General features: G+C 49.1%; 6 protein-coding genes across 8 annotated transcripts in view; 3 read left to right on the top strand and 3 right to left on the bottom strand.

Moving 5' to 3' along the window:
* Window positions 1-11,480, top strand: part of Cd5 (CD5 molecule) — a 19,761-nt gene extending 8,281 nt beyond the window's left edge. Inside the window, exons 2-11 of the mRNA XM_090348686.1 lie at window positions 135-170; window positions 3,291-3,605; window positions 4,035-4,082; window positions 4,258-4,638; window positions 5,961-6,251; window positions 7,198-7,323; window positions 7,887-7,940; window positions 9,724-9,837; window positions 10,367-10,458; window positions 11,072-11,480. Of these exons, the coding sequence (XP_090204812.1) occupies window positions 135-170; window positions 3,291-3,605; window positions 4,035-4,082; window positions 4,258-4,638; window positions 5,961-6,251; window positions 7,198-7,323; window positions 7,887-7,940; window positions 9,724-9,837; window positions 10,367-10,455 (1,454 nt within the window). The 3' untranslated portion in view covers window positions 10,456-10,458; window positions 11,072-11,480. The remainder of the gene's footprint in view (window positions 1-134; window positions 171-3,290; window positions 3,606-4,034; window positions 4,083-4,257; window positions 4,639-5,960; window positions 6,252-7,197; window positions 7,324-7,886; window positions 7,941-9,723; window positions 9,838-10,366; window positions 10,459-11,071) is intronic.
* A 3,031-nt stretch (window positions 11,481-14,511) lies between these two features.
* On the bottom strand, window positions 14,512-39,015 carry Vps37c (VPS37C subunit of ESCRT-I). 3 transcript variants are annotated; one of them, XM_090347581.1, is made up of 5 exons: window positions 38,809-39,015; window positions 22,439-22,536; window positions 17,950-18,121; window positions 16,361-16,443; window positions 14,512-15,318 (listed from the first exon to the last, which is right to left on the bottom strand). In XM_090347581.1, the coding sequence occupies exons 2-5, from the start codon at window positions 22,529-22,531 to the stop codon at window positions 14,599-14,601; spliced, it is 1,068 nt and encodes a 355-aa protein (XP_090203707.1). In that variant the 5' UTR covers window positions 22,532-22,536; window positions 38,809-39,015; the 3' UTR covers window positions 14,512-14,598. The 3 variants fall into 3 exon arrangements, with proteins under 3 accessions (XP_090203707.1, XP_090203708.1, XP_090203709.1); XM_090347582.1 differs by lacking the exon at window positions 38,809-39,015 and adding an exon at window positions 37,577-37,611; XM_090347583.1 differs by lacking the exon at window positions 38,809-39,015 and adding an exon at window positions 31,773-31,833.
* Window positions 39,016-47,867: 8,852 nt separating this feature from the next.
* Window positions 47,868-55,306, top strand: LOC150052500 (pepsin A-5-like). The gene is made up of 9 exons (XM_090348685.1): window positions 47,868-47,920; window positions 48,594-48,747; window positions 49,500-49,617; window positions 49,715-49,833; window positions 50,492-50,691; window positions 52,860-52,976; window positions 54,505-54,646; window positions 54,733-54,831; window positions 55,154-55,306. Exons 1-9 carry the CDS (start codon window positions 47,868-47,870, stop codon window positions 55,304-55,306), a joined length of 1,155 nt encoding a protein of 384 aa, XP_090204811.1.
* Window positions 55,307-70,456: 15,150 nt separating this feature from the next.
* Window positions 70,457-95,686, bottom strand: Vwce (von Willebrand factor C and EGF domains). The gene is made up of 20 exons (XM_090348684.1): window positions 95,577-95,686; window positions 92,958-93,052; window positions 92,788-92,877; window positions 92,058-92,186; window positions 90,580-90,696; window positions 88,720-88,836; window positions 87,799-87,927; window positions 86,399-86,808; window positions 86,231-86,324; window positions 84,972-85,054; window positions 82,411-82,498; window positions 80,980-81,065; window positions 79,456-79,573; window positions 78,804-78,889; window positions 77,204-77,300; window positions 75,618-75,700; window positions 73,534-73,624; window positions 73,374-73,456; window positions 72,831-72,921; window positions 70,457-71,348 (listed from the first exon to the last, which is right to left on the bottom strand). The coding sequence occupies exons 1-20, from the start codon at window positions 95,684-95,686 to the stop codon at window positions 70,735-70,737; spliced, it is 2,811 nt and encodes a 936-aa protein (XP_090204810.1). The 3' UTR covers window positions 70,457-70,734.
* Window positions 95,687-98,913: 3,227 nt separating this feature from the next.
* Window positions 98,914-127,245, bottom strand: Ddb1 (damage specific DNA binding protein 1). The gene is made up of 27 exons (XM_090347580.1): window positions 127,047-127,245; window positions 125,669-125,817; window positions 124,364-124,480; window positions 123,836-124,057; window positions 121,795-121,909; window positions 120,419-120,516; window positions 118,853-119,011; window positions 118,092-118,175; window positions 117,431-117,547; window positions 116,812-116,914; window positions 114,955-115,030; window positions 114,753-114,861; window positions 112,099-112,277; window positions 111,579-111,742; window positions 111,395-111,502; window positions 111,041-111,248; window positions 109,244-109,339; window positions 109,048-109,159; window positions 108,093-108,216; window positions 107,630-107,794; window positions 105,641-105,735; window positions 103,081-103,251; window positions 102,184-102,293; window positions 101,807-101,976; window positions 101,498-101,600; window positions 100,124-100,247; window positions 98,914-99,685 (listed from the first exon to the last, which is right to left on the bottom strand). Exons 1-27 carry the CDS (start codon window positions 127,105-127,107, stop codon window positions 99,602-99,604), a joined length of 3,423 nt encoding a protein of 1,140 aa, XP_090203706.1. The 5' UTR covers window positions 127,108-127,245; the 3' UTR covers window positions 98,914-99,601.
* Window positions 127,246-127,598: 353 nt separating this feature from the next.
* Window positions 127,599-138,262, top strand: Tkfc (triokinase and FMN cyclase). The gene is made up of 18 exons (XM_090347578.1): window positions 127,599-128,051; window positions 128,906-129,020; window positions 131,344-131,533; window positions 131,868-131,978; window positions 132,071-132,252; window positions 133,067-133,145; window positions 133,444-133,533; window positions 134,812-134,846; window positions 134,924-135,008; window positions 135,088-135,177; window positions 135,700-135,816; window positions 136,138-136,257; window positions 136,439-136,576; window positions 137,076-137,182; window positions 137,295-137,398; window positions 137,523-137,556; window positions 137,668-137,757; window positions 138,101-138,262. The coding sequence occupies exons 2-18, from the start codon at window positions 129,018-129,020 to the stop codon at window positions 138,260-138,262; spliced, it is 1,737 nt and encodes a 578-aa protein (XP_090203704.1). The 5' UTR covers window positions 127,599-128,051; window positions 128,906-129,017.
* Window positions 138,263-140,327: the final 2,065 nt, after the last annotated feature.

Raw genomic sequence — 140,327 nt, 5'->3', positions numbered from 1 at the left:
CTATGACAATGCTCACATAGGAGTCCCAGACCCTGGAATGAAAACCCCTGGATTTGGAATCTCACAGCCGGGGCAGGAGTGGTTAGAAGGAGACAGGGGCTTCACTTTCTGACCTTCCTCTCTTCTTTCCACAGTCACTTCCTGCCTCGGGTCCAGGTGGGGCCGTCCAGGTAAGGAAAGGCTGTGTGAGGAGAGGCCTGGGACAGGGCAAGAGCTGAGCCATGATGCCATCCAGCTGGCAGGGGAATGGCTGACGTAGAAGCCATCAGCTCCACAGGAGCCAGTGCCACCTCATGTTCAGACACATCTATCTGCACAAACACACAGGCACGCACACATAGAAGGCGCCTGAGCAGACCATGCTAGCTGCAATCACGACTCTACCTCCCTGCACTGGAAACACATGGGCCCTCGCAGTGTTCTCTGTATCCTTTCCACCTGAGCTATTTTCCACTTTCTCTTTTTTTGTGTTTGCCCAGGGCTGACCTCAGACCAGGGTCCTCCCAGCTCCGCCTCCCGTACAGCGAGATGACAGGCCCTCACTACCACCTGTACTTACTTGTTGAGATGGAATCTCATGTTTTTTCCAGGCCGGCCACAAACAGTGTCCCCCCCACCCCAGTCTCGGGCTCCCAGATAGTTAGAAAGATCAGGGCTAAGTCGAACTTTTTATTTATTTTTTAACCCAGGAGTTACCTCACTCGTTCTACCATAGGCCTCTCTTTCATCTTGATTCAGATACCATTGTGCTGAATTTACTTAAGAAAAACTGAAGCTAGAAAAGGCCACAGGGGCTCAGCAGTCCAGGGCCAGGACCTGGACCCTACACTGACATTCTAGCTCTGACCTCTAGTGAGTTACTCGTTCTCTGAATTCCCATCTCCCTTCCCATGAGATGAGGAGACAGATCTCTTCCCCAGCAGCAGCCAATGAGGGAGCGCAAAACCAAATAAAGGATTCTGCCAATGCGAGGCGATGGGCCAGCCTGCACTACCCTTGGCTGGCCAGTAGACCCTGGCAAGACCAGCCCCTGCCCTCTGGATCCCTCACATCATCATCAGTGAAATGAAGTAGCTCTGGGTCAGGAAAAACCCTGCCCCTCAGAGCCTCCTCACAGAACCTCTCACCTCTCAGAACTTGTCTTGAATAAACACACACTCTGCTCAGATTTATATGAAAAATAAATCTGCAGGAAAGTCTTGCTTCTACTTCGCTCCATCTGTTCAGTCTCCACCCACACCTGACACCCTACACAATGGCTATGTGCCTCCCTTGCAAATCCCTCCAGAGGTCTTCATGCACACACACACACACATGCACACACATACACACACCCCTGCACATATAACACATGATATGCATCATGCATACAAACAAGTGCCCATGTACAAACCACATGCACTCATGCACCTGTACCCAACATGCACACACACGCATGCACACCTCATGGGTTTCAGTCAAGTGCAGATCAGAAATATAGCCAGGCCCAAAGTGGTTAGCTCTATTCTGAATGAATACATGGCTTTTCTGGCTATCATTCCCTAAACAATATAGTATAACAACCATTCATGTAGCATCTGTATTATATTTGGATTATAAGTACTTTAGAGATAATTTAAAGAATTTGGGAGAATGTGTGTAAGATGTATGCAACTATCATGTCTTTTTATTCATGTTTCTGCGGGAAAAATTAATAACGACCCTGAAATCAGGGCTTTGTTCTTGCTAAGCACACTCTACTACCAAGCTATCTCCACAGTCCCTGTGCTATTTTAGACAAGGACCTTGAGCATCTGTGGATTTTGATTCCTATGGGAGATTTGAGAACCCATCCTCCAGAGATACTGAGGGGCCATTTAAGTGCATGGAGCCTCATAAAAATCACAGAAGTTGCCAAGCAGCAGTGGCTAAGATCTGAGGACTGCTGTTCAAAGCCAACCCCAGAAAGATAGATCTGAAAGCCTCTTATCTCCAACTACCTGGCAAAAAGCCAGAAGGTGAGCTGTGGCTCGAGTGGTAGAATGCCAGCCTGAGCAAAACAGTCAAGAGACAACAAGGCTATTTATCCAATATTCATTCCCTCTCTCTCTCTCTCTCTCTCTCTCTCTCTCTTACACACACACACACACACACACACACACATACACACACACACACACACACACACACATACATACACACCACCTACCTATCTATGACCTAGCAATTTCACTGCTAGGTATTTACTAAAAAAAATGATAATACACCTGAAGAAACAATCCCAGTATTTATGGAAAACCATATAGCAAATCCATACAAATAAAATTACTTATCAATAAAAAGAACTACTAATACAGGCAGCAACATCTACAAGTACATAGAAATATATGGAGCAAAAGAAGCCAGACTCAAAAAAAATGCATATAATTCTGTTTAAATCCATGACCTTGTGAAATAGGCAAAACTAATTTCATGTGACAGAAAGCAGATCAGTGGTTGCCTGAGGCTGGATTTGGGGAAATTAATTGTCAAGGGCCATTCGAGAACTTCCTGCTTGATGGACAGGCCTCAAATCTCCAATTGTGATGATTGGCTGTGTGCTTGAATAATTTTCCAGTGCCATTAACAGTCTTCTTAAACTCAGTGCATTGGGCTGCATGAAAATTGTAGTGTGGTAAAAATAATTTGAAGCCAGGCACAGTGACTCAACCTTGTAGTCCTAGCTATTTGGGAGATTGAGACAGGGAGATCAAAGTTTGAGAAGTTTGTGAGGCTCCATCTCAACCAAAGGCTGCGCCCCTCTGTGCTGCAGGGGAGCACAGAGTCTGGGCATGGTGTCATGGGCTGGCCCCTCCCCAGCAAACATGGGGACCACTGGGAGGACCAAAGCATAAGCCAGCCTGAGACTAAAGAAAGACCCCATTTGCAAAGAATCAATGCAAAAAGATCCCAGAGGCCTAGCTCACATGGTAGAGAGCCTACCTTGCAAGTGCAAGGCCCTGAGCCCAACTTCTGGTATTGAAGGGGAGCAAAAAGAGTTAAAACAAACACAAGTCAGGCTCCATCTCAGACCCACTGAAGCAGAATTTCCTGGAATGGAGGTGCTGAGAATAAATATTTTGTCTCCTGCCTGAATTCCCCTCCAGCTGTGCCCCAGAAGGCACTAAATTGGGAACCAGCAAGCGAGGAGGCAGCACGTGGAGTGGGAGGGGGTCTAAGCTGGCCTGAGGGCTCAGGCTCAGGCCTGGCTGGGCAGTGGGGACCCCCCACACCTCCTATCTAATATCTCCCACCCCCTCTTTGCTCCCCAGATCTCCAGGTGCGGGTCACTGGCTCCCCTTCAAGGTGCCAGGGCCAGCTGGAGGTCTCCCTCACCCAGGACCGGTGGAACACAGTGTGCAGTCAGAGCTGGGGCTGGAGCCCGGGCCCCCAAGTGGGAGCCCCTCAGTACATGGAGAAAGTGTGCCAGCAGCTGCACTGCGGGCATGTCTTGGCCTTCGGCTTTTTCCCTCCGTTTGACAGATCCCGGAACCAGATCACCTGCCATGGCCCTGCGTGGTCTTTCTCCAACTGCAGTGAAAGCTCACAGGTCCAGTGCCCTCCACTGGGCCTCATCTGCCTGGAAGGTGGGTCTCAGACGTGGGGGTGGGGGTGGCGTGGCTAGATGCTTCTAGGCCTATGACCCGGGGCCTGACCAAGCACAGGACAGGAAAGGAGCTCCTCCAGATTATAGGAGACAGGCAGGGGAGGCCAAGGGGACACTGGTACCTGTCTGGTAGGATGGAAACCATAAGACGTGGTTCAGCCAAGTGCCAATTTCCTTGTCCCTCTCAGCCTCCATATTCCCATCCCTCCCTCCCTCAGAGGGAGGCTGAGACTGAGTGTGTGTGTGTGTGTGTGTGTGTGCGCGCGCGCGCACACACGCGCACGCGCACACACACACACACACACACACACACACACGGAAGGAGGAAGGGTGTCACATGGTGTGTTTGTCCTCCCCCTCTTTTCCTTCTCCTCCCTCCCTTCCTCCTCACCACCATGTCTCGTTACAGAGTTCTCCCAGACGGCACCTCCACCCACGACCACACCAGAGCCCACAGGTAAGAAGGCTTTGAGGCCTGATGGGGAGCAAAGCGATCCGGGAAGGGCCAGATGTAGCATTCAGCGCTAGCTGCCCAGGGCACAGCTGCTGCTTTTGCATTGGGACCAAATAGCCTGGACTGCAGAAGGTGGAGGAGTGCTCAGACCTGTTCCCCCCTCCCTTCTTCTTCCCAGCTCCCCCCAGGCTGCAGCTGGTGGCTGGGCCCGGGGCCCTGCAGTGCGCTGGCATGGTGGAATTCTACAGCGGCCACTGGGGTGGCACCGTCCACCTTGAGGCCCAAGAGCAGCTGGATAGCCTGGGCAACCTGGTCTGCAGTGCTCTCCAGTGTGGAACCTTCTTGAAGCATCTGCCACAGGATGAGCTAGCCAGAGCCCCAGGCCTACCGGAGCCGATGAGAGAGACGGAGATGGGCAATGCCAGCCCTATGGCTGAGGGGAGGAGCCCTTTGCCAACTCGATGGAAAGTCCACAACTCCAACTGTACCAAACTGCCTGAATGCTTCAGGAAAACACAGCCCCAGGAGGGCGGCCAGGTGCTGGCCCTGGTCTGCTCAGGTCAGTGGGGCTGACAAATAACGGGCGTGTGTGCAACACAGCACAAAACTTGAGTGAAGCCTTTGGGAGAATGTAAGGGACAGAGATGTGGCATCCAGATCCCTGGCCTCTAAGAAGTAGGAAGGGTTGGGGGTGGGGGGGAGGTTGCCATGGAAACCCAGCCCAGAGAATGGCTTCCTGTCCCTGAGAAGGCTCCAGCGTTGGTCAGATAAGATTGCAAGGCTGATGAGGAAGAGGAGGTCCCTGGGGTGTGGACTTGAGAGCACAACTGCCAAAGTGGGGAACCAGAGCCAGCCCCCTGTCCCCCCCCAACCAGGAGAGGGCTATGCCACAGGTCTGGGTGGGACTAGTGTAGCTGAGGGAAGGAGACAAGGGAGGCCAAGGCTGTGGCTGAGCAAGGAACAGCAGGTGCTTTGAACAGTTCTAAGCCAGACAGCGTGTCTGGCGAGGTGGTAGGGCCCTGTCTGCAGGCATTCTTCAAGTTTTACACTCACCTCTCTTTTATGGATGAGGAAGGTGTGGCTCAGATTCCATTTTGTTCCAACGATCACACACAGTATTAGCTGGGTTTTCTTTTTCTCTCTCTCTCAAGCAATGTCTGTTGGGAACCTGGTGTTTCTCAGCTTTTGGTACTCAGTACCATCCAAGAAATCGGCTTACGTGGTAGGGTGGAAAACACTAAGGGACAGCATGTAGGCCTTGAGTTCAAGCTCCAGTACTGACAACCATCACATAAAAGGTCTCTGTGATTCCGGTTCAAATATAGGAGGCACAGCTCTGGATTCTTCAGACTGGGGACTTGGGGTGATTTGTGAAGTGCTATCTCTTCCAGGCAGAAGTAGCCCCCACGGGTTTCGGCCTGATGAGAGGCCAGTGGCTAGCTGCAGGCCCTCTCCCCACCAAGGAGCCCTCATTCAGACTACAAACCTGCAAAACCATGCCCGGGTCTTCTTGCCTTTGAAGATGCTTCTAACTAGAAGATTCACTTGGGCTTTGAAACTGGGTGTTGCCATGGAAACTGGCCAAAGCTAGTGAGATCACAACTCATTCTAAATGGAGCAGAGCGGCCTCATGCTCCAACAGAAGAGATTTATTCATTCGTGTCTCTCTTCTGGCCTCATTGCTCAACATCAGGCCCTCAGAGGGCAGTGTTTGGGCAGTGGGCTACCGGAGTTCTGTCCACCGGGGCTTCGAGTGGGTCTTCCCACTCTGAAATGCATCTTGGCTGCCAACAGCAAGCTTGGTTGGGGAGACACAAGAAGGAGGGATGTGGAAAGGAAGGCTAAGTGTGCATCTCCTCTCCTAATGCTTCCCCTCCCCAGGTTTCCAGCCCAAGGTGCAGAGCCGTCTGGTGGGAGGCAGCAGCATGTGTGAAGGCAGCGTGGAAGTGCGCCAGGGCGCGCGGTGGGCCGCCCTGTGCGACAGCTCTGCAGCCAAGCATCGGGCCCGGTGGGATGAACTGTGCCAGGAGCAGCAGTGTGGCAGGGCCACCTCCTTCCATGTGCTGGACACCAGTGGGACCTCCCTAGGGCTCTCCTGTCCCTATGAGAAGTTGTCCCAGTGCTACAAGCTTCAGGAGAGAAAAACCCATTGCAAGAGGGTGTTTGTCACATGTGAGTTGACTACAGGCCACAGCGGGCGGGGGTGGCTGTGAACTTGCCCGCCACTACCTTGTCAGGGCCTCTGCGCCTGAATAAAGGATGGCAGATAGGGTTCGGAGAGCCAGTGGGCTCAGACTGTGATGGGCATGACCACTAAAGAGGACACTGGGAAAGTCCACAAGCAGATCGCTGTGAGGGGGCAACAACTCTCCTTAGAGCTCTTGCTCTCCTGGGGCAAAGGCAAGAAAATTGTGGGTAGGCAATACATACTTACCACATGCACATGAATAAGGGATAAAAGAGAAAGGGAGGGAAGGAGGGATGGGGGAAGGGAGGGAGGGAGGGAAGGGAGGAGGAGGAAGGGGAGGAGGGATTTATGGGTGAGTGGATATAGGTAAATGGATAGTGGATGGACTAATGAGTGGATGGATGGATGGATGGATGATCGACGAATGGATGGATGATGGATGGATGGACTAATGTGTGAGTGAATGGATGAATGGATGGATGGATGGATGGATGGATAGATGGATGGATGGATGATGGGTGGATGATGGGTGGATGGACAGTGTGTGAGTGAATGGATGAGTGGATGAATAGAGGTATGGATGGATGGATGGATGGATAGATGGATGGCCATTGTTTCACCATACACACATTGGTCCTTGATGGTAGATGATGGGAAGCTGATCACCTCTAAGTAGCAAATAGCAGAAAAACAGTTGATCCCAAATGTAAGTAGATGCTTGATGATCAGCTGGAGATCATAAGTGGTAGATGGATGAATACATTTCCTAGAAATAGGCAGGGGGCTAGCCAGAGAGATAACTCTCTTCCACACACACTGGTGGGTCTGTGGGAAGCGGCGTGAGTCAGACTGCAGCCATGCCCTGTGAGGAGAAGAGACAGTTCTCCTACCCCCATGACCACCACTGACCTAAGCCCTCCCCGTGCCCAGGCCAGGACACAAACCCAGCAGGCCTGGCCGCAGGCACCGTGGCCAGCATCATCTTGACCCTGGTGCTCCTGGCTGTGCTGCTGGTCATGTGTGGACCCATCGCCTACAAGAAGCTGGTGAAGAAATGTAGGTACCAAAGCCTCGGCCACCCATCCTCCCCCTCTGCCTATTGGCTCTTCACTAACAGAAAGTCAGGAAGGCAGCCTCAGCCACGCTGAAGCAAGCCCAGAGCTGGGACATGTGCAGGGCGTCTGACAGCAGGAGACACTTGGCCCAGGCCTCCGGTTCCACCCCGTAGCAGCTACTGTGATACTGACTGAGCCACCCCATTCCTCTGAGCCTCCATTTCCCCATCTGCCAAGTGAGCAGCCCCACAGCTTGCAAAGGCCAGGGATTGTCAGTTGGCCTTGCAGAGCTCAGGAGGCAAGGCAGGGAGATTAGGAGACATTAGGAGTGAGATTCGGGTGCTGGTCCCAGATGCCCAGCTAGGTCTGCTCTGATTCTCAACACCCATGGTTGTTTCTCTGGGCAGTCAGCTATCTAGCCCTGAACCCTTCTCTGGCACCTGGTAGCTCCACTTCCCCTCTCAAGCGAGTTAGAAAACTGAGACTAGAAGACAGCCCAGTACCCAGCCCTCGAGGAACTTGCACCTTCTCCCTCCTCACCCTGCCTTACTGTCTGTCACTCAGTTCGCCAGAAGAAGCAGCGCCAGTGGATTGGCCCTACGGGAATGAGCCAGAGCAGTAAGTACCCGGGGGAGGGAGGGGGGGAGGGTCCCTCCGTCCCCACCCTGGGACTCAGGCCAGGGGGGCTAATGACAGACTGGCAGCAGTGACTAGAGGCCTCTGATCTCCACCACACTCCACTAAGGTGTGATTGTGGCTGGCTATTGTCCCCACACTGGCGAGGGCCGAGGCTTTTAACTGGGGCAGGTGGCTGCGTGGTTTTTGCCTCTGAAGCCTCAGACACCCGGATGTCCGCTGTGTCACCTGCCCTCTGTAGTTGACTTAAGCGGAGCTCCATCGCCGATCTCCCCTCCCTGAGAAGCATTTTCTAACACAGGAGCCAACAGATCCAACAGAACACAGGAGCAAACAGACCTGGGAGACTACAAACTGAGCAATGTTCAACTTAAGTCTGTTTCAGAAACCCTTATTTGTGGGCATGTTTCTCCATTGTTCTTCTCCAGGGCAAGGAGGTCTTGAAGGATTGTGCAAGCTGACTTTTATCACAAAATGCTTATATATTTTTTACTGTCTTATTTTATTTTCTGCTGGTCCTAGAGCTTGAACTCAGGGCCTGGGCACCTTCCCTGAGCTTTTTCACTCAAAGCTGAGGTTCTACCACAGTCAGCTCCACATCCAGCTTTTTGCTCATTAATTGGCAATGACTTCTGTTTTGGGCTAACTTTGCATTGTGATTCTCAGATCTCAGCCTCCTATATAGCTAGACAGGTTGAGTCACCAGTGTTTTGTGGTCATGGAGTAATTTTTTTTTGCCAGTGCTGGGCCTTGAACTCAGGGCCTGAGCACTGTCCTTGGGCTTTCTCAAGGCTAGCACTCTACCACTGGAGCCACAGCACCATTTCCAGCCCTTTTCTATATATGTGGTACCAAGGAATTGAACCTGGATGTGCATGCAGGCTGGGCAAGCACTCTTACCACTAGGCCAAACTGTGGGCCCAGTCACAGAATAATTTTAAAGAGCCAGTTATAGAACACTGTGATGCAGCTCGCCTAAGCCCCTGCCCTGGTTTTCATCTCCTTCCAGCAACAGCAGACCCATTATAATGCACAGAAGCTAGGCTCTCCTGCCTACCACTCCAGTCTTCCCCCTTGCAAGTTCAGGGCTGAATCCTTTAAGAAGACTCTGTGTTGTTCAGTCATTTTTTTTTCTAAATTTACTTTATTCTTGTTTTAGAGATGATATACAGGTTTCAATATATACAGCTGTCTATACATAGACAGGTGCCAATGGATCATGCTTGTAATCCTAGCTACTCAGGAGAGATCTGAGACCTGAGAATGATGGCTCAAGGCCAGACCAGGCAGAAATGCCCATGAGACTTCTATCTCCAATTAACCACCAAAAAAGCCAGAGTGGAGCTGTGGCTTAAGTGGTAGAGCACCAGTCTTGAATGGAAAAAGCTAAAGGATAGCACCCAAGCCCTGAATTTAAACACTAGTACCAGCACAGAAATAAATTCTGATGTGATGATGGCGGCCCTCAGCTCCCAGCAGGGAGTGTGTCTCCCAGTCACTCCTGAGAACATGCTTGATGACTGATGGACTGACTGACTGAGCCATGCCAATCAGATTACTACTGGCCAATATTAGGCTGCTCTCCAAGTCAGCAATGGACCCTGTTCGCATGAATACCCGCCACCCTAGGGAGATGTACCGCCAAGACAGTGGGTGCTTCTGGCCTTCCCCGGGAAACAGAAAGTTAAACTCTGGGCCTGTTGGGGACAGAGGAGGAGGACAGCCCAGGAAATTTAACCATGCTGCTATCCCCACATCTGCTCAGTGTCTTTCCATCGCAACCACACCGTGCGGTCCCAGGTGGAGAACCCCACTGCCTCCCATGTAGACAACGAATACAGCCAGCCTCCCAGGAACTCCCACCTGTCCACTTACCCAGGTAAGCAGCCAGGGGTGGGGAGGGGCGGGGTCATAGCCCTCCTGAGCCTCACTGTGATTGGAGAAGGCAGGCTTCAGGAGGACAGAGATCAAACTGCCCACTTGACAGCACACCCCAGCAGGGCTGTGGAAGGCATTCAGCTCTCACAAGCCTCTGAGGCTCCTCTGAGACCTTGAACCACTCATCACTCCCTTCTTGAGAGAAGAATGCACTTGGATGGATGCCATTAACCCCGGCCTTGCTGGGATCTAAGGGGCCTGCTTCTCTGCAGGGCCTCGAGGGGCTGGATGGTAAATGAGGCCAGAACAGAGCCACTAAGGGGCCTACCCCCGGCTCCACTGCTGGCTCCAACAATGAAGCCCAGGGAGGCTGGAGCTCTGCATCATTAGTGAACGCTTGACTGATTTGATCAAAACCAATCTAGTGTGTCAACAGCTCAAAAAGGAGCCTGTGATCTTCTAGGCCACTTGGGCTCTGAGGGCTCCGTGGAGCCCCCTGTATAAACGGCTATCTCTCCCCGCCCGTCCAGCTCTGGAAGGGGCCCTGCAGCGTGCCTCAGCCCAGCCTGACAATTCCTCCGACAGCGACTATGATCTTCACATGGCTCAGAGGTTATAAAAGGTGAGCCTGTTTCCCACCTGGCACCTGGGAATCCCACCCCCAGTTTGGGGGTGGCACTTGGTCTCCCCCCATCCATCACAAGTAGGGCCCTAAGCATGATTCTCATAAAGAGGAAGAAAAAGCATTGGCAGTTTTGCTGAGGGGCCCATTACACAAGTCACAGAGGATCATGGATCTTTTTATTCTTCTTTCCTTCTTTTGTGTCAGTCCTGTGTGCAGTCCTTTTAAGCTTTTTGCTCAAGGCTAGCACTCAACCACCAGAGCCACAGTTTCACTTTTGGCTTTTTTTGGTAGTAAAAGTCTCAAGGACTTTCCTGCCTGGGATGGTTTTGAACCACAATCCTCAGGGCTCAGCCTCCTGAGAAATTAGGATTTCAGGCGTGAGCCGCCAGTGCCTGGCTAGGATCATGGAGCTTAAAGCCATCTTGTAAACAAAGATCATTTGAAAAGATTCCTAAGGGTCTGGGCAGAATTGTACCCCTTCAGAGCTTCCAAACTCACAGCAGGGCAGAGAGGCCTCAGGCCCTGCTGGCCCCAAGCTGAGTGTCCATTCTCATCTTCCTGAGTCACCTGAGTGACAGCCTAACTCTGACAGGTCCTTCTTGCTTCACAGGACTGGGGACCCAAATAAAAGACCAAGAGCCACATCCAGCCGTCCTGAGGACACTCAGTGTTCACCATCCCCACTTCTACCCCAGCCAGAGACCACGCCCTTCCACACATGTCCTGAGCCCTGCAGCCGTGACCAGCCCTTACAGCCTTGTCCTTTCAAGCCACAGCAGCTGGACAAGCCCTCCAACCCCCCACGAATACAGTTTACAAGACAGCCCCGATGTAATCTACCTTTCCAGGCAGAGATCAGGGTGCGGGAGAAGGGGGTCCCTTTTCTTGAGCTCCAGGCAGCTTCCTTCCCATCTGCTCAGAGCTCTGGCTTTCTTCACAGCTCTGAGCCCAGTGCAGGGTTATGAGGAAGTGCACACCGTCTGGGTAGCTTTCTTTTGATATATTTTAATGTGCTCATTGTAAATAGTGATTTTTCTACTTCTTGAGAACTTGTGTACTCTGGCTTCTTCTGCTTAGGGGTCCACTTCTGTGGATCCCTCTGGGCATGGCCAGGAGAAGGGCAAAGTGCCAAGGAGCCTCTGCTGCCTTCCTGGCCAAAGGGCTGCACACCAAAAGGTTTAGCTAGAGCATGCAGGGAGGACAGGCACCCAGGCTCCAGGATTCCCACATCTATTAGTCAAAGATGCCTTCCTCTCTAGACAGCAGGGCCTGCTGGCTGTCGAGGGAGTGTGTGCCCAGCAATTCCTAGCCAATTAGGGTTTGCATTATGGCACCTAAAAGTCCCAAACTAAGGTGGTAGTAGCCAATCACAGCCAACTAGAGAATGGAAATGGCTCTGACCCTTGGGTTTCAGTTGTTTCCTCCACCAAAGTAGTAGTCTCTACTATTCAAGAGATTGGCGACGCAGTGAACCCCACTCATGCCTCAGTTTCCCTATGGCTGAGAGGAGAGATTATAAGCAGAAGCCCCAGATCTAACAATCCAGGGGTAGGCTGTATTGGGTCACAAAGCCATCAGGCATCAGCGGGTGATACTTGAAGAGGTGGAGCCTTTCTCCTTACTGGGAGCACAGACAGAGGTCCAAGCCACAGCAGATAGCTCTAGAAGCACAAAGGGGAGTCCAGAGACAGGGGAGCAGTGGTGGGGGGGTGGGGGGAGGGAAGGGGAGAGAAGGGGGAGATCTCAGGGAGGTGAATCAGGAGACGTGGACCTGCTGAGTTTGGGTACTCAAAACATCCCTGGGAGCCTGTCCTTATCACCCTGCCAGGAAGGACAGACACAAGAGCCAACATAAGAGACTATGAGCATGCCCACCTCAGCTGGGCACCAGAGGCTCACACCGTAATCCTAGCTACTCTAGAGGCTGAGGTTTGAGGATCCTGGTTTGAAGACAGCAGTTATTCAAGTCTGTGTGACTCTGATCTCTAACCACCAAAAAGCCAGAGGAAGAGGTACAGCTGCAGAGGTAGAATGCCAGTCTTGAGAGAAAAAGCTAAGGGGAGCTGTGGCCTAGTGGTAGAGTGCTTGCCTGGCATGCATGAAGTCCACAGTTCAATTCCTCGGTACCACATAAACAAAAAATGCTAGAAATGGTGGAGTGGCTCAAGTGGTAGAGTGCTAGCCTTGAGCAAAAGAAACTTAGGGACAGGAACCAGACCCTGAGTTCAAGCCCTAGTCTGGCAAAAAAAAAAAAAAAAAAGCTAGGGACAGAACCTCAGTGCTGAGTTAAGGCTCTAATATGGGGAGAGGGGGAGAGGATGGGAGAGGAAAGGAGAAGGGAGGGAGAAAGCTCATCTCAGGCTTCTCTCTTTGTTACTGGTCCTGACAGGAGATCAGCAGCACTGGGGGGCAGGCTGTCCCAGACCCAGTTTACTTACTAATGGATGGTGAACAGGGCTGACAAGTTGAACTGAAGCCTGGGTGCCCCCTGGCGGTTCTGTGTGCCACTGCACAGAGAGCCCAGTACAAGGCTCTAGCAGAAACACAGCTGAGCAGGAACACCATGGAAGGGGTTGCTTCTTGTGTGCAGGGCACCTTTGCCCCAGATGGCCTGAGCTGCCTCTTCCCCTGCTCCTTTGCTCCCAAGAGAGAAAGAAGAAAACGGGAGCAAAGGAGCAGGGGAGGGGAGGAGGCAGCTCAGGCCATCCAGAGCAAAGGTGCCCTGCACACAGGAAGCATACCCTTCCACAGAGCAGAATCCAGTGCTGCCCACTAGCAAGCCCACTGAAGCCACAACACGACACATAACTCATCCAAGTTTATTATGGCAATTAATTACACAAACATACAAACGATCAACCATCCATCTGCTTCAAAAGCACTCGCACAGACTCCAGGAGTGAGTTCTTTATAAATAATGTAGAAGCAAGCACAGTTGGTAAGGAACAGGCAGCGCTCAGCTAGCGTCATGCACCCCCGCCTGCCTGCCAGGCGAGTGGGGCGGCAGGGGCAGGCACCCAGAGGTCAGGTTCCTCCTTGGCCCCGGCAGCCCCAGGCCCATCGAGGCTGGGGACTGGGGTGATGGCCGTTTCAAGGCACATACGACTTCCTAACTTGTAGCAGCTCTGCGGTCTGCCTGAGACCAGGTTCATATCTGAACAACCCAGTGAACACCTTGTCCTTCGCAGCCCCTATGGTCCATGTGGCCACATTTATTGCTGACCACGCTGCAGCCCCTAGGGTGCTGGGCTGCCTGAGACGCAGTCCCAGCCCCTGGCCCTCACACCCACAAGGTACAGAGGTACAGAGATGCGGACCCCCTGCCGTGATGGTGTTCGGAGAGCACCACTCTTGACATTTATCTTGCAGGGATATTGGGGTTACAGGAGAATTCTGTGGGGGGCAAAGGACAGAGGGGGCTAATTGCAAATGAGATTCAAGGCACTAAAGAGTGGATGGACGGCTAAGCCCCTGAAAAAGCCAACCAGAACTGGAGGGCTGCGAGGACAGAGCTGGCTGGGGGGTGACCCCAGATTCTGGGATGTCGGCCTTCACCCTTCCCAGCCCCCTCAGGAATCTGGTGCCGCTGTCACTCAAACTAATTCACAGGACACACCTGTGTGCGGGCCTGTCACAGTTAGTTATGGCTTTAGAGGACTCTCAAGTCACTGTGTTGCTCCCCGTGTACCCTAGCTGGGGTACTGAGGCGCTGCAGCACGTGGCACAGGCTCCACACAGTAAACCAGATCCCCAGGAAGAGGCGAGGGAAGACAGAGACCAGAGGCTCAGGGCCACTTTATCACAAGTGCACTGTGCACTGGGGTCCAGTGTCGTTGGGAGCAGGCCCGGTCGTGTGACCTGCACACACTCACAAGACACCAGAGAACACATGCATCTCAGGGTGGAGGAGCTCCAGGAGAAGGGCTGGCCAGGCCATCTGCCACAGCCAGTCCAGTCATATTGCCCAGAGCCTTTCAGAGCCTGCATGCTCCCAGATGGGTGCTTAGGCCCCTGCGCGCCTACCCAGTCCACTGGGGGCACCGACGCCACTTCCAATGGGACCTCGAATCTCGGCGATGGTGGGCCACAGGCCATGACACAGGTGGGAGGAGGAAGGGCCCGGAGCCAGGACCAGGGCTAATACCCAGGCCAGGCAGGCCCCGGGGGTGGCTGGAAGCCATAGGGGGGTGTGGGTCCGGGTGGATACGGAGGCTGAGGAGGCACCGAGGGCTGTGGATGTCCAGGGAAGCCTGAGAGCTGGGGCTGTGTTGGGTAGGGGGGCTTCCCTCCTGGTGGGAGGTAAGGAGATTGCTGGGGATAGCCAGGACTAGAAGCCCGGCCACCCAGGGGGTAGCCAGGCCCAGAAGCGCTCGTTGGGGCCATGGGATAGCCAGGTCTAGGTGGTATGCTCCTCTGTGGGGACCAGGAGAAGCCTGCACTAGTCCTGGGTCCGGGCTGGGCCGATGGGTAAGGGGGACCCAGAGGCCCGCCATAGGATGAGGGCTGGGCCACCACGGGGAAAGGGGCTGGCTGCAGGGCTCCCTGGGCTGTGGGGCCTAGGGGCAGGTTGGGGGATGGGCTGTAGGGCAGAGGATAGGGAGGCACAATGACGGGCTGTGGCGGCTGCTCCTCTGCCACAGGGGGTGTGGCCGGGGGAGCAGGGCGTGGGGGTGGGGGTGGAGGGCGTGGTGGAGGGACATCACCGGCCAGCTCCGGGGGTGCCCGGGGCCTCCTCACTACCTCCTGAAGCTTCTCCACACGGACCCGGCGCAGGTGGGACAGCATCCTCATAGAGGAGAAGGCTTCTAGAAAGGTCTCCAAGGGCACCTCACCCTCCAGGAACTTCTCAGCCATGGCCTGGAAGACACAAGGCCTAGTAGCGACAAGGGCTTCTTGGACACAGGCTTTTGGTTAACGCTGCAGTTAGACCTAGCTCCTCAGCCCTCCCTACCCCATGTGGGGGCTCTTTCCAGCCCTCTCTGCTGATAGCTCACACAGGAACCTGTTTGTCCATGCCATCTCCCTCACGGGAACATCAGGTTTGTTCCTGTGGGCAAGGACCAGGTCAGGTATGGTCACCCTACCCTTGACACTGGCAGGCCCATGTGGCCACTGTGTGTGTGCAGAAAAGCTGGGCAAAGTTACTCAGTTACTAGCCAGAAGCCACTAACTGAAGGCTATTCAGTTAATATTCAGAGGCCCACAGAGCCTGAGGACACTGGGAGGGGTGGAGAGCTACTCAGGTCTGCCAGCTACCCCAGGACTCCTGCTTCACCCAGCAAGGCTGGCTTCCCAGCTGGTTTGGAAGTCCTCACTCATCCAGGCTCACTGTAGTCCAAAATTACTATATGGAGCCAAGGCACTGGTGGCTCATGCCTATAATCCTAGCTAGGAACACAGTTCCAAGCTGGCCTGGGCTTTGAAAAGTCTGAGACCCTTATCTCCAATTAACCACCAAAACACCACAGATGAAGGCACTGTGTCTCGAGGGAGAGCACTAGCCTTGAATGAAAAAGCTAGGGGACAGAGTCCAGGCCCTGAGTTCAAGCCCTGGGACCAACAATCAATCAATAAATAAGTAAGTAAATAAATAAATAAATGCTGGATCAACAATAACAAATTAAATGGGAAAGTTTAGAAATGAACAATCTATCATTTCTAAATAACTTATGACAGCATATGGTGGTATTCTGTCATTAATCTCTTGCTGTGCTTCATCACCCACTGCACTCACAGCCCTCTCTGTGGACTTCAGGCATATATTGGGCTTCTACACGTCCCTGCAGACAAGGGGACTCCCTGTTGGGATCCTCAGTGTCACCTGTCTGTGCCATCTGTTAAGCCTCAATGCTTCATGCTTTGCAGGTGCCAGGAAGAGGGGCGCGATACCCAGCTTTACCTCAGACTCCTCCTCAATCTTCATGCCTTCAATCTGTAGGAGGTCCAGCAAGTTTCCGGGCTGTAGGGCTGAGGAGAATTTCTCTGGAAGAGAAGGCAGAGAGGTTAACATTCCAATAGTCCTGCCTGAGTCAATGCAGAAGGCCAGGGTCTGCCCTGGGGGCCACTGTGGCGTCGCTGTGGCATCCCTGCAGTGGATCTGGGTTATCTTTCATCCTGGGTCCACAAAGGACCACCTTCCTGAGCAGAAGGGAGCCAAGGAGCTAAGCCCAATGACCTTGGCCGAGTAGCTCCCCTTAGACCAGCCCGGGGAAGGGACCTGGTCCTGTGCTGCCTCTCCCGGGAGAGCAACCTATCCTATCCCAGTGTCAGGAATACACAGTACCCTTGGCTTCAGACAGCCGGTCCTGGACCAGAGCTCAAAGGTGTGGAAACTGAGTGCACGGAGTTGGTGATGCTGGGTAAAGGAGGCTGGGAATCAAATCTCAGCACCACTGATCTCTAGTTATGAGAAAGCTCTTGGATCTCAGAGTTTTGCTTTTCTATACTAAAATGAGAATGAAGGACTGAGCTCAGGGCTTCAAGCTGATTAGGCAGATAGTCTACCTCTTGAGCCACACCCCCAGCCCTTCTGCCTTGGTTATTTTCAAGGTTGGCCCAGCCTGGGCTCAGGTCTTCCTCCTGTTGTTCCATCTGTCACTGGAGACAACAGGTGAGAATCACTGGGCCCAACACTGTGCTGTCCCTGTGGCTGGGATAATAGGTGCCTACCCAGACATTCAGCCATGGCTGAGTTGAAATCTCTCCCACTTTACCTCTGAACTGGTCTTGACCTGATCCTCAGGTTTCTGCCTTCCAAGCAGCTAGAATTACGCCAAGCCCAACTAGGACAGCAATTTTATTTATTTTGACAGTCCTGGGGCTTGAACTCAGGGCCTGGGCACTATCACTGAGCTTCTTTTGTTCAAGACTAGCACTCTACCACTTGAGCCATGATGCCACTTCCAGCTTTTTCTGAGTAGTTTACTGGAGATAAGAGTCTCACAGCCTTTCCTGCCCAGGCTGGCTTTGAACCTCATATTCAACCTCCTGAGCAGCTAGTATTACAGGTGTGAGCCACTGTACCCAGTTAGGAGAGCATTTTTTTTTTTTTGCCAGTCCTGAGGCTTGAACTCAGGGCCTGAGCACTGTCCTCAAGGTTAGAGCTCTACCACTTGAGCCACAGCATCACTTCTGGCTTTTCTATGTATGTGGTACTAAGGAATCAAACCCGGGTCTTCGTGCGTGCTAGGCAAGCACTCTACCACTGGGCCAAACTCCCAGCCAAGGATAGCTAATTTTTAAGTCTACAAAAAGTATTATCAAGGTCTATATAGAATTTAAAGCCCACACAGGAAAGCACCTCCCTTACCTTACACATGCTCCGCTGAGCCCCTGGCACAGAGCAGGTGTTCAGTGCCTGCTGGCACCCCGGGCCCAGGGCAGGGAGTGGGATCTAGGGGATCTTCTAGACTATTCAAACCACCCTCCCCACTCCTACTTGTGAATGGGACCCTGTGTCCACCTGTGCCCAGGGTCACCCTTCCCTACCCAACTTGGCCTTCTGCTCCTGGCACCGCTCCACGAGCTTCCGCAGTTCCTGGTATTTGTCCGAGAGGTTGGAGCGGCTGATCTCCAGGGGACCCTGGAACTCCAGGTTCTGCTCAGCCAGACTCCGGTTGGTGGCCAGTGCCATCTCCCGCTCCAGTTGCAGGTCTTGGACCTAGGAGAACAGGACAACAGATGGCAAGCCAGGCAGGGGCTCTGGGACTGACCAGGGGAAAACAAACCTGGGCCCAAACCTCATGCAAACTCCAACCCCACCATTTGCCTTGATCCTGACCCAGCAGCTGAAGATGGGGACACGGTGCGAAACAGGTACCACGTTCACCACCTGTCCAAGGCCACTGAGGGACCTGCACCAGGTCTGCACAGCTCTCCAGAAAAGAAGGCCGGGGGAAAGCCCCAATGCTATTCCAAGCTTCAGAGTCAAGAGACTTGGAGAACACACAGCTATCCCCAGACCTGCTGGCTCTTGTGCTGCTTTTCCAAAGGGAGGGGGCCAGGGTCTTGGAGCAAACCATGACACTAATGCAGGAGAAGCTTAGCCTTGCCTCCAGGCCACATGCATCCTGCACAGATGAGAGAACTTGGACACACTCTCAATGCCCTCTTCTGAGCTCTTCACAGCCAGGTAGCCTGGCACCTTCAGCCAGGTCTTCTGGGGCCACCAGAGGTAAGGCAGAAGCCCCAGAATCTCCCTGAGGACTGGAGATTCAGACCCACCGCCTTGAGAGAGTAGGGACAATACACAGGCACCAGCACACAGTACAAGAACAGGGGGCTCAGGACATAACTCAGCAACACCAGCAACCACCAGGCAGTCAGCACGGGAGAGCCCAGCCAGCCCAGCTCATCTTCCATTACCAACACAAGTCCACAGACATCCTGGATATGCCTCACAGCTGACGGCTGCCAGGGGGCCCCTTGCCCTGTGCTCTGGGCAGGCTGCAGCCTGCTAGAAACGGAAATGCCACCGCTAACTCCCTTCTAGACGAGGCTGCCAGAGCACAGGGACTGCAGGACTCAGGGTAAGCCTCACCTGGAGCCCAAACTGCTACACTAGACAGGCGGCCCGCAGGCCAGTCTACTTTGCCCTCACAAACCCTTCCTGTCCTTGGAGTAGCTCACAGACTTAGGGGAGCTTCAATCCATGCACTAGTCACAAAAGGTTTTGGGGGTTTTCTTTGTTGTTGTTTTGTTTTGTTTTTGTGAGTCCTGGGGCTTGAACTCGGCCTGGGCACTGTCCCTGAGCTCTTCAGCTCAAGGCTACTATTGCCCCTACCCTTGAGCCAAGCCCCACTTGCCATTTTCTAGAGGTTAACTGGAGATAAGAGTCTCAGGCCCCTTTTGTGCCCAGGGTGGCTTTGACCCTTGATCCTCAGATCTCAGCCTCCTGGGTAGCTAGGAATACAGGCGTGAGCCACCACACCCTGCTGGAAGCTTATTTTTATTCACGAGGCCAGCTCAGAGTGCGGACTGAAGCCTTCCACTCAGCCTCTCCTTACAGGACCCCACAGACCCTCTACCTTTTCCTTGGGTCTTAACCAATAAATCCATGCTCTATTATTCTCTCTAAATCTTGTGCTCATTTCTGCTCCCTCTCCCCGCGATCTCTAATCTTCCTCTTTTAGGGGTTCACTATGAAGCCCTCTTCCATCTACTTGCACGAGGTAATAATGTATAGAGGGGTTACAGTTACATTCATCAGGTAGTCAGTGTATTACTTCTAGCACATTGATACCCTTTCTCATGTTTTTGTCCTTGTTTTCCTCCCTTTACCCCTCCCAATCATCTTGCATTATTTTTTTTGTTTTTTTGTTTTTTTTTTTTTGCTAGTCTCCAGGGCTTGAACTCAGGGCCTGAACACTGTCTTTGGGCTTTCTCAAGGCTAGAACTCTGCCACTTAAGCCACAGCACCATTTCCAGCTTTTTCTATGTATGTGGTACCAAGGAATTGAACCCAGGTCTTCATGCATGCTAGGCAAGCACTCTACCACTAGGCCAAACTCCCGGCCCCTAATCATCCTGTTTTCCGCCCTTCCCTTTCCTATTTCAAGGAAATAAATAAATGTATATACAATATACCAGATAACAAAAGTCAGAAACAGTAACAACATGAGATTAAACATAAGGGCAAAAAAAGAGAAGAGAGATAACACAGTACATTAAGAACAACAATCACACAAGATAAATCTCTCTGTTTCCATATCCTAGAGTTCATTTCATTTAGGCTCATCCTATATGACCTTATGTACAAAGGTTTTGACCTTTGTGATCCTCTGCTAGGAGAGTTGGATATATACTGATTATTACAAATGAAAGGTCAGTGAGTTTTACACCCCAGTCATAGGAGCTAACCACCTCTGCCTCAGCCCCTCCATTCACTCTCCTACAGAAACATTTCCTCAAGATCCGCACCCCAAATGAAATGCGCTCTCATCCTCTAACAATCCTACAACAACTCAATCACTGCTTTACGGTCCACAGAAGAGACAGTCAATTGCTTGTTTTTTTTTGTTTTGTTTTGTTTTTGGTGGTCTAATGGCTTGTCCTACTTTGTTTCTGTCCAATCTACATTGGGCATATTTTCCCTCAGAGAATTCAAATCAATTTCAGGCACGGCTGCATGCCACAAATTTCAAATTGGCTTTTTCCTGTGCAGTCATGTCGGTGCTTACCACAGGTTCTACCAACTGCTCGACCAGGAAGGGACGAGCAGCCACGGAGGCAAGGCAAAGCAAGGCTTTTTTCTGCCAAGCTCCATGCCCTGGGAACTTTCCCAGCACTGCCCACCACACAGCCCCGAGTATGGCTATACATCCCAACCCCAAACCCAAAGCCTAAAATGCTTTTTGAGTGCCTACATCATGCTTAGAATCTTTTGGGGTTTTTTGTTTTGTTTTGTGTTTTTGCTGGTCCTGGGGCTTGAACTCAGGGCCTGAATACTGTCCTTGGGCTTTTTCAAGGTTAGAGCTCTACCACTTGAGTCACAGCACTACTTCCGGCCTTTTCTATGTATGTGGTTCTAAGGTATTGAACCCAGGTCTTTGTGCATGCTAGGCAAGCACTCTACCATTAGGTCAAACTCCCAGCCCCACCTTTTGGATGCACTTCAGGTTTCACATTTTTCAGATGAAGAAAGTTTCATCAGTAAATGGTGGTAAATACTTCAAAATTAGCCAGGAGCTGGTGGTTCACACCTATAATCTTAGCTACTTTAGGAGGCTGAGATCTTGAAGATCGCAGTTCAAAGCCAGCCTGGGCAATAAAGTTCATGAAACTTTTATCTCCAATTAACCACCAGAAAACCAAAAGTGGCTCCATGGCTCAAGTGGTAGAGTACTAGCCTTGAGCTGAAGGGCTCAGGAACAGTGTCTAGGCCCAGAGTTCAATCCCCATGACCAACAAAAAGTAAAATAAAATAAAAACTCTAAAACTGAAATATTTCTGGTCCCAAGCATCTTGGAGAAGGGATACTCCACTCCTAAGTGAAGAATGAAGAAAGGTCGAAGGTATGAAGACCTGGGGCAGGTAAGGCTCACAGCCTAATCCACCGAGGGAATCTGGAGCCCAATGTAACTTTGCTCACCATCCTGGCCAAACAAGCTCATGGACACCTCAGGGCGGCAGGCTGTAGGCCACATGGAGCCCCTCCTCCCTCTCACACTCTACCCAGCAGCAGGTCTTCTCAACCAACCCTGGGTCTTCACCAACCCCAACAAGAAGGCCTTAGGGGGCAGCTGTGAGCCTGCAGATCTACAGAGTGGCCAGTAGGGGACGCTGAACTTTCAATCTTTAACACTGAATTCACAGATGACACACACCTTTTCATGAGGGAAAAGTATCACCAGGGTGACATAATTTTTCTGGTGAGCCTGGAGTCTTTTGTGCTTGTATCTCTCACTCACATCAGGAGCAAGAGCTGCTGGCATCATTGAGCAGGCTGCAGACATTCAAAGGAATGCCTGTTGTCACCTGACAACTCCATCTTTCAAAAGTCACAGAGTCACAGGAGGGCAGGACACACACGTTAAGTCTAAGATCTGTATCGACAGCCTGTTGTGTTTATCCCTGTGAGTAGCCGCGGCTATCAGGTGTCAGTTTTGATTGGGAGCCAGGACAAAACAAGGTAAGCTACATTCCAGCCAAGGGCAATTCCTAAAGGCTGACAATCGGCTGAAATACAGGGCCATACAGCCCTGCTGGGGAAAGGTGGACACCAAACCCCTCTGTGCTTTGAGGGCCTGCCTCCAGACTCAGGCTGGAACACAGTGTGCCTGCTCCTGGAGCATCCGAGTCCTAGGAAGTCCAGAAACCCAAGGCCATATGGACTGCTTGCCACTCCTCGGCTTCCAGAGACGCCAAGAACTGGCCTGAAAGCTTCGGGGTTCCTCTGGATTTCTGTGTATTCCTTAGAAAGGGGAAATAAATCTGGCTAAATTCCTAATAAGCTAACATCCATGAGACAGCCTCTTACCTCAGGGGACTCCAGGGCAAGCCGCTCGATCACCTCCTGGTCATTTTGCATTTCCTCTAGCTCCTGCAGGGTCTTATCCTTCAGCGATTCCATCCTTCCTGTGACACAAAGTGACACCCCAGTGAGGAAGTGGCATCTGAGAGGGTGCCTGAGTCCTTTGTATTATTTGCCAGACACAAACTGGCTCCGTGGGTTGGGGCATGGACTGAGGGGCCAGCAGAGCACACTCCTGCGCAGAGGCTCTGCCCATCCCTCTCCCCAGGGACACCAGTAATGAAGTGCATGAGAGCCACTTGGTGGCCAGAGGCAAACCCACAATTCCTTGTGGTGCTAAACGGCACCCCCCCACCCACCCCAACCAAGGTATAGGGAGGAAAAAGCAGCACAGTACCAGACAACAAGACCAAGCCTAAATTCACCAATGCTGATGCCATCCTGCCCTTGGTAGGTGTCTATTTCTGTCTGAACCAGAAATACCCTAAGTCTCATACACAAGGCTTTGCGGCTTTAACATCACAGGCCCAACTGTGTCTCTGACTGTTATATTTAGTGTGCCAGTAACCTCAGGTTTCCCTAAGTGTTCCCTGAAAGTGCAGCCCCCCCCCTTCAACGTTTCCCTCAAATAGACTGTCACATGTGTCATCGGAACAGAAAAAAGATGTCACCAAACTAGCCTCTGGGGAAGCTAAGAGTAAAAGAAACAGATGGACCCAAACAGGAGAGAGCTGGTGTCAGCTGTCCACCCTGTCTTTCTGCTCATGGGAACATCCATCATCCATGTGACAGACGGTCACACACAGGCACAGAGGAAAAGCAGCATGCACATCCAATACCTCTTCTTTTTTGCTGACAAGAGCCTCCATTTTTAGGTATTTTATCTATTCTAGATATGCAATTTCCAGCCTGAATGCAAAGGTGGATGGCTTTCAAAAGACTCCAGCACCAACAATTAAGATCCTCCACAGTCCCCTCACTGGTGCCAGGGGCGGGGGGGGGGGGGGGAAGTCAGGCGGATGACACCCAAGCAAGTGCGTGGGAATCGAGAAACAACTTTCTCCTGGGCTCAGTTCCCCATATGGTGTTTCCTCAGACTGTCAGAAAGCAGCAGTCACTTTTGCCATGGAAGTCCTGGTGTATGCCATAGGTCCCAGCAAAGCTACGAAAGGTGTCCCCTTTCGTTAAAACAAAGAACGCGGTCACTTTATCTAATGGAGAGCTATACCAACAGAGGTCCAAGCAGATGTTTCACCACTTGAGTTATGCTCCCAGTCCTTCTGCTTTATTTTTCTGATAGGCTCTTGTGCTTTCAGACCTAGAACCGTACTCCTCCTATCCCCATTTCCTAAGAAACAAGGATTACAGGCAGGAGCCACCACACTTGACCAGAAGTGAGCAATTTCTAAAATACAAGAATGCATAAGCACACACTCCTCTAGCCACCAGAATGATGACATGCCAACAGGCTGTGCCACCCCACAGACATTGCATACTCATACCGAGGAGAAAGTAGAATGGCCAATACTGTATCATTGTGATGACAATCACCGGAGCCATCAACAGCTGGAAAGGGTCTTGGAGACCTTTTGAGAACAGCTGTCTCTTAGAGGTTAGAACTGACTGGAGACAGACTGCCTGAGTTTGAATCCTGACTCTGCCACTCACCAGCTATACTGTCTACCCTTTGTGAATCAGCGGGATCTTGAACATAGCTCTATGTGAATGTCTGAAGATCTTCACACAATGGCATGGACATGGGGCAGTTTCACAGAGGTGGCTCAAAGAGGCCAAGCTCACACAACTTAAAAGCAGCAGGATCTTAACAGGCCCAAGCTTCTCAACAGGTGCATCTGGATCCCCTGAGGTCTTTACTTAAAGCCAGAGTCTCAAGTCCTCCTCTAGATCTAACATCAGCGCCTCCAGGGCTCTGAATTTAAAGTTTTCATTTGGAATAACCTAGATTAGTGCTTACTTGTTCCCTTCTTCCCAACACTCTGTAGAAGCTCGGGTGGATGGAACCCTATCTGGCAGAACAAAATGACTCTCCCGGGTGGCAGGGAAAGGGACCCATTAAGCACCAAGGCAAAGGCAGCACATGAGCTATTTTTAGAGTCAGACTTTACTCAAGACCCAAATGCACTTCCACAGCAGGCACAGCTGCTAGTCCTGCAGGCCCCCTGTAGGCAGTAGATGGGCAAGCACCGGTGCTGGCCCACACACTCTAGGATGAGTATGGAGGTGCATCACCAAGTAAGGCACCAACATTGCCAAATTGCCAGCATACTATCAGGATGGACAGACCAAACACCCATGCTGTGGCCTGTACCATGGGGGAGAGTCATGTGAAGCCAGGCCAGAGGATTTGCCAGACCACCCAGTGGTCCCTGCTCTGCCCATGGCTTCTCTGCTTCAAGAGGCACTGCCAGCCTGTGTGACATCCTGTTCCATTCTTCTACAGCAAAGTGTGTCCAGGCCTTCCAACTTGGCCAAATAGCTGGAGGCCATTTTCCTTACCTGTAAGATGGGTACATAAACCCTATGGTCACAAGACTGCTTGCTGTCTTCTATAATCAGTTGTTTCAGACTCTCCCATTAACAGTGTGGTGAATAAAGTAAGCAAGGGGTTTAGGGAACTCTAGCTTAGAGATAAAATGAAACCAGAAAGAAACAAGAAGAGCTCAAGGTCCTATAAGCTTTTAGGGGTCCAACAGAGGACCCAGCCAGCCCCTCTTCATACATACTCCTTTATCCCACGAGCCTGGCCCATTGCAGGCACGAGCACATCACTGTATTTATAAAAACCCAAGATCCAGAGATTACAGGCCTGGCAAGCAGGTGCACTGGTTATCCCGCCTCTGCAGTCCCCCTCCCAGACGGCAGGGCTCACACTGCCATCTCAGATAGGGCCAGCACCAGCTCAAGCCTTACCACAGCCCAGCCCAGCCCATCGGGAGGCACCAATGCTTTTCTTCTTGCATTACTTGCCCCAAAGCCACTCAGAGAAGAGGAAAACAGTGCACATGGCTCTGGAACAGGAGCTGGGGGAGGCGGGGCAACCCTGTGCCCATGATCCACAGCGCAGACGTCTAAGAAGGAGCTGTGGGCCCTGCTGCCAGCAGCTGTCACCGGAAGCTTCTCAGAGTGACTACCAGTACCACTTAAGATACCACAGGGCACTGAGGATCACTGACTGTGCTTGGACCCGAATCCAGGGACTTCTGCTTTTGAAAGACCTGACAAGTCCTACTTGCTCAGGACCAGGGTCCTGACACAGATACTCCATGACCAACATGGCAGGTGGGTGCTTCTTGTTGATGCTAGAGGTGGGATGGGGGTTGAGAAAAGCCCCCTGTTTCCAGGAGAATGCCCCATTCACCTCTGTCTTTCCAGGGCCCAGCACAGACTGGCTCCAGATGGCTCCTCAAAGAGCCTGCTGAGAAATGATGAGAGGGGATGAGCAGGTCAGCTGGTAATCAAGGGACAAACATGGGGACATGTGAGCACAGCGTTAGTCACTCACCCTTACCTTCCTTCACTCTTTACCCAGGCTCTAAGCATTTATCAAACAGCTACTACATGCCACACCCTAAAAAGGCTCTGCATCCAAGGATGGAGGATTAAAGAGGCAGCGGCACGTGAGAAATTGATGCTGTTACTGCAGACTGTAGCTCAGTCTTAACACTCAAAGCCCACCCTAAGCATCTTGCTTTGCATTTTCCAAGTCCCCAAGCCCCACTGCTGTGAGCAGTGAACCAGTGAAGCAGGAGTGGGAGGGAGGGCACAGGCACGGGGGGGAGGGGAAGGCACCCAGAGGCCTCATCCCAGCCCCGTGGGAGCCACTGACAGGTCTGTGTGGCTATGGGGGCAGACGAGGGAGGAGGCAGTGGCTCAGTCATCACAGGTAGGTGAGACCACACTAGGAGGGTGACAAGAGGCAGCTCAGAGGTGATCATTGGGGAAGCTGGGTGGAAAGACACTGCAGGAGCCTCTGCCAACGTTCTTGGCACCATGAGGACAGAATGGTCCCCATTATCTGACTGCCCCTGAGAAGGCTACAGGCGTTTTGGGGGGTTTTTTGTTTTGTTCTGTTTTGCCAGTCCTGGGCTTGAGCTCAGGGCCTGAGCACTGTCCTTGGACTTTCCTCAAGACTAGAACTCTTACCACTTGAGTCACAGCCCCACTTCCGGCTTTTTTCTATGTATGTGGTACCGAGGAATCGAACCCAGGTCTACGGGCATGCTAGGTAAGCACTCTACCACTAGGCCAAACTCCCAGCCCATGGGCTTTTGTTTCTCTTCTTTTATCCCTGTTTTTTTGTTGTTGTTTTTGTTTTTTGTTTTTAAGTTTTATCTCCTCTGAAGCTTTCACCTTTACCAGAAGTCACAACTGTAGCCATCTACCAAAGTCAGGCCAGGCAGTCTGAGGCCACAAGAGCAAGTAGACCACGAGGGAACAACAGGCCCCTCCTGCTGGCAGGATGCAGCTGGGGACAAGCCCACCAGCTCTCTCAGGGGGCTGGAAGTCCACATCTAGGGACACTGTGCCATTTGTGAATTTCAATAGGTGACTCAAAGTTGTAAAAAGCTTAGGATGGGTCACTGATACCCAGGGGCTATGGTCTGTGACCTGAAATCTACACCAGCCCTTTGCCAGCCACACGTGGGGAGGATAAATCACAGCAAAGTGGGTAGGAGCAGTGGGTAGAGCAGAGATGAAGATACATGTCCAAGGACTCAGGAGCCCCTCCTTTCATCACAAAGCCCTGAGTTGGGGAAGGCGAGACACAGGCCATGCATCCAAGCTTTGGGGGGGAGTGGGGAGGAAAGGGAGTTCATGGAGTCTCTGCCCATTCTGCCCTGCTGCTGGCCACAACCTTTGATCTTGACTACATCGTTCCACACACTGATCTAGCAGAACACGATCGAGCAGAAGATAGTGAAGCAGAGAGGCAGATTAGGACCAGGGATCTGGGCCAACTGTGCTGCCACTTCTACCACTCCCCAGCAGGGGCAGCTGAATCACCTCCCAGAGAGGGTGGACTGCTGGCAGGGCTCAGATGCAGGGCAAGCCTCCAGGTCTAGGATCTTTGCCATGACTACTGAGCTCAAAAACAAAGGTTAGCTGATCAGGGATCCTCTCAAGAACTAGCCAGATTACTACATGCAACCATCTCCTGAATGGAGCAAGGCGAGCCGCGAGTCCCAGGGCCCGCTTGTGGGGCACAGCTCCACATGTGTAATCAGGTCAATGCTAGTTCTCTCCACTTTAGGGACCGCTGGCCAGGGCTCGTGCTTGACTCCGCCACACTGTAACTATCTGACCTCCATCCATCACTTAACCTTGGGCTCCTTATCTGGAAAGTGGGGTCCTATGATCATTCCCAGCTTGAGGTTGTTGTGAGACTCAGATTAGGTGAGCACCTGAAGGGGATTCGCAAGTTTCTGAGCACTGAAAGTAATAGTCTTTGGGCCTCTTAGGAGAATCTGAATGTCCCAAGGCGTGATACTCAGTGGAGCACAGTCACGGGTGGGGCAGGTCCACCCTCTGGCTCTCTGCAGGCTTCTGTGGCTCCAGTCCCCTTCCTCCCCACTGCCCGCCAACACCTACTTCCCAGGACTTGGAGCCTGATATTATACTGCAAAGAGAGTGGTCAAGGCCCTCTACATCCACCCGTAGTACTGGAAGATGATGCCTTCACAGCCATCTGCCAACCCATCTGTGTTATAGGGCACTCCCTACAGCACCCCCACATCAGAAACATCTGCTGTCACCATGGAAAACTGCCTAATCTTACAGCTTATTGAGGAAATATTTATTGGCCTGATCTCATATTTTCTTCCAAGAATGAACCTAGCTGTATCCCCAAGTAACACACTCCCGGAGACAATAAAAACAAAACAAACCACCAGGCTTTGCTCACCTGACCCAAAGCATCACTGAATTGGTCGTTCCCACGATTTGAAAAGTTAGAGTATGGGGTCAAGTGTGGTTAAGTAATGCTTGTAATGTCAACTATTAAGAAGGCAAAGATAGGAGGATCACAGACCAAAACTAACCTAAGCAAAAGTAAGGAACCATATGTAAGGTAAATTAAAGCAAAAGAAGGGACAGGGAGGAAGGGAGGGCTGGCCAAACAGGGGACATGGCTCTAATGGTAGAGCACCAGCCTACTGACTCTGAGGCCCTGAGTTCAAGCCTCAGAGCCACCAATAATAAAGAAAAGAGAAGTAGGAATGTAAATCACAGGGCGGAAACTTTGTGGGTTTTGTCTCTGTTTGCTGTTTCAGGGGTAGAGTCCGGGGCCTTGTGCGGCCTAGGCAAGCATCACAGCTCCATTCCAGTTCCAAAGCTTTCTAAGTAGTTGCTGGGATTGGAAGGTTCCGCCCCATCAGCCAGTGCTGCATTTAAACCAGTGTGAAAGCAGCAGAAAGAGGGCAGGGCTTCAGAGCCAGACAGTTCTAGATTTAAAACCCATTAAAAAGTCATTCCAAGCCAATCACGGTGGCTCACGCCTGTAATCCTTGCTACTCAGAAGGCTGAGATCTGAGGATCTTGGTTCAAAGCCAGTCCGGGCACTAGAAAACTGGAAGTGGCACTGTGGCTTAAGCAGCAGGGCGGTAGCCTTGAGCTGAAGAGCTCAGGGACAGCACCCAGGCCCAAAGTTCAAGCCCCCATAACCGACAAAAAAAAGTCATTCCATTTACCTTTTACTTTAGGCAAGTTACTTAGCCTTTCTCATTACATTTTTCATCTGTAAAACAGCACCTATACTATACAGAGTTATAAGCATTTAATAAGGATTAAATAATTCCTAAAAGTGCCAGAACAGACACTGAGCACAGGCTGGCAGAGCAGGTATGAGGTGGAAATAACCCTGCAGGCTCACACCTTATGATTACAAAACACGGCCTGTCAAGGTTGACAAGCCACCAGCTAAGTACACATCAGGTGGCTCTGAAAGAGCTGAGCCCAGAGGACAGCAAAAGGTGTGGCTTTTAGAACAGCACCAAATCAATACAAACCAAAGTCTGTAAATAGACACATGTAGACACATCTGGAGGAATGTAGTCTCTCACTGTCACCTTTACACAATGTGTATACAACTACCTATTGCTTCATGAGTCACTCATAAACTCCATCTGCCACCCTGCTGGGAGACAGAGCCCTTAGCAAAGCCTCCGGGAATGACAGGTGCCAGATGAATCTGTCTACCCTGCCAGGTGTGGCCCCAGAAAGCACAGACTTCAGGAATCAGGCCCCATCACCCCAGGACTGGCTGGCAGACTCACCAGCCCTGACCCCCAAGGACTGGGCTCCTTCCTCCCCTTTGATAACCCAGACCATGTGCCAGATTCCCCCAAGGTTGAGACCCTAACACCACACCTGTCCCCTCCTAGCCACTACTGCTGTCAGAAACCCCAACTTCTCACACTCAATCCCAGTAATCCAGACACAATGCTCAGGCTCAATCTTAAAACTTCAGTGTTCTGAAGCCTCTGACCTGGATGAGCCTAGCCATTCTTGCCCTGTCTCAGACTCCACACGGGTCTCTCTCTGCCTGTGGGGCACTTTCCCGCAAACCTTGTGCCTGGAATCCTCTGAGTCCAAATGTTTTAGTTTTGTCTGGGTCAGTGCTGGGGCTTGAACTTTGGGCCAGAACCTTGTCCCTTAGCTTTTTCACTCAAGGCTGGCACTCTACTGTTGAGTCACAGCTCCACTTCCAGCTCTTTAGTAGTTAACTAGAGATAAGAGTCTCATAGGGCCAGGTGTGGTGGCTCTCGCCGGTAAGCCTGTAAGCCTATAATTCCAGCTACTCAGGAGGCTGAGATCTGAGGATCAGCATACAAAGCCAGCCAGCCTGGGCACGGGCACTCACTAGCTCACTAAAGAACGTGACACTCAGCTCCAATCAACCACTAGCAAACTGGAAGTGGCACTGTGGCTCAAGGGTGGGGTGATAGCCTAGAGCTGAAGAACTTAGGGACAATGCCCAGTCCCTGGGGTAGGGTGGCAGCCTTGAGTTGAAGTGCTCAGGGACAGCTCCCAGGCCCAGAGTCTCAAACCCCATGACCGACACACACACACACACACACACACACACACACACACACACACACACACACACACACACACACACACACACACACACACACACACACACACAGAGTCTCATAGACTTTGCTGCCCAGGCTGGTTTTGAACCTTAATCGTCAGCTCTCAGCCTCCTAGGATCTAATCGTCAATTAAGATTACAGTGTAATGCACAGTCAGTCTTTCTTAAGACACTGTTTCCTAGACACTCTTAAAGGAGGAACCCAAAAGTGTAATGCCTCTGAATGTTTAAAAAAAAAAAATTATCAACATCAACTCAGGAAATGGAAACCTGGGTCTTTTTTTGGTGGTGGTGGTGGTGGTAGGTTTTGCTTTCTGTTTTGTTTCATTTCTTTTTTCTTTCTGTGGGGGGGGGACACAGGTGGGGGCACAGAAACAGATGGGAGAAGAACGAACAAATGCAGTATACAGTGTGTGGAAAATGAACTATGTATCTAGTAGGCAGAAACAAGGGAGGGAAACTCAGAGGAAAGGAAGGAAGGGATGAATTGTCCAAAATGAAATGAATTGTGAAATGGTAAGCCATCTATACATCATTTTATAAAAATAATTTTACAAGTTTAAGACACAGCTTCCTGCTCCATCAGGCTTCCCAGGGCTAGCCATCCCCTCCACAGAGCTGCCATGGGACTTGGCAACCACTGCCCGAGCCCTCCCCTCTCCCATCCCAACCTCACCAACAGCCAAGCCCGCTCCTCTCCCCTTTGGCTGCAAGGTCTTAAGAGAAGGAAGAAGTCAGGCGGGCTCTGTGGCAGAGAGAAGGCGGGCATACCAGGCTTCAGGGTTCCGAGGCAGAACAGACTGGGGACGCTCCCACAGCTTCGGGCTAGCCAGCCAGGCACAGAGCGCTGTCCTAGGTACTTCACTTCGGCCACACCTCAATCCTAAGCCCCCCTGCACACAGGGCCTTGGGCTTTCTTTTTTACAGAGGTAGAAACTAGACCAAAGAGAAGTCCTGTGCCTGCCCACTGCCGGTAGACCCCGGCAACCTTACAGGGGGAAAGGGTGGAGCCCAAGGTTCCATTTAGGTGGTCTGGCAGGAAGCCCACATGGCTGACCCTGCATCATGCCACCTCCACCAGGCCCACATGCGTGCAACAGCAGCCAGCGTCTGCTAACCAACTAAGAAACTGCAAAACTGTTGTTCAAAGCCCAATGCAATCCTAGCAGGGGAGTCCAAGATACCTGGCTAGCACAAGGTCCCCGGGCCCCAATGGCACTTGACCTGTGTATGCCTCTGCAGGACAGACCAGGATGGAAGGTGACAATCCTGGCACTCTTCACTAGCTGGCTGGTGATATAAGCTCTCCAGTTTGTTCTCTAAGATGGGGCTCTGGGAAAGAGACATGAACGTCAGGTTCTCGTGTGGGCTCAAGACCCCATAGCTAAGCTCCTGCATCCACCCATCTAACCTCGGTAACTCAAGCACTTCCCATGCGGATTCAGAGGTCAGGGACTTAAGACTCCCTGGAGACAGTACCCGCCAACAGAATAACCACTTTGACAGCTGGATGAAATCAGATCAATAGCATTCAGCCTCCGTCAATGATGGCCAAAATCAGAGGGCTGAACAAGCAGGCTATGGCAAACTGCCTGACAATAAAGCCCGGCCTCATGGAGAAGTCTCTTCCTTCTTCAGTGCTACCTTGAAAGAAAAACATCCTAAAGAATTTCACACCGTGGGGGTAGGGGGAGGGAAATGGGGACCAAGACATGAGAAAGGGTATCAATGTATGTGAATTAATGCACCTTCTATCTGACGAATATAATGTAACCCTTCTATTAATTACAATAAAAAATATATGAAAAAAAAAAGAATTTCACACCAAACTTCTGCATGTTCCTCCCATGTCTGACAGTTCAGCCAGCTGGGGAAAGGCCTCGACACGCTGCTGCTCGTCCTTCCCACCACATACTTCTGCTCTGCACAGAGCAAGCCCAGCGGGCAGAATCCATCACCCCTTCCAGAAGGGTCAAGAGGAACAAAGGTCAAGGCAAAGAGGTACTCAGGACAAACACCCAGGAGTCTGCATGGGATCACTCGAGTGTCTGTTCCGAGTCCAATGGGATGAGTCCACTAGGCTGGCGGGCTCGTGGCCATGCTGCGCCAATTACAGGCCCTATGAATTCCCAGGTCTGGCAGAAGCATAAGCAGGAGACAGGTGCACTGAGGTGACAGTCTAAGCACATAAAATGAGAAACTGAGCCACGGCCGCCTCCTATCTACGTGACTCAGGCAGGAACCCAGAAGACACTGTCAAACAGGGCAAGGGCAGCTTGCCAGCGGCTGTACTGGGTGCTGGACCTAGGCTCATTCTTGTGCAGAATACCCTGAACCAACTCTCCAGAGGCTGCTTGCTTGGTTCTAGGACACGCAGCCCTCTCCTGCCCTTTTGACACACCCAGGAACTCCTAGAGAACATCAATGTTCTCCTGGCCCTGCTTTAAACCTTCCACGACTCCCAGGGCCTTGCTCTTATGTTGGAAATGCCACAATTCTTGGCTTGGCTGACTCTGAACCTCCCTTCCTGCCCAGCTCTCCTTCTAGCACCCATCGGCTGACTCATTCCACCCCAGCTCCCTGGGTTCCACTTCCTCGTCCCAGCACGCTTGTCAGTCTCTAGGCAGGCAATGATCCTGCTCATTAGATTATATTAATATCACCCTGCCTGTGCCTGGCCTACTTTCCTACAACTTCTCCACCAAGCAAACAGCAGCTTATCCCTCAAACAGCAGCTTCTCTGTGAAGCTCTCAGGGGTTCTATCCTCCCACAGAACTCATGCTCTCTCATGGTTCTCTGAAGCTACTGCACAGCGTTGTGTTACTTATTGGAAATCAGCAAGTTTCTCTAGCCCCATTTCTGGGACCAGCTCCCATGTTTCCACACAAAGCGCCCCTGGACGTGGACTTCTGCTCTGGCAGAGACCAGACTCCCTCTCCCACCTCAACCAACTGAAAAAACCAAAGGGCTGGGATTATGGCCTAGTGGTAGAATACTTGCCTAGCATGCATGAAGTCCTGGGTTTGATTCCTCGGTAAAAGGAAAAAAAACAGAAAAAGACAGAAGTGGTACTTTGGCTCAAGTGGCAGCACGCTAACCTTGAGCCAAAACTGTTCAAGGACAGTGCCTAAGCCCTGAGTTCAAGCCTCAGACTGACAAAAAAATTAAAATCAAAATTAAAAAAGGTAGACAAAATAAATGACACAATCACTTTTTTGTGTGTGTATATGTGTGCATATGCACATGCACCAGTCCTGGGGCCTTGATGCTATTCTTTTAACTTCTTTTTAATCTCAAGTCTGGCACTCTACCACTTGAGCCAAGCTCCACTTCTGGCTTTTTGCTAGCTAACTACATATTAGAGTCTCACAACTTTCCTGTCCGAGCTAGCTTTGAACTGTGATACTTGGATATCGGCCTCATGAGTAAGGATTATGAGCACTGTCCTTGGACTTTCACAAGTGATAGGCTAGAGCTCTACCACTTGTGCCTCAGCACCATTTCTGGCTTTTTTTCCCCCTATATATGGGGTACCGAGAAATCAAACCCAGGTCTTTGTGCATGCTAGGCAAGCACTCTACCACTAGGCCAAACCTGCGGCCCAATTTGCTAATTCTTGAATTGTGTGTTTTTATTTTTATTTTCTGGTCCAAGACTGGGACTTGAACTCAATACGCTGGCACTCTACAACCTGAGCCATGCCTTCAACCCCTTGTCTTTATTATTGGGTTGTAGGAGCTCTAGATATCAATCTACCAACAATCCACTAACACCAATTTTTAAAACACTGGACTGGCTATGTTAACATGAAATAGATTACAGAGAAAAGACTATCTCCATGTTAAAAGGGTCATTTCATAAAGACAAAGGTCAACTCATCAAGGCTATACAATACTCTCAAATGTTCACACAATACTACAGCTTAAAAGTAGGGCATCAATGGCTCATACTTACAATCCTATCAAGTTATTTAGAAGGCTGAAAATAAGAGGATTATGATTTGAGGCCAGCCTGGGCAAAAAAGTACACAAGACTCCATCTCCACAAAAAAAAAAAAAAAAAAAGGTGAGTGTGGCACTCGCTTGTCATCCTAACTATGACAGGAAGCCTAAAGGAGAACAAATGAGGTTCTAGAACAAGAGGCCTAGGTAGGAAGCAAGACCCCACGTCAAAAATAACTGGCACAGGGCCGGGAGTTTGGCCTAGTGGTTAAAGTGCTTGCCTAGCATGCATGGAGACCCGGATTCGATTCCTTAGTACCACATACATAGAAAAAAGCCGGAAGTGGTGCTGAGGCTCAAGTGGTAGAGCTCTAGCCTTGAGAAAGTCCAAGGACAGTGCTCAGGCCCTGAGCTCAAGCCCAGGACTGGCAAAAAAAAAAAAAAAAATAACTGGCACAGGCTGCCACCTGTCTGTTACATGCCACCTGTCTGTCACATTTGTCATGGTCACTACCCCAAGTGAAGTTTTGCCACAGGAGGCTCTCTTTCCACTAGGACAACTTCAAGTGATCTTTAGATGAGCCCCACCTATGACCATCCAGAGAGCCCCACACCAGGCTGGGGGACACCCCTCACCTACCCATGACCACTAGGGGCCATGCATGACTGGCTATGTAAGTGACACCCTTTTCTCCCTGGATCACAGTTCTCTAGGACACATCCCCTCCAGACACAAACCTGGGCTGCAGCAGGAGCCCGAGTAAACCCTCATCTGAGAGGAGTGTGGCCCAACAGTAGACGGAAAGCCCAGAAGAGCCCTAAGACGTAAGCACCACCTGGCACCTGAAATCAACAGAGCGCTCCTTGTTTATTCTCCAACAAGAGGGTAATAAAGTCTTATCAAGTGTTTGGTGGACGATATCCTGAGCCCTACATAACAAGTCTAGCTACTCAGAAGGCTAAGAACTGAAGACTGCAGTTCAAAGCCAGCCTGGGCACTAATGTCCCTGACACTCTTATCTCCAATTAACCATTAAAAAACTGGAAGTGAGGCTGTGGCTTAAGGGGTAGGGCACTAGCCTTGAGGTGAAGAGCTCAGGGACAGCACCCAGGCCCAGAGTTCAAGTCCCACAACCAACAACAACAACAACAACAAAAAGAACAAGTCTCAGTAAATTTACGATGGCTCAAATCATAGCAAGTTATATCCTCCTTACAAAGAGATTAAATTAAAAGTCCATGTTTATTGGGCAGGAGAATATAGAGTAATACTATAATGTTCTTTTTGTCCTTTAGCTACTTATAATCTGGCTGAGAAGGACAAACAGCAGTGAGATGGAAAGTATTTACAACTCTCCAAAGCTAGGCCTGCCTGGCTGGAGTTATTTTCTTGAAGTCCTTGGTGGAAATTCTTCCCCACTCCCCTCCCTAGCCCATCCTCAGCCCCAGGGACTCCAACCAAGTCAGCTCTAGTTAAATCAAGACAAACCTGTTTGATACACGTTGAGTAAATAGCTCATAACATGTGAAAGCAGATACAGAAGTGAGAATGGAAGAAGCACTTGGTATGTCAACGTAATTACAGCCAAGCCTCACAAAAACACTCTCCCTTACAGAAACCTGTCTCAAAGGAAAACAATCCTGAAACAAATCAGAAGCCCACCACTCCCCCCCCCCAAAAAAAAAAAACACTTCAGATCCTGCCAGGAAACTATGAACAGAAGTCCCACTGACAGCAATCTAGCTGGGTGAAAGTAAGGCCTTCAATGACCTGATTAGGTCAGTCTGGAAAACCCCTCATCCACTGACCAACAGTGTCCAGAAATGACTCATGGGGCTATTTACCTCAAAGCCCTTTCTACAGCACAGTAGCATAATTCAAAGCAGAAAGCAAATGACTATTTTTTTAATTCCTTGGTAATAATTTCACTGCTAAGCTCCCAATAGTCTAGCAAATTTTAATTTTTTTCCTTAAAGAATCCTCGGGAGGGTGGGGAGGGAAAGTGGGAGAAAATCATGGGAAACAATGCGCAAGAAGTAATGTACTTACTACCTCATGAATGTAACTGTAATTCATTTGAAAATACTAAAAGAATTTTTGAAAAAAAAAATCATTGGCACGCTTGTTCAAAATAGAGTCCCTGGATCAGGCACCCAGAGGTTCATGCCTGTAATCCTAACTACTCAGGAGGCTAAGAGCTGAGGTTCCAACTTTGAAGAAAGCCTGAACAGAAAAGTCTGTCTGACTCCCATCTCCAATTATCCACCAAATAGCTGGCAGTGACCAAATGCAGCAGTGGCATTCACTAGATATTATGTTGAAAATGAATGCTACAACTTCTCAGACAGGAGAGAAAAACTGGAAGAGAGGAAGGGCAGGGTGACACTGTCCAAAAAGGAATGTACTCATTACCTAACTTGTGTAACTGTCAGCCCTCGGTATAGCACCTTTATAATAATTTTCTTTATAAGCAGCAGAGGAAAAAAGAAAGGCAGCAATGGAGCTGTGGTTTAAGTGGTAAAGCACTTGCCTTGTGCAAAAAAAAGAAAAAAAAAAAAGCTAAGGGACAGCAGAGCATGAGGGCTTGAGTTCAAGCACCAATACAAGCATGAAGAAAAAAAAAAATCCAACTCAGCCCCTTACTGGCTGACACTAACCAAGTTTCTAACATCTCTGCAACTCCTGTCACCTGCAAGATGGGATTCCCCATCCATTTGGAGGTGTTCTCAGAATGGAGTATGTCCAAAAAGACACGGAGGAGGGCACCCGGCATGTGGCAGCCAGACGAGAAATCAAGAGCTCCTGCTAGAAGCTTCCCAAACGAAGCAATCTATAACGCAGAGGGAGGCCCCACTTCATGGACATTCCAAAGGTGCTGACACCAGAACCTAGGGAAGAAGGCTTTTCTTTGCACATTGACGGGCGAGAACAAAGACTATCAGCATTCAGTATTTCACCCAGCAGTGCAGTGAGGCTCAGAAACACACACACACACACTCACACACACACACACAAACTCACTCACTCACACACTCACACTCACTCACACACTCACTCACACACACTCACTCACACACACACTCACTCCAGATCAGGTTTGTGCAGGACTGTAACTCTGGACAGCAGCCAAAGATAAAAGTCTTTCCAAGCGCCTCTGTCCCCACCACCCCACACTCACTCACATACTCACACACACTCATTCACACACTCACTCACATACTCACACACTCACTCACACTCACACACACTCACTCCAGATCAGGTTTGTGCAGGACTGTAACTCTGGACAGCAGCCAAAGATAAAAGCGTCTTTCCAAGCGCCTCTGTCCCCACCACCCCACACTCACTCACACTCACTCACACTCACACACACACTCACACACACTACACACACACTCACTCCAGATCAGGTTTGTGCAGGACTGTAACTCTGGACAGCAGCCAAAGATAAAAGAGTCTTTCCAAGCGCCTCTGTCCCCACCACCCCACACTCACTCACACACTCACATACTCACACTCACTCACACTCACACACACTCACTCACTCACACACTCACTCACACACTCACTCACACACTCACTCACTTACACACTCACACACTCACTCACACACACTACACACACACTCACTCACTCACTCCAGATCAGGTTTGTGCAGGACTGTAACTCTGGACAGCAGCCAAAGATAAAGGCGTCTTTCCAAGCGCCTGGGTCCCCCCCATCTCTCCCGCCGGGGGCTGTCCCAGAACCGGGAGTGCGGCAGCCCTAGCTTCAGGTACCCGTGAAACACGGAACCCCTGGTGAGGGGCACCACGAAGGCGGTGCCGAGGGCTCGGGCCGGCAACCGGGCCCCTGCGTTGAAGGCGGACGGACCGAGCGCAGCCGCCCCCAGCCCCGCCCCAGGAGCGGGAAGGCCAGCCGGCGCCGCACCGCGAGGGGAGCCGGGGAGGAGCCGGGGAGGAGCCCTCGGACACGGGGAGGCGTCCACTCCCCGACCCCGGTCCCTCGGGGTCGCCGGGGCCGGACCGCTGAGCGATCCGTATCCGGGTCAAGAAGGTCACGACGAGGGGCAGTCAGGGTCCTCCCCACCCACACGGGAGCGACCGCAGGATGCCTCGGGTTAGCGGACGCAGGAGGGGACAGGAGAGCCACCCGGCCGCTCTCGGCGCCGGCCGGCAGCGCGGGTCACGCGACCCTGGCGCCCAATCGCCGGCCTCCGCCACGGGGAGCCGCGGGCTGAGCAACCCCAGCCCTCCCGCTCCCCTCCGCGGCCCCACCCACCCGCCGCACACTCGGACCGGCCCCGGCCCCGCTCACCAGCTCCCGGCCGCCGCCACCGCGGGTAAACCGCGACCGCACCCGCACTTCCGGGATCGCGAGGCCCGCCCCCGCCGGATGTGACACTCCTCCCACGTCCGGGCCGGGAGAGGGACCGCGCTGCGCCTCCGCCTACCGTCGGGTACCCCCCCCGCCCCGCCCGCCTCGTGCTCGGGTCTCGGGGTAGCCACGACGCCGGCCCACCGACGCTCGCCGCCGCCCGGGGCCACGCCCACCGCGAGCCGCCGACTCCGCCCCGCGCGTGCACGTCACGGATGCCCCGCCTCCCGTGCCCCGCCCATCCCCGGGAGCGCGCATGCGCGGACAGCCCTGTGGCTGGCTATGGTGGGCTGTTTGTTGGATTGCACCTGGCTGGACTCCGGGGAAGACTGCTACTCCCGAGGGAGGCTGGAGAGGACACCCGAGGACGAGGACACAGAAGTGTCCAGGCTCCTATGGAACTTAAGCATGCTCCATTTGGACTGGAATGGCCACAGATGCTGTGTGTCCCCTGGCAGACAGAACCGGTGCTCTGGACCTGACCAGGGGGCACCTCAGTCAGCTCTACATCGCTCCCCCAAACCCTCGATCACGCCTGGAGTTCATGCTAGGTGGAAAGAGATTTGTGACTCAAGCCGACCGTACCTGTCCTCGCCCACCCGGGATGGCACGGCGGCGCTCAGACAAGGAGGCTGCCGCCCTCCTCCCTGTGCAGCTCGGCGAGGGACAGCCAGGCCGTCCACTTTAGGCCCCCCCCGAGAGGCGACACCATGCTGCCTACAACTAAAACCTCGTGATAGGTTACGATCGTCATTGCCAGCGTCTGTAAAATGTGAATTACTAGGTCCCATACAGGAAGTCCAGGGGCAAACCTGGCACCCGGGACAGCGGCCTCCAAGGCCTCCCCTTCATGCCGCTCTACTCTTTTCTCTTTGGTGTCCTCACACGTTCAGGAAATTACAATTTTCCATTTCAGAGTCTACCGGGAATAGTTTTGATTGGCTAAAATAATCATCCTTGCCCTTATTGGACAGTAATTTGTCATCCTTGCCGTCCCATTGGCTGCCAGTCAACCTATGGCTTGATGGCCTTTAAGTCAGGGGATCACCCTTCTCCAGTGAGATGTCTCCTGACTTTTAAAAGATGTCATGTTGCTGTTTTTGCTAACTTCTATTTCCCTGTGAACTATAATGTCAGAATGAATACCACTGACAACAGCTACCAGAAAGGTGTATGGAAACTGCCTTGGCGATAGTAAGGAGCAGGCCAATGACCTTAACTTTCAATCATAAGCCCTTGTGGATGTGATTTTTAACTCTGCAACTGTTTCACTTTTGAAAAAAAAAATTAGAAAACACTGCTGATCGATCAGCTTGTATTTGTATTCAGTCACTCTTGGACTTATGGCATCATATTGAAAAGTGGAACATGGACCTAATAGGTGGAGTTAGAACACTCACCTTGAACCAAGGGGCAACTTAGAAACAAAAGCCACACCTGGTGACATAATAAAATAGATGGAGCCTGGACGCTGACAGCAGAGTACACAGAGCACATGGCATTATTGGCCACTTACATGAGAGAAAAATGGAGGGCCCCTGTGCAAGACACACTACTGTTTCCAGTTCTGTGGTTCATACCTTTCAGCTATTCTACAGAATACCTCTTGTACCCCAAGATTGGTGCCCCCCTTGTGTGTTACACAGACATCCCTCCCTCTCTCTTAGCATAGGCCGGGCTTTTTCTGTCTCTAACCATTCATTGTAACTCCTCTAACAACAGGCAGGGACTGGCTCTTCTATGTATTTTTTTTTTTATGCAGATGCTAAAAATCACTCACACTGAAAAAGTCCCAGTCAGCTGTGTATGTGACAGACACCGTGAAGTGTTGAAAGGAACATCCTGTGGCGAGGCTGAGTCAGGGGGAGGCGGGCGAGTGGGTACCTAACTAAAGAGAAATAGGGCAAAGGAGGGAGGGAGAGAAGGCAGCAGGAAATGGGTTACATAGCACTGAGAAAGGCTGTTCTTCCTACTTCCCTCTGGCAGGCCTCCATCTCCTGACCCTTCCTGGGATTTGAGAAGAAATGAGGGGGTTTCCCTATCTGGAGCCTTCCCATCATTGAGATGACCTGGGTCCAGATCTTCAGATTCAAGCGCCTTCATGATGCTTCCTTGTGCTTTCAGCTACTGGACACCAGACCTTGAGAGCAGGAATGTAGGCAGGGGTGGGGACATCAGACAGGAACATTTTGGGGGCTGAACATTTTGGGAGATTTGGGGACTTGGCAGGAAGAAGCCACTGTAAAAGCAGTTTGCAATGTAGTATATACGGCCCAGTTTGGTCTATCTTCAGTGAAAGCTGCGTTTTATTTGTCTAACAGAACTGGGGTTTGAACTCAGAGCCTTTGCACTACTGAACCATGCCTTCGGCCCTTTTTGTGTTGATTTTCTTTTTAGTTTTTTGTGGTCTTGGGCTTGAACTCAGCACTGGGTGTTGTCCCTGAGCTCTATTGCTCTATTACTTTGAGCCACAATGCCACTTCTGGTTTTCTGGTGGTCAACTGGAGATAAGAGTCTCACAGACTTTCCTGCCCAAGCTGGCTTTGAGCGATGATCCTCAGATCTTAGCCTCGTGAATAACTAGGATTATATGTGCGAGAAACCAGTGCCCAGCCTATATTAACTATTTCTAAGACAAAGTCTCCATCTTTGTCCAGGTGTACTGTACCTGGTTCCTAATGTTTTATGTCTCCCGCCATTGCTGGGACAATGGGCACATACCACTACACCCATCTGTTAGTTGAGATGGAGTCTTGTGAACCTTTTGCCCAGAGCTGGCTTCCTGGTTTTCCACATTCTGCACAGCAGTTTGGTCCCAGCAATCCAGAAAATCCAAGGAACCTGAAAGGCACAAGCTGGCAGCAGACGACAACTATCTATCCTCCATCTTTCCTTAAAAACAGAGTATGTTTTGGAATAATACTGTGTCCATCAGCTAAAACATCATATTATATTTCCCAGCCTCCTTTGCTGTTAGTTGTGACTGGGCTTGTGACATGGCGACAGTGTTGAAAGGGATTTCTTGGAAGGCCACTTTAGAGGAAAGCTAAGAGGTGCTTCCTTGGGTCTTCGGTTACCTCATTGATTGATGGCTAGGTTTCAGCTGTAGTGGCTGAAACTCCTGCAGTTGTATTGGACTCTGAGATCAGCTTGAAAATGGGAACCAGCTTTGTGTAGTCTACTCCAGAAATAATCAAGTAGAAAGAAAAAAAAAAAAACAATCATTTTATCGGTTTTTTTGTCAGTTGTGGGACTTGAACTCAAGACTCAGGTTCTTACTTGGTAACGCAAGTGCTCTACCATTTGAGTCATAGCCCCAAACCCTTTTGTTGCACGGGGCCTCATATGTATGCCCAGGCCGGCCTGGACTGTATTCCTCCTATTTACACTTTCCCCATAACTGGGAGGATACCACCATGCCATCTTTCTAAGATGGAATCTTGAGACCTTTTTGCCCTAGCTGCTACTGAACCATAATCCTACCGATTTCTGAGAAACTGTAATTACAGGCATGAGCCACCACACCCTAGGATTATCTACCAATGTCTTCGGTCTCTGGGAAGATCACAGGAGTGTCACCTCCAAGGATCAGTCCTAGGGTCTCCTGCCAGCTCCTCTCACAGGCTCCTCAGCTAGGTTGTGGCATTACTTCCCTACCAGCAGGTCTGCCCCTACTGCAGTCCCAGCCATGCACAGAGCCTCAGCCCTCTCCCAGACCATCCTTCCTCCTGCTTTCTCTCCTGGTCCTGCCTCTCAATCCACCTCCCCCACCCATGCGCATCTCCCTGTGACGTCATCTCCAAACCCTGGAGATGACAGTGTGACAGTCTCCTTTCATGCTGTCCCAAAACACAACAAAGCGACGACCTGCCTCCCACCTATCACCCAGAAAGACCAGCCCTAGCCTGCAAATTGGCCTCATTCTCCTCCTGAGTTCCTCCAGCAGTGAGAACAGGAACAAAACAAATGTTTCAGAATATCTCACACACTCCCTGTTTGGACAAGGTGCTTAGCAGATCAAATCACCGCCAAGTCGATAACCAAAATCGTTATCAAATTCAAGCTAACTGCTTTTCTTTCTACTAATTTCTAACCTTCATTCTGATCCTAACCTGAAATTTCTCCCAATAACATTTCTAATTGCTTGATTTTTTTTTTCAGGGGGATGGGGGTGTGTCAGTACTGGGACTTGAACTCAGGGCTTTGCACTCTTCCTTAACTTTTTCATTCACAATTGGTACTCTACCACTTGAGCCACACCTCTATTCTAGCTTTTTGCTAGTTACTTGGAGTTAGAGTCTCACAGACTTGGGCTGGCTTCAAAGCATGATCCTCAGATCTCAACCTCTTGAATAGCTGGAATTATAGACATGAGCCACTGGTGCCCAACTTTTGAAGTTTTGCTGGAGATAAATCATATTCAAACCATTTCAGGAAGAGAATTCTAGAAAGGGAGATTTGCTGTTGCAAAGGCCCCAGATAAGCCAGGCATCAGTGGCTCAAGCCTGTAATCCTAGCTACTCGGGGCTGAGATCTGAGGATTGTGGTTCAAAGTCAACCCAAGTACAAAAAGTCAGTGAGACTTTTATCTCCAAATAATCACCTTCAGGTGCTGTGGCTGGCGGCCTTGAGCTGAAGAGCTCAGGGACAACATCCAGACTCAGAGTTCAAGCCCTACCACCAACCCAAAAATAAATAAATAAATGGCCCCAGACAGCCAAGCTCAGAAAGTAGCCCCTCATCTCATCTATTTCTAGTCTCCCCTCCACATCTGGATACGTCATTGTCAACTGGGAAACATGCCAGCCACAAGTCACCCCACGGGACCTCAAGACCTCAGAGCATTTTTGATTCCTAGACTTGGAGCCAGCCACCAGCACCTGAAGGGCAGGTGCAGGCCTTGTGTGTGACCTGAGGCAGGAAAACCAGAGCTGTCACAGAGCGAAGCTGACCCTGGCTTTGACTACATGGACAAGGTGGTAACTGCCAACGTTTTATCAAGTTAGGGGCGCAGTAGGTGTGGCTGCCACTAACAATGCCCCTGGCCTCTCTGTCTGCCTGACCTCCTGCTTAGAACCCACATACCCTAGTCCGTCCAGGAAGAAAGTAAACACACTTGTCTAATCTCCCACACTGTGGTGACTGGGGGCCCAGAGATGGCTTCCTCCATTGCCTCTGTGTCACTGTGACCTGTTGTGCAGCTTTCTCAGCCATCAGCGTGGCCTGCCCCCATCCCAACCTCTACCTCAGATCTATAGCAAGGGCCCCATGAGCATGAGTTTGGCCTTTAGAGAGCCAAAGTCTTTTCTGAGAATCAGAAAGGCAAGACGCCCTTGAACTTGACCTTGACTCCCAAGTCATCCCAGAATCCCCTAAAGAAGGAATAGGATATTGGTGAAGTCCAACCAGAAAGTGCCCGCTTCTTCAAACACAGGCCAGCACCACAGTAACGTATAAGGGTCAATGTCGTGTGGACAAGGAGAAGGTATGGGGCAGCCAAGCTGGGCGTAAAGCAGGCACTGCTTCCTGCTGCCAACCAGGCTGCAGCTGCTCCCACCATCCCCAGTACCTGGGACAGCTAGCTCCCGATGTCCTGCTCCTGCTGGTACAAGATGTAGAGTGTGGGGATGGACGAGAGACTGGACCAGAGACGAGGAAAAGAGGCCCAGGTTTGGGTACCTGGTGCTCTGAGAGGACCGCGTTGCACATGCTCTGTCTCCCTTGTCTCAAAACTCCAGCCTCTACCCTGTGGGGTGTGGGTGTACCCCAGTGCTTCCCCCTGACCTGACCTTGCAATCGTGGGGAACTGCACACCATTTCCCACCTACAGGTTGAGGAGATTGGACTTGAGGACAGCAGCGCCAACACTGACACCTGACTTGTGGCTGCAAGGCCATGTTGCTCAGGATTCTGCAGCTTCCATCAGGGCTGGGATCAACTGGTGATGCCTGTCGTGCACGTGGCGTGGAGACAGAAGACCAGGCCACGTGTACTGGGACTGGATACCTTTGTGTCCCCACCTGTGAAACACCCCACTGCTATTCTGTGGCTGAAGGTAGCAGGAGTTAGCCACAGGGAAGCTGTAGGCTCTCCAGCAGAAACCCTGGTGAAGATGACACATGCCTCCCCTTGAGGAACAGGCAGAGAACTCAGGGACAGACATACCTGAAGAGTCAGGTAAGTTGGACAGAGATGGTCTCAGTGCCCTGCTTGTTTGCCCCACTTGAGATGACCCTAACCGCCAGAGTCATCCAAACCCACGGGGTGTCCCTGCCCCCTTCCACACAACTCAGCAGGAGTTACCATCCAACATGGCCACTCTGTCAGGAGCAGGGCCTCCAGGACTGGTTAAGCAGGAGACCCATGCAGGCCCATGGGGCCTGGACCACTGCTGGGTACTGCAGAGGTCCTAGCTGCCCCCACTCCACCACAACCAGCCATTCCCTATTATAGCATCCTAGGCTCACAGCACATATATCTGGGCACCATGGAAGACACTTTCCCAGCCTCTTCTTCCCCTCTGCATCCCGGCCTCCCTTGGGCCTGACCCCAGATCCCTTCACCTTGTTAGTCTCTCTTCCCTTCTCTTCAAAACATCCCATTGGAGCTGGGAATGTGGCTTACCATGTAAGAAGCCCTGGGTCCAATTCCTTAGTACCACATAAACAGAAAAAGCCAGAAGTGGTGCTGTGACTCAAGTGGTAGAGTGCTAACCTTAAGCAAAAGAAGCTCTGGAACAGAGCCAAGGCCCTGAGTTCAAGCCCCAGGACTGGCAAAAAAAAAAAATCCCATCACTTCTGCCCTTGACATCCTGGTTACTCCAGCTCCCAGCCCTTACCTGAGACGACTCCAACTGTGAAGTCATCGCCTCACCTCCTCAAGTCCAGGCTGTGCCATGGCTTCTGAAGTGCCAGGCTGGTCATAGAGCTATTTCAAGAGGCTCTGTGGGAAGTCAAGGGCAGACAAGGAGGGCAGGAGAGAGGGGGGGGAGAGAGGGAGAGAGAGAGAGAGAGAGAGAGAGAGAGAGAGAGAGAGAGAGAGAGAGAGAGAGAGAGGGAGAGAGGGAGAGAGGGAGAGAGGGAGAGAGAGAGCGCGCTAGACAGAGGAAGGGAGAGCTAGCTCCAAGGGCAGAGAGCTCTGAAAGCAACATAGCCAGGGCTGACTGACATCTGCCACCTCTCAGGGTGTCTGGAGACGCAGAGACTGCAAAATGGAAATGCTCCCAACTTGTTACCCACTGATGGGACTGTGTACGTCTGGAGAGGCATGAACTCCACATTTCGTGACCCAGCAGTAGAAATTAAGTGAGGAGTTAGGCAAATTATTTGTTTCATCTGCACTCTCATTGTTAAGGTTTTGATTGTTTATTATTGCTAGAATATTTTAAGACATTTCACTGTAAATACTTTGTGCTACCTGTCTAGAATATAAGGTTCCCTTTTAGATAGATAGACAGAGATAGTTCAGTACTGGTTCTTTTACGACGGGCACCATATTTAGTGCTCAAGACAATCCTTTAAGGCAGACATTTAACAATCCCTATTTTATTCATGAAGCTAGGATATGGGAGCAATTAATTTACCTGTGTCACATGACTAGTAGGAGACCAGCTGAGTACCAGTGAGGATCCTGGTTCAAAGCCACCCAGATTTGTGAGACTCTTATCTACAAGGAACCAGCAAAAACCTAGAAGTGGAGCTGTGGCTCAAGGGGTAGAGCACCAGCCTTGAGAGAAATAAAAGTCAAGCAAGAAAGCAAAGCTTTGAGTTCAAGCCCTAATACTGGAGTACACGCATTCGTGCATGCCTGTGTACACACACACACACACACACACACACACACACACACACACACACACTGTCACCACTCTGAAGATAGAGGCTCATAGAACTCAGAGAAACACTTCTGCACCTCCCTGCGTCCCCCTCCAGCAACCTGCACATGCATAGCTGCTCAGAAGCTCCCCCAGGCTGCCTTTTGTGCTTTATGGAGACCGTTCTGCAGGGTTTGCTTGAAGCATCAACTTTCAAAATGTGCTTTGAAAAGTACCCGCTGGTGTGTTCACAGACTGGGCGGGCAAGCCAGTACGTCCCAGCCATTCTGTGTCTATTGGGCCTCTCTGGCCCCAGTCCTCCCTCCAGGGTCTGTGGCAGGGTTTAATCACCTGCTGCTGAACAAGAACGCGGCCAGCAGAGGAGAGGAAAGGAATTATTGAAGGGAAAATGGACAATCACCAATAAGTGTAGCAGGCAAGGGTGTTTCATGTTTGTAATCCTGGCTACTCAAGAGGCTGAGATCTGAGGATCATGGTTCAAAGCCAGCCAGGACAGGAAAATCCATGAGAGTCTTCTCTCCAACTAAACCACCAGAAAACCAGAAGTGCTGTTGTGGTAGAGTGCTAGCCTTGAGCAAAAGAGCTCAGGAAGGACAGTGCTCAGACCCTGAGTTCGAGCCCTATGACAGACAAAATAAAATTAAATAATTGAATACAGTGCTAGCCTGGCTCTTTGAAGCAGACCCCCTCCAACCAACTTGTGCTCTGCATAATTTGACCTTGCTTCCTACAGCGGCCTCCTATCAAATGAGGACAGAGGTCCACCCCACATGGGTTGCGGGAGCTGCAGGAAACTGTGAAAGTCAGAGCTGGCACCTGGCACTTACTGTTTTTTCACACATTACCCACAATGTTTTTATCTCCCACATGGAGAGAGTATCACTACTTAGTTAGATCAGGTAGTTTCACTGTATTTTCTTTTTAGCCAAGCCCAAGGAACTGATTGCACTATTAATCTCTACATTCTGAGAATTTGGAGGTCCCTTCCTTGTGAACCCTTTGGGGTGTGAAGCTCTTATCAGAAAGGTTTGTAGCTCTTATCAGTTCCTTTAGAGGCCTCAGAGCTGTGGGACTCTGGTCACTGGGTATTTAACGCACAGCTCTTAGCCCCTCTGTGTGCCCAGAACTCATTTTTGGCTGAATACCTTAAGCCCAGGAAGGAAGCATGAAGTGGTTTGGGGTCCTGGGGCTGGTGGCCCTCTCCGACTGCTTAGTCACGTAAGTATAAGACAAGTGGTGACAACTCTCTTTCTGAGCTCTTTCACCCCCCTCTTCTCCTGCCCAAACCAGGGGTAAAGAAGAAAATGTAACCTTCTCAGCCTTCATGAAGTTCAGGTCTCAGTGGATGGATAAATAACTTGCCACGTGCACTGGTACAGAGAGAAGGGAGGTCCCAGACACGGAACTGCACAATCACAGGTCCTGGGGATGACAGTTCCCTGGAACTATTCAGTGCACAACCTGTGTAGCCATATGAATTGGTCCCATCTAGGAGTGGTGTGTCTTCCACATCTCTGCAGGGCTTTGGGTGTCTCTGTGGGGTCAGGACTGCTTCAATTCTCTCTTCAATTCCCCATTTACCATGTCCCCTTACCCTGCTCTGGGCATTCCCCTCCCTCCCGGGGCCAGCTATGGGAAAGACACCCTGTGGTTGTGCAGCGGAGTAACAGCAGCTGGATGGTGGATGTATTCAATCCATCCAGTCACTGATGGCTGCGGCAAAATCATCATCCCAGCTTTCTTATAGAACAAGGAAACTGAGGCTCAGAAAGGTCATATGGCTTGCCTGAGACTGCACCACAGAATTTCGGATCTTCCCGTCCTGTTGGGGGACGGTGGGTGCTGTCCTCAACACGATGCTTGAAAAATTTCAGTCTCTAATCCTTCCCAGAATCCCTCTGCTGAAGATCAGATCCATGCGGGAGAATCTGCGAGAGGACGGCAGGCTGAAGGAGTACCTGGACCAGTACCCCTATAGGACACTCCTGACCCAGCATCCACCCTACCCTGGAGTAGCTTATGAACCCATGAGAAACTACCTGGATGTGAGTGTGGTGGCGCTCTGCAGCGCCCCCTCCTGTTCATTCTCAGAACCAGCTCCTTAGCCAGGATCGGGAGGCAGAAAGCGGGGAGGGAGAGTGGGTTTATCAAAGCTCTGTCCCCCAGAGGAGAAAGCAGCCCCACCCCAGCTGGGGACTTCGGTGAATGGGCCTCACACTGACCAAGTGCCAGGTAAACGTTTCATTTTGTACCAACAACATGTCACGGGCACCTGGAACCACGGTGACTGGTTCTTTGTTGTTTCTGAACTAAGTGATTCACGTCGAAGGTGGGCCATGTCTAACCCAGTGACAGCGAAGCCAACTGCCAATCATTTCATACCATAAGTCATAGATCTAGAAAGTTCCAAAACTCCCACCACCAACAAAGAACCTAGCTGTGCTGTACTGGATGCAAAACAGACTTTATGTTTTTGCTATGACTAACCAAAGAAGGCCTGTGTCTCTTATAGCCCAGACAGAGAAAGGAACTAAAACAACACAGACTTTGACATATAAAGGGGCCAGCTATGTGGTACTGATAGAAGCTGTAACTTTAGAGAAAGGGAAGAGCTCAAGGCCCTGGGGTGACCCTGGAGGAATGACACACGTTGGGGAGGCAGTGGGGACAGGGACAGTTGAAAAGTGGCTTCCGTGGCTTCCGTAGGGACACCTCAGGGAAGACAGACAAACAACCTGCTCATTGGGGAATTGTAGGACAGCTAGGCCCATCGAAACCACATGGCTTCTCCTGGCAGGTGTCCTACGTTGGCGTCATCAGCATCGGCTCGCCCCCTCAGGAGTTCAAGGTCGTCCTGGACACAGGTTCAGCAGCACTATGGGTGCCAAGCATCTACTGCACCAGCCAGGCCTGCGGTGAGTCCCCTGCCCTGTCCCCACCCTGTGCCTCCGGCACCCTCCACTGCGCATTCTGGAAGGCCTGCCAGCGGCTCACCTCCCTGTGTGCCCCCAGCTAAACACAAGGCCTTCAATCCGCTGCTGTCCTCCACCTTCCTGGTCTCTGGCCGGCCCATGCACATTGCCTATGGTTCAGGGAAGATGTCAGGATTTCTGGCCTACGACGCAGTTAAGGTAATGTGGAAACCAGGGTCTTGCCCCAAGAGGGCACAGTGTCCCTCCCAATGAGAAATGTGGGGGAAATATATTCTTTAACACTGGGCTGTGCCAGGTTCTGGGCAGAGCACAGCCTTCACCCACCCAAGAACCTGGGTTTCCTAGATGAGGGAACAGAGACAGCATGAGCTTTGCCAAGGTTACACAGCTCAGGAGGTCCAGCAGGGCTGGGTATGAGTCTGAGGGCCACAGGGAACTCGGAGTCCAGTTTGTGAAGAATCCTGCCCAATAAATGGGCTTTTACCATGGGGGAGCTTGGAGACCTTGAAGGATCTTGTCTGATTTTTTATTTTTCAGTTGGTTGTGGGGCTTGAACTGAGGGCCTGGGCACCATCCCTGAGCCTCTTTGTTTTCAAGGCTAGCATTCTACCCCGTGAGCCACAGCACGACTTCTCTTAAAGAACCTAATGAAACGAAATGCCTGAGGATACACAGACATGGGGACACACACACACACACAGATGAGACATATTTGACAGCCCACAAGCACAGGTGTTAGTGTAAATGAGGAGCCCCCTCCCTGGGATATGTTCTTGGGGCCCAGGCAGTCCTCAGTTTCCCCACCCTCTCCTGCCCCAGCCCAGCCCAGCCCCACTTCCAGATCCCTCTCCCACAGATTGGGGGCCTGGTGGATGTCGCCCAGGCCTTTGGCCTGAGCCTGGAGGAGCCCGGCAAGTTCATGGAGTATGCGGTCTTCGATGGCATCCTGGGCTTGAGCTACCCAAGCCTTGGCCTTCAGGGAATCACACCAGTCTTTGACAGCCTGTGGGAACAAGGCCTGCTTTCTCAGAACCTCTTTGCTTTCTACTTGAGCAGGTGAGTCTTAATCCACCCAAGTCCTTGTTCCAATTTAGCTGTAAGACACTTACATTTGCATTGAAAAAAAAAATGTAGCCCATCTGATCCAGAAGATTCCTTAGGGGTAGTATAGTCCAAGAGTCGGCAAACCATGGCCCACCACTTGTTTTTTATAAAGTTGTATTGGAACACAACTCTGCCCATTCACTTACATATTGTCTGTGGCTGCAATGGCCTTACACTGGTGGCAGTGAGTGCTGCAGAGAGCCGGGAACATGCAAAGCCTCCAGTACTGGGAGGTTTCCTGACACCTGTAATCCAGGCCCTTCACTAAGCAAGAAATTGGAGTGGAGAAAAGGACATGTCCAAGCTGCCCCGTCTGATACTGAGGGAGGTCAGATGTGAACACAGCCCTCAGGCCTCTGCCCTGTGGTGGTGGTGTTGGTAGCCTGTCAAGGCTCCAGCCCCTGGGCACAGTGAAGAAAAGACTCTTGGACCTGTAGGCCAAGAGTCTAGTGGCAGACAAGGAAGAAGATGTACAGACAAGAGGCGCCAGGTGCCAGATCACGTCTTCACCCCCAACGGTGATGGTGGACCCCACTGGTCTGTGTAGGAGAAAGGGTTGCGTGGCAGTTAAGGGGGAAGCTGAGCCCCCTCTCCCCCCCCCCCCCCCGCTCCACCCTCAGCAAAACACCAGCCCCACAGTAAGACCTTAATCCCAGGCAACAGGAACAGGTGCACCTGCTTAGAGGACGTGAGTCATTCAAGAAATGTTTATTGAGCACTCACCCTGTGCTCACACACTGATCCTGTGAAAGCCATAAACCAAGCAGATGGAACCACAGAGGGGAAGGGAGAGGGGCAGGGAGAAGAGGGATGGGCTTTCTGAGCAGAGGCTCCCTCCTGGGAAAGAGCCAACTTTGACAGGGAGGGAAGACGAGCGCAAAGGCTTCTGGGGAAAGTAGGTGTGTCCTATCCAAGCACCAGTGAAGGGGCGTGGCGTCTTCTTCTAGGACCAGCAAGGGCTGTGAGTGGCTGAAGCTTGGAGCTTAGCTGGGTTTATTCTCATTGGAGAGGGGGCGCTGGGGGAGCCAGGGAGCCCCTCTGGGAGAAGAGACATGATCTGATTTATATGTTTACCTGTTTTTAGTTTTGCCTTTAATTGGCATGGTAATTGTATGGGCCCAGTGTGATGCTCTGATACAGGAACAGGTTATGTGCATAATCATCAAATTTGAGAAGTTGACACTCTTATCTGCACTTTTGAAAGCTCACTCTGGGTGAGCACAGGGAGAATGAGTGAAAGGAGGGGAGGCAGAGCGGCCAGGAGAGAAGCTAAGGCAGCCTCTTGGGGGACAGAGGAGGCAGCTTGGGAGAGGTGGAGGCGAATGGGTCAGTTGTAGAAGGGAAGAGCAGGTGGGGAGATTTATCCCTCACGAAGCTTTCCCTTGAGCAAGGATCTGGCCTGGTTGTTTATAAACCAATAATGTGAGTCCTTGTTCCAGAAGTCTTGAGAAATCTCAGACAGTAGCAGCAGTGGTACAAGGAATTCCTGTGCTAAGGGGGTTGCCTACCCCGTGTCCCCCAAGCCTCAGTTTCCTGGAAAATGAAGACAGGGAAGGTGACACACCTGTCAACATCTTCTAATGAGCCCCAATGCTTGGTGTTGCTGGAGGGCCTATGTCTGAAGCAGACTCACTCCATTCAAACCCTAGCTTTACCACCTACAAGCCTCATACATTGCCTGTAATTCTTGCTACTCAGGAGGCTGAGATCTGAGGGTCCCAGTTTGAAGCCAGCCTGGGCAGAAAAATACATGAGACGATTTCCATCAAAAAACTGGAAGTGGAGCTGTGGCTCAACTGGTAGAGCACTATCCTTGAGCAGCAAAGCTCAGGGACAGCACCCAGGCCCAGAGTTCAAACCCTAAGACCAGCACACAGAAAAAAAAACAAAGGAGGGAAGGGCTCCATTAGCCACCTCAGGTGGGTACCCAGCCCTCTTTAACTCAACTTCTCTCTCCACAAAATGGCACTCACAGTAGGACCATAGAGCTGTAGGCCTGTGAATTCATGCACACCAATAAGCATTGAACCTTTTTCCTCCTCCTCCTCCTCCTCCTCTTCCTCCTCCTCCTCCTCCTCCTCCTCCTCCTCCTCCTCCTCCTCCTCCCCTCTCCCATTCAGCAAAGAAGAGAAGGACAGCACGCTGATGCTGGGCGGGGTGGACCCCTCCTATTACCACGGAGACCTGAACTGGGTGCCCGTGTCCAAGCCCATGTACTGGCAAATAGCCATGGACAGGTAAGCATCTGGCGATTAATCGCTCCTGGAGCGATGCACCCTCCACCGCACATGAGCATAGCACACAGGCCCATGTGCACACGTGCACAGATGTACATGTGCACACAATAACCCAACAGCCATATCCCACCACCAGCAGAACCGTCCAGACCCTTCCAGGCCTCCTGACCCAGTCTTAGCAGACATCATGATGAATATTGGCATTAAGGGGAGAAGAGGATAGGGCTGAGGGGAGAAGTCAGATGCCAAGTCAAGTGCCAGCGGCTCATGTCTAACTACTTAGAAAGCTGAGATATGAGAATTGGGGTTAAAGCCAACCTGGGCAGGAAAATCCATGGGACTTATTTCCAAAAGTAGAGGTGTGGCTCAAGTGGCCTCAAATGAAAATGCTCAGGGGCAGTACTCACACCCTGAACTCAAGCCCCAGAGCCAACACACACACACACACACACACACACACACACACACACACACACACACGTTCCACCACACATGCCGAGCATCCAGTGTGTGGTCATTTGAGAGTCATTTACCGACCTCTCCAATTAGTAGGGAAGATGAAAATGAACCAATGAATCACACAAATAATTGCCACCCCATTACCTGTTACATAAAAAAGCAAGTGAGAGGATGATGGGAGAGAAGAGAGGGGCCTGACCTAGTGTGCGGGTAAACATGGCTGAAGAGGTGACCACCTGAAAGTTGGAGGGTAAGGAAAAAACTAGCTAGGCAAAGGAAGTGAGACAGTTCTAGTAAGGAAGCCTTGCATATGCAAAGGCCCTGAGCCAAGAAAGAGCTCAGTACATTCAAGAACTGAACGAGAAGTTGGGCATGGTGTCATACTCCGGTAATCCCAGCTACTCAAAAGGCGAAGGCAGGAGGACTGGTTGAGTCCATGAGATCAAGGTCAGCCAGAGAGATGTGGTGAGTCTTGGGCTCTAAATAAATAAAAAGAACTAAAAGGAGATTAAAGAAGGGAGGTATAGGGCCAGCAGTGTGGCCTAGTGGTAGAGGGCTAACCTAGCATGCTTAAAGCCATGGGTTCCATTCTCTGGTACCACATACACAGAAAAAAGCCAGAAGTGGTACTGTGGTTCGAGTGGCAGAGCGTTAGCTTGAGCAAAAGGACAGTGCCTAGACCCTGAGTTCAAACCCCAGGACTGGCAAAAAGAAAGAGGAGGAAGAGGAGGAGGAGGAGGGAGGTGTAACCAAGCACTAGTGGTTCATTACCTGTAATTCTCACCACTCAGGAGACTGAGATCTGAGGATCGAGGTTTAAAACCAGGCCAGGAAAGTAAATCCAAGAGACTCACCTCTAATTAACCAGCAAAAGGCCAAAAGTGAAGCTGTGGCTGCAAGGCCCTGAGTTCAAGTCCCAGAACGAAAAAGCAAAACACACACACACACACACACACACACACACACACACACACACACGGAAACAGAGAAAGCCTGAGCTGAAGGGCTGTGTCACTGTCAGCTGAAGGGCTGCACAGTGCTCTGTGTCCTCTTGCTCCCCACCTCTCAGCATCTCCATGAACGGGGAGGTCATTGCCTGTCATGGCGGCTGCCAAGGCATTCTCGACACGGGAACCTCTTTGCTGACTGGCCCACGCGACTCTCTCCTCAACATCCAGCAGGTCATCAAGGCCAAGGCCTACAGCAGTGAGGTAACAGGTCCTGCTAGAGGGTCACTCTGGGCAGTCCACCCCCTTGGGACTTTCTTCTTGACCAACCCACCCCCTCACTCTGACAGTATGTCCTCGACTGTGATGCCATCAACACCCTGCCTGACGTTGTCTTCACCATCAACGGCATCAACTACCCAGTGCCAGCCAGTGCCTATATAAAGAAGGTGAGAGGCCCCAACCAGTGGCATTGGTCTTCAAGTCCTGGGACTTGAGGAATCCTTGGCTGGAAGGGTGCACCCCTGGTGGTCAAACTGTGTCATTACACATGGTGACACAAGGCTAGGGGCAAGGATGAGGACACTGAGGCCCCCAGAGCTTCAGTTTAGTCAGGACATTCCAGTGGGTCAACTGGGAAGGTGAGCTACTTCCAAAACTATCCTATCCTGGTCTGGATGATAAATGATATGACCAACCTGGTCCTGTCCATTTTAGAGGACAAAATGTTCTTCCTAACAAGTGCCCACCAGTGTTTCCTGTCCATTCTAGGTCCATTCACACATCTGCCTCAGCAACTTTGAACAAGGCGAAAACAACTCCTCTGACACTGAGATCTGGGTCCTGGGAGACGTTTTCCTGAGACTGTATTTCTCCGTATTCGATCGAGAGAACAACAGGATTGGCCTAGCTCCTGCTGTCTAAGTGCTAAGGCTCCGCCAGGAAGCAGAGAGGCTATCTCACACACAGACTCAAACAGCACCAGGGGATTCGCATCCAGAGTTGCTGACCCTAGGCTTTTGAGTGCTCTGAAAAGCCTTTTCTTCTTGGTGAGGAATAAAAGATTTCATTTGCAGTGGCGCTGACATTCGTGGTTGCATCTGTTGGTGTGGGGAGGTCTGCAGGAATGGAGCAAGATTCCAGGATCTAGTGTCCACCACAGTGAGAGAAGCTCAGTCCAACTGGCTTGAAAGAAAAGACTTGAGGAAAGACCCTGGGGTAGGTGTAGAACTGAACAAGTCCAAAGAGTTCAGTGACTTGACCCAAGGGATCAAAAGATACCCAGCCCCCTCTTTCCTTCCTTCCTTCCCTCCCCTCATCGTTAATCCTCTGTCCACTCAGGCATCTACAGAAGGCGAGAGACTTTTCTCTTGCCTCCTCTAAAAGGATCTGATTAGAAAGGAAAATAACTCAGAAAATACCAGTATACCAGAGAGAACTCTGATTGGTTCATTTTGAGCCCACCACCATTGCCACACAAGGTGGGGTGCTATGATTGGCTCTTCTTGGTCATATGGCCTTGCCTAAGAAAGGAGGGGTATTGCAGACAGATGAGAGAGTTTGATGAACCTCTGCCACCTCCTCATTCACAAAAGTATGGTCGTAATTGAAAATAAGGTCTAGTAGAATGCTGGTAGCTCACACATTCAGGAGGCTAAGAGCTGAAGATCCAGGTTCAAAGCCAGCCCAGACAGGTGAGACTCTTATCTCCAGCTAACCATTAAAAAAAAAAAAGCTGGAAGTGAAGCTGTGGTTCAAGTGCACCAACCTTGAGTAAAAAACCTAAGAAACAGTGCCAAAGCCCTGAGAGTTCTAAGTAGGGCATGCTGGTGTACCTGGAAGCCCATGCTCAGCTGACTGGAGGGGGAGGATCTCAAGTTCCAGACCAGCCTGGGGCTACACAGTGAATTTGAAACCTTGTCTCAAAAACACAAACCATCAAAACAGAGATTCTATTCTTCCATATTTCCAAGTGGTCTTGTGCTCTGAAGAAGCAGTGGTGAGGCCCATGAACCAGAAGGGTCCCCAACCCCCTCAGCCCCTTGCAGGTGGGGGATAAAGCAGTAAAGCACACAACCACCAGGGCTCTACCACACACATCTGCCATGGGCCATGTGTGTGCCAAGCCATTCCCACCCCACGAATGACCAAGACAGCCCTTCTGTTGGTCCTTTTGAGGCTGAGATCTGGAGGATTGTGGTTCAAAGCCAGCATGGACAGAACAATCTGAGAGACTCCATCTTCAATCCTGAATCTAATACTGGATTGGAAAAAAAATTGGAAAATAAGGATGCTTGGGGACAACTTGAGAATGTTGAGTATGTGCTGTGTGATATTGGCTGGGTGTGGTAACTCCTGCCTGAGGAGGCAGAGATAAGGAGGATCATGGCTCAAGGCTAGCCCAGGCAAAAAGTTATTGAGATCCCATCTCAATGGACCAGCCAGGCAGTAGTAGAAGACACCTGTAACATCACCTCTGCAAGGTGAATAGGAGAGCAATCCAAGGCACTGACAAAGATAAATGGTTATTTGAAAAATAACTAAAGCAAAGAAAAAGCTGGAAGGGGGCACTGATCAAGTGGTAGAGCACCTGCTTAGCAAGTGTGAAGTCCTAAGTTCAAACTCTAGTACAATCAAGATAAAGATAATTGTACCGAAGTCCAATTCCCTACATTCCCTGCATGTGTTCCTTGTGTACATGTAAGTAGATAGGGCTGTGTTGGTTCTCCAGAGACACAATACAAATTCAGGAGTAGAAAAAGGCTACTGGGGCCTGGAGCATGGTCGAGTGGTAGAGTGCTCACGAGCATGCACGACGCCCTGGGTTCCATTCCTCAATACCACGTACATAGAAAAGGCCAGAAATGGTGCTGTGGCCCAATGAGAAAGCCCAAGGACAGTGCTCAGGCTCTGAGTTCAAGCCCCAGGTCTGGCAGAAGAAAAGGAGAAGGAAGAAGAGGAAAAGGAGGAGGAGGAGGAGGAGGAGGAGGAGGAGGAGGAGGAGGAGGAGGAGGAGGAGGAGGAGGAGAGCCAGGACACAGGGACCAAGAGTGAACAAGTGGTACTCACTAGATATTATGTGGAAATATAGGGAAAAAATGGGAGAGAGTGAAGGAAGGGCTAACATTGTCCCAAAAGAAATGTACTCTTTACATCACCTTTATAAAAACAATAAAAAAAGAACAGTGGAAGAAAAAAGAACAAGAAAGAAGAAATGAAGAAAGGCCATGGTGCCTGCAACGGATTCAATCATTCAACCAAAACAATAATAATAGGTATGTGTCCTGGGGTGTCCCACTTGTGTCATCATCATTTCAAGAATATTGATAAAGTGTGTGTGTGTGTGTGTGTGTGTGTGTGTGTGTGTGTGTGTGTGGAGAGAAACCACCACAATCAATGATTAATAATAGATGAATCTCGGGATGTGAACAGGAAATTTGTTGTTTCATTCTTGGAATTTTTTTCTGTATTTTCAAAATACAAAAAGTTAAACCTTAGCTAAGTCAGGTGCTGGTGGCTCACACTTGCAATCCTATTCAGAAGGCTGAGATCTTAAGATGGTGGTTCAAAGCCAGCCCAAGCAGGAAAATTCATGAGGCTCATTTCTCCAATTAACTATCCCCACCAACACACACACACACACACACACACACACACACACACACACACACACACACAGAGCCAGAAGAGGAGCTGTGGCTCAAACTAGTAGAAAGCTAGCCTTGATCAAAAGAGCTCAGGAGCTAGCTGGGCACAGTGGCTCACACCTGTAATCCTAGCTACTCAGGAGGCTGAGATCTGAGGATCACGATTCAAAGCCAGCCCTGACACTAAAGATCTTGAGACTCTTATCTCCAATTAACCACAGGAAAACTGGATATGGTGCTGTGGTTCAAGGGGTAGGATGGTACCCTTGAGCTGAGAAGCTCAGGGATGACACCCAGGCCCAGGGTTAGAGCGGTAGCCTTGAGCTGAAGAGTTCAGAGACAGCGCCCAGGGCCAGAGTTCAAGCCCCATGACTGACAAAAAAAAAAAAAAAAAAAAAAAAAAAGCTCAGGGACAGAACCAGGCCCTTAGTTCAAGGCCCACTAATAATAATAAGAAGAACCTTAGGAAGCGCTTTATGCAAGAAAAATGAAAGTGTTATTTTAAACGAAAGTGAGGTTAGAAAGGGACAGACATTCTGAGTGACCTTTTCTTATCATGTGTTGTGGAGTTTTGACATGAAACCAGGTCAGCTGCTCTTCCTTCCGTAATCAAAGTGAGCAGAGCTCACACCTCTGTGGGAGGCTGGTCCAAGCGACAGAGTACCAACTATGAGCAAGAAAGTGGATTCAGAATGCAAGGCCCTGAGTTCAAGCCCCAGGACTGGTAGAAAGAAGGAAAGAAGAGGAAGGAAGGGAGGAGAAAGGAGAGACAGAGACAGAGACGGAGACAGAGAGATTCAGAGAGAGGGAGGGAGAAAAGAAAGGGAGGGCAGAAGAGAGGAAAAAGAAGGAGAGAAGAAGCGCTCTGAGCACAGAAGAGTATCTGCAAGGCTGTTCAACGTCGCCCTCCACGGGGCAGGATTTGAACACAGGCCTGACCCCTGGTCACTGCGCTCCCCGTTGTCTTCACCTGTTTTGTTCTGTGCTGGCAGCAAGGCTCAGGCAGGTGCCAGGGATCAGGCTGTGACCTGGGGCTCACAAAGTGCTTCACGTGGTCAGGCACTCACTTAGGGGACAAATAAGTCACAGGACATGGAGGGAGGGACAGTGGAGCTGGCCTGAAGGCTAGCAGGTGGCTCCTCCTCCCTCCATACAGATTCCTTCTGTGGGGATCTGCCCTGCCCCCTGCCCCTGTGCCCTCTGCCTGCAGCCTGGGCTTCTTCCAGCTTCTGCCTGTGGTGCCTCGCCCCCTTGTTCCTACTGACTCCTGGGGTCTCAACGTCCCCTTTAGGTCCTCGGCTAGCCCCTGATGCACCCTGTCCAACCTAAGAGCCAAGTCCAGTGAGCTACACCACAAAACAAGAGAGGGCTGCCTCCATGCTCTCTCCCTCATCTCTGCCTCCATGCTCCACTCCCACCATGTCTTCTGGCTGGAGTCAAGACCACTGGTCAGGGATCTCCCTGCTGGGCTCTGCACCCGCACATCTCATCCCCACGAAGCGGGGGGCCTCCGGGCCTCCCAACTCCCAAAGGGCTGGGCCGCCGTCCCTCGCCTCCCTCTCCAAGTGCCTCCAGATTTGGAGTTATCAGAGGTTACAAAGGCTTTTGTTGGGGGAGGAGGTCATAGTTTTCATGGTTTCCCCAATTATTCTACCATGGTAAAACACACCAAACTTGCGGTTCACTAATTTTATCATTTTAACAGGGGATGGAGGCTAGTTAGACTAGAGGCCTTGGGATATGAGAGTTAGAAACAATCCCCCTCTTAAAGCACAACTTAAAAACCCAGTGGCTCGTGCCTGTAGTCCTAGCTACTCTGGAGGCTGAGAGCTGAAAATGGTGGTTCGAAAGCAGCCCATACAGAAAAGGCTGTGAGACTCTTTCTGCCAATGAATCAGCAGAAAACAACAACAAAACATGGAACATGGAACTGTGGCTCAGGTAGCAGAGCCTCGTCCTTGAGCAGAAAAGGCTAAAGCGCAGCACGTTGGCCCTGAGCACAAACTCCAGTCCCAGCACAAAAACAAACAAACAACAACAGAAAGCCTGAAAGGCTTTTTCTCCTCACATCCCACATACCAACATACACTGAATAAACAACAGCTTGACTTCATCCAAGCCATTGATACATTCTGAGAATTGATTTAAAATATCTTTAAAACAAAACACCTTTCTGTAGAAAACCCATCTGCTCTAGTCCCCTTCCCTGGGTATGTATTAAAAGTTCCTCAAAAGTTACACAAAGCACGACTCCTATTGCCAGGACCCTAGATGTAAATGTCTACAGGCTCCAAGGATAACATCTGGATAGCATCTAGACAGCAGCAGGAGAGAGCAGGTGCAGGGGCCGAATGCAGCACCTGCCCTGAGGCCCATCTAACACTTTGTCCTACTTTCCCGCGCATAAATATCCCGATGGGAAAGCCACTTGCTGTGTCCCGCTCTCACAGCCACGACTCACCTAGGAGGTGCATCTGCTCTTCCACTCGCTGACCGACACTCAGGGAGTGTCTTCCCTTGCCTCGTGTGTCCACCTGATGTGCTTTGCTGCATCTGCCAACAAGATCTTACAGGGCCTCGAGTTTACGTTCACTCCCTTTGGGGGTTTCTCGGGCCACCCCCTCGGCCCCGACCACGATCACAGCTCTGGATGCTGAATGTGAAGCAGGAGCTGATCTTTCTTCTCTCCTCAGGAAGATTTAAAGGTAAGGGACCGTATTTTGCTTCATTCCTATATCTTACTGTTTTAACCGTCTCCAGTGAATGCCATTCTGCTCGCACCTTATTTGTCCATCTTCTGAGTATTATCTTCCCTCTTCTCTTCTCTCTTCTCTGAGATCAAAAGCCAAAAATGGCTGCACCCCTTGGGTGCAAGGGTTTAAGAGTCATGAGAGGCTGAGTGTGGGAGCACGTGGCTGAAGTCCTCGCTGCTTGTGAGACAGAGATCAGGAAGACCATAGTCGGACAACAGCCTAGGCAAAATGTTAGCAACACTTCATCTTGGAAAGCAAGCTAAGTGTGGGAGTAAATGGCTGTAATCCCAGCTATGCAGAAAGTATATGTAAGAAGGTAGGACGGAAGGCTGACCTGAGCAAAACTAACTGAAAAGGAAACCTGTATCTGATAATAACTGAAACAGAAAGAGTTGAAGGAATGGCTCAAGTGATAAAGTGTTTGCCTAGCAAAGCCCTGAGTGAAAAACTCCAGTATTATTCCAAATCAGAGAGACCTTGACTATATCACCAAAGGATGTACCTCAAGGTCTTAGAAAAATAAGAACAAGCTAATCAAGAAATTTGTAGAAGGACTGAGAGTCTGGCCTAATGATAGAGTGTTTGCTTAGCATACATGAAGCCCCGGGTCTGATTCCTCAGTACCACATACACAGAAAAAGCCAGAAGTGGTGCTATGGCTCAAGTGGTAGAGTACTAGCCTTGAGAAAAGCCCAAGGACAGGGCCCAGGACCTGAGTTCAAGCCCTAGGACTGGAAAAATAAAAGAAGAAATTTATAGAAGAAAAATAATAAAGCTAGTAAAGACTGGAGTTAAAATTAATAAAACAAGGGGCCAGGAGTTTGGCCTATAGTGGTAGGGTGCTTGCCTAGCATGTATGAAGATCCGGGTTCAATTCCTCGGTACTACATGCATAGAAGAAATCTGGAAGTGGTGCTGTGGCTCAAGTGGCAGACTACTGGCCTTGAGAAAAAAGTCCAAGGACAGGGGCCGGGAGTTTGGCCTAGTGGTTAAAGTGCTTGCCTAGCATGCATGAAGACCCGGGTTCGATTCCTTGGTACCACATACATAGAAAAAAGCCAGAAGTGGTGCTGAGGCTCAAGTGGTAGAGCTCTAGCCTTGAGAAAGTCCAAGGACAGTGTTCAGGCCCTGAGCTCAAGCCCAGGACTGGCAAAAAAAAAGTCCAAGGACAGTGCTCAAGCCCTGATTTCAAGCCCCAGGACTGGCAAAAGGAAAAAAAATAATGAAACAAAAACTAAGAGAATAATACCAAGTATCAGTCAAACTAAGAGCTGGTTCTTTGACAGAATAATCAAGAATGACAAACACTAACCTTGCCAAAAGAAGAGTGAAAAGACTCAAATGATGCCAGGCATTGGTGGCACATGCTTGTAATCCTAGCTACTCAGGAGGCTGAGCTCTGTGGATGGCAATTCAAAGCCAACCAAGGCAGGAAAGTCCATGAGATGCTAATTAAACACCAAAGAGCTGGAAATGGTGCTGTGGTTCAAGTGCACTGGGCTTGAGATCCAAAAGCTCAGGGAAAACACCCAGGCCCTCAGTTCTAGCCCCAGAACCAGCACAGAAACAACCACCTCCCAACCAAGAAAACCCTAGGACCAAATGGATTAACTCTGAATCTCATCACATCTTTAATGCAGAACTTCCACCATTGTTCCTCACATTATTCCATACAATGCTTCCAAACTAGATAAGGATACAGGAGGAAAGGAATGCTACACAGCAATTTCCTTGATGACTATTGATGCAAATGTCCTCAACAAAATACTTGCCAACTCAGGCTGGACCTGGGGGCTCACACCTGTGAGCTTAGCTTCTCAGGAGGCTGCCATCTGAGAATCTGTTTGGAGGCAGCCCAGGTAGACAAATCCATTAAACTCTTCAATCAACTAGCAGAGAAGCCCAAAGTGAAGGACTCACTCAAATGATTTCAAACTCTAATACCTGCACAACACTCCCCTCACCAAAGAATAAATATCCAATTTTTGGATAGGGTCTCAAACTAACTTTGCTCAGGCTGGCCTCCAACTTTGGGCCTCCCCCTACCACTTCCCAAACAGCTGGGGTTACAGGTGAGCACCACGACACCCAGCCTGAGGCCAATGTTTCTATTGTCCCACCACAGGACTCCTCCATAACAGGCTCCATGGGTTATTACTGAGGTTGATGGAGAAAGACCAATTATATCAGCTACCCTAGCCTCATCCTGGACTCCATCGCCCCTGCGTTGTCGGTCTCTACACTAACTTGTCATTCCACCCCCTGGCTTCTCCTCCAGCTTCTCAACCCCTTAACCCTTCTTAGGGAAAGAGCTGAATCGCACTGTGCCAACCCTTGGTGGCAGCACCTACCATTCTAGCTCTAGTATAACACCTGGGTTTAAGGGAAGTAGCTGCAGCAGAGACAGTTAAGCGTTTCTTTGCCTTTCAGGCAGACTTGATACGAAGTGAAGCTGAACCCACATGTTTCCGGGGATCCTGAAAATTTCATAGGTGAGTTTCAATCCTTAGCTTCTTCTTTGGCTTTAACCAGAGGTGTGGATCTGTTTCAGTCTGGAAGACAAACATCCTATCAGGTTGGTTTTGGGTGATGACTGGAACCTATGTAGGATGAATGAAATCTGGGCTGACGGACCATTGCAGTACTAAATGTTGACCCTAGGTGGCACTGTCAGCCTGAAACGGCTCACTTGAGACGGAAGAAATGATATAAATGATTATATGTTGCATGAAAGGAATAAAAGTGAATGAGCAAACCTGTCAGTTATGACAAGATTAATCACTCAGCCTAAAGATGAGACCCCCCCCAGATGTGTTTTAGAACCGACTGACTGAGACCCTAAGGAGTTAATATACTAATATTAACTCCAAGGCCTGTAGCAAATATGCTTAGGAACTGTACTTATTAGCCAATCTGCTACAAATACCATCATGAGTTATAAGACCATAAATTCCAATTGACCAGTTACTCAATTTTGCCTTTAGGATCTTCAACAATTGAGTCACAATGAAAGAATGAGTTGGGAGACAGCAGTTTCTGGCCAAAGAGGAAGTCTGTCTCTTGGCTTTAGCCATGGAAGGGAAATTCCCTCCTAAAGGAGTGCTCCTCACTGATGCCAGTGGCTCACACCTATAATCCCAGCTACTCAGGAAGCTGAGAGCTGAGGATCATGGTTCAGAGCTAATCGGGGCTGGAAAGTCTGTAAGACTTTTCTCTACAATTAACCGCCAGAAAACTGGAAGTGGAACTATGGCTCAAAGTGGTAGATCACTAGCCTGGAGCAAAAGAGTTCAGGGGCAGATCCAGGAGCATAGCCTAGTGGTAGAGTGCTTGCCTAGCATGCGCGAAGACCCAGGTTCAATTTCTTGGTATCACATACATAGAAAAAGGCAGAAGTGGTGCTGGGCTCAAGTGGGAGCCTTGAGTAAAAAGTGTCCAAGGACAGTGCCCAGACCCTGAGTTCAAGCCCTAGGACTGGCCAAAAAAAAAAAAAAAGTTCAGGGGCAGAGCCCAGATCTTGAGTTCAAGTCCCAAAAACAAACAAACAAACAAAAAAACAGAAAGAAAGGGAAAAGAAAAGAAATAGTCCTCAAGAAAAATCCTAAGAACACACAGATAAATGAGATGATTCTAAAACATAGAAGAAAAATGTTATGACCTGTCTAGAAGAGGACAGGGATGTACCCCTCCGTAAGGAGAGAAGCCAACAGAGGAAAGCACCTCCCTATACTTCAAGAGATGGCAGTCCTGCAGGCCTGAAGATGCCTGAGCACTCCCCTTTATTAAGCCTCTACTAATAAACTACCAAGAACATGAGAGGAGCTTCAGGTAGTTCCCAAGATGGCAGGTAAATGGATAACTTTCCTTTGGAAGTTGGCGCTCATTATTCTGCCTTGGCTGAGTTCTCTGGATAACATTTGCGGGGTTGGGGGGAGGGGATATGGATATGGGTGTGTGCAAGCACATGTATATGCATGTGCACACGAGTTCTGGGGCTTGAACTCTGCTTTGAACTTCCATTTGCCTTCTTTGCTTACTTGAGCTATCCATGCCTCCAGTCCGTATTTTCCTGGATTCGTTGAAAATGAGTCTGGTGGATTTGTGTTACATGCCCCAGTGGCCATTTGGAAAGAATGAATTTAATAAGCAGTAATTCCCCAATGAGAATGGGCCCAAAGTTTTGTCTTTATTCCAAATTGTCTGGGAATCTTTGTAAGAATCACCAGTCAGGTTTCTAGCCAGACACCGGAGGATCATGCAATTCTTAATTCTCAGGAAGCTGGGATCTGAGGGTGGAGGGGCGAAGACAGGCCTGAGAAGACACATCCAAGAAATTCTTATCTCCAATTAGCTAGCAAAAAGCTGGAAGTGGGGGCCGGAAGTTTGGCCTAGTGGTTAAAGTGCTTGCCTAGCATGCATGAAGACCCAGGTTCGATTCCTCGGCACCACATACATAGAAAAAGGCCGGAAGTGGTGCTGAGGCTCAAGTGGTAGAGCTCTAGCCTTGAGAAAGTCCAAGGACAGTGCTCAGGCCCTGAGCTCAAGCCCAGGACTAGCAAAAAAAAAAAAAAAAAAGCTGGAAGTGGAAGTATGGTTCAAGTGATGGAGTACCAACCTTGAGTGAAAAGCCAAACAAGAGAGAGTGCTTAGCTTCAAGCCCCAGCATGCGGAAAGAAAGAAAAAGACTGTTCAAAAATAACTAGAAGGCTGGGAATGTGGCTTAGTGGTAGAGTCCTTGCTTGACATGCATGAAGCCCACATACACAGAAAAAGCCAAAAGTGGAGCTTTGGCTCAAGTGGTAGAGTGCTAGTCTTGAGCAAAAGAAGCTCAGGGACAGTGCCCAGGTCCTGAGTTCAAGGCCCAGAACTGGTAAAGAAAAAAAATTACCAGATTAAAAGGACGAGAAGCATGGTTCAAGTGGTAGCGCACCTGCTTAGTAATCATGAAAGCCACGGGTTCAAAAACCCTCAGGACTACCAAAAAATAAAATAATTTTATCTAGATGAGAAGGACCATATACAGTCCTTCTCAGCACCCCACTGCTGTAAATTTACGCAGCAGTGTCTCTTGGGTTCATACAGCCAGAATCAAACCTTCATCTCTTCAATTTCAATCTCAGCTTTCAGATTCACCTCCACGTGAGAAATTCGACAACTCAACACTTGACTGAACCTCTGGGAGGTTTTTCAACAGACAGAAGACAGCATAACAAGATCATCTTGGTGGTTTGACGACAACCGTGATCTTAACATTTCTTACATTCATCATTTTTCCTCCAGCATTGACAAACTCAGCTGTTGGGTAATAGTTTGCCCGTTCTGTTGACAATTGTTTGCCATTTTCTGCTTCCTGAGGCAGAGGACAGCATTCTTAGTTTCATTCTAGTCCTTAACTTCGGGTTTCTCCCCTCATCCTCAAAATGTCTAAACCGCCGGTTTTCCTCCTCTTACTTTTTATTCCTTCTGTCCATATGGCATCCAATTCCTTTTTGGACTGGGCACAGAGTTATGCAGGGCAGGTAAATCAGAGTAACTGCTGGATTTGTGGCTTGTTACCCATTTCTAGCACCTCTGGTTTGCCCTGGTGGGTCTCTCCACTCCAGGGGTCTGACTGGATCCATTTACAAGAGCTCATAGATGAGGTAAGAACCCAAACAAGTATTGGCAGCAATGTAACTAGATACAACGTTTCAGAATGGCCCATTGCAGGAACTCTGCAACAACCAGGGCATAATAAGTCATTTATCTTGTCAGCTACCATTAAGGAAGCTTTAGCATATATGCCTTCCCAGCTCTCAGAAAACCAAGAATTGGCGCAAATCCTGACCATGAGTAAAGAATCCCTACTACCACCAGTCCCCAGCGATAAAAGCGACCGGTTCTTGGAGGGGTATTACCAGATTTGGGATGAGTTTATGTGGTTGACTCCCATTATTGGTCAATTAAGTCAAAAGGCTCCGTTGTGTTGGGAACAGCGCAATCACACCCTTGATCACTGGGAGAATGCCACTAAGAAAGTGGGGTGGATTCCCGAGTCAGTCTGTGAAAGCGTAATTGTCCTCCAGGACACTGACTGGTTCGCTTCCAACTGGATCGTGATACACAACACCTCCTCCTCGGTCCGCTGGGCAGCCCCTAATGGTACTAAATGGTTATGTGGAGACAATATGTGGCCATGGCTGCCCCCAGGCTGGATAGGCCGGTGCACCATTGGCTTCCCTTGGGTCCAAGGCCGATGGATGAAAACTTTAGAAAAGCCTGCAAATCTGCCCATCTTAAAACAGAGGTGGACCCGAGCTGTCTTTAAGTGGTATGACCACCTTTCGACCATTATTCCCACTGTAGGGCTGGAGAATGTCATGTGGCATATAGAAAGTCTGACCAAATTTACTCAAAAAGCCTTGAATGACACAGCCCAAGGGATCTCTTTGCTCAACTCAGAAGTGAAAATGTTGAGGCAGGCAGTCCTCCAAAACCGAATGGCCTTAGACATTATCACAGCCGCTGAAGGAGGCACGTGCGCCATCATCAAAACCGAGTGCTGTGTCTACATCCCAGACTACTCAGCCAACGTGTCGGAAGTCCTTCACGACCTCTCTGTCCAAATCGACTCAATGTCTGATTCCTCCTGGAGTCTGAACGATCTCCTACAATCCTGGGGGTTTGATGGTTCGTGGTGGAAGAAGTTGTTGTTTGGTCTGGCAGTGTTGGTATGTGGAGGAATAGCACTTTTCTGTGCACTGAACTTTATCTGTGGCACCTGTTGTTCTCTAATGTCTCAAATGGCTTCTTGTCCAATGAGATGGCAAGGGTCATACTCGGTGTCATCCAATCATAGTAAGGGCCCAGCTGAGTACCCCATCCCATCCTTTGATCTGCGAGCATACAACTTACAGTCGTTCAGGCAAGATCAGCGCCCAATGTCAGCTTGAAGAAGCTGTAAGGAAGATGGACCTTCGTCCCTCAGCATCCCTTCAGATGAAAGATGATAATAATTTAGGGAGAAAAGAAGGCAGGTTAGACTAAGGAGTTTGAGGCATGGGAATCAGAAGACCATAAATGAAAAAGAAACTTTAGATTGTGGCACAGCACACATACTGCGTACTCTTTGTTTCTGCCTCCCAGTCTCACTCCCCTATTATAGTTGCAACATAGACTTGAAGACAACTCTCCTGGCTTAGTCCTGATTATTGTACTTTGTGATTTGAATAAATACATCATTTTTTAATTTAAAAATGCTTGTCTTTAGAGAACTACCTGGTACAGTCTCTTCTTTTGGTACAAGAAATGCTCATTAAATGAACGGTGCAACTTGTGAGCAAGGACGGGAAGGGGAAAGTGAGGGAAAGCGAAGGAAGGGGTGACACTGGCCAAAAAGAAATATACACATGCCAAGCACTGATAACTCACGCCTATAATCCCAGCTACTCAGAATACTGAGATTTGAGGGTCAAGGTTCAAAACCAGTCCAGGTACAAAAGTCTATAATCTGCAATTAACCACTAGAAAACTGAAAATGGTGCCGTGGCTTAAAGTAATAGAGTGCTAGCCTTGAGCAGAAAAGCTCAGGGACAGTGCCCAGGTCCTTCAAACCTCATGACTGACAAAAAAGAAAGAAAAAGAAAGAGAAGAGAAATGTATTTATTACCTCATTATGAAATAGTAGCCCTTCTTTGCACCACCTTGATAATAGCAACTTTTTAAAAAAATAGTTGGACACCGGTAGCTTATAATCCTAGTGTGGATCCTGGTTGGAAGCCAACCAAGTGGAAAGGTACATGAGACTCTTATCTCTAATTAATTACCAAAAAAGCCAGAAGTGGAGCTGTGGCTCAAGTGGTAAAGTACTAGCCTTCAACAAAAGAAGCTTAGGCTAGCTACTCAGGAGCCTGAGATCTGAAGATCATGGTTCAAAGCCAGCACTAAAGTACATGAAACATCTCCAGTGAACTACTAGAAAACTGGAAATGGTGCTGTGGTTCAAATGGTAGAGCAGTAGCCTTGAGCTGAAGAGTTCAGAGACAGTGCCCAGGATGTTGTTGAGTTTTGGACATTATATATTCTGGGTACTGCTCCTTTATCAGATACATAATTCGGATTGTTTTGTGGGAGGGTGGGGGAAGTGTCAGTACTAAGGCTTGAACTCAAGGCCAAGATGCTGTCCCTGAGCTTCATTGCTCAGGGCTGGAGCTCTACCACTTGAGCCACAACTCTACCTCCAGCTTTTTGGTGGTTATTGGAAATAACTTTCCTGTCCTCGTTGGCTTTGCACCCTGATTCTCAGCTCTCAGACCTCCTGAGCATCTATGATGGTAGGCATAAGCTACTGGCACACAGTCACTCTCTGGATACTGTTTATGTGTGGGCATGAGTGTTCAAAAAAACATTTTTTTTTGTCAAGTCATGGGACTTGAACTCTGGCCTGGGGTGCTGTCCCTGAGCTCTTCAGCTCAAGGCTACGGCCCTACCCCTTGAGCCACAGCGAGCGTCACTTCCGATTTTCTGGTGTTTAATTGGAGATAAGAGTCTCACGGACTTTAGTGCCTGGGTTGGCTTTGAACCTCGATCCTCAGATCTCAGTCTCCAAAGAGGTAGGATTACAGGTGTGAGCCACCATGCCTGGCTTCAAAAAAATTTCACCAAGTACAATTATTCTATTTTTTTTCATTTGTTGCCTGTGCTCTGGGGTCCCCCCAAGAAATCAGTTTCAGATTCCACATGGAACAACAGACAAGACAATGGGAAGGGAGACTGAACCGCAGGGCTGTGGTAAGAGCAATGTCCCAGCTGCTGGGGCATCCCCACTCAGCCAGGAATGCAGGGGGAGGGGGAGAGGAATGCAGCTGGGGGAGGGGGATATAATAGCCCCACCACGTGTTGCTGTGACAATGACATAGGGTCATCTCTACAAGTCTAGTCCCCCAGCTGGCATCTCCTGTCTTCCTTCTTCCAATGAGGCAGAGGCTCACTGGCTGGATGCACCACAGTTGAGAATGACTTGTAACGGGAATAACCTGTGTCCACATCATTCTGCACCTGAAGCTTGCAGATAAATTCCCAGAAATGGCCAGGTGCCGATGTCTCCCATCTGTAAACCTAGCTACTTAGGAAGCTGAGATCTGAGGAAACAGGTCTGAACCTAGCTTGAGCAGAAGTCTGTGAGGCTGTGTGTGTGTGTGTGTGTGTGTGTGTGTGTGTGTGTGTGTGTGTGTGTGTGTGGCGCACGCGCGCCAATCCTGGAGCTTGGACTCAGGGTCTGGATGCTGTCCCTGGGCCTTTTCACTCAAGGCTAACTCCCTACCACTTGAGCCACTGCTCTGCTTCTGGTGGTTTGGTGGTTAATTGGAGACAGAAGTCAGATGGGATTGTTCCCTGGGCAGCTGTCCGTCTATGTCTGCCATCTCCCAGTGTCACAGGTGTTTGCCCAAGACTTCTCCAAATCCAGTGCAAGGGTGGCGCAGGCTCCTTTCTCCAGCAGGGCTCTAGGGGAGGGAGGGTCCTTTACCACCTGTGCGCCTGAACGATGTTTTCCCATCATCCTCTGAAGACCAGATACAAATAAGCAAGGTGAAGATGTAAATGAGCAGGGCAAAAGATGAAGGAAAACGGAGTCAGCTTTAATCAGGACACTTCAGGGAAGGGTTCACAATGACTGGGGGAACTATTTAGGAGGATGCCAGGCCCGAATGACTCTCCTCCAGCAGAGGGTGTTGCCCAGCTGCCCCAACCTTCTCGAAGGATGAGCCAACCTGAAGTTCAGGGAGGCCCTTGGCAGTGAAAGGTTACATCCACTCAGTTCTCAGCTCATTCCAAATGCTTCTCAGGAGCAAGGCCACATCAAACTTGGGGGCTGCATTCTTACCAGGAACCCCCACCCCAGGAGTGATCCCCTGGGCTCTGTACATCTGCTCAAGTGTTCTCTACCCCTGGGCCTGGGGCACAGGGAGCTGTTTCAGACAGTAGCGTCTTCTTCTTCTTCTCTTGACGCCCCTGTCGCAGGCTGCTGAGGACCAGGTTGGGTTGTGGTCACAAGGACCACAGAGAGTCTGGAAGGCCTGAGGGGGCTCACTGGGGCCTCTGAGGAGCCAGGGTCCTTCATGGACTGTTCCAAAGTTTCAATCAAGGAGGTGGTAGGCAGAGGCCACCTGGGTACTCTCCGGGCCCCAGAGACAGAGAAGGAGCTTTCTGGAGGGACAGGTGGCCCAAGAGTCCCTGGAGAGGTTGGAGGTAGAGTAGAAAGTCCTGCCGGGACAGAAGGCACTGAGGAGGACCAATGGGACTGCGAGGCCCCAGGCTCCCCTGGAAAAGTGGCCTGTGGGCCCCGAGGGGAAGAAGGTGAGGCCTGGGCTTCAGGAGGCCCCAAGGGTAACCTCTGCACATTGGACAGGTTTGTTCTCAAGAGCAGCTGGAGGAAATGGGGTGCTGGCCGTGAAGACAATGCTGATGAGGGGTCCTGGCAGGAACTACAATTAACAAAGACTTTATTGTCTCCATGAACTGCTTTGCCAAGCACCAGGTCTCCCTGAGGGATGAGCGCCTGCCTTTCTTCCACAGGAAACAGGGAATCTAGAGGGAGGTAGGAAACAGAGGCACAAGGGTTCTTCCAAGTGGCTGACAGGCTGTAGGAGAAGCTATGCTAGAGACAGATACCCACATTCAACTCCTGCCACCAGTGCCAGATGACCAAGAAGGAACCATGCATTGAGAGGGCCATTCACCAAAAAGGCTCTTCTGAGAACTAGCAGTGTGATTTCTCCAAGGTACAGAACTTTTTATTCTCATCAGCAAAAGGAGTATCACTGTGCTGACTGAAGACTGAATGAAAGAGGCCTCAACTCCCATATCAACTATGGGATCAACTATGGGTTTTACATGTTAATGGTACATGAAAGGCAAGAATTTGGGGTTTCTTTCTTCTTACAATAGTATGGGGCTTGAACGCAGGGCCTCACAGTCTCTGCTTGCTTACATTGATGTTTTACCACTTGAACCATGTCCTCAGATCTAGTTTTTCATTAGTTAATTGGAGGTAAGTCTCACTGATTTGTCTGTCAGAGCTAAGCTTCTACTTTGATCCTCATAACCACTGGTCCCAATGCAAGGTAATATTTAATGTGTTTAAGTGAAGTGATAAAGTAAAAACTTTTACACAAATGGAAAGTCATTAAGTTTTGAAGGATGATGCTATAGGGAAAAAATCGAATCAAGCACGTGCAGTACAATGTTAAGACACCTGAGCATGCACTGCTGTCCCTCAACGGTTGTCTGTAGAACTCGACTTCAGACTCAATCTTGCTATGAACCTAAAGATATTTTGAAAAAGTCTATCCAATGCCTAGTCATGCCACCAAAATAAGCAAATAAATAAATTCTATTTAAAAAACTTTCCTTTGGGACTTGGCATGGAACTCTGTGGTAGCGAGGTTGTCTAACAAATGCAAAATCCTGGGTTCCACCCCCCACCACCACTGTCCTTGTGCTTTTTCAAGACTAGAGAGCCATTTTAGCCACAGCACTATTTCCAGCTTTTTCTGTGCATGTGGTGCTGAGGAATCAAACCAGGTCTTCATGCATGCTATAGGCAAGCACTCTACCACTAGGCCAGACTTCCGGCCTCATCTTGTTCTTTGGTGTGGGATTTTGTTAATGATTTCTTTTTTTCTTTTTCCTTTTTTTAATTCCTAAGTATGCTTATGATCTTCCCATCTCCACCTCCCCAAGTAGATTTCAGGATTCCTGAATCTAGGAGATCAAGATCGGTCTGCCAGCTGCCAGCTGCCAGGGGTGGTAACTGCCAAGTACAAGTATGGATGTGAGTGAGCCACTTTCTCTCTCTCTCTCTCTCTCTCTCTCTCTCTCTCTCTCTCTCTCTCTCTCTCTCTCTCTCTCTCTCTCCCTCCCTCCCTCCCTCCCTCTCTCTCTCTCTCTCTCTCTCTCTCTCTCTCTGTCTGTCTGTCTCAGCCCAGACTTCTCCCCAAGTCTCGTGTTTCTGAGAGGAGCAAAGGGGAAAGTGGAACTGGGGAAGTGCCAGGATACAGGGTCACTTACTTGGGCAGGATGAGCAGCAGTCCTCTGGAGGCGGGGCAGGGTCCATGCAGGCAGGGGGGCAGAGGACCTTCTCACAGCTCACCTCTCCCAGCTGGGGAAATCAGAAACTCATGTAGAAGGCAGAGCATCCCATCCACCCATAGCAGCCTCTCAGCCCATGGGAAGTTGCCAGGGTAAAGACAATGCCAGCCATGGTGGCCTACTTCATCCTGACCTCCACAGAGAGGCAGAGATGGCCAGAGCAAAGGTGCTGTGGCATTCATTAAAGATGACAGATAAGGCCTGGTGCATAGCCTAGTGGTAGAGTGCTTGCCTAGCATGCACAAATCCCTGGGTTCAATTCCTTGGTACCACATACATAGAAAAGGCCAGGAGTGGTGCTGTGGCTCAAGTGGAAGAATGCTAATCTTGAGCAAAAAGTGTCCAAGGACAGTGCTTAGGCCCTGAGTTCAAGCCCCAGGACTGGCATACACACAGACAGATACACACTGACATATAAAGAGTAACCAGAGCATGAAGATGGATGGACTCAGGCCAGCTCACCTGACATGTGCACCGAGTACAGGGCTCATCATCCAGGGTGAACACGTGGCCGTTCGTCACCTTCCTCCCCTCATAGTTACAGTCTGCAGAGGCAGAGACAGGCCCATAAGAGCTGGGCTCGCCCGGGAGCCTCAGGTACAGGGTGGTAGGGCCCACTCACCACGGCACACAGGGCAGCACTCGCCATCAGGATGGAAAGGGTAGGTGCAAGCAATGGGGCAGTCCACAGGTGAACAGGCCACCGAGCCCAGCTGTAGGACACAAAGCGGACAAGACCCTTTGCTGAGAGCTGTAAGTGCAACACTGGGGTGTTGACAGCAAGTATCATTCTAAGCTGGCAGTGTCACATTGTGGGAGCTGCCCAGAGTAGGACAGAGTGCAGGGCGGTTCAAGAGCTGGATGCAGGGTTTTAGGGATGGCCATAACGACAGAGAATCAGTTAGGCTCCTTCCTGCTAGAAGACACCTCACAAGGCCTGGCTTTAAACATGAATTCATCTGTCAGCAAGTACCTGCTGAGAAAGTACATAAGCTGCCCAGAAAGAATGAGTCTCAAAACCCAGAGAGAAGACTGGGCAATGGTTCAGGGGTCCAATACTCCCTTAGCACAAGCAAGGACCTGGGTTCCATCCCAGACACAATGAAAATACAAACAGAAACTGAGCAGCATAAAAGAGCTTGTGCTGGGCGCTGGCGGCTTACACCTTTAATCCTAAATACTCAGGAGGTTGAGACTTGAGGTTTGAAGCCAGGCTAGGTAAGAAAGTCTGTGAGACTCTTATCTCCCAATTAATCACTTGAGCAGTGACTTAAGTGGTACAGTACAAGCCTTGTACAAAAAAGCTCAGGGATAATGTCCACGCCTTGACTACAAGCCCCAAAACTAGCACACAAGAAACAGGAGCCTAAGCTAGGCCCAATGGCTCATACTTGTAATCCTAGCTACTCAGGAAGCTGAGATCTAAGGACTGTAGTTCAAAGCCAGCGCAGGTAGGAAAGTCTATGAGACTCATATCTCCAATTAATCACCAAAAAGCTGGAAGTGGAACTGTAGCTCAAGTGATAGAACACCAGCCTGGAGCAAAGGTGCTAAGGACAGTGCCCAGGTCCTGAGTTTAAGACCCAAGACTGGCACTCATATAGACAGACACACACACAGCAGATGAAAGCAAAGCTCCCTGTGAACTCGCAGGAACACTCAGACCACAGAACCCTACCACTTGAGCCACAGCACCCCTTCCAGCTTATTCTATGTATGTAGTACTGAGGTATCAAACCTGGGTCTCCGTGAGTGCTAGGCAAGCACTCTATTCCCAGTCCCTGTTCATGGTTTCTTAATCTTTCTGTAGACCTTGTTCTTTTTTGTGCATGGACACAGTGAGGGCATACTGACAACTAGACACGTGCCACCACTAACAGCAGAGGAGTCATGGGACTGCATGGGACTTTCCAACTTTATTTTTAAAATACGAAGTCTTATAGGCTTTCTCTCGCTGAGACAGGATGGTTAAGGGTGCACATACAGATCCTACAGTGAACCTGAATGCCAGGGTTCAGTACAGGCACCGTGTTCAATCTGCACCTTGGTTCTCTAGCTTCGAAAGAATTCTCCACCTTTTTCTCTGAGGGACTTAGAAGAGGGCTGGCACAGAGACATAGCTCAAATGTGGGAATTTTAAGTGGTTTTTCTGTGTGTCTGGACTGGTGCTTGAACTCAGCATGTACATGCCATCCCTTGGCTTTTTGTTTTGTTTTGGTTTTTTTTTTTTTTTTTTGCTCAGACTAGCCATACATACCTCCACTTTTAGCCTTTTGGTGATTAGTGAAAGATAAGAATCTCATGGACTTTCCTATCTGTCTGGCTTTGAACTGCGATCCTCAGATCTCAGCCTCCTGAATAGCTAGGTTTACAGGCATGAGCTTCTGATGCCCAGCCTGAGTGTACCAAAGAAAAAAAAAAGTCCCACCCTCCATCCTTAGCAAAAGTCCCTGGGGACACATTTCATGTTAGAGGCTAGTCCCTTGAGACTCTCCCTGACCACCCACAAACAGAGGGCATCAGTCAGCCAGGATTTAAAATAAAATGTCTCGATGGCTCTGGAAAAGAGTCCACCCTGGGCAGGGTGACTGTCCAGGATGCAGCAGCCATACTTTTCTGGGGCTCTGCCTTTGTCCTCTGGGGAGTGGAGTTCACATAGGAATTGGGGCGCTTCCAGGGCTGAGGTCAGGTAGGGGCAGTACCTACCAGGCAGATGCAGCTTAAACAGGGATCCAGCATGGACAGGAAGGTTTCGTTGTTGTAGAAGATTCTGCCTGTGTAGGTGCAGCCTGCCAGACAGAACACGTGGTGAGCAGCAGCCAAGGAAGGTGGACACTGGTGGTTCGGCTCTTGGCCAGGGCAAAGGTCAGAAGCTTATCTGGTCAGGCCCTGCCCTTCCCCCAAACAGTTATCTGGGGCCTTGCAAGCAACTGAATACTTCTGGGCACTGTGATTACTTACTGTCTCTGTGCTGGATTCATAACACGGGCATCCCGGTGGATTTTTTTTTTTTTTGTCTTTCAATACTGGGGTTTAAACTTGGCTTCATACTTGCCAGGTAGATGGTCTATCACTTAAGCCACACTCCTAGCCTTTTTTGTTATTTATTTATTTATTTATTGCCAGTCCTGGGGCTTGAACTCAAGGCTTGAGCACTGTCCTTGGATTTTCTCAAGTCTAGAGCTCTACCACTTGAGTTAGAGCACCACTTCCAGCTTTTTCTATGTATGTGGTACCAAAAAATCACACCTGAGTCTCTGTGCATACTAGGTAAGCACTCCACCAGTAGGCCAAACTTCCAGCCCCTGCTTTTACTATACTTTTCAGATGGGGTCTTCCATTTTTGCCCAGGCCAGCCTCAGACCTTGATCTTCCTTCTTATGCTCCGGGGTAGCTGGGATCTCCAATGAGTACCATCATGCCCCTCTTGATATGAGGGTCTCCTTTACCCAGCCTGGACTCCAATTGTAGTTCTCTCAATTTCCGTTTCTCGAGCGGCTGGGATTACAGGTAAGTACTACCACACTGGGCTTCTCAGTGTCTTGGCCATGGTCATCCGTGGCCTTGGCTCAAAGATGGGGAGATGGATGCTAGGGCTGTGGGGGAATCAGGCAGAGGGACTGGGAGACACAAGGTGTGCTGAAGACACACATGGCTGCCCTTCTCCACTCAGTCAACCTCACAACCTACCGTCCAGAATATTCACCCACATCCTTCACATTCCTGATACCCCCAGAGGCTGGATCTGAACAATGCCACCATGATACAGCATATGGTACATGGCAGAAGATGAGCTGGGTATGGTGACTCATGCCTATAAACTTAACTACTCAAGGCTGAGATTTGGAGATTCAAGGCTGAGATTCAAGGCCCAGGCCTTCAATCAATTAAAAAAAAATTGAGTATGGTGGCACATGTCTATCATCCCCGCTATGCAGAAAGTATCAAAAGGAAGAGTGTAGTTCAGACTAATAACAGCAAAAACTGAGACCCAATTAGAAAACTAAAATAGCTGGAGGTATGGCTCAAGTGACACAGGGGCCTGACTAGCAAGGCTAGAGGCTCTGAGTTCCAACTCCTAGTGCCAAAGAGAGAGAACGAGAGAGAGAGAGAGAGAGAGAGAGAGAGAGAGAGAGAGAGAGAGAGAGAGAGAATGAAACAGGAGGAAATTTCATTGATCTGATATTGTATTCTGAGCTACACTTCATCATTGCACCCACCATTTGTCTCTAGATATGACTGTCATCAGTCAGCCTTAGTTCTTAGGGGAGGGCCCTGGGTGGGGCTGTTACCTGCTGAACAATCTGGGCAGCACTGACCCGGGATGCGGATAGGGTGTGGACAGGAGTCCACACAGTCAGTCCTCTTACAGCTCACAGAGCCATCTGCCTGAAGGAAGAAAAAAATTCACCAAGACACCAACTGGGATACCGGTGCCTGCCTCTCTTCCTGACGCTCACACTGCTGTGGCTTATCCTCAAGGGCACCATATGCGACTGGAGGGATGGTGAGTCTCCCCATTGATTGGGAAAAGGCCACATGCCTCCCTATCTTGCCAGAGGGAGATAGAGCAGGGATTCTGATCTCCTCAGTTTCCTGTTCCTCTGCTGCAGCCGCCAAAGCTGCACCATCACCCCCTTCACATTCTTCTCTCGTTTCCCTGGAACCCTGGCTCACCCCAAACCTATAGAGAACAATAAAATCCTATTTTTATAGCAAACTGTTCTGCCGGAAATGCCTATTTCAGAAGACCCAAATGCCATACAAGGTTTCTTTCTTCTTTTTTAATTTTTTTTCTTTTAAGACTCTAGATGTTTATGGCTCTTTTATTCTTATAAACTGAGAGCCTAAAATCAGCCCTAAAGGGAAGAAACAGGAGAAAATGGCTTCTTCTCCCACCTCAACTTCTAATGATACATGATTGGCTTTGTGAAATCCAAGGCACAAGAGAAAGCCATTGGAGGTACCTTCTTACACTCTCAAGTGTACACCATAGCTTGAAGGTTAAAATGCAAGCTCTGAAGGAAAAATAAAAAACAAACAAACAAAACCAGATGCTAGCAGCTCACACCTGTAATCCTAGCTCCTTGAGATTAGATCTGAGGATCATGGTTCCAGCCTGGGCAGGAAAGTCTGTAAGACTTATCACCAATTAATTAGCAAAAGGCTAAAACTAGAACTATGACTTCCATGCCAGCATTGAGTGAAAAGACCAAGAGACAGGGCCCAGGCCCTGAGTTCAAGACCAGTACCAACATAAAAAGTAAAAGAAAGGGGCCGGGAGTTTGGCCTAGTGGTTAAAGTGCTTGCCTAGCATGCATGAAGACCCGGGTTCGATTCCTTGGTACCACATACATAGAAAAAAGCCGGAAGTGGTGCTGAGGCTCAAGTGGTAGAGCTCTAGCCTTGAGAAAGTCCAAGGACAGGGCTTAGGCCCTGAGCTCAAGCCCAGGACTGGCAAAAAAAAAAAAAAAAAAAAGTAAAAGAAAATAAAAATTCAGGCTCTGAGCCCCAACATATGGGCCGGGCCTGAAAGACTGCATAAATAACTAACAGGAGCTCCCCCAGAATGCTCCCTCCTGTGGGTGCCAGAACCTCATTCTGAGAACTAAACCTCCACCTCCTCCCCTACTCTCCACAGGCCCCTCTGGGCGGTCCCCTTTCCTGTTGGCTGCCCCTGCACAAGCTTAGACATGCACAGCCCCGGGTAGAGATCAAAAAGTTCTGCTGTCCTCCACTAACCAGAAGGACAGGAGGAATGAGCCCCACCCCTTTCTGCAGAGACTGGCCCAGGCCAGAGATGGCCCAGCCTCCAGAGGGCAGGGATCCCCTCGGGGTGAGCAGGTGGGGCAGCTGGAGAAAGCAGCTGAAGGCGAGCAGGCTGTCATTCACCTGGCAGATGCATAACTCACAGGGATCACCAGGTGACCAGATCTGTCCAATTGGAAACTCAACCCCGTTGTCATCCAGAGAGCAGCCTGTCCAGGGAACAGTGAGGATGAAACAGAGGTGGGCAGAGGCCTGGGGGTATGACTCCAGGGTACAGTGCTGGCCAAGCATGTTCAAGGGTTCAAATCCCACACTAAATAAGTAACAAGTCAGTGAAGCCAGGCACTGGTGGCTTACACTTGTAATCCTGGCCACAAAAGGAGTTTGAGATCTGAGGATCACAGTTCAAAGCCAGACAGAACAAGAGAGTCTTCGAGAGTCTTATCACCAGTGAACCACCCAAAAAGCCAGAAGTGGAGCTGTGGCTTATGTGGTAGAGTGCCAGTCTTGAGCAAAAAGCTTAGGGAGAGTGCCCAGACCCTGAATTCAAGCTCCAGTACCAGCACCAAAAAGAAGAACAACAACAAAAAAGGCAGTGACCCAAGTACCCACCGAAGATGACACGCCATACCCAGACACTTAAGACACTCAGACACGCACACACCATGCAAGATACTAACACAGTACATACGCATTAACATCTGGGTGGATGAAGCCCAGGCCTCCCCTCGGCCCTGGGCCCCACTCACTCTGGTGCCACCAGGCAAAGCCTTACCTGTGGCAGGTATGGGCTTCCAGCAGGTAAAGCAGCACTGTCCAGGGCCCAGCCACCACTCCTCTCGGGGGCAGTTCAGCTCTGGACATGGTGTAAAGGAGCATTCTACCTCCCCGTTCTGCAACAGAGCCAAGCGCAAGTCCAGTGAGGCAGTCTCCCGTCCCTGGGTGGAAGGGGCCTGAAGCGGCCTGAACAGGAGGCTGGGGGCTGCCATCCTTCTTCCTTCCCCCTCAAGTCAATGTGACAAAGACATCTCCAAGGTAGCCAGGAGCCTGTTGCTTATGCCTGTAATCCCAGCTACTCAGGAAGCCAAGGATCACAGTTTGAAGCCAGCCTAGGCAGACAAACCCAGGAGACCCTTTATCTTTAATTAATCAGCAAAAAATTAAAGTGCAGGTGTGGCTCAAGTAGTAGAGCAAACAAGCTAAGCAAGAGTGTGAGAAAAGTTGGGCGCTGGTGGCTCACATTTGTAATCCTAGCCAATCAGGAGACTGATATCTAAGGATTGTAGTTCACATCCAGCCCTGGCAGACAAATCTGTGAGACTCTTATCTCCAGTTAACCGGCAAAAAGCTGAAAGTAGACATGTGGCTCAAGTGGTAGAGCACCACCAGCCTTGAACCAAAAGGCTAAGCAAGAGCTTGCCCTGAGTGCAAGCTCCCAGGAGACCCCTCCCCTGCTCCCTCCCCACACACAAGGAGTGGAGGGCAAAGAGCCAATGGACATGTTCAGGGTGAGGACAGGCAAGAGATAGAGACTCAGGCAGGAGTGGGTACAACTATTGTTCCCCACCCCCACTCCCAGCCCAAGAAGGACTGGTCCTTCTCTTTTCCTTCCCCATTCTTTCCCTTCCCCATTTTTTACCTCCTACTTTTGTTGTTGTTGTTTTTAGTGGTGGGGCTTGAACTCTGGGACTGGGTGCTGTCCCTAAGCTCTTCAGCATAAGGCTAAGGCTCTTGCCACGTGAGCCACAGCACCATTTCCAATTTTCTGGTGGTTGGTTGGAGATTAAGAGTCTTATGGACTCTTATGGTGATGCTCTGGGCATCACCCCATTTTGTAGCAGCACCCCAAAATGCACAGCCTTCTGCCTGCTTAGTAACCCCCTTCCTGCCGGAGCCAGAGCCAGGTGATGTCTCCTCAGCAGGATCCCTCCCCTGAAGAACGGCCCATCCTCCAGGGACAACAGTGAGGAGGGGTGCTTTACCCCCTGTACATAGAAACGCCTGAAGCTGGATGAGGAACCTGAAGCCTGGCTAGCCTCTGTGACCCCATTTACACTGTGGAGCTGCGCATGGGACGGGCCTGAGACAGGGACTGTGCTGAGCTGTGCCCCCAGCATACAGCAGACACTCCAGCAATAGCAAAACTTCAAGGCAACAGAGGTGATTCAGCAGCGACTCTGCCTCAGTTCCCTTTTGCTGTGTGACAGGGTGTTTTCTATTAGTCAAAGAATCCTGGGTAAATTGCTGTGCTGCCCACCTCTTCCCCAGAACAAGCACCAGGACCTCAGCAGCCCCCTACCTGGCAGACACATGTGGTACACTCATCGCCATCCCTGCTGAATACAGCCCCGTCTGCATACCATCGGCCGTGGAAATAGCATCTCCCTGCGGAGGAGAAAGAGAGAAGGGGGCTCAGGGAATTGGAGCTAAAGAGACTAGAGGCCAAGGGGACAAATGGCTGCAGGGGTTGAAGGGAGTAGTTCCCACACACCCAGAGCTTTCCTCCCCTCTGAACCCCAGGCACAAAACACATTACTGCATGAGCCGGACACCAAGGGTTCATGCCCATAATCCTAGCTACTGAGAAGCTGAGATCTGAGGATTGTGGTCCAGGCAGGAAAGTCCATGAGACTCTTATCTTCAATCAACTACCAAAAGAGAGGAAGCGGTGCTGTGGCTCAAGTGGTAAAGTGCTATCCTTGAGCACAAAAGCTCAGAGACAGCATCTAGGCCTTGAGTCAAACTCCAGAACCAGCGTACATGTGCGTGCACGCACGCACGCGCACGCACACACACACACACACACACACACACACACAGAAGCAGATCAAGTTCTGTTCTATTACTAACTGTTGTGTATCTCTAAGTGGTGACCTGATCTCTCTGGGCCAATTTTCTTATCTATACAAGGGAGCAGGGAACCGATCTCTCTCTCCCAGTGTTGGCAGGTGCCACACACAAAAAGGGGCACAGGACTGATGGGGAATTTCTATCATGGGAAAAGACATCTCAGAAAAGGGAACCATCCTTTTATGTCATCAGCGTGTTAAGAAAGCTCCTTCTCCATCTGAAGATGCGATTGCAAGGGTAAATTCAAACCTCATCCTGCCTATATTCAAAGTGCATTCTGGGGTCAAGGCAGGAGAGGCCAAGCAATCTTACATTCAAACCACATAGTAGGTGCTCAATCAATAAGCACTGGAACTGTTACTTGTTCACAGAACTCAAACTCAGCGGGTGGGGGGAGGGAAATGGGGAAAAGAACATGAGGGGGAGTATCAATGTGTGAGAAGTAATGCACCTACTACCTGACGAATATAACTGTAATCCTTCTATACATTATCCCAACAATACAAAAAAAAAAGAAGTCAAACTCGCTCTCCCTACCCCATGAGGGAAAAGATATCCCTGAACACATGAGCCTGGTATCAGTGCTTACATCTGTAATCCCAGCTACTTAAGGGGATGAGATCTGGAGGATATACATTCAGGACGAGCCCAGGCCAAAAGCTCACTAAACTCCATCTCCGAAACAACCAGAAAAAAAGCTGGACTGGAGATGTGGCTCAAGTGGTATAGAATCACCCTACCAAGGCAAACTCAGTTTGAGGCTGAGTTCAAACTCCAGAATGGAAGGAGAAAAAAAGAGGGAGGACGAGGAGGAGGGGAATTGGGAGAGGCGAGAGAAAGAAAAGAGGAGAGAATTACCTTCCCCAACACAGACACTTACCAGGTACACAGGTACAGCAGTCCGACTGTAGGCGAGAGTCACAGGGGCCAGGAGGGCACGCAGGAGAGATGCAAGACACATTCCCAGCCTGCAGAGACAAAAGAGGGCGGTGAGACAAGGCTAGGACAACCTTCAGGACCCTGGCTAACCAGCACATGGCCTGTTTTATACCATGCCTTTCCCAAAGGACAACACAAGGCACCTGAAATGCCACATGGTCACCATAAGCACTTCCCTGCTATTTAACTATGAGGCTAGAGGACCACTTCTTTCTGAGACACATGGTTTCCTGGGCAAGGTCAGACCATTGTACAGCAGGCGGCAGTGGGGGTTACTGTCCTTACATGGGCTTGTACCCAGAGCCTGAGCACTGTCCTTGGGCTTTCTCAAGGTTAGAGCTCTATCATTTGAGCCATAGCACCACTTCTGGCTTTTTCTATGTATGTGGTACCGAGGAATCGAACCTGAGTCTTTGTGCATGCTAGGCAAGCACTCTAGCACTAGGTCATGCTCCCGGCCCATGAGTAAGCATTAATGCCAGATACGGTACCTCGTGTCTATGGTCCCAGCTTCTTAAAAGGCTGAGATCTGGAGAATGGATCATGATTCAAGGCCAGCCTTGGCAGGAAGTTCAAGAGACCCTCATCTCAGTCATTAAAAAAACTAGCCTAGCTGTGGTGGTATACAACTATCATCCCAAGCTACAAGCTATAGTAGGAAGTATAAATAGAAGGAACACAATCCAGGGAGAGACTGTGCCTGAAAAATAACTAAAGCAAAAAAGGGCTGAGATGTGACTGCAGGGGTAGCATGTCAGGCCCTGAGTTCAAACTCTAGTACCACCAAAATACAAAACAGATACATAAAAGTTTTACTTATTTATTTATTTATTGTTGGTCTTGGGGCTTGAACTTCAGGCCCAGACCTGAGCTCTTTTTGTTCAAGGCCAGAGCTCTACCACTTTGAGCCAAAGTGCCACTTCCAGTGTTTTGGTGATTAGTTGGTGGCTGACTTTGAATCACAATCCTCAGATCCCTCTTGAGTAGCTACGATTGCAGGTGGTAAACCACCAGTGCCCAGCTATGTTAGAATTTTGAAGTTAAGATAAAAATGCCTTCAACTTTGGAGTCAGCCAGATCTGAGTTCCAGTGTCTACTCTTCCCTTAATAAGAGCTTAGGCAAAGGACTTTGTATTTCTGAGCCTCAGGCTTGCTAGCTGCGTACCAGGCAAGCAGGAAGAGCTCAAATGAAGTGTGTCAGCAGCTGTCTACATGCCCAATCTTATGCCATGCATCTACCTTCATGATCAGACCAGGGGCCAATGTTAAAAATGCTCAGGTGAACAACGGAAGGGATGGCATTTGTCAAGATACATTGTATTCATAACCTGACTTCTGTATAACCCCTCTGTATAACTACGTAACAATGAAAAATAGAAACACAAAACAAAAAAATCAACTGGTCAGTCTTTGTGATGTAAAACAAGGACAGTAACGCTGATTGAGGACAGTAATGCCAGGGCCCTGGGCACCAGCTTGTGCCCAGAATCAAATCTACATAGCAATGCTTGATACTATCTGGCACCCAGTAGGTACTTACTAACTTCTTGGAAAAGTGCTCTTGCCTATAGCAGAACCCTCTTTTTGGTTCTCCGGCAGTACTGAGATGCTGAACTCACAGCCTCATGCTCGCTTGCTAGGTGGCCTTCCACGTGAGCCAGCCTTTTTTTTTTTTTGCATTTAGTATGAATTCTATAGTCTTCAACTTTTACCCCAGCTAGTCTATGGTTGTGATTTTCCTACCTCCACCTCCCATGTAGCTGGTTTATAGACATGTACTATCATACCAGGCTTGTTCATTAAGCTAGGATCTCCTTAATATTTTGCCTGAGTTGGTCTCAAACCTCACTCTTACCTTTGTCTCTCAATAGCTTGGATTACAGGTGTGTACCACCACACCTAGTCTTTTTTTTTTTTTTTTTTTTTTTTTTTGCCAATCCTGGGCTTGAGCTCAGGGCCTGAGCACTGTCCTTGGACTTTCTCAAGGCTAGAGCTCTACCACTTGAGCCTCAGCACCATTTCCAACTTTTTTCTGTGTATGTGGTTACTGAGGAATCGAACCCAGGTCTTTGTGCATGCTAGGCAAGCACTCTACCACTAGGCTAAACTCCCGGCCCTAAAGTAATTTTAATAAACCAAGTGTGTTAATTTGACCTTCTCCCTCCCAGATGCGGATACCTTTGGTGTGCTAGCAAATAGTTTGCTTGGAGAGAACAGTGGGGTGGGGTGTGCTTCTGAGGGAGTTTCATCCCTTCCCCACCCAAACAGATGAACCCTGCTTGCCTTTGACTCTTTTCTGATGAGCAGAAGCCTTGCTGAGCTCACCACCAACAGCTTTTCCTCTTATACCCTTCTAAATCCTACAAGTTCTGACTCCCCAAGCTGAGACCCTTCCTTCTACTCAAGAATACTCACCTTTAGCACCCCATCTCTTTCCTCCTCTCAAACCCCCAAAGGTTAAAAAAATACCCACGAGGCTCTGGGAACTCTTAGGAAGCTTACCAGACAGACACAGACGGTGCAGTTCTCGTTGGGAGGTGAAAACACGTCCCCCTCTGCTCGAATAGCACCACTGTGAAAGCAGCCTTTGAAAAGATAAACCAGAGGCAGAGGCTTCAACCTCTTCAAAGAAGAGGAAACTCCAGGTCGCCTGACTTTTCCAGGCATAACATCCATGGAGCCACTCCTGCTGCCCTGAGTGTCCCCACAGTGGCAGAACCGCCCAGGAGACAACTGCAAGAGCCCACCCACGGTGGCCCCAGGAGGATTCGCTGATGTCACTTTTGAGCCACAACTATCCTGAAAGGGTGCTTTACTCCCATCCCACAGGACAGGCAGCCCCACAGACCGTGTTTAAAACTGGGCCTTGGAAGGATGTTCAACTTGAGATACAAAGTACTCAGTACTTTCCATCTAAGGGTACAACACACAGTGAGGATGCAATAGAAGATCGCCAGGCTCCTTAAGAAAAGCCATGGGCTACTTGTCTGTGGGAAGTGCCTTTTTTTGGTCTTTGCAGTGCTGGGGTAGAACCTGGGACCTCTGTAACGTTAGGTCTGCACTCTACCCCCTAAGCCCTTCCTGCAATCAGGGGAAGGAAGATGAAATGGCTCCGCCAGCCACAGGGGAGTTGGAGCAGGGCCAGGGGCAGGCAGAGTGGCTCTGGGGGGAGACTCACTGAAGGAATGAAGCTCAGGAAGAACGCACAAAGGTGAGAGGGAGGTTCCCTATGAAGGCCCTGCGGGGTGGGGGATGGAACCCAGTGGGAAGAGTCTTTACCCAGCATGCACACGGCCCTGGATTCCATCTCAGCACTTCAAGAAAGCAAAAGAAGAACATGGAGATGGAGAGGATGGCAGTTTGAGGCTAGCAAATGCTAGCTGAGCATGGTGGTACATGCCTGCCATCCTAGCAGTGAGGGAGGCAAAGGCAGGAAGATGGCTAAGGTTGGCCTGCGAGAATGAAAAACTCTACCTGAAAAACTACAAAATAGGGCTGGGGGCACAGCCCGAGTGGGTACAGTGCTTGCCTAGGTTTGGCCAAGTGAGCTAGCAGCACCTGGGGGGCTGATTGGGAGTATATTCCCAGGCCCCGCCCCACACTTGACCAATCAGAATTTCCAGGGGCGGGGCCGGGGTTCTGAGATTTCCCACACTTGACCAATCAGAATTTCCAGGGGCGGGGCCGGGGTTCTGAGATTTAATCAGCTAGCCAAGCTATTCCCAGAAGGTGTGGGACAGTTCAGGCTGCAGGAGGGTCACCTGTGCAGGAGGGACAGCACTCATGGTCTTGAGGGGGAATGGGATGGGAGCAGACAGCGTCACATCTCAGTTTTCCACAGGTCACCTCCCCATCCTGGAAGCACAAAGATTGGCAGCCACCACCAAACCCGATGCTGCAGCAGGGCACCCCAGGCCCCTCACACCTACCTTGCACCAGCACTGGGAACAGCTGGGCTGGGTCCAGTGACTCCCAGATGCATACATGGTTCCCAGGTGCCAGCAAGGAGCTGAGCTTGGTTTCTCAGGACCCCTGGGTGAGGAAGAGGTCCCCACTGCCTCCCCCTGGAGGAACAAGGGAGGCCCAAGAGACCCCAGCAGGGAGGCACTGGGCACCTGAGTGAACAGCAGCCGGGAAGGGGAGGTCGTGGATGGTACAAGGGTAGGAGATGTCAGATGGGTTGTCTCGATTCCCGCAGGAGGCCCTGGGACCCCTGGAGGAGCTCCATGTCCTGGGGATAGAGCAGGCCAGCCAGCCTCAGGAAGCAGCAGAGACATCTTGGGGGGGTACTGCCGGGGCTGCAGCATGGCGGATGGGGCCAACGCTGCCTTCGGGGAAGCTGAAAGGAAAGCACGGGGTCTCCTGAAGGAGGCAGCAGAAGCAGGCAGTAGAGCTCAGGGGTCCTGGGGCTCTACTCCACCCCAGGTACTCACTGCCTTTCTGGGCAGTTAGTGACCACAGGGGAAGATGGCTGGGAAAGCCGCAATCCAGGGAGGAGGTAACCAGCTCGAGATGTGGAGGTCTAGTGGCTTCAGACACTTCACAACCAATTCACCTGCTTTCCTCTCCTCCCTCTCATCCCACAAAGGGGATGCAAAAGTTCCCCTAAGCCCCATAGGCCTTTAATCCTCCAGGGCTGTTTCTTGGGAATATCTGTTTCTCAAGGCCTATGTTACTCAGCTGTGGCTTCCCTGGAAGGAACTGGAGCTCTGAAGATCCTTCCATGGCAGATGGGCTTCCTTTTATGAGGAGTCTCCTGCCCTGCACCCCAATATACACAGCACACTTGGAACTAGGAAGAGCTTTTCCTCTGCAAGTAGACACTCACTGCCCAGAGAGCAGAAAGACAAGGAGGGGAGAATGAGGAAGAAGTTCAAGATCAGAGGCAGATAGGAGAGAAAGCAAGGTGGAGAGGGGAGAGAGAGACAGGCAACCTCAGTCATCAGAGCTGTGCTGACCACAGCTGGTCATGGGCTGAGGCAGCTGTCTCCATGCTGACATAGATATACAGAATGGCGTCAGTCTATGCGGTGTGACAACCATCACATCACAGGATAAAAGAAGAGGAGAAAGGAATAAAGAAGGAAAGAGAAGAAGAAAGTGGGATGTTGGATTAACTGGGGAAAAGACGAAGGGGATAAAGGAAGATGGCCAGGCCTCAGAGGGCTGGGTCTAGCCCTGAAGGGTAAGAGCTAGGGTGTGGGAATGGGGCCAGAATCAAGAGGGCATGGCTGTGACGTGGAGGGTGGGGACTGGACCAGTGTGCAGAGGGCATGGCATGGCCTTGAAGGATGTGACCATCATCAAGAGGGCGGGGCCTAGCGCTCACCTTCACAGGACACTCTGTCAGCTCGAAGTCTGAAGCCAGGTCTGCAGGTACACAAGAAGCTGCCCACAGTGTTATGGCAGGAATGGTGGCAGACTCGCCTCTCCTGGGGCCTCCGACACTCGTTGACATCTGTGGAAGAGCCTTACTGCCTTGTTGGGTCTGTGGAGGTCTTCTTCCTCCTATCCCTTATTCTGTGGGAGTTCCTTACCATGTTCTCAGAGGATTTGTTCCTGCTCCACGATTCAGGAAGTGATTCATGGGGCTGAAACCTAGTGATAGCCACCCTGGAAGGTTATGTACTCAATGATCCTTCAGTGGGTGTCTCAGCCAGCAATGATTATGTGCTGGTGGGTGCATCTGAGCCCTGCTCAAGTCTCATCTAAACCTGCTACTAGCCTGGTGTTGCTTTCTAAAAAGCATCTCAAAACATCTCATGTTTCTAAAAACCACTGTACGACTAAAGTGAGTTCCAGGTCGAATACCTAACTCAGCCAGAACAAGGTGTTTTTCAAGCTCATGGGACCCCACCTTTTATCCATGTGCCAAACATACTAATCCCTTTCTGGAAATTTCTGCTAATGGACTGAGAAAACAGGGGTCCTCTTCTAAACCAGAGGAACCAAGACATGAAGTGTTTTATTTACCCAGGGGAACTAAGGCAGCCAAGAAAATAGGTAAGCAGAGAGGAAAGCTGGGGGAGGACCAGAAGAAAAAATGAACAGGGTGAAAACAACACCATGGCCAGGGAATGAGCAGCCTGATGTTTCCCCATATGGAGGCCATGACAACCAGAGGGTGGCCAGTGGCAAAGGCCCCCTTCAGGTTCCAGCAGACTAGAACATCCAAATGTTGAATTTCCTAGGTTCTGATCCATCATCCTGATTGGCAGTCTAAGTATATAGAGCAAGATCCCAGCCTTACCCACACAGGAGTGCCGGTTGCCATGGAGATGGAAGCCACTGTGGCAGGAGCACTTGTAGCTGCCGAAGCTGTTCTTACATCTCTGCTGACAGGGGGTTCCTAGGCATTCATCAGTGTCTACCAGGGGAAAGGACAAGGCTGGGACTCTCCTCCCCATTTTAGAAGTCTTCTCTCAGGACTGGGAATCAGTGGCTCATGCCTATAATTCTAGCTAGTCAAGAGGCTGAGATATATGGGTCACAGTTCAAAGTCTGAATGTGAGACTTTATCCCCAATTAACCAGAAAAAAAAAAAACAGGACATAAAGCTGTGTTTGAGAAAGTAGAGCACTAGCCAGGCACTGGTGGTTTATGCCTATAATCCTAGCTACTCAAGGGGCTGAGATCTGAAGATCATGATTCAAAGGCAGCCTGGCCAGAAAAGTCCATGAAACTTATCTCTAATTAACCACCAGAAAACCTGAAGTGGCTCAAACTGGTTGAGCACTAGCCTTAAGCAAAAAAGCCATGGACAGCATCACAGCTCTGGGTTCAACCCCTCAGTACCAGCACACATGTGCATTCACGCATTCACACACACACACACACACACACACACACACACACACACACTCCAGCACACATATACACAATGACAAGCATAAAAATGACTGTGTTCAAACTTAAGCTCTAACAGGATCTTAGGGAAGTAATTGAATTTTGGGGTTTTTTGCAGGGGTGGGGTGGGGATAGGGGATCATGGGGCTTGAATTCTGGGCCTGAGCTCTTCAGCTCAAGGCTACCACCCTACCCCTTGAGCCATAGCCCCACTTCCTGTTTTGTTTTGTTTTAGTGATTTATTGGAGATAAAAGAGTCTCGTGTTCTTTGGTGCTGGGACTGGCTTTGAACCCTTGATCCTCACATCTCAGCCTCCTGAGTAGCTAGGATTACAGGCATGAGTCATCAGTGCCCAACTTAATTGAATTTTCTTTCTTTCTTTCTTTCTTTCTTTCTTTCTTTCTTTCTTTCTTCTTTTTTTTTTTTGTGGGTCATGGGGCTTGAACTAGGCCTGAGCACTGTCCCTGAGCTCTTCAGCTCAAGGTTACCAACCTACCCTTGGGCCAAGCCCCACTTCCCCTTTTCTAGAAGTTAATTGGAAATAAGAGTCTCTGGTCCTTTTGTGCCTGGGCTGGCTTTGAACCTTGATCCTCAGATCTCAGCCTCCTGAGTAGCTTGGATTACAGGCATGAGCCACCACGCCCAGCTTAATTGATTTTTTTTTTAAATTCTCGGTATTTTTCTCAATAAAATGGAGTTAAGGCATATCATAGAATAATTTTAAGGATGCAGTAAAGACATTCATGTAAAATCAGTCAGTCTGATATCCATAACATGAGAATAGGGCAAACAGAATGCCTCCATCTCAATGCCTAAGTATGTAAGAACAGGAAGACAAGGTGAACTTACCAGGCTAATAACTAAGTACAAGTAATTGATCTGTGCTCCCTTTCCAGCTCCCTGCATAAATAATATTCGGCATACCTCCCGGTGTGATAGTATTTTGGAGGTAGTTAAACCTTTGGGGGATTATTAGGGCTCAAGGAAGTCATGAGGGTAGAGACCTCATGATGGACTGAAGAGCCACCAGAGTACCTCTCCCTTGAAGGGAGTCTAGAACCTTCTGGTTTATACCAATGGCCCTAGACCTAACTCTACCTCTTATTAAAGGAAGATGCCTGGGCCAGCCTCAGTTTCCCCATCTGTAAACCAGGGATGATACAGCATGTCTGTGGGGATTGTGACATGGAGAAGACATGGTGTGGGGTCAGGAGCACTGTGCATTCAGTATAGCATCCTCCCTCACATCCTCTTTCTACTCACCCTGACAGCTGTGGCGATCGGTAGACAGCTGCATGCCTGGCCCACACTCACACACAAAGCCGCCTTCTGTGTTCACACATTGACCTTCACAAGAGGAGCTTAGACATTCATCGATATCTGGGAAGAAAACACCACTGCACAGCCCACTCTGAGTGTGACCATGACGTTGAGTGGGAGAAAATCAACACCACCAAAACCCCAGAAAGCGCAGGCATCAGGAAAGTTCTCAGCCATGAAATATCCTCCTTCCCCAGAAAGAGTCAGCAGAGGGCAGGAGTGGATAGGACCCCCCTTAACTCCCCACAAAGCAGGTAGGGAGAGAAGGATTCAGTTGAATATGCCAGACTAACCCTCAAGGCTAACTTTAGCCAGAGACAGAGGACAGGAAGCATGGCTAAATTATCAACAATTGTTGGATGCTAGGGGTTCATGTTCATGCGTGTAATCCTAGCTGCTCTGGAGGCTGAGACCTGAAGGATGGTTATTAAAAGCCAGCCTCGGCAGAAAAAGTTGTAAAATTCCTTCTCTAAAATTAACCAGCAGGGCCAGGAATTTGGCCTAGTGATAGAGTGCTTGCCTAGCATACATGAAGCCCTAGATTCGATTCCTCAACACCACATACACAGAAAAAAAGCCAGAAGTGGTGTGATGGCTCAAGTGGTAGAGTGCTAGCATTGAAAAAGCCTAAGGACTGTGCCCAGGCCCTGAATTCAAGGCCCAGGACTAGCAAAAAAAAAAAAGGTAAAATAAAATCTGCAAATAGCTACAAATGGGAAGTATGACTCAAGTGGTGGCATTGGAGCAAGCATGTGGAGTGAGCACGAGGTCGTAGGTTCAAATCCCAGTATGAACTATACAATTTGTGGGTGGGATAGAAGGGAAAAAATTGGGAGAAAATGAGGGAAAGAGTGACATTGTCCAAAAGGACAATGCTTGTAACCCTTTTGTTTAATAGTGATTTTTTTTGGGTGGATCATGGGGCTTGAACTCTCAGCTTGGGTGCAGTCCCTGAGCTCTTCAGCTCAAGGCTACCACCAGTAGAGATTTTTTTTTAATGAAAAAAAAATACCAGTATCATTCCCTAAAATTATCAATAATATCACTCCTTAAATGTTTATTAAGTACCAATTGCATATGGCAGACCCAGAGAGGGGCTTCTGAGGATACAAAAGTGACTCAAACAAAATTTGGACTTTCCAGATGTTTCTGACAACTGAGGCCAGACACAGGGCCACATGAAGCTGGTGCAGCTGGTGTGTGTGTGCACGCAAGTGTGTGTGTGTGTGTGTGTGTGTGTGTGTGTGTGTGTGTATTGACCTGTGGGCAATACTTATGATACACCACCAGTGACACACCATTCTGCCTGTGTGCTTCCATGTAACTCAGCTCTCACAGCTTGCTTTAGCTCCGCCTGTTTCCCAGCTCCCAGAGGAGGTGAACTCTCCACTCTGCCCTCCCCTATTCTCCCAGCTTCTCACCTGCACACCTGATGCCAACAGCTGTCTCTGTCATTGAGAAGCCCACAGGGCACACTCGGGCCACTTCCTGACAGCCGCCGTGGTTACAGGCAAGGTCACAGCCATATTCCCCACAGGATACGTGGGATTCTAAAACAGGCAAACACAAGTCAATGCCACAGTACAATGGGTGGCCCCAGCCCAATCCAGCCTAGGGCCTAGCACAGGCTAGGCTGCTGCACCACAGACCCCTCCACAATCCGGTGAGGGATGATTCTGTAATCATCTTGGCTGACTTTTAATCCAGCTCTTCCACTTATTAGCCAGGTAACCCAGTGCAAGATAGTAACTTCCATGTCACATCTTCCTCTTCTATAAAATGGACATGGGTAATCTGGTGGTGGTGGCCTATAATCTTAGCTAATCAGTAGGCGAAGATCCGAGGAACAAAGTTCAAAGCCACTCCAAGCAGAAAAGTCTTTGAGGTATCATCTTCAACTGGCCAGCAAAATGCTGGGCTGGAGGCATGGCTCAAGTGCCAGAGAACCAGTCATCCATAAAAAAAGCCAAATGAGAGCTCATGGCTTTGAGATCAAAGCCACCCCCCCAAAAAAAATGGCTATGAAAATGCCAACCTAATAGAGTGGTTTGAAAATGCCTAGCTAGAACAACTTCTTGCCTTCCCAGCACCTGGCACAGATTCCTAAGACTATTTCAATTGTTCCCATCAGCCATTGCCCATCCCACTTACCTGGGCAGGTGGCCCCATGCTGTCCACCTTGGCAGGAGCAGACGTTAGGAGCAATGCAGATGCCATTCCCACAACCAAAGGAGCAGAGAGCTGAAAGGAGAACTGCAGGTGAGGGCCTGGGCGTGGTTCTCCCCTACCTCCCAGCCCCGAGTGCAGGGATGGGCGCTTACGCAGGGTGCAGTGCCCAGTGACCATGGACGGGGCCCAGCCAGGGCAGCAGCCACTTCCGTAGCCTGACAGGCACACGTGGGGCCCTAGTCGTCGTCTGCAAGAGAGGAGAATGTTTTCCACACTGTACCAGGAGAGGATCAGGCAACAGGAAAGCCCCCTTTCTGGCCTTTGAGTTAGTCAACATATTTTTCCAGAATGCCCTAGGAAGAACCAGAAGGTTCCAAAGAAAAATGACGTTGACAGTCTCTCCGGAAGGCGGGACAAAGACAAAAGAGTGGGAGAACAAATACCAGCCTCCTATAGATCTGTCCTGTGAACACAGAGCAAAGGGCAGTCAGGACAGAGGCTCTGTGCTAAGGGAAGACAATGTGGTTGGAGGGCGGGGAGGAGAGCTACTTCAGGACCTTTCATTTGTCATGTCCAATATTGAGAAGGTTCTTTCTAAGCTACATCGTGAGACCTTGTATCTAAAATAAACAAACAAATAAGGGTCTTGCCAGATGCTGGTAGTTCATGGCTATAATCCTAGCTACTCAAGAAGCTGAGCTCTGATGATCACAGTTCAATGTTAGCCTGGTCAGACAAATCTGACTCTTGTCTCCAACCAACTACCAAAAAGCCAGAAGTGGAGGTGTAGCTCAAGTTAGACCTGAACAAGAAAACCAAGTGAGAGTGTGAAGCCTGGGTTCAAGTCCTAGTAATGGCACACACACACACACACACACACACACACACACACACACACTGTTTTTTCCTGAGACATATGCCCAGCATGCTCTCCACCTCGCTGAGGCTTCTATAGTGTTGTGTATCCCCACAGAGACTGTCTTGCCCCATTCATCCTTCTCCACATTAGTGATTTGTTAACTTGACAATTTGTTCCTTGTCTCCTCTGCAAGTTCAGGAACACTAGGACTTATTTGGCCACTGTAATAAATTGCTTTGGAGCAAAAGGCTGAGAAGGGGAACCAGAAGACACAGAGTGAGGGGCACCTGAGGATAAGACTGGTCAGGAACACTCTTTAGGGCTGGAAGGGATGGGAGCTCAGGAGAAAGGACAGAAAGCCAGACAAACAGCACACTGTGCTAAAAGTCACTAATGTGCCACTGTTCTCACCACCAAGGGATGCGGACAGACAGGAACCAGGTGACAAGAGCCCAATGTGACATTATCATGGTGGGAAGGGCCAAGGCAGTATTTAAGCTGGGGAGGAAGAGGGAAATGGCACAGGCATAAACATAAGCCTAGAGAGGACAAAGATGGTGCTTGGATCAGCTTCCTTCAAGGGCTAGACAGACAGCCATGAATCCCGTGGACTTTGAACTGGAAAGCCCAGTACAAGAAAACCAGGAGGTAAGACAGACGTGGCAGCTTCAGCCTGTAATCCTAGATACTCAGGAGGCTGAGATCTGAGGATCAAGGTTCAAAGCCACCCCCGGGCACAAAAGGACCTGAGACTCTTATCTCCAATTAACCCCTAGAAAATGGGAAGTGGGGCTTGGCTCAAGGGTAGGGTGGTAGCCTTGAGCTGAAGAGCTCAGGGACAGCACCCAGGCCGAGTTCAAGCCCATGACCCACCAAAAAAAAAGAAAGAAAAGAAAACCAGCAGGTAAACAGGGCAGAGTGTCATTCTGCCAGTCAGGCATGCTATACAGAACACTTGGCCTGCCTCAAGTAATGCATGTACACTAGAAAGAGGGAGGGAGGGAGGGAAGGAGGGAAAAAGACAGAGGCAGCAGAGAAAGGTAGAGGAAACTGTACCCAAAGCCCAGGGAGCCTATTTCCCTCTGAGGGGATCAGGCTGGAAGGAGGTGCCAACTTCTCAAACTGCTCAACAGCTGAACCCCCAGAAGGTTCAGAGGACTAGCAGTGCCACCAATGCAACAGATGGCAGGGCACCTGGGGGAAAAGCTGGAGTCGCATCTGCAGGTAAGTGAGATTGGCACACCCACCAGAGTGTCCCCCCAAAAGCCAGGGAGCCGGGGCTGCCGGTGTGCCCGGAGACAGGTGGCAGAAGGCTAGGGACCCCACTAAGGGGATTCTGAGTCAGGGGCTGCAGAGGACACGGTGGGAGCCCAAAGGGGCCACCCCGCGCCGCGTGCCCCCTGAGGACGTGGCCTAGGGCCAGGGCGCCGGCTGACACTGTGTTCCCTCTCTGGGAGATGAGCATCGTGTCACGCACACAGCCGCCCCAGGGAAGAAAACACATGGGGAGAGCAGCAAGGGTCGGAAAGGGCAGTGAAAAGGCGCACTGCGCCCCCTGTGCCGCACACTGAGACAGCCAGGGCGAAGGGGCGCAGCGGGGAGAGGGGGGGCAGAAGCCAACCAGCCAGACCAGATGGCACATCCCAGGGTCCCCCAGCCAGAGGTGTCAGTGACCTCGGCTTCCCCCAGCACCTAGATCTCCACCTCCCCTAGGTTCTAACTCAGACAGTCTCAGCCTGGGACGCAAGACAGCCATCCGCCCAGGGGCACAAGTTGCTGATTCTTTGTCTTGACCCCATGGACAGCGTCCCGGAGGATGCCCCGACCCGCCAGCTCCGGGGCGCGCCTCTCAGCTCCACGCGGGGTGTGCGCCACCGCCACGCGGGGCCAGGGGGAAACAGGGGGCTCTCACCTCTCGGCCAGGGAGTGTCCGGACGACTTTCTCCCGGTGTAGCCTCGGGCTGCGGCTCCGGGCAGCAGGAGCGCGAGGCAGGCAGTCCCGAGGAGCAGGCCGGCCCACATGACCGGCGGTGGTGGGTCCCGGGGTCCCTGGCTGGGCTCAGGCGGCAGGGGGAGGGAGCCGCCGCCCTCGCCCCTCCTCCTGGCGCGGAGGGGAGCAAACCAGCAGGCACCCGGAGCGAAAAGGGGGGCTGAGGCCGACGAGGGGAGGGGCCCTGGCCTGGCAGACCGTTGGGGCGGGACTGGGGGGACCCCCAGCACCCACAACACACAAAAGGCAGCAGCACAGCAGGCCCGCCGGTTCCTCACCCACAGGCCAGGAAACCTGGGGCAGGGGCAAAGATCAGGGACCCCTGGGGGCGGGGCTTCACCCTCCAGCCCACACCCCCTGCACACTTTGGGAGTCGGCTTCCTGGGAAGAGCTGAGGGAGTCACACTGACGCTCTGATTGGAAAGACATTTCAGGAACAAGGCCAGCGCTGAATGCTGCGCGCCCCACGACCAAGCTTTGCCAGCCCCATGGATGGAGCCTGGAGCTGGAGGCACCCGTACTGTCACCAGGTGAGAATACTGGTAGTTCTCAGCTTGCCTCAGTCTGCCATGTCTGAATGCATGGATAGGTGAGGTCCCTCTATCCCAGGCCAGGAGGCACTAGCTGGCCTAGAATTGCAGGCAGTCTCCTGCTTCCCCTGAGATGAGGAAACAGTTGGGTAGTTGGAGAACTGGGCACTGGAGCCACCAGGGCCGAACAGGAAGCCTTTTGATTGGCCCCTTTTATAAAGGGGCTGCAGAAAGATTTAGACAGGAAGGCAGTGGATCCACAACTTACCGTCATCCTACTGAGAAAAAGCGTAGAGAAGTGGGGCAATTTTACCTTAGGTTACAGAGCAAGAATCTTCCCTTATCTTCCAGATCCAGTCAGTCAAGCTTTGGTGTAAGTTAACACCCAGGAATAAAGGCCTCACTACTTGTTAACAAGCCTCAAACATGGAAAGGCAGAACTTCCCCCCTCCACTGTCACCACCACCCTGATAGTTGCCCAAATCTCACTTAACACAGAACATTCATTTCCTTCACCTTGCTGTCATGGTTCAATGCCGTCTTCTCAGCCTCCAGCACACATGGGTTAATACCATTCTTTACCTAGCCCCCCCTTCCTCTGCCCAGTAGAACTCACTCTAGTTTGTTCAGTATTACATCCCCCTTCCCCTGCCTCCCCCCATGGTAGGTGGAACCCAGGAGATTCAGGTTGTGCTAAAAATCCTCACTCAGTGCTGGTGGCTCAGCCTGTAATCCTAGCTACTAAGGAGACAGAGCAATAAGAATCACTGTTAGAGAAGCCAACCCAAGCAGCAAAGTCTGAGACTCTTATCTCCAATTAACCAGCAAAAAAAAGCCAGAAGTAGAAGTGTGGTTCAGAAAAATGCCAGCCTTGAGCAAAAAAGCTAAAGAGCACTACCCAAGCACTGAGCTCATGCCCTAGTGCCAGCACCAAAAAGGGAGAGGGGGGGAGGGAGTCAGGGTTTTCACCCTTCCTAAGACACGTTCTGGAGACAGACTAGGTAGGAAATTCCTGAAGGGAATCCCCATGCCTTCTGAACTACTCTTGGCATTCTTTTCACTTTCCCTGTTTCTCAAACCTCTTAGCACCCACCTGGCCATTAATAGTTGCCTCCTTTGGCTCCGTTTTTGCTTCTTTCCTTGTCTTCTTGCTTGATCTGGGGCTTTAGTTTGACTCTTAACCCTAGCTCATCGTCAGGGACTAGTTTGGGTGTATCCCTTACTGAAGTTGCCATGTCCTCCTCATGTCTCTGACTTACGGCCTCTCAGTGGCAAAAGGGACCCTCCACTGAGGGTGAGAGATCCAAGTTATTGTTGGTTGCAGAATGCTGGCCTCTGGCTTGAAATCTTTCCAAATGACCGTGTGATGAGTCAGTGTTTCTATTCTCCCCAAGGTCCATGCATGCTGAGGCCTGGAGTGAGACTAGCTCATCCGTGCCTTCCCAGAGCACTGTCCAGCTGGCTGGAGCAAAGCTCCAAAGACTTTTCACCCCTAGGAGGTGATTAATGCTTTGCAGAAGGGATGTGACAGTGTGACAGAAGAATGTCAGCTTCCAAAGGGTTGCTGGAACTCAGCCCCCAGTGAATGTGCCCCAGATTACAGGAAACAACAATGCAAAACATTGCAAGGACTCTACAGCTTTAAGTAACAATATAGTGGGTCTCAGTGACCAGATTATACTACAGAGCCCAAGAATGGTTGGACTCTGTGGCCTACACCTATAATCCAGCACTTGGAAGGTTGAGGCTGGATCATGAGCTTGAGACCAACCTAGGCTAATGAGGTCCTGTCTCACAAAAGTCCAGCAAAGCACCAAAAACATCACCCCCTACCACATTCCTTTTAGTCTTGTGTGGCACCTTGCAGTCAATACTCATCTAGGATTACATTTTTTAAAGAATCACAAGCTGGAAGATGTTGCTTGCCTGCCTTATGAAAGCTTGTTTCTAGCATGAGTTTCATATTTAACAGTAGCTTTTTAAAGTGTTTTTTTTTTCCCTCTGAAGATCCTTATCTAACTCCCTTAGAAACCCAAGATCAGTAAAAGAGAGAAGAGCAATAACTCACAAATGTCTCCAAGGAAGTAAATTTGCTTAGAGATGCCCCCACCAAAGGGGAGTGGGAAAGCTTCTCCAAAGGCTGAGATGAGTCCTTGAGCTTTCCTTTTCATTTAAGCTCTCACAACCACAACTTCAAACTGTAACTTTCCTATACCCTATCAAAGGATGGTCTTAAAGGAGCCAGAAAATATGCCTAGGATCAACCTTGATGGGACAAAGCAGCCTTTATTTCTACTGGGTCTCTGGTAGAAATCTCTGGTGCCCACCCTGCCCTGCTGACAGATGGCATGCTTTGTTTGCTGGTCCAGATGGTAAGCCTCAAAGCTCTACTCATATATTGTTAAAGACAACTTCATTTGAGCTCACCAAAGGAAATGAGATGCAAATGGAAGGTGGCACGATGAAGTGGTGAGGTGCACATGTAGCTGCTTAGTGGCCCAAGAGCCATGCTGGCTGCAAATGGGCAGGAAAGGAAGCCCAACAGGCCCCAAGACCAGCACATATTATCAAAGAAACATTAGGAATCTCATAAAAAACGATCACACAAGGCTGAGGTGTGGCTCAGAGGTGTATCCCTTTGAAGTAAGGAACACCTGCTTTGTGTACATGAGCATGGTATGGAGAAAGCTGGAGAACTAGGCAGAGAACAGAAAGGCAGAACAAATGGATCTTTCTTCTTAGATTCTACTTTATTTGGTAAAACTCAGAAACTACCAACCAATTCACAGCCCCCACCTTCTCTGTGAAGAAGGGAGTTTCCCCGAGACAAAAGGGCTGCAGCTTAGGGGTCATCCACCATCCCAGGTTCCCACTCAGGCAGCCCATGACCTGACAGGCATCCAGGCTGATGTTCTCAGAGGCAAGAGAAGCAAGCAAAAGGTAGCTTATTTCATGACAACGAAATCCTCTTGAAACTCCCCTGTGCCTCAATCTCCCCACACCCACAACCTAAATAAAAAGAGTAGAGGACAAAGCATGAGTGTGAGACATACACACACGCACACAGATCTTCCTTTCAGCCCAAGGGCTGCAGAATCCCTCCTCAGAAGGAGGACAAGTGGCACACCAATCAAAGCTTGGTGGTCCAAGGTGATGGCTGGAATCATGTAAGACTGGTAAAAATCCAGGGAGAAAATACCCCACCTTCAGCCCATTCCCAAGTCTCCAGTGAACTGGTTTTAGTTCTAAGAAAGCCCCATGTCCACAAAGGTGAGTTGTGGCTTTCAGGGCAGCAGGCTTAGGGAAAAGTCTCCCATGGCCAAAAAGACAATGGTGGGAGAGGAAGGGGAGGGTGGAGGGCATAACAGCAGAGCCTTCAGGGAGAGCAGGAGCAGGAAAGGAGCTCCCTGCCCTGGGCTAATGGATCCGAGTGAGCTCCTCCACAACCTTGATGAGGTCATCGGCTGTGGCCTCTCGCTTCATTCCGCTGCCATCATCATACTGCAATGAAAGGAGGGGAGGCCATGAGGGCAAGGAGCATGCACCCTTGGTAGGATGGGGAGATGCTCACTGGCCAGTACACCAGAGAAAAAGGATTCACCAGAACCAGCTCTTGTCCCTTGGGTCACCTCCCCCCCCCCCCCCACAGGAACCTCTTCGAGTGAGCAATATTCCAACCTCCAGAACTACAGTAACTCCTTCTGACCCTCCCTCCCACTTTTAGGTTTTGCCAGAGATTCTGAGATGGTCAAATGCGCCTTTAGGCTAGAGTTCTGAGCACCATGCCTGGTACTTGGTCCTGTGAACCCTAATGACACTGCTTTGCCTATGCAGCATGCACTGTGCAGGGCTGATAACTCCTCCCATCCAAGGAGAGGTGCAGGGACAGGCAGCCTCTGACCTTGGACCCCAATGGAGTGGCCCAGCCACTTTGCTCACCTGTAGGTTTGCCACGACCTCCTGCATCTTGGGACGGCTAATATCCAAGAAACTCTCGATCAGGTCACCATCAATGAAGCCCGTGGCTGGCTCTGTCTTTCGCTCAGTGTGAAAGGATCTCCAGGTGGGCACATGAGTTAAGGAAGGTAGCCTATCTGGAAACACGCCCCCCCCCATCCCCACCCAGACAGGACCATGGTCTGTAGGGACTGTCAAGATGGAAGGAGGGAATGACAGCCTCCTGAAACCACTTTTACTTTTGTCACCTTTGGAATTAAAAACAACAACAAAAATAAACCATGAAATGTGTTGATAACCCAATGGTTCTCAGCTAGGGTGATCTTTAAAGCTCATTCTTTTTGGTCAGTTGTGGAGCTTGAACTCAGGGCCTGGGTACTGCCCTTGCTTCACTCAAGGATAATGCTTTACTGCTTAGAGCCACAGCGCCACTTCTGTTTTCTTTGATGGCTAACTGCCTGGGCTGGCTTTGAATTGTGATCCTCAGTCCCCGGCCTCCTAAGCAGCTAGGATTACAGGCATGAGCCACCGTTGTCGGGCAGATAGAAACCATTTTTAAAAAGCACTTTCAGGAGAGGGTAATAATGTCAGACAACATATATACTCATTCCTTTTTTTTTTTTTGGCCAGTCCTGGGGCTTGAACTCAGGGCCTGAGGACTGTCCTTGGGTTTTCTCAAGGCTAGTGCTTTATCACTTGAGCCACAGCACCACTTCCAACTTTTCCTATGTATGTGGTACAGAGGAATAGAACCTGGGTTGTTGTGTATGCTAGGCCAAACTCCCAGCCCCTCATTACCTCATGTAACTATAACCCCTCTTTTTATCACTTTGACAACAAAATTAAATTAAAAAAAAAAAAAAAAAAAAAAAAAGCACTTCCAGGTGAACCTGAAAAGAACCCCAAAGATTCCTGGGTGGATTTGAGAGAGGACATGAGACTCTTATATCCTTGGATAGGTGCTTCTGAGTTGTACCTTCTTTATAGTGCTCTTCCCTGTTCTGTTCTTAACAAGACCCGAGAGGCTGATCTCTCCCTCCTATACTATAATCTGAGCTCTTGTCCAACGTGCAGTCAAGAAGTCAGAGGCAGAGCCAGCTCAGAAGCAGAAGGTACCTACCTGTGTATACATTCCTAGGACAGACCAGCTTCATGTATGGCCTATAGGTGTTAAGTATGTGAGGAGTTACTCTCATCTCCCTCTAACACTAAGTATGTTTTAAAATCTTCTATACAGAAAAGTTAGAAGGAAAAAACCAAAACCCGTTTTGTCCACAAATCTAATAAAGCATTTCTGGAGGAGCTATGCTGGAGTGGGGACGCTTCCTAGCAGGAAGGCACTGGAAGGAAGGATATAAGGAGTGTTCAATCTTGCCCACACTTTTGATGACTTTATTGAGTCGGTTCTGCATGTCCAACAGGAGGTTGTACCAACTCTCTGACAGTGAAGTCACCAGCCCTGAAGAAGGAAGAGTGCAATGAGCTGCAGAGTGCAGAGGTCTCCAGAGCCTGAAGTAAGCCCCTGGCAACCAGGAAAGCATTACAAGGGGACAAGCTTGTTGCAGCCTATGGCAAACTCCTAGGTGTCCATCTCTTCTTCCCCCTCCCTCCAAATGGTATGAAGAAGGCCTGTGTGGAGAGCATGCTCTGCAGAGATGTCCTTACCTATCATGCCATTGACTGTGCCAAAGAGCACTGAACCCTGTGTAGGGGTAGAAGTCTCGCCTAGATTCTGCATGACCAGAGAGCCGTGGCAGAAAACGTTGACAAACTCGCCCAGATGGAAGAGCCCAACCTCCTGTAGGTGCTGCCGCTCCTCATCAGTAGTAGCAGCGCTGAAAGGCAGTACAACACCGCTTTACTAGAATCTACCGCCAAGGTGCGAACAGACAGCACAGATGTGAATAGTGTTACTGGGTGCCCTGCAGAGCCCATCCATGGTCTTTGTCACTCTCATCAAAGAAATTCTGCCAAAGAGCACCTGAGCTCCAGTCCTACATACCCACAGGTCTGCCCCACCACTGTTCCTATCTGTCACTCACCTGTCCTTCTGACACACAAACAAGTTGAAGGCATTTTCAGCCCCTAGGAAATTGTCATCATCCAAGATTTCCACTGCACTCATCCAGTTGGGATTAAAATCTCTTGCAATCTTAAAAGACAGACAAGGTATGACAAGAAAACAGTGAACAGTTTGGATGAAGGAGCTAAGGTCTATTCTATTACCTTGTTAAACACAGAGATTCCTTCACCCAAAATCTGACCAATGCAGGCCATATCATTGGAATTCTTAGGACAGAATCTATTTCAGCTCAGGATGAGAATTGTTTTTTTTTTTTTTTGGTATGTGGGGGGTGATGGGGCTTGAACTTGGCCTAGGCACTGTCCCTGAGCTCTTCAGCTAGACTACCGCCTTACCCTTGAGCCAAGCCCAACTTCCTGGTTTTTGTTTTGTTTTTTAAGAGGTTGATTGGAGATAAGTCTCAGTTCTTTTTGTGCCTAGGCTGGCTTTGAATCTCAATCCTCAGATCTCAGCCTCCAGAATAGCTAGGATTACAGGCAGGAGCCACCATGCCCGACAGGTTGAAAGATCTTTAAAAAATACTTAGGGTTGGGAATGTGGCTTAGTGGTAGCGTGTTTGCCTAGCATGCATGGAGCCCTGGGTTTTATTCCTCAGTACCACAAAAAAAACAAACAAAAAAGCCAGAAGTGGCACTGTGGCTCAAGTAGGAGAGTGCTAGCCTTGAGCAAAAGCTAGCCTTGAGCTCAGGACAACACCCAGGCCCTAAGTTCAAGCCCCAGGACGACCCCCTCCCCCCCAAAAAAATTACAAAGAACCTGGCCTGAGGAAGCCTTTCTACTCCCACTGAGTTTGGTTTTTCTTCTAACCAAATACCTATAAGGGCTCATAGCTTAAGCAGAAGTTTGTTCTCCCTACCTCTTCAAAGTTTCCCTCCATGGGCTTGTAGGCGAGCAGCAGCACTGAGCGCATGAGGTCGCCTACAAGGATGAAGTCACCCTTGGTCTTCAGGTAGAGGGCCATGATGTTGTTATAATGATTGCACTCGGTGCGGAGCTCCTTCTCTGTGGTCCACTCATACAGCCGTACCTGGAAGAAGGGTGAAAGTCAGAGGAGGCCCCAACCCTCCAAGAATGACTGGGCCACTTAATTCTCTGCCGAAACTTGGTTACCCCTAGGCCTATGGGGTACTGGAACATTCTTTTTCTCAATAGTATATACTGCTGACATAAGAAAACAGGAAGCACTAAAATACAGAATGCAGTTTTCCTTTATGTAAAACAAATGAGTCCAGCGGAGAGCAGTGGTTCACACCTGTAATCCTAGCTACTCAGGAGGCTGAGATTCGAGGATCTGAGAAATGTAGTTGGAAGCCAACCCTGGCTGACAAGTTCCAAGAGATTTTTATCTCCAATTAACTAGCAAAATGCCAGAAATAAAGGTATTGCACAATCACCCAATCACCAGCTTTGAGCAAAAAAGCTAAGGGAAAGCATAAGGCCAAAGAAATAATAATGCACATATAAAACTTGTAAGTATTTTAAGTATAATACATTGTATGAGTCCCCTTCCCCCCCACCCCCGCCAAGTCCTGGGGCTTGAACTCTGGGCCTGGACACTGCCCTTGTGCTTTTTCAAGGCTAGAGCTCTACCACTTGAACCACACATCACTTATGGCTTTTTCTGTGTATATGGAACCCAGGGCTTAGAGCATGCTAGGCAAGCACTCTACCACTGGGCCACGTTCCCTCCACACCTCTTTTTTAAAAAAATTATGTTTGGTAAATGCTATACAGAAAAACCTCTAGAAACAAAATACTAGCTCCAATTCTCAGAAAAGAACAAGATCAGAAGGCTAAGATCTGAGGATTGCAGTTCATAGCTAGCCTGGGAACTAAGGAAAGTGAGACTTTTACCGCCAATTAATCACTAGAAAATGGGAAGTGGGGCTATGGCTCAAGGCAGTAGCCTTGAGCTAAAGAGTCCAGGGACAACACCCAGGCCCAGGGGTAGGGCACTAGCCTTGAGCTGAGGAGCTCAGGGACAGTACCCAGGCCCAGAGTTAAAAAAAAAAAAAAAAAAAACAAGATCACCTCCTAACAAACTGCATTTTCTCACCTTTCCCAAAACATGCATGTCCTTAGAACTTTTTGATATGAACCCAACAAGTAAACAATGGGAAAACCCAATCGAAAAGCTGTTGGGAACTAAAGGAATCTAAAGAACTAGCTTCTGTGGACACCTTACTGCCCTTTCATTGTAATCCTTGAATCACAACCACATCTCGCACAATGCAGTAAGCCAAGATTTCTCAGAGATATATTCAAAGAACCCCAGCTCCACACACTCACCAGGAGGGAATGATAATTATAGCCCCGCATTGGTGGCTCATCTTTATCACCCTAGCTACTCAAGAGTCTGAGATTTCAGTATTGTAGTTTTAAGATTCATTACGACTCTTGCCTCTAATAAACTACCAAAAAAAAGCCAGAACTGGAACTGTGGCCCAAGTGGTAGAGCATTAGACTTGAGCTAGGGACAGCATCCAGGTCCTAAGTTCAAGCCCCACCACCAAAAACTTGCTTTCATTTCATGTTGAAATGATGTTTAAAACATATCAGATTAAAATACATTGAAGCCAGGTGCAGTGGCTCACACCTGTAATCCTAGCTATTCAGGAGGATGACATCTAAGGACTACGGTTCAAAGCCAGCACAGGCACTAAAGTCCAAAAGACTCATCTCCAATTCACCAGAAAACCAGAAGTGGCACTGTGGCTCAAGTGGTAGAGCGATTACCTTGAGCTGGGACAGTACCCAGGCCCACCGTTCAAGCCCAACAGTCATAAAAAAAAAAAAGCATTATTAAAATCAATTCTATTTGTTGGTTGGTTTTGGGTGGTGCTAGGATTTTAATTTAGGGCCTTGCAATTACCAGACAGGAGCTACACCTGAACTGGTTCTTTTTTAGACAGAGTATCCCATTCTACCTGGATGAATGCTTGGCCCACAATTCACCTGGAAGGTAGGGATGCACCATCTACTTGGGTTGAGAGAGGGTCCCCTGGACTTTTCTGTTTGGCCTGTAACTATATCTTCCCTCCTCACATAGCTGGGATGACAAGTATGTATCAAAAACACTCAACAAGAAGTTGAGAAGGGCATTTGAAGACTTCTCTGCATCAACTGGCCTCAAACCTCAAACCTCCCCTGAGCCACTGTGTCCAGGTTCACCTGCTTTTTAACATTAACAGGTGGCTACTGGGGGACACAGTCAAGCTACATATCTTAAATATACCCAGTCAAACTGGGGATTTAGATTCAATCAAGGGCAGAGTGCTTACCTACCATAGAATATGCACGGTTCTGGGCTTGTTTCCCAAGAGTGAACATATACACAGCCCCAGAAAACAAGGGAAACATGCTCTATAGACAGTGGTGTGCCACGAGAAGTATAATCCCACAGGGTGTAGCCTTACCGTGCTGTTGATGCTGGCAAGGAGCTTCCCATTAAACTCTACCATAGAATACACAGCACCTTTCACCTCCTTTTCAGCCACAGTCTGTAGTTTTCCTAGAGGGAGAGAGAAGAGGTATTTTTCAGTCTTTTCTATAAGTCCACATTTTACCTAGTCAAAACAATCGCTTGGTTGCCCCTATGGCTCTAATTCATGCCTCCTAAATTCTCATCAAAAAAATCAAGAAATACAATCCAGTAGGGCGGGAACTGTGGTCTAGTGGTAGAATGCTAACCTAGCATACACAAAGACCTTGTTCAATTCCTCACTACCACATAAACAGAAAATGCCAGAAGTGATGCTGTGGCTCCAGTGGTAGAGCCCCAGTCTTGAGAAAGCTCAAGGACAGTGCTCAGGCCTTGAGTTCAAGCCCCAGGACTAGTCAAAAAAAAAAAAAAAATCAGTACACACTAAGGTAATGCCCCCAGGGCTGGGGAATATCTACCCTATGATCTATATAAGGTTCAAGAAATCATTTGATACATGACAGGACAGACAGGCATGTTTGTTTGGGATTATTTTTTGGTGGTCATGGGGCTTGAACTTGGGCTAGGCACTGTCCCTATGCATTCTATTCAAGGCTAGCACTCTACCATTTTGAGCCACAGTTCCATTTCTAGTTTTTGAGTGGTTAATTGGAGATAAGAGTTTCACAGGGACTTTTCTACCAGGGCTGGCTTTGAACTGGGAACCTCAGATTTCAGCTTCCTAGATATCTAAGATTATAGGTGTGAGCCACCAGCGTTTGGTGACATGAATGTTTTTTGTCTGTTTTGTTTACTTGAACTCAGGGCCTGGGCTTGGGCTTTCTCAAGGCTAGCACTCTATCTCTCTAAGCCACAGCACCATTTCCAGCTTTGTGTGTATATGGTACCCATGAAATGAATCCAGGGCTTCATGCATGCTAGGCAAGCACTATACCACTAGGCCACACTCCCGGCTAACATATGTTTTTCATATCTTTCTTGCCAGGTACCTATGGTGGCTACCTGTACTAATTTTGTTTGTGTGTACGCGCCAGTCTTAAGGCTTTAACTCAGGGCCTGGGAAGTCTCTGAGCTTCTTTTGCACAAACCTAGCACTCTACCGCCCAATCTACAGTTCTACTTCTGGACTTTTTGGTAGTTTAGTGGAGATAAAGACTTCCCTGCCAGGGCTGGCTTTGAACCACAACCCTCGGATCTTAACCTCCTAAGTAGTTAGTATTACAGATGTGAGCCAACAGCACCTGACTGGTACTAATTTCCACACACACACACTCCCCCCCTCCCCCCGAATCCTGGGGCTTGAACTCAGGGCCTAGGCATTGAACCTTGGGCATTTTTTGCTAAAGGCTAGCACTCTGCCACTTGAGCCACAGTACTTCTTCCAGGTTTTCTGTGTATGTGGTATTAAGGAATGGAACCCAGGGATTCATGCAAGCTACGCAAACACTCTACCACTAGGCTATGCTCCAGGCCCACTAGATTCTTTATTTTTGCCAGTACTGGGCTTGGGCTCAGGGACCAAGCACTGTCCTTGGGTTTTCTCAAGGGCAGAGCCCTACCACTTGAGCCACAGCACCACTTCTGGCTTTTTATTTTCTATGTATATGGTACCAAGGAATCCAACCCAGGTCTTTGTGAATGCTAGGCAAGCACTCTACCACTAGGCCAAACTCCTGGCCCTAGATTCCTTTACCTATTACTCAACAACCTCATTTCTTCTGCCTTTCAAAGAGAAAACAAGAAAAACACAAGCTAGATTTTACCTCTGTTTTGCCTACCTACCCCAAAACTCAACCGGTAGCTTAAGGAGAAATATAGAATGTCTCTTTACAGCAATGAACTCTACTTCTACTGCTGAATTAAGGCTGAGACCACACCCCCCTTCCCCCCCCACTCCCGGCTACCCCCATGTGTTGCTTTCCCATCACTGAGTGTCCCTCAGAAGTGAAGACCGTTCACTCACCATCCGAATACTGGAAGACCACAATGCGACCCTGTTTGGGCTCTGCCTCTTCAGGATACACCATAGCTGTACCCACAATGAAATATGTATTGGGGTCTTTGCCCAACTTGCAGGAGACCAGGCTCAGAGCATATTCGTTCTGGAGAAACTGGTGTGCATGAAGCACTAGAAGGAGAGAAGATGACTAGTTGCTTATGCATTGCTCCGGCATCCACCCCACCCTTTTATCCTATACACCCACGCTGAGGCAATGAAAAGATAAAAGCTATCCACTGGCCCTGCCTCTTCTGACTGCCCAATCCCCCAATGGTCTGTGCCAGCAAGAGAATGCACAACATTCCAGGCTCACTGCAATTCATAGGTGTCCCCCACTCTTCTCTGTCAAGCTCTAGAACATTCCAGAGCTCAGGACTGTCCTGCTTAGACAAGACAAAGGTGAAAAGGACAGAAAGCCCCTGAGCACCTTCAAAGGTGTGCTGGTCAATGATAAGGAGGTTGTGCACTTCCACTTCCTCTCCAAAGGAGGTCTCATGAGGAGCAGTGCTGCTGGAGAACAGCTTGCTGGAACTGACACTACTGGACAGAGCCTGCAGACAAGCAGACAGACAGTAAATGCATCGTTCTTCCCAAAGCATAATAGGTAGCCCTGGAAAAGGGTAGTGGCTGGCAGAGCAACAGAGCCTGAAAAACAGAGCACTTCAGAGAAGACACCAGAGCCAGAAGTAAGGAGCGAGGTTCCGAGTGCATGACATGCTGGTCCAGTCTAATCATCATCAAAGATAATGCAAACAGTAATGCTATCAGTCAGTCAAGCAAGGCTAAAGAAAAACTCAAGCAATGTAATCCAAATCCAGTGATGGGCTCTACCATCAACAGGAACAATGGGGGGGAGTTTCAAATGTGAACGGCATAAAGACATTATTTTTTGTTCTGGATTCAGGGAGAAGCTCCTGTATTAGATGAATGAATTAGGAACAAGAAATACATAAATTAGGAGCAAGAAAACAACTCATGTTTTCACTTGAGCTTAGACTCTCATATTAGAATCTTAACTTCGAGACAAAAAAATCTCAAGGCTAAACTTTCCCAAGTAAAGTCTTAGCACTAGCAATAAACCTCAAAATCAGCTGTCATACTAATCCCATGTTCTATTATATACACATGCTCAATTACACGTGTCCTATAGCATATTCCAAGTGATCACAAGCGAAAAGGAATCGCTCAGCTGCAAGATCACCAAATGGCAACTGCTTCCTATAAATAAAGTTTTACTGGAATGCAGCTATACCCACCTGTTGTCTCTGGAGCAAAGGTAGGTAGTCACAACTAAGTCCAAATGGCTGCCAACTAGGGACTCTTTCTTATCTGAGAAAGCTCGCCAGCCCCCATTGCCACCATTCTTTGTCCACTGCCCTCACCTGGGTACTGGCACTAGGCCTCAGAGCAGTTGTGCCTCCACTCGTGTCTTGGACTTCAATACGGCTGGAGAGGACTCCAAAGCACTGGGACACCTCTTGATAACAGATTTTCCTGCAGAACAACAACAGCATTGCTCAGAACAAGTCACAGACCCCCTCTACCAGCTGACCCTGGGCTCTCTGGCCTGGCACTCACCTGGGAGACTCATACAGGGGAACTGTTCGAATGTGTAGCTTTTGAATTTCATCAATGGTGCCAATGGTGAGGGTGCTATTGTTGGCCAGTGCCAAGCTGAAAAAAAGCGTTTCAACTTAAAAGTGAGTTGACTGAGGGTAAGACTGGACAGAGGCATCCCACAATGGGGGAAGAAACACAACAGGCAGAATTACAACATTGTACTCTAGGGTAGGGTCTTCACACTGATTGCTCAAATAATTTAGGGAGACCTAAAGCTAAGATACACAGAGGAGCTATGCATCTGAAATATTCTCATGGTTTGGGTAAGCCTAGGATGAGGGTGTGTGTGTGTGTGTGTGTGTGTGTGTGTGTGTGTGTGTGTGTGTGTGTGTGTGTGTGTGTGTGTGTGTGTGTGTGTAGGTGTGTAGGGTATGTCTATGTTGCGTACATGTGCATGTGTATGCATGTTCTTTTGGTCTGGGAAGGCCCAGGATGAGGTAGGGGTATGCATGTGTTGTGTATGCACATGCATGCATGTGTCCTAAGATTTGAAGATCTAGGCTATTCCTGAGCTTTTTGCTTAAGGCTAGTGCTCTACCTCTTATACCAACAGCCCCACTTCCAGCTTTCTGGTGGTTAACCAGAGATATGAATCTCATGGATTGTCCTACAAAGGCTGGGCTTAACCCCTGATCCTCAGCTCTCAGCCTCATTAGCTAGGATTACAGTTGTGAGCCCACTGGCTTAGGCCGAAAATTTTTTTTTTAATTAAAAAAAAATTTTTTTTTGCTAGTCCTGGGGCTAGATCTCAGGGCCTGAGCAATATCCTTGGGCTTTTTCTTCAAAGCTAGCACTCTGCCACTTAAGCCACAGCATTACTTCTGGCTTTTTTTTTTTTTTTTTTTTTTTTAATGTATGTGGTACCGAGGAATTGAACCCAGGTCTTTGTGTATGCTAGGCAGGCACTCTACCACTAGGCCAAAGTCCCGGCCTCTAGGCTGAAATTTTTAACAGCTTCATGAACTAATGTGCAGTCATAATGAAAATCCAAGCCCCGTACACCAGGGAGGACAGTGATTCTTGGACGAGGTGCTTCAGAGTTAGCAAGGCTCACTAGCTGGGCCCACCCCTCAAATATGGCTGGAAGCACATTTTGAGAACCTAATTTCAGGGTAGCACATAACAACTAAGTCAGGGATTCTAAAGCTCAATTAGTAATCCAAATCAGCTGAAGAGTTCTTGGAAATACGCATTTTAGAGCCTAACCTCAGACCTACAGATCCGGACTAAGGACTCAAAAAACAAACAATAACAAAAAAACTGTTGCTAGACAATATGTTGATGCTACTGAGCCACACCTCCTCCCCAGAGAAGGTTTTTGGGATTTTTTTGTTATTGTTTTTTTTTTTTTAACAGCTTCCAGTATTTCTAATAGAGTTGGGGTTGAGAACCTCTGCCTTACACTTTTCATTGCTGCTAGTTACTGATTTTAACACTGGGAAAAGCAGGGGTAGGTCTGAAAACAACATGCTGCCTTCTATTAGTGGCCCTTGCTAAAGAATGAAAATGAGCCAGGTACCAGTGGCTCACATGACATGTGCAATCCTAGCTACTCAGGAAGCTAAGATCTGAGGATCATGGTTCAAAGTCAGACTGGGCAGGAAAGTCTGTGAGATTCTTATCTCCAATTAACTGACAGAAAATTGGAAGTGGTGCTGTGGCTCCAAGTGGTGCTAGCCTTGAGTGAAAAAGTTCAAAGGCAGTGTCCAGTCCTACAAGTGCCAAAAAGAAAAGCAAAAAGAAAAAGAGGCTCACCTGTCAGGATAGCCATCTGAGTTGAGGGGACACATATAGTTCACTTCCTTGAGGTTGACATTGGAGAAGACCAACTTGTGGTTGCTACTGTAGATGACAGTGGGGCGGTCAGAGCAAGCAAACACGTTGGTGGTAGAGAGAGAACGGAAAGTCCTCAATACTGTGGGCTGGGTGCCCAATGTCACCTTCTTACGGTCACTCAACAAGCCTACAAAAAGAATGGCATCAGGAGAAAGAAGAAAAGAAAAACAGGACAAACAGCTGGGTTATAAACCAGCATCCTGAGGCTAAGAACTCTGCTCAACTTAACACTCTTTCAAGTGCTTCTTACTTAATCTTAAATGCTTTCCTTACCTGTGTCAATATTGAGCCCAAAGTAGAATAGGGCCCCATCTCCCAAGGCACAAAGGAGGTAGTGGCTACTCTCAAAAGTGGTCATCAGGATGGAACGAGGAATGATCTCTGTGGGCAAGAGAGATTAAGTTTGTGTTCCATGTTCTGGCTCTGATCCACCCCCAGGTGCCTGTATGATACATACCTCCACCCAGCATCTCCTTGTGCAGCAGTTCAAAAGATGGCAGTTTTAGGATACGGGCCGAGATGTCTGTCCAGAGTCCAATGGCACAAAGCGGGGACAAACCATTGCTATCTCCTAAGGGGGTGATGTCTAGGCAGGCCACTTCATGTTCCATTTCTGTGTGGCTGAAAGAAGAGGAAGAATATGGCAAAGAAAGAAATGCAAAGGTCAAAAAAGTTCCAGAGGCTGGGCCCAGTGGCTCATGCCTGTAATCCTAGCTACTCAGAAGGTTGAGACATGAGGATCATGGTTCAAAGCCAGCAGGGGTACTAAAGTCAGTGAAACTCTTATCTCTAATTAACCACCAGAAAACCAGAAGTGGCTCTGTGATTCAAGGGGTAGGGCTGAAGAGCTCAAGGACAATGCCCAGGCCCCAAGTTCAAGCCCCAAAGTTCAATGCCCATGATGGGCCCGCCCCTTTGCCCCTCCACCCCAAAAATTCCAGAGAACAGAACAGGACAAGATAGATAAACACACACACCTGATCTGCCGTAGCTCCTGGGGATGGATCTGCAGGTAGTACAGGGCTCTTCCCACAGCAACCACCACCTGGCTGCTGTTGCAGGAGGCCACACTAATGTTCTTGCCCTGCGGTTCCTTCCACTCACTGACCAGAGCTTTGGGTTCTTGAGAGACCAGCCTCACAGATGCTGATGTGATCTGGAGGAAGAAGAGCAGATGTCACCAAGCTCTTCAGGAATCTATCCAGGTGGGAAAGTGCCCTCTCAGAGCCCTAATAAACCACATAAGTCCTCTTTTGCCAATACAGTCAGACTTTAGCAACCATGGGCAACTTGTTTTAGGATCCTCAAAGACCAAAATCCATGGATGTTAAAGCCCTTATATGAAACAGTATGTATTTATATATGAACTACCCATATAATATAATCTGTGTTATTTATAGAACCTAAAATAATGCAAATGTTATATATCCATTATACTATTATTTAGAAAAGAATGACAAGAAAAAGAGCTGTACACATCCAAGCACAGCTTGATTTTTCTCCCCAAATATTTTCAATCAAACTTGAATTTATAGATAAGGACTCTGTGGATATAAGGGGCCAACTATATATACCTTTTCCCAAATCTTTGCAAAGATTATTAAAATAAGCATTTTTTTTTTTTTGGCCTAGGGCTTGAACTCAGGGCCTGAGTATGGCTTGGGCTTTCTCAAGGCTACAGCTCTACCACCTGAGCCACAGCACAACTACCACTTCCGGCTTTTTCTATGTATGTGGTACAGATGAATAGAACCTGGGTCTTCATGCATCCTAGGCAAGCACTCTATCATTAGAACAAACTCTGGGCCCCATAAGCACCATTTTTAACTGATGAAGAATACTGAAGCTTACTATTTCCATGCCTCTGGGAGTGAGGAAAGAGTGCACAGCATTCCTATTTCCTTCTAATTGAGGCTAGATGAGAGAATGCAAAATATGGAAGCCTATCAAAAAGAGTACTGACTTAGGACCACCAATCACCATGTTTTCTGAACCCGTAAAACAAATCTCTAAAATATTTATTCTTTGCTATGCATGATTAAGTGAAGTACTTATTAAAAGCAGCAAAACTGTGATATCGTATTTTGGTGGTGAGGCTGGAAGCTTAGGGACTCATGCATGCTAAGCACACATAACCACTGAGCTACATCCTCACTTCCTGAAATGTGTTATAAGCTTATCACTAAAATAAAACAACAAAAAAATGAGTTCATATCACTGCTACTAACTGATTCACTTTACTCATCAGGACTGAGTTTACATTTACTGACACACAAAATGAAAGCTTTTTAATGACAGAGAGAGAAGTGACTTGGTGCCGCTGCTCAGAACAATATTCAGATAACTGACAAAACAAGATCTCAGTAGCTGGGCTTGTCCCACAACCTCACATGACCCTCTGGCTTTTTACCAATCTACCACTGTCAGTTACAAGGTCAGTGCATTAAAAAAATAGAAAAGCCCATTAAATGCCAGGCACAGTGGCTCACACCAGTAATCCTAGCTACTCAGGAGGCTGAAATCTAAAGATTGCGGTTCAAAGCCAGCCCAGGCACTAAAGTCTAGGCACTAAAGTCCATGAGACTCTTTATCTCCAATTAACTATCAGAAAACCGGAAGTGACGCTGTGGCTCAAGGGGCAGGGTGGTACCTTGAGCTGAAAAACTCAGGAACCGTGACCAGGCCCAGAGTTCAAACCTCATGACAGACAAAAAAGAAAAAGAAAAGCCCATTAAAGGCTGGTGCCTAGCCCACTATTTGGAAAGACTTTGACTCTGGCCTCAGAGTAAAGAATAGCTAAGGAAAAAAGGAATACAGGAAAACTGAAGGACATCAGGAACTCCAACTTAGAAAGATCTATGGAGGAGGAGAGGACACATGTGGAAGGCTCTGGGTTCGATCTTAGTTTTTTTAGAAATACAGAGAAGGAAAGAGTAATACTGTCCATAGTATACATAATATATAAACATATATATAATAGATTAGCCTATAATAAAAGAAAATGTGACTAAATATATTTGTACATTTATAAAGAAGTAAAGCTAAAAGGGTCATTTCCAAAATTAAGGTTGTTACCTATAACAGGCTATTAAATAATTTAGTATGGAGCCTGGCTCCAGTGGTACAGTACATGCCTAGCAAGCACCAAGTCCTCAGCTCAAACCTCAGGTACAGTACGCTTTAAGTTTTTTTTTTTTTTTTGGGGGGGGGGGGCCAGTCCTGGTGCTTGAACTCAGGGCCTGACCTTGGGCTTTCTCAAGGCTAGAACTCTACCACTTACTTGAGCCACAAGATTTTCAGCTTTTTCTATGTATGTAGTACTAAGGAATCAAACCTGGCACTTTGTGCATGCTACAACTAGGCCAAACTCCTGGCCCTTGAATAAATTTTTTACCCTAGAATTTCTAAACTTAGTGCCATAAAAACTGATTTAAAAATCAAGTAGCACTGTCTACTATATTCTAGGTCCTTTTTTTCCTCTTTTTTGGGGGGTCAGTTACGGGGCTTGAACTCTGAGGCTGGGCTCTGTCCCTGAGCTCTTTAGCTCAAGGCTAGTACTCTACCACTTGAAGCCACAGCCTACTTCCTCTAGGTCCAATTTATTTGGTCAAGCCTGGTTCTCATCCATTACCTGGATAAGTTGCTGATGAGCCACATTGCCACAGAAGAAAGTCTGCTGATCATCAACAAAACCCATCAGTTCAGTTTCCTCCACCTCCTCTCCATTTAGCATGAGGACTCTGCACCAAGATAGAACATCTGAGTTAGTCTGGGGCCAGTTTCTCTTCTTCCTCTTCCCGGACAAGTACAGCTGACATCTAATCCATCTTTACCTGGTCTGGCCCACAAAAGAGAGCACCAAAGTGTCATCGGTCTCACGGTTGGGATCAGATCGCAAAGGCCACAAGCCTAAAATAAGAAACAAGGATGAAGAAGAGACACCTAAAACCGGGATCATGGCCTAGTGATAGAGTGCCTACCTACCACGCAAGAAGCCTTGGGTTTGATTACCTGGTACCACATATATAGAAAAAATTGGGAAGTAGTGCTGTGGCTCAATTGGTAGAGTGCTAGCCTTGAGAAATCCCAGGCCCAGAGTTCAAGGCCCAGGATGGCAAAAAAAAAAAAAAAAAAGCACCCAAGATACCAACTCAGTATGTACACCTAAGAGAAAGTACAGCCTAAGGCATGGAGAAAACAGGAACCTTGAAATCAAAGTTCTGTGCTAACTCCTCTCTACCTCTTCTTGGCTTTCAAACTCTGAAGAAGTTAGAGATTTTAAGAATTCTTTGAGCCTAATATTGTACATTGTTATTTTGATTTTCAATATATTTCTATGACTCAAGTTAATTCTTGCTGGGAGCGTAGCCTAGTGGAAGAGTGCTTGCCTAGCATGCATGAAGCCCTGGGCTCAATTCTCTGGTACCACATACACAGAAAAGGCTGGAAGTGGTGCTGTGGTTCAAGTGGCAGAGCGCTAGCCTTTAGCAAAATTTGTCCAAGGTTCAATGCCCAGGCCCCGAGTTCAAGCCCCAAGACTGGAAAAATAAATAAATAAAACAAGCTGGGTGTGATGGCTCACACCTGTAATCCTAGCTACTCAGGAGGCTGAGATCTGAGAATCGTGATTTAATGCCAGCCTAGGCACTAAAGACCGTGAGACTTTTTTTTTTTTTTTGCCAGTCCTGGGCTTGTGCTCAGGGCCTGAGCACTGTCCTTGGACTTTCTCATGGCTTAGCACTCTACTACTTGAGCCTCAGCACCACTTCCAGCTTTTTTCAATGTATGTGGTACCAAGGAATCGAACCGGTCTTTGTGCATGCTAGGCAAGCACTCTACCACTAGGCCAAACTCCCGGCCCTACCGTGAGACTCTTTATCTCCAATTAACTGCTAGAAAAGGGAAGTGGGGCTTGGCTCAAGGGTGGGGTAGTAGCCTTGAACTGAAGAGCTCAGGGACAATGCGCAGGCCAAGAGGTAAGGCAGTGGCCTTGAGCTGAAGAGCTCAGGGATAGCGCCCAGGTCGAATTTAAGCCCCCTGGCCCACAAAAAAAAAAAAAGGCTCATTCAGTCAGCACCCAGGCCCACAAGTGATCAAAAAACATTTTAAAGAAAGGTACTTACTATTTTTTTGGGGGGGGAGGGGGCACGAGGTCATGGGGTTGTCCCTGAGCTCTTCAGCTCAAGGCTACTGCCCTACCCTTGAGCCAAGCCTCACTCTTGTTTTCTAGGGGTTAACTGGAAATAAAGAGTCTCAGGTCCTTTTTTGCCCGGGCTGGCTTTGAACCTTGATTCTTTGAACCTTGATCCTCAGATCTCAGCCTCCAGAAGTAGCTAGGATTACAGACATGAGCCACCATACGGGCTAAGTTCTAAGCTTTTGTTTGTAAGATAAACAGGAATTATTTTATTCAGTTCATCATGTCGTCTGATTTCCCTAATAGTGCTCCCCTACATAAACATTAAACTTTTCTTCCCCTACTCCTAATACTCAGGTTTTACCAATAGCATTTAAAAAGTTTTCTTTTGTACTACTTTAAAATATGCTTAAGTTTCTTCATAACCCATCATTATGAATTATCTTGTCCTTCATTATGCTTTCCACTAGCTTCAACCAACATGCCTTCACAACATATGAAAGGCCAAAGTCACTCAAGTGAAATCTGCATCTTTTGTCTACCAAAAGGCTACCTTTGATGCCTGGTAAGTCAATGCTGGCATGCTCATGGATTCCAATTCCATTCCGGATGATTCGCAAAGAACCCTCCTTGAAGGCCCCAGAGCAAGTGACCAGCTGCAAGTAGAAAAAAAAAGGTTTCTCAAAAACATGCTCAGGAGATTTAGGCAATCATACCATGCCAGCCCTAATTCCCAGGACTCTCTCTGTAGAACTAAATTTGCGGATACAGACCTAGCAGAAGTTCATTTCCAAAGTCCTTTGGATTAACCAAGCAGACTGGATGTTCTAGTCAATAAGCAAAATCTACTGGTGTTCCTAGCAAATTCACTTAGATACTAGAACTGATTCCTAGGAAAAAAAACCACAGGATTTGGCTATTTATTATGTAACTATGGGGTAAATTACTTCATATTTCTTAGTCCCCAGTTGGGATGGCTAAGATTTCCTCTCTAAGAGTACTCATGGGATTACAGATTGTGCGTGTGTGTGTGATAGTTATCCTCTATCAGGAGGACTAAGGAACAAGGATCTTAAAAGAACCTTCAGTGCATACATCCTATTCTAGATAAGCCATACAAGGAGGACAATTTGAATGGATATCAAGTATGCATTTCCATATGATCTTCTTACCTGTCCTTGCCCCTGCCTCTCCAGATCCACCACGCACATATCCACAATGGGTCCTAAATTGGTAAAAGTTTCCATAGCCACAACATAGGAGCCTTGTTCATTGCTGTCAACATTGAGCTAAAAAGAAGTAACAATGTTAGTCCCATAATGCCCCTAAAAGATTAACCCTAAGAAGACTATTATTATAATTATTATTTTCACAAGAAACTCTCCTGCTAGTGCTGCCTCCTTCACTATGCACCAAGATGCTTCTAGAAGGGAACCACTGACTAAGGAACACGATTACTCCACAACTGACCTACTAACCAATCAGCAAGTTCTAACCCACAGTTCCAGCATGGGTCCAGAGAAGCAGTAAATTTTTTTAAAATGTATTTTTCTATACAGACAGTCCAGAGTTTTCATATTCTGAAAGGGAACAATCCATCACTATAGACTATGATCCATGTGAGGCTAGCAGCTGGACATTACTCCATTAAATTCACAGCATTTGTCACCTTACCTTGCCTGGCACATTTGCTGAGAACCATTAAGACAAAGAGCTGGTCAGGGATTAAGATATGGATAAACTGGAGATTACGAGGCACAAAACACAGGAGCAATCTGGTAAAGAAACATGAGGACAACAAAAAAAGAAGCCAGAAACAAGATGTCTCCTCACCTTAACAAGCTGGGAGTCACCGAGGCGAGACCCCACAAAGACCACCCCATTATCCAGGTACGTCAGACATTCGGCAATTGAGGTCTGGAAAAAAGTTAGGCCATAAGAGAAATCAAACTGGACCCTACATGAATTCTAACACACTGGACAGATTGCAGAGGCGTACCACCAAGTGTCCAGGTTCAGATGACCCCTTTTCTCCCCCTGCCCTGCAGCCATTTTAAATACTTAGGTCACACTAAGCAAACTGTCTGTGAAGTTCATGATTCTCTGTTGACGAGATCCCTTCAGTTAGAAAAATCTAAGACTTATGTTGCATGTGCCTTCTCCAAAAGACAACTTTATAATCTCAATCTCAATACTTCCAGGCTACACAAAATAATTAGAAACTTCTAAAGGTCACTGCATAAATACTATTCGTTGGAAATAAACTTCAATTCCAAATTGTATCATTGTTTCCCTGCCTTTTATTAGTCTTCGAGTTTTACTAGTTTTGAGTATCACACTATATAGAACAGACTGACCTTAAATTTCCTGTACTCCGCTCCAAAGTGCTGACATAATTGGCATGCACCACCATACCTGGCTGAGTTTCCCTTACTTCATATATTTAAGGCAGTAGCCCACAATCTATAAGATTCTCATATCTAAGTCATTGAAAATTCAACTTCTACAAACCATCAACAGCCAAATAATATAATCCCAGGAGTAGAAGTCTAGAACCAAACATCTGGGTTCACTAGACGTCTCAAATGCCCTACCTCTCCAAGGAGTTCCACACGGAGATCCTTCAGTGTGACAGTGCCATCCATTTGCTCCTCCTTCTCCAACAGCAGCATGAAAAGCCGTCCTTCCATGTCTCCCAGCAGGTATCGGGAACCATTAGGGTCCACACGATTGTGGCACACAATTGTGCTTTGCTGCCAAGCAGGAGGAGACAGTAATTATAGTCAGCATCTTCCAAACCAGAAGGTAAACCCTGGCAGCCAGTCCCTTCACCAAACCCAGCCAATTCACTAGCAAGGAATCCAATCATGTGTGGGTATGACAGAAAGTAGGTAGACTACCGTGGAGGGGACATTTTTCAAAAAAGCCTTAAAAAAATTTCAAAATGTCAAAATTTCAAATGTGTAAGTGTTAACTTACACATTATAAGATGTAGAATCTATCTGGTAGCTGGGGAGAGAGCTCAGTAGCAGATCTGCCTAGCAAGCACAAGGACTTAATGTATATATACTTATGCGTGCGTACATGCACACACACAGATGGGAAAAAAAGCAGTTGTAAGTGTTCTATCAGAAACAGGTTTGCCGTAGCTCAGGCCTACAATCCCATAATCAGGAGGCTGAGATTTGAAGATAGCAGTTGCTGTCCCAGGCAGGAATACCTCCAGCTTCCTTTTTTTTTTTTTTTGGGCCAGTCCTGGGACTGAACTCAGGGCCTGAGCACTATCCTTCGACTTTCCTCAAGGCTAGAGCTCTACCACTTGAGCCATAGCACCACTTCTGGCTTTTCTATGTATGTGGTACCAAGGAATCGAACCCAGGTCTTCGTGCATGCAAGGCAAGCACTCTATAAGTAGGCCAAACTCCCGGCCTTGAGCTTCTCATCTCCCAAACCAGCAAAAAACAGGAAGGAAGTAGACCTCAAATAGTAGTACTATCCTTGGGCAAAAAATAGTTAAAAAATAACACGTAGGACCTGAGTTCAAGCCCTAGGATTGACATGTATGCATACATATATGTGTGACATGCATGCACACACAGAATCACAGTGAATACCACGAATGCCGAAACAGGTTTTGTTGTTCATCTACACTATGAATCCTTATTTTCTACCACTAACACTACCACAGTTTTACTCTTTATTTTCAAAAAAAAAAAAAGTAAAATGAAGTTTTGGGGGGTTTTCATGATTCAAACTTGAAGCTTGAAATTTTCAAATGCCTATATAAAAGCTACATAATTTATCATTACCTGTTTTAAGACTCTGAGACATTGCTATGTTAAAGTTTCCTCATTTTTTGGTGCTGGGGACCAAACCTGGAACCTCATGAATGCTAAGCACAGTACTTTTACCATTAAGCTCTATTCACACCCCAAATCTTCCCTTCTTTCAGTTGTCCTTGACAATGTTTCAAAAGAATCAAGCAAGACATCTGTAAACAAAACCAGGGATCTTTCTCTGTATAGCCCATGAACAACCAGTTGTTTTTTTCAGTGTCTACCTAGTGTGACAGTCATCTCCTGTGATTCTCCTGACATGGGAGAGAAAGAGGGGAGCAGTCAGATTATGAAAAGATGGAAAAAGTAAAGACTATCGCTCACCTTGATAATAGGAGGGGCAATCGCCAGGTATTTGTCACCATTATGATAGGTAATGGACTCCTGTCCAATGATGATGGCCCCTCCAAAGGGCTCCGGGACTGTAAAAAGACAGCAACATTAAGATGGCTTGGCACTTTGGACATACCAAACCAGAGGCAGCAAGGGCACTGAGTCAGTTAACCTGGAGGCAAACTTTAAGACAATAATCATTATTATTATTGTGTTCATCCCACCTAAGTGTTGGACTATAGACACTAGGTCAATTTCTTTTTTTTGAGGGGGTCAGTCATGGGGCTTGAACTCTGGGCCTGAGCACTGCCCCTGAGCTCTTCAGTTCAAAGCCACTGCCTTACCTCTTGAGTCACAGTGCCACTCCCAGTTTTCTAGTGGTTAATTGGGGATGAGAGTCTCATGGATTTTTAGTGTCCAGGCTGGCTTTGAACCTCGATCCTCAGATTTCAGCCTCCTGAGTAGCTAGGATTACAGGCATGAGCCACCATGCCCAGCTTAAACTGGCATTTTCTAATGAAAGCGTTTACACTTTTTTCTTTTTGGTGCTAGTACTAGAGCCTTATACTCTCACTTAGCTATTTCACTCAAGGATGGGTCTCTACCACTTGAGCCATACCTCTACTTCTGAATTTTTGCTGGTTAACTGGAGGTAAGAATGTCACAGGTTTTCCTGCCTAGGCTGGCTTTGACCATGCTCCTCAGATCTCAGCCTCCTTAGTATTGCAGGAGTAAGCCATAAATGCCCAGCAGCTTTTGTTTGTGTGTTGGATTTTTTTTTTTTTTTTTTTTTGCTGGTAGCTACTCTCTCCTGGTGAGCCACAAGCTTTTACTTCTTTCCCCATGTCTCAACTCTTGTTCTTTAGCTTAATTTCCCATTATTGATAACATTACTTAATCCATTTTCTCTTAGGCAGTTTAGAACTTCTTAACTGTGTAAAGGCAGGTGACATAATATAGGGGAAATAGTAAAAGACAAGGCCTATCCCAGGTTTTACAGGGGCAAGTCCTACCAGCCTGCTTCCTCGTCTATGAAAGTAGTCCGATTAGATAAGATCTATTGAGCCTCATTAGTTTGGGGGGGGTTAAAATATTATACTTAATAATAACATGACACTCATCTCCACATACCCCTTTACAAAGCCATATCAATGTCTTATAGAAATTTATCTTTTGGGAAAGAGGACCAAATTCTAAGAGAAAAATGGAAAAGGCAAAAGAAAGCCACCTGAGAGAGACATCAAGAGAGCAAAACTATGCATGAGCTTGACATTACCAAGCTCTAGGCACTGAAATGAAAAGCAGAGATGGTAAGGAAGAGAATTGGCTCAGACCTCACAGAGAGAAATTCCCAAAATCCAACTAACCTGCAATCACCATGGAAGCCTCGGCTTCCACATTTTCCTGTTTCCAAGGGCCTTTATTGAATTCCTTTTCTCGAAGAGATACCTCATAGGTTTTTACGTGCCGCCCCTGAGGGTCCTGGAAGGGAAAAGTGGGATGGTTAGCCCTTCAGATGACTTAGACTGAAGGAATTAGGAAAAAGGGACAAGCCACACCTCCCAGGATGACAGTCCTGTTAAGTCAATCTTTCGGTTCTTATTTATCAGGATACTGACAGTCAGTCACCTGCTGAACAAGGAATTAATTTCTGAGTAGACTGCCATCATCTGAGATCTACTGTTTCTAATAATTTAACCAACCAGGAAGGTTTAAATAGAAAAATAAATCTGTCACACTGCACTACCCACTGTAAGAGACACAGTGTGCATATGTTCATTCCTTACCCTAAAGCAACTTAGAAAATAGCTAGAGAGAAAAACACACTGAGATGGTAAGTCTAAGAGATTTTTTAAAATTGTTGGACACAATTCTTAAAAGCATTCTGAAGGGGTAAAGGTAGGGAGAAGAGAACTTATCGCTCCTGTTACAGTAGTCAAAACCCTTCAGTCCTGCCACTGACACCACCATCTTCCTCTCCTTTTTCTGAATCGTGACTCTTCCCCTCCTTTTTTGGAATCATGACTCACGTCAGTCCTGGGGCTGCCAAAGTCACCTTTTAGAGGCTAAAGAACAGGCACAGGGAGAAGACTACATTCAGCAAATGGAAGATGGCTTCAACAAAGCCCAGATCAGAATCCACATAATGATGGAAGGAATTCAACAATGTATTTCAGGGCAGCAACCACATCCCAATCACTATCACAGTTCTGATGCGCTTAGCCTGAGTACCTTTCACATGGGAGGTATCTAAATGTTCATCATATTGAAGGACAGTCACTTCACTAAAAGCTGATGAAAAGGTATCACCACCAATGAGGGAAGACCCATCTTCACAAAAAGTTCAAATGAAGGTGGATGTGGGCCTCTGAGACACACTCACAGAAATGAAGAATGTTCACAACTAGCAGCCCTAGGCTGGGAACAGATAGTGCCTGCCTTATCAATAGCAGAGTTTTCATGATCTAATAGTTACAAAACTGAAAAAAGGAGAAAAATTCAAAGTTTTCTTTTCAGCTCTGATAGCTAACAAGATCTAATCTCCTAAATTAGTTTCAAATTCATTCAAATGAACCTTATTGCAACCAACCTCAGGACCACAGCACTTATGATGACATGGAGAAACATACGAAGATTTCCAAAACCTTACACAGAAGGTAGAGTGTTTATATGCCCACACATTCTACCACTCTACCGAGAACTGGGCCAACATTTCCTTCCATCATTTATTCAACCATATGTGCAAAGGAGATGACTTCACGCTGCCCAACATTTTGTTACGATTTTACCAACTGAACAGCTACTTAAAATAAAATTTAAAAAAAAAAAAATATATATATATATATATGGGCATGCTAGTCCCTAGCTCCATAGCCCCACCCCATTCCCTTAGCAGATCTGGACCAGAGAACAGCTGCCAGGATCAGTAATGCTAAAACTTCAGGCACAGACTAAAATAGAAGTCAAGAGCCAGCAAGTCACCAGAAAGTGAGTGCTAGACAAATTGCAAACTTCACCTCTTCTTAGGAGAAGCAAACAGAGCATTGCCAAGTCATTTTCTCTTTGCTTGTAAAGGCAAGTTCTAGATCATCTCTCTATAGCTAAATTTTTATAATCCGATAGCTTGCTAGTGAGAGACTTAGACAAAGTACAAACTGGGTCACCTATATAAAATCTCCAGGGCCTGCAAGCAGAGTGTAATCTCAGGATTAAAAATCTGCTACCAAGAGAGCTTGCTGTCTCCACAATAACAACTATTTGCACTTGATAAGCAGCCAAAATCTGACCCACATTAACAGAGGTGTTCAGAACATTTTAGGACACACACTACTACTCTACCATTGAACGAAAAAATGTGTTCCCATCTTTCTAAACCATACTTTCTCCTCTCTCCTCCAGATCCAGTACCTGGTAGACAAAGCATATGGTAGGTGCCTGACAACCATATAAGAACTTGACATCGATGACATGCAGTTCCTCCAGGCGGATGTTAAATGCCTTGAGCTCTTTATTGTCACGGTCTAGTGGAATAACTTTGAAAAGGCCATCGTAGAGTCGTAGGCCAATCATCCGGCACTCAGGGTCAATGATGCCAATAATGCCAGTCTCTGAGGGGCGGCCAATACGGTCCTAAGAAACAAAACTGTAATTAGGGAAGAACTCAATCTCAACCCAGTAACAAGAGGACATGGGGCACCACTTTCTCAGGCCAATTCTGTAAGTAGTAAAGCTCATTACCTCTACATGACAACCCAGGGAGCCCATGTATCAGTATGACTTTTTTGCTTTAACATTGGAATCATTAGTGTATTGCTTGCCCCTTGAACTATCTGAATGGCTCAGACCATTGGTGTCAGACCCTGGTACTTCAATATTCTTTGTTGAATCACAACAGTCCTACCTAGAAAACTGATCAGCCTAAAGTAACCACCTTACCTGGACATTGCCATGGGCTCGGGTAATGATATCAATGCTCTCGCCACTCTGCTTATACTCCAGGATGCAGGCATTGTACTTAGCTGTCAAGATAAACAGCAGATCCTTGCTCTCCCCCTGGAAATCAACATTATGCCATCACAAGAGGTTCTTTCAAAAACAGGTACAACCTGTCCAGCCTTTAAGCATCATTCTCTAAGCATGCAAAGCTCTTTGAGAAATTTCCAAATTTCTCCCTAAAGAGAAAAATACATGGTGACTTTGTAATATGTACTCGGTACACACCCTAAGGGTATGTACAAAAGGCCAGAACTGCAGCTGGAAAACATCTAGTCCTCACTATCATAATTCTCCATCTCTCGGCTCTATACACTATGTCTTCATCTATGTTGATCCCAGGCTAATCTCAATCATTCCATTCATACTCTGAAAGATGAATGCAATGCACCCACTAATCTCAAAGTATTTGAAAGAAAAAAAAATGGCAATAACAACGAAAGCTAAAAAGAATCTTTAAGATCTCCACACTGACTTCAAAAACATGCGTGTTTTGGTCAAAGAATTATAATTAAAGCATTGAACTCACTATTTTCTGGTCAGAGTCAGTTAAGCTATAATAATGAAGCAATGTGGTGAATAAAAACAATTACAAAAATGATCAAAATTCATTCATATTAACAATGAATGCTTGTTAACGTGCTAGCACAATTGTTATTTCAATCATTTTATTTTCTAGATTATCCAGAGGATTGGTTATTATTAGTTATTCCTACTTATAAACGGGGAAAATTAGCCAGGCACCGGTGATTCATGCTTGTAATTCTAGCTACTCAGGAATCTGAGATCTGAGGATCACAAATTGAAGCCAGCTAGGGCTGCAAAGTCCACAGACTCTTCTCTCCAACTAACTACCAAAAAAACCAACCTTGAGCTAAAAAGCTAAGGAACAGTACCCAGGCGCTGAGTTCAAGCCCCAATACCAAAACAATAAGAGGGGAGGGGAGAATCAAGGTTTTGCAAAGTCAATAGACAATTACAGTAACACTTAAAATGAGAATTAATAAGGAATGAAGCTAGGCCCACTTCACTCAAAAGCCTACTCTCAATCACAAAGCAATATTGACCCATATTTCAAACTGATTTAACTTCTTTCCTAAAGAAATCAAATTTGATCAACTTTTCCCAATGTCCTACTTCTATGAAGTTTAAGAAGCATGAACACTGAAATTTGACATTCAAAATACCTGAAAACAGTTTACAACTCACACAGACCTTTCACTGCTCGTCTCTGCTGGGGACACTTACCTTGGGCCTGAAAAGCTCCATGACGGCAATCTTCCCATACATGCCCACCTCTTTGACTGGCCGAAGGCCCTCTGCAGTGACCACATAGATCTCTAATCTTGTGTTTTTGGCAATCAACAGATTCAAGTCTTCTGCTGAAGTAAAGTGTCCTGAAAGAGCAAATTCTCTAACTATTGAAGCTGCAGAAAACACCTCCCAAGTCCTTCTCAACAATCTCATCACTCCCAGAATTCTCACTTATTTCACATATTTGACTAACCCCACTTACTCCACCTTGCCAAACCCAGCATCTCCAAGAATCCCACTTCACACATTCAACAAAACTGCTTCCCTCCAAAGACTGAGGAATATTGGGCTGTACATGTAAGAACAATGTGTCCTTTGAAGGGATATTTTTTTTAACACTCCGGATGGCTACTGAATTTTACTTCCCTATCAGCGGCAGACTGTATGTATTTGAGGCTGCTGGAGTTCAACATCTAAATCCCTCACAAAACTTTTATGGGGAATGGGTCTGCTGAAGAAAATTCCAAATGCTTTCTGAATTTCTGCCACACCCCTCTGCCCTTTCCAGCAATCTACCAGTAACACTCGTAAGCCTCTAGCAGCCCTCAGAACTTGTATTCTGAAAACAAGGTTAACTTTTTATTGTAAATGTGCGATCTGCATATACAAACCCGCAAGTTTGGGAGACCAAAATGAATATGCTCAGGGTGGAGACTTTGGTATCCAACAATCAACAAATCCAGCAGAGAGTAGAGCCAACCAATTCCCCCCCCACACACACACCCCACCCCCCAACCACACCTCAGCACCCTCCAAGTAAACAACAGAGCCCCAGGCAAAAAGGTGGGTCTGGGAGAAAAAAAAAAAAGAAAAAAAAGAGTTCCTCTACTCCGCTTCGGCAGAATACGGAAAGGATTCACTATACAACCAACACACCATCTCCTGAGCCCCCAAGACTCCCCACAGGAAAATTCTAACCTCCAAGTCGCCATCACTGCCGCCCTTCCCCCGCGCCCCCCTCCCTCCGCCCGACCACACGAGGACAGTCTGGCGGCACAAACAACTCAGGCTTCGCTGTCCGTCCCTCCGGGCCCTGCCCCATCCTCGAAGGCTGTGACCTCCCAGGACCAAAGGGGGCCCCAAGACCCTCGACCGCAGCAGCTTTTAAGGCCCAAAGGGCGCGTGTTGGAGATCCGGGAAGGAGGCGGCGGAGGGGTGAGAGGGGGGCTAAATAAGCTCCGCGGCCACCAGCGCCTTCCATCCCCGGGGCCCGGTCGCCCCCGCCCGCCCCCGCCCTCAGTCCGGGCCGCGGGCCTCCCTAGGCCTCGGTTCCCACACCACCAGGGTCGCCTCAGGGCCCTGGCAGCCTCACCGGTCACGCAGCCGTTCACGGCGGTGGGCTTCTGGGCCGTTACCACATAGTTGTACGACATGTTGAGGTTTGGGGCGGCCCGTCAGGAACGGAGCGGAGAGCGACCACAAGAGAGACCCGACACAAGCTGAGAGACGGCGAGCCCCCACCCGCACGCAGCCAACTCCACGGCCGCTGCCTCCGCCCCAGAGACAGACACGTTGCAGGCCAGAGCGGCCGCGGCGCAGGGCATGCCGGGATGCTCGCGCCCCGCCTCTTGGAGGACTCACGGTGCACGAGGCAGCCAATCACATGAAGAACCTCCCCCTGAGGTCCCGCCTCTGTACTTTACCGCCGGAACCCTGAGTACCCGGATGAAGACGAGCCGTTGGGGGTTCCGTGCGAAGCCGGCGGTGTAGCGGAGTTGGCTGAGGTGTCTGAGGCGGGCAGGCGGGATGGTGGCACCGACCTGCGCTACGCGCCCTCAGACCTCGGCCGGTGCCCACCCCCCCAAGCCCTTCCGAACACCCGGTCCTCTTTCATTGTTCCTGGAGCCCTTGAGTCCGTTCCCTTTAACGGGGGGTAGGAGGGAAGAAGGGCCTGCGGAGGCCTAGAGAGGAGGGTGGCTGCCATCGCTGCCCAAGCCGGGCTGGAACCGTGCCACCCTGTCCTTACCTCTCCCAAATCCAGCCGGTGCCCTCACCTGGCGTTAGCATAGCCACCTGGCCTCACCTGCGGGCCTCGAGGTTCCCCTGCGTTATTCTGCAGATGGGAAAGGGCCCAGCAGATCGCTTGCCCGCTGATACTGTCTGTGCTCGCCCTGCAGTGCAAATCCTGAACTTGAGAAAAGACAAAAACCTTTAACGACCCAGGAGGGCATTGCAGTCGTATGTATGAGCCACCCCCACCCTAGGCCACCTCAGACAGGTTCTCCCCGGGAGCCTGCGCCATGCCAGAGACTAGCCCCCCTCCTCCGTTGGACAGATGCGAAAAGCTGAGGAATCTGTTTATCTAAGACTCCCTCTAGTAAGTCGAGGTAGACATAAATACAGAACCGGGGCTGGACTGTTTAGTGTGAATGTGCCATGCACGTGCACACATTGAACCCCAAGAATCACTGATAAGACAGCACTATGACTTAAACCTCAGGTTGCCCACTTTAGAGTCTGCCTACCTGGCTTTAGAGCTCTGAATTGCCATTAGTAGAAAGAGAAAGTAGACATATGTTTGGTTTTGTTTTGTTTTGGGGTGTGTGTACTGCTTCTGGGACTGGAAAGAGTATAGGCATTATCTTTTAGGTTTCTTTGCTCAGTGCTGGCCCTCTACCACGTTAGCCATAGCTCCACTTCTGACTTCAAACTCTGATCCTCAGATCTCAGCCTCCTGAGTAGCTAGGATTACAGGCCTGAGCCACTGATACTAGACATGGGTTTAAGTCCTGACATGGCACCCAGATAAGGGTTTGAGTCCTGACACCATATGACTTTGGACAAGTCACCAGAGCTCTTTCTCAGAAGTAAAATGAAGTCACAAATAAAAGAGGGGATGGATGTATAAAGATCTTTTGTAACTTTTCCATCCTAAAAGATGAAGTTGCTCCTTGTGTAACTTTGTTCCTTCATTATGAGGTGTGTCCTGCTCCTTGGCATAAAGATAGCTCTGCCCCACATGGATCAATACATCATGTGGCAGCCAAGTGTGAGGATGAACCTTGACCAGCCCCATGCCTCTCTCCATCACAAACCCATGTATTAGAGTTTGGACTTGGGTCAAAGTCTGAGGCAGCTCCCAAATGACTTAAGGAACTGAAGGCATGAGTGTGTCAGTTGGTTGTGGGTGTCGGTGGGTATTAGTAGCTCTTGTCTTTACTACTCCTGCAGGTGCTTCTACGGTATCCTCAGTGCTCACACCCAAGAGCAACCCCAGGATTGTCCACCCTGCAACAGTTGAGCGCAGAAGTGTGAAGTTGGCCTGCTTCACAGGTTCCCCACCATGGTGAGTCCTACGAGAGCTGGAGAGAGGGAGGACTGTGGTCTCCAGGCAGTGGGGATCCCAGCCCTGGGCACACTGGGCTTTCTTCTGCCCTGACTGGGGAGATGCTGCCATCTCATGAGGTTTAAAGTCTCATTCTCTCTCAAGGACTGATCCCTTGCTTCCCTCCTTTTCCTACAGGCCACAGGTCTCACTCAAAAGTCCCTCTGAGGGGCCAGGAGTTTGGCCTAGTGGTAGAGTGCTTCCCTAGCATGCACAAAGAGCAGGGTTCAATTCCTCAGTACTACATACATAGAAAAAAGCCGGAAGTGGTGCTGAGGCTCAAGTGGTACAGTTATAGCCTTGAGAAAGTCCAAGGACAGTGCTCAGGCCCTGAGCTCAAGCCTAGGACTAGCAAAAAAAAAAAAAAAAAATCCCTCTGAAACCCTTTTGCCTGGGCCTTGGTTGTCCACTGAGATATTTCATAGTTATTTGCTTTAAAGGTCACTGTATCAGTTATAGAAGGGGCCAGGAAGAACGATCTGCTCTTGAAACTGGGGCGTGTGTGGTCTGAGACCTACACTAGGAGAAGCTCACCAGGTGCCTATGGCTTTGCTCCAGACCTGCTTTAAAACTGATCTGAACAAAAGCAAGCCCTCAACAGATCTAGATTCAGATTGCAGTGTGATACCATCTGTGAGGTCTTTTCAAGGAAGCATGGCCTCCCAAGCCTTTCTTCCTTCCTTTGCAATGTGGCAGATGAAGGCCTCAATCAAGCCTTGTCTGTAAAGTGTGAGAACAGAATCCTAAGGGCCTCCCATAGTGCCTTTCTTTCCTTTTCCATGCCCCCAGATTACTGGGATCCAGAAGTGGCATTAGGCCTCAAACAAAGCCATTTTCTGGCTCTGGTGGCTGAAAATCTTAGGCAAGACAGAATCTTAGAGAGTGGTAGTATTGGAGGATGGACTTGGAGTTAACATAACTTGCAATTTCATTGTATGATCCACTATGGTAGACTCTTAATATCTACATTCTATGAATGCCCTGCTTAGGACAAGGCCTCTGCCACCCTGCAGCTCTCTTCAACTACTCAGTAAAACAACGAAAGGAGGCTAGAATAGAATCAGATTCAAGACATTTGCTGGCAATGTGACTATGGGAACAGTCACTTAACTGTGCCTCCCTGTACTCCCTGGCTAATCTTTCCTGCATAGGGTTGTTGGAAAGTTAAATGAGACATATTTAAAAGTACTTAGAAATAAATGAACCAAGGATTTTTGTATCTGCCTGACAAATGCAGCCAGTTTTCTTATTCTGCTTGTAAGCAGATCTGGGATACTCTCCTCATCCTTAAGCAGCGGTGTCCCTGGCCCCTGCTGGGCAAAAGAAACTGTCAGAGAGGCATCAGGGCTGTCTTATTTTTCACAAGGCACTGAGGCAGCCAGGACCTGGCTCAGCTGCAGGCCACTAGATGGCACTTGCCAAGACCTGGCTCAGCTGCAGACCACTAGGTGGCACTGGGTCTCTTAATCAACAGTTCTCACTGTCTCCTAGGACAAAGACAGGCTATAATCTTAGCCTTAGCACCCATGTTTATCTGGCTTCAACTTTCCAAAGCCTGTTTTTAAAACTAGGTTTGGCTGGGCACAGTTGCTCACACCTGTAATCCTAGCTACTCAGGAGGCTGAGATCTGAGGATCATGATTTAAAGCCAACTTCGGCAAAATAATGTGAGACTGTTATCTCCAATTAATCACTAGAAAACAGGAAGTGGGGCTGTGGTTCCAGGGGTAGGTCAGTAGCCTTGAACTGAAGAGCTCAGGGACAGCGCCCAGGCCCAGAGTTCAAGCCCTATGATGGACAAAAAAACAAACAAAAAACTATTTCGAGAGGATAAATTGAAACTATGCTGTAAAATGTTTATAAATTAGGCATTCACTTTAAAAAGTCACAAACAAGCTTGATGCTGATGGCTCGTACCTGTAATCCTAGATACTCAGGAGGCTATAATCCACGTTCAAAGCCAATCTGGGCAGACAAATCCAGGAGACTCTTATCCAATTAACCACCCAAAAGTTGAAAGTGGATGTGTGGTTCATGTGCTAGAATGGTAACCTTGAGCAAAAAAGCTAAGGGATAGCATCCTGGCCCTGAGTTTAAGCCCTAGTCTTGGAACACACACAAAAATAAAATTGCAGAAACATTCATAAGTAAGTGTAGCCCAATCTGAGGCATTTCTTGTCTCTGAGGTTCCTAGGTGGCTATGGAAAGGGACATTAACATTCCCAGGTGGGATGGAGTGCTCTGCTGACCACACCAAGTCCTTCCTCTATCTTCTTTCCCATAGACCTCCAAGAAGCTAGTGAACTCAGTGGTGGGCTGTGCTGATGATGCTCTTGCTGGCCTGGTGGCTTGCAACCCCTACCTGCAGCTCCTACAAGGCCACCGAGTGGCCCTCCGCTCTGACCTGGACAGCCTCAAGGGCCGGGTAGCACTGCTATCAGGTGGAGGTTCTGGCCATGAGCCAGCCCATGCTGGTGAGTCTCCTGGGGTAGGAAGATGAAAAGTGCTGAATGAAAAGACAGTGGCTCCTGAAGACCCTCAAACACTACCAGGAGGTGCCCACTAGCCAGAGCTCAGGCCAGAGTCAGGAATGGCCCTGGTTCTCCCTCTGTTGTAATCTGGGACTTATCACAGCCTATGAGTCTCTAGATTATGGTTTATATGGCTCTAGAGGAGAGTGGACCAGCGGGGTCGTCCACGTGAAGATCTGGGGGGAGGGTCTTCTAGCACATGCACATACATAGTAGGACTAACCCAAACATAGCCCTGCCCAGTATCTTCACCGCCTCCCCCCTTCTTCCTCTCCAGGTTTCATCGGGAAAGGCATGCTAACAGGGGTCATTGCTGGAGCCGTGTTTGCCTCTCCACCTGTGGGCAGTATCCTGGCAGCCATCAGAGCTGTGGCCCAGGCGGGCACAGGTCAGGCTGGCATGTGGGTAGGGAGACGGGGGAGGGCACACTGGTAATGACTGAAGGCAAGCACTGACAGGGCTTGGTTGGTGACTCCACAGCGGGGACCCTCCTCATTGTTAAGAACTATACTGGGGATCGCCTCAACTTTGGTTTGGCTCGAGAGCAGGCCCAGGCTGAGGGCATCCATGTGGAGATGGTGGTCATTGGGGATGACAGTGCCTTCACTGTCCTGAAGAAGACAGGCCGGCGGGGCCTCTGCGGCACAGTGCTTATCCACAAGGTAAGCCTCCCTTGCTGCCCCAAACACTGAGGCTGGCTGTGCCCGCTTCCAGATTCTTCTTAGGAGAACCTGGTAATGACCTTTCTAGCTACTTCTTCACCCTGACCCAGCAAGGGCACACCATCCACTCAAGCCCCCAATATAACATTCTCCCAGACTCGCCTCCTTTCTTTCCTTACTCCAAGCCCATGCCCAGTCAGTTGCCCTATGCTATTACTTATCCCCCTATAATAGGCATTCTCCTCACATGCTGCCTTCTTGCCTTGCCATGGTGCCATCTGCTCATGCCCACAGGTGGCAGCCATCTCCCAATGGACTCCCCTGTCTGCTAGCTGCCCTCTTGTCTAGTCCATCTGTTCTTCCTGTCATGCTACTGTTGCTGCCAACAGGTGGCTTTTAAAAGTGTGTATCTGCAGGGTGCTGGTGTTTCACACCTGTAATCCTAGATCAGGGACAGCCACCAGGCCCAGAATTCAAGCCCCATGACCAACAACAACAAAAAAGTGCACATCTGTCTACACTGAAGAGGCCTAGGCAGGAGGATCATGCATTCAAGGCTAGTTTGAATGACATAGCTGGACTTTGTCTCAAAAAATGCATGTGGAAGAGGGTTCTATAGAGCCTCAAGGGCTGGGTGGCACCCCACTGGGGTGGGTTGCCCTTCAGACTGGAAGACTTCAAGACTTTCACATTGTGAAAGGGGGTGGGGGCTGTGGCACTCTTCTGTCCTTTCCAAGAAATTCCTTGGCCTGCTTTCCTTGACCCTCAATGGTTCAATGACTCCTCCCCTGGGGGCTTCTCTGTGTGGCTGCAGGTGGCAGGTGCCCTTGCTGAGGCAGGCATGGGGCTGGAGGAGATCACAAAGCGGGTGAGCGAGGTGGCCAAGGCCATGGGTGAGTGCCAGCCAATGGATGGGGGCTGGGACAGATCCAGGGGCTAGCAGCAACGTCCTGTCTCCTGCTTGGGGGAAGTAGGAAGAGCTTTCCAGGTTCTTCCCCAGGGGCTGGGGGGATGTCCCAGGACCTGGTGACTACGGATACCAGAACCTGTTTTTTCTCTCATCATGGTGATGAAGGGTCAGTCCAGTGGATTTGCTCAGAGAAGAGGATGTCTGAGACCAGGGCTTCTGAGGCTCGTCCTGACACCTGATTCCAAGCACAAAGCAGCCATTCCATTTCTCATTTGTCCTAGGCACCCTGGGGGTGAGCTTATCCTCCTGCAGCGTCCCAGGCTCCAAACCCACCTTTGAGCTTGCAGCAGATGAGGTGGAGCTGGGCTTAGGTAAGTCTGTGGGCATTCCTGTCCCAGCAGAAGTCCTACTCTCCTCTGGAGCTGTTCCCTAGGTGGTCTAAAGAGCCCTAAGTGGGCACTTTAGGTCCAACATGGCCCTGATTGATTTTTTTTTTTTTTTGTCAGTTTTGGGACTTGGACTCTGGGCCGAGGTGCTATCTCTCAGCTCCTCAGCTCAAGGCTACTGCCCTACTTTCGTGCCTGGGCTGGCTTTGAACTTCGATCCTCAGATCTCAGCCTCCTAAGTAGCTAGGATACAGGTGTGAGCCACTGCTTCCTGCCCTGATTGATTTTTACCTGCTTAGCTGTTTACATCCAGGCTCTGGCTACATGGATCTCAGCATACCACCCACCTCACCTTTACTCATACCATTCCAGGTTCTTCCACACCTGCCCAGATCTAGCTGTTTGCCAAAGGCCATTAAAGGCCATCCATGCTGTAACTTCAAGGTTTTCTCTCTTCCATTCATTCATTCATTCATTCATTCATTCATTTATTTTGCCAGTCCTGGGCTTGAGCTCAGGGCCTGAGCACTGTCCTTGGATTTTCTCAAGGCTGGAGCTCTACCACTTGAGCCTCAGCACCACTTCCGGCTTTTTTCTATGTATGTGGTACTGAGGAATTGAACCCGGGTCTTCATGCATGCTAGGCAAACACTTTAACCACTAGGCCAAACTCCCGGCCCCTTCCTTTCTTTTTATCTCTGTCTCTTCCTTCCTTCCTTCCTTCCTTCCTTCCTTCCTTCCTTCCTTCCTTCCTTCCTTCCTTCCTCCCTGCCTGCCTGCCTGCCTCCCTCCCTCCCTCCTTCCCTTCCTTGCTTGCTTGCTTGCTTGCTGTGTCAATACTAGGGCTTAAATTCAAATCCTAGGCACTGTCCCTTACATTTTCATTCAAGGCTGGTGCTCAACTACTTGAGCCACCTTTCTCCTTCCAGGTTCTTGCTGGTTAACTAGACCTAAAAGTCTCATGGACTTTCCTGCTTCAAACCATAATCTTCAGGTCTCTGCCTCCTGAGTAGCTAGGATTGCCAAGTGTGAGCTGCCATGTTTCTGTTACAATGCTCCTTGGCCTCCCAGGCCTTACTGTGACTGTTTCTAGTTCCTGATGGTCTTCACCACCGTGCCATAAACTCCCAGAGAATAGAGACCATGTTATTCATTTTTCTGTCCACATTCACAGTGCCTGGCTTAGTGCCAAGTACCTGATAAGCCCTTGACAGAAAAGGTCCAGTCCCTGAGATGGCAAACACTGAATGCCTCTCTCCACAGGAATCCACGGGGAAGCTGGTGTACGCCGGGTAAAGGTAGGTGGACTCCCTGCCCAGCCTGGCCCAAGTCTAAGGCATCTCAGGCACAACTCATTCCTGACTTGCTCTGACAGATGGCCCCCGCTGATGAGATTGTCACACTTATGCTCAACCACATGACAGATACCTCCAGTGCATCCCATGTGTCAGTGTCATCAGGTGAGTAGCTGCTGCCTCCCTCTCCCTGCTGTACGTCTCTGGGTAAAGGGCACCCAAGATGTCTCCCATCTATCTACAGGCTCCTCTGTGGTACTGATGGTCAACAACTTGGGTGGGCTGTCTTTCCTGGAGCTGGGCATCATAGCTGATGCTGCTGTGCGCACCCTGGGTGAGTCCATCCAGGGAGGGGGCCCTAGTCCTCTATAGCTGGACATAGAAAGGCAGCTGAGGTGGGGTCTCATGATGGATCAGAATATAGGCTGTGCACTGACACCACACAGGCCTGAGTTAAAGCACTGTTTTCACCACTTAATTGCTGTTTTCTTGTTCATAATTTGGGAGTCATTATAGTATTTACTTTATCAGGTGGTTGGGATTTAACCACCTGATTACTGAGATTAAATATACATTAAGACAGCTAACATTCTTCCTGATACCTGGTAAAGGCTCAGTAAATGAGACCAATAATTACTTACCTGTCCCTCAAGAGGGGACACCTCAAGGGAATGTGGTGATTTGAGCTAGCACCGAGGGATGTTCTAAAGACATCAGGCCATCTCCCTACTGACCTCGGCCACAGCCTCCAGGGCCCTTGTGTTTCTGTTACTCTGTTTGCATGAGATGTTCTTGGATGGGGGTTGGGGAACAGTGTCCTTCCCTCTTCCATGGACTCCTGTGCTTGGTATTACAGAGAACCGTGGGGTCAAGGTAGCCCGGGCCCTGGTGGGCACTTTCATGTCAGCACTGGAGATGCCTGGTGTTTCTCTCACACTTCTGCTGGTGGATGAGCCCCTCCTGAAACTGATAGGTGAGATCCTGAGTCATCCATGTCAAGGCTTCTTGTCACAGGCCTCAGCAGGCCTGACCAAGCCAACCTGGCTCTTGACTCAAGATGATGCCCTTTCTGACTTCCCTATCCCATCTCTAGTTTTCACTTGACTGCGGAACCCTTCTTACATCTTTAGATCCTTACCTGGGGAAGGATCTCCACACTCCCTTGAGTGCAGTAGATACTCGGGTCATAATTTTTGAGGCGAACTCCCTTCTCAGGGTGAGGGGGGATCCCAACCCCTCCTTGGACCCTGGCTGGCCAGCCATGGCTTAGAGCGAATCTGACCCCTATATCTAGATGCTGAAACCACTGCAGCAGCCTGGCCTAATGTGGCCAAGGTCTCCGTGACAGGGAGGAAGAGGAGCCGGGTAGCCCCCATTGAGCCCAAGGAGGCCTCTGACTCCACTGAAGCAAAAGGTACCTGGCCTGCTGTTGGGGGAGGAGCAGGCAATCCTCAGTAGGTCTGAGCTTTGCGTTCCATTGGGTATGGAGGTGACCCATGGAATATTTGGGGCTTGGTACCCAAACCTATCATACCAGTCAAGTGCAGCTGTGAGAAGGGCCAGGAAGACTTCTGCCCACCATCCTGCTTTTCTAGGTGTAGCCTCAAAGCAAATGGAGCTTGTGTTGGAGCGAGTGTGCACCACCCTCCTGAGCCTGGAAGAGCACCTGAATGCCCTGGACCGGGCCGCTGGTGACGGGGACTGTGGTACCACTCACAGCCGTGCTGCCAAAGGTTGGTGTCTGGGCCTCTGGAGTTCCAGGAGGGGCTAGGATGAAACACCTGGGTTTTAGATTTGGGAATTTCATGGAATAAATTTCCACAATATTTAAGGGGTTGCTATGAGGTCGCCGTTCTTCCTTTGCTAAGTGAGATCAATAGCAAAACTCTTTCACCAGCTTCTCTAAAAGGCATGTGCTTTTCACACTACATGTAGGGGACATCAGAGAAGAAAACAGAGTCTTCCACAATGATTAGTCATTTTTCTGTTTACCCATACCAGTGAAAAGCTCTTAATTGTCCAGCACTGTTAATTCAAGACAAATGTACTTACTGCCTATCTTAGCCAGACACTCTGATCTCTGTGGTTACAGAGTGAGCAGAGCAGGCAGGAATCACTGCCTTAATGAATATGAGTGATCAGTAAAACACGTAGGATGTTCGTGGAAAGGGCTGAGGAGAAAAAATGAGGCAGAACACCTTTGATGTTCTTGCTATTGCTCTCTACCTATAGCCATCCAGGGATGGCTAAAGGAGGGCCCACCTCCTGCCAGTCCTGCCCAGCTCCTCTCCAAGCTGTCTTTCCTGCTGCTAGAGAAGATGGGAGGCTCCTCTGGGGCGGTAAGTGCCAATAGCCTCCAGGGAGGAAGGGCTGACAGGGAGACTGTCAGTTTGGTTGAAGCCCAGGCCAGTCCCTTGTACAAGTGCAACTTTCTGGCCCTCTGCCTTTCAGCTCTATGGCCTGTTCCTGACTGCAGCTGCTCAGCCCCTCAAGACTAAAACTGATCTCCCAGCCTGGTCAGCTGCCATGGATGCCGGCCTGGAGGCAATGCAGAAGTGAGCCAGATCCCAGAGCCTTAAACCAGGGGTGTGCTGTGGGAGGCGGCTGGTGGATGTCACCTGTTCCCACATGTAGAGTCACCCCTTACATTGAGCCTTGTTTTCTTGCTTCCTCTGTCAGGTATGGAAAGGCTGCACCAGGGGACAGGACGATGGTGGGTACTCAGGCTATGGCTGTCCCTTTCTCCTTTGGGGCCTGCAAGCTCTGAAGGCCACTCTCAGGGGTAGGGCCTCTCCTCAACCACCCTTTCCCTCTCCCTGCCCAGCTGGATTCTCTATGGGCAGCAGGACAGGAGCTCCATGCCTGGAAGAGCCCAGGGTCCAATCTCTTACCAGTTCTGACCAAAGCAGTCAAGGTGAGTACAGCTAGTCTGGATACCCAGGGAGCTAGCTTGGAGCCAGTAGGTAGGCTCCCATCTCTTTGCAACCATGAGCAAGTTAATGGTCTTCTGCCTCCATTTTGTCTATAAAATGGAGGTGAGTGCCTGTCTCAGCAGTGGTTATATAGTCTGGGGCACCTTGAACCCAGCACAGTGCCTGGTACATAGCAGGAGCTCAGTAAATGTCTCCTTCCTGCTACAAGCAGCTAAAGGGTACAAAGGGCTGCTGGCAGGGTAGGGCCAGGAGGTTCAGGGTCAGACCATGTGGCATGCAGGCTGCTGGCCTGTCTTTGAGACTCTGCCCACATTGTTATCTCAGAGTGCAGAAGTAGCAGCGGAGGCTACTAAGAATATGGAAGCTGGAGCTGGGAGAGCCAGTTACATCAGCTCGGCAAAGCTGGATCAGCCAGACCCCGGGGCAGTGGCTGCTGCAGCTATTCTCCGAGCCATCTTGGAGGTCTTGCAGAGTCAGACAGCATGACTGCCTCCTTCAGCTTCAGCCCTTTCTCACTGATGTGCAGAGGTGTCCACTGTCACTTCCTCTGCCTCCCAACAGTCACTTTCCCCCTTTCTTGCCCCCTGGCCTAGCCTCTGAGTCCAGCAGGAAATCCACCAACCTCAGAACTGATCCCCACAGACAGCACTGGGCTGGCCTGAGCCATCTGTCCCCCACCTCCACCCCCACCCCAAGCACTGCCTTCTCCCTCAGAGCAGTGGAGTTCTTGGTCCCGAAACCAGCCCCAGCTAGCACTGGGCATCAGTGATATTTCCCTGAAGACTCCAATCCTTGCTTTCTGCAAGGCCTTCTGTATGTCAACTCAAGTGAGCATGGAAGGAAAGCTAATAAACATACTGAAGCTGTAAAATTGCTGCTGCTATGAGGGAACTTTTGCCCTAACTGTGGTGATCAAGACCCAATCCTATCAAGTAGCTCTTCACCTCCTGCCCTGAGGCAGGCTGTGCTTGGACAGGTTCCACTGGACCCCTGTCCCTGTCCTATCAGGTACGTGTGGGGATGCTAGAAAAGCTGCTCAGCACCAGAAGGAAAAAAAAAAATCCCTATCTTCCAGACAGCTTTGGTCTGAACCTGCAGACCAGGTCTCTTTCTAGAGCCCCCAGGACTCTTTCTAGAACAATCCCTGACAGCCCTGGGCAAACAAGGGGTGATCCCTGGTAGAAACACACATCCCATAGCTGTCATGTCCTCAGCACAAAAGTAAGGTTCAAGACACTGGACAAAGCTGGGCACCAATGGCTCATGCCTGTAATCCTAGCTACTCAGGAGGCTGAGTTCTTATCTCCAATTAACTACCAGAAAACTAGAAGTGGCACTGTGGCTTAAAGTGGTAGAGTGCTAGCCTTGAGCTGAAGAGCTCAGGGATAGACTCTAGGCCCACAGGTCAAGCCCCACAACCAACCAAAAAAAAAAAAATATATATATATATAAAAGACACTGGCTGTGGCTCACCTCCATCACTTGGAATCTGGTGTCACTTTAAATCAGCAGCAAGAGCTCAAGCCCCTAGGTAGCCTCCTGAGGTCTGTCAGTCTGCTTGATCACCGTCACTTGGGGATAGGAAAGGGTTCAGATAAGCTGACAAGGACAAGGACCAGTGGTTAGAGTGCCCACCATTTGTGTCAGCACCTCTGACACTTGGAAAGGGACCCTTACCACCTCTTACGTACAAATTTGGCTGTGGACTCTGTGGGCATCTCTGTGTAGGATTTATATTTTGGTGCTCATACTGAGGCTTCAACTCAAAAGAACTTGGATACTGTCTCTGCTTTTTCAATCAAGGCTGGTGCTCTACCACTCAAGCCACAGCTCTACTCCTGTTTTTTGCTGAATAATTGGGAATAAGAATCTCACAGACTTTTCCTGCCTGGGCTGACTTCAAACTGTTATCTTCAGATCTCAACCTCCTGAGCAGCTAGGATTACAGGCATGAGTCACCAGAGCCCAGTTTCTTGTCCATCAGCTTCACCACAGGTCCCTGATGAGAAACATGTTTGTCACTGTGCACAGGGACATAAATCCAAAGCTAGGAAGCAGACTGGCTTCAGAGTGGCCAGAGATCCAAACTCTGCCCCACCCTGACAGTGAGGCCAGTCACTTGTCCATTTTGAGTCTTGTCTAGATGCTACATTTCTTTCCTCACGAGATGAGCAAGTGTCTCACAAATCATTAACTTTTTTTTTTTTGCCAGTCCTGGGCTTGAGCTCAGGGCCTGAGCACTGTCCTTGGACTTTCTCAAGGCTAGAGCTCTACCACTTGAGCCTCAGCACCACTTCTGGCTTTTTTCTATGTATGTGGTACTGAGGAATCAAACCCGGGTCTTCATGCATGCAAGGGTAGCACTCTACCACTAGGCCAAATTTCCAGCCCTTAACTATTAAGGATATTCCTACATACATGCATCACTTGCAGTTCCATGAAGACAATCGTGCAATCTTGCAGTGCCTTCTACTTTGCCCTTCTCTGGTCGAGGAGGCTTTTACAAGTGACCCCAGTGCTCAGCACTCATTTAGCCACTGTCATTTGAGCT

Source organism: Megascapheus bottae, chromosome 16 (assembly GCF_031878675.1).
Source record: "Megascapheus bottae isolate mThoBot1 chromosome 16, mThoBot2.hap1, whole genome shotgun sequence".
Classification (NCBI taxonomy): Eukaryota; Metazoa; Chordata; class Mammalia; order Rodentia; family Geomyidae; genus Megascapheus; species Megascapheus bottae.
Note: the sequence above shows the minus strand (reverse complement) of the source record. Positions and strands in the feature narration are given on the sequence as shown.

Excerpts from the sequence above, each read along its gene's own strand:
- Vps37c (XM_090347581.1), bottom strand. The coding sequence starts at position 22,531 with ATGGAATCGCTGAAGGATAAGACCCTGCAGGAGCTAGAGGAAATGCAA. Across the intron at positions 18,122-22,438 it reads TTGCCCTGGAGTCCCCTGAG|GTCCAAGACCTGCAACTGGA; the intron begins GTAAGAGGCTGT and ends CTGTTCTCCTAG. Across the intron at positions 15,319-16,360 it reads AGATTGAGGAGGAGTCTGAG|GCCATGGCTGAGAAGTTCCT; the intron begins GTAAAGCTGGGT and ends TGTGTCTTCCAG.
- Ddb1 (XM_090347580.1), bottom strand. The coding sequence starts at position 127,107 with ATGTCGTACAACTATGTGGTAACGGCCCAGAAGCCCACCGCCGTGAAC. Across the intron at positions 109,160-109,243 it reads CCCCTGTATGAGTCTCCCAG|GAAAATCTGTTATCAAGAGG; the intron begins GTGAGTGCCAGG and ends GTTGTTCTGCAG. Across the intron at positions 101,601-101,806 it reads CACAGTCAATGGCATGATAG|GGCTGGTGACTTCACTGTCA; the intron begins GTAAGGACATCT and ends TTCCTTCTTCAG.
- LOC150052500 (XM_090348685.1), top strand. The coding sequence starts at position 47,868 with ATGAAGTGGTTTGGGGTCCTGGGGCTGGTGGCCCTCTCCGACTGCTTA. Across the intron at positions 50,692-52,859 it reads TTTGCTTTCTACTTGAGCAG|CAAAGAAGAGAAGGACAGCA; the intron begins GTGAGTCTTAAT and ends TCTCCCATTCAG. Across the intron at positions 54,647-54,732 it reads CCAAGGCCTACAGCAGTGAG|TATGTCCTCGACTGTGATGC; the intron begins GTAACAGGTCCT and ends TCACTCTGACAG.
- Vwce (XM_090348684.1), bottom strand. The coding sequence starts at position 95,686 with ATGTGGGCCGGCCTGCTCCTCGGGACTGCCTGCCTCGCGCTCCTGCTG. Across the intron at positions 82,499-84,971 it reads GCACCGTCTGTGTCTGTCTG|GCTGGGAATGTGTCTTGCAT; the intron begins GTAAGCTTCCTA and ends TTGTCTCTGCAG. Across the intron at positions 73,625-75,617 it reads GTTTAAGCTGCATCTGCCTG|CTGGGCTCGGTGGCCTGTTC; the intron begins GTAGGTACTGCC and ends TGTGTCCTACAG.
- Tkfc (XM_090347578.1), top strand. Across the intron at positions 132,253-133,066 it reads GCACAGTGCTTATCCACAAG|GTGGCAGGTGCCCTTGCTGA; the intron begins GTAAGCCTCCCT and ends GTGTGGCTGCAG. Across the intron at positions 137,399-137,522 it reads GGCCTGGAGGCAATGCAGAA|GTATGGAAAGGCTGCACCAG; the intron begins GTGAGCCAGATC and ends TTCCTCTGTCAG.